Source organism: Mesocricetus auratus, unplaced genomic scaffold, assembly GCF_017639785.1.
Source record: "Mesocricetus auratus isolate SY011 unplaced genomic scaffold, BCM_Maur_2.0 Super-Scaffold_6730, whole genome shotgun sequence".
Taxonomy (NCBI): domain Eukaryota; kingdom Metazoa; phylum Chordata; class Mammalia; order Rodentia; family Cricetidae; genus Mesocricetus; species Mesocricetus auratus.
In genome coordinates, this window is record NW_024429184.1 from 14,025,633 (window position 1) to 14,166,893 (window position 141,261).

Sequence of the window (141,261 nt, forward strand, 5' to 3'; positions counted from 1 at the left end):
GACAAACCATTCCTTCTGTAAGTTGCGTTTGGTTGTGGTGGTTTAGCACAACAATAGAAAAGTAACTAATACTCCAGTGGTTAAGGCCAATTTAGCCTCCATCTCCCCAGTATCACCTGTCACTGGGCAAGGGCTGCCTGCTGTTTAAGGAGTGGCCCAAGCCAGCAATCTGGGAGCCATTCAGAGTCCATTACTTAACATTCTTCCACTACAGTGTTACTTATTCATTCAACAGAAGGCATAGAGTACTTCCTGTGTACTGGATATATCATGGCATCCTTTTTCCTTTAATACCCAAAAGAATGCACCGGCAGATGCAGTAACAGATTAATAAAAGCCAGCAAGAGACTGCTCTGCCTGTCTCACAGCTCACCCAAGAAGTGCGCCCTGCATGCTGCTTCCTAAATGAGGGGAAAATTAGGTAATTTCCTTATTTTAGCAAAGATCATGAGTGACAGCAACACCCCCCCCAACCCCCACCCCCACCCCCGCCCACTACACACAGCTGAAATTCCATTTTTGTTGGTCTGGAGGCAGAGCTCTTTGTACTTTTATCCACCATTCCTGAGCACTCCCAAACCCTCATACTAGACCACCTAGACCACCTACTATTGCCACCACCACCACCACCACCACCACCACCCACCACCCACCACCTACCCTCCCACCCCCTTACCTCCTACCCCCCAACCCCCCCATACCCCCACCCCTACTGCTGTCCTGCCTCTCCAGGTCTGCTCACGCTGTTTTGTTTTGGTTTTGAGAGGAGTTCTCAAGTAGTTCAGATAGGACTCAAACGCGCTTTCGGGGATGACCTTGAACTCTTACTCTTCTTGCCTTCACCTCTCAGGAGCCATGATAGAAGCCCTACCCGAAGTAAGACAGAGAGAACGACGGTCGGTTCCACAATAACTAAGTCTTCACTGGTGAGCCTCCCGAGGGCCATTCTTGGAGACAGTGAGGTAAAGCTGGAAAACCTATAGTGACCCCCTTCAAACACCAGTACTTGAGGAGTGGAGGCAGAAGAACAGTTCAGAATCATCCTGAGGATACGGAGTTTGAGGCCAGCTTGAATGACATGGTACCCTGTCCAAAAAAAAAAAAAAAGTATGTGTGTGTGCACATATATACATATCTCACAACAACAAATAAATAAATTAATAAATGAAGTGCCACTCATCCTTCAAGGGTAGTCCCAGAACTTCTCAGAGAACTGTCTCTCTACCACGGTCTGCCCCACAGGACATAGCTCTTCCTCTGACCGTTCTCCTGTCCTTGCCTTGTATCGGTTAGAGGGAAGAGACATGGCTGATATTTGAGTTGTTCTGATGCCCCCTGAGGCCTGGAAATTGATGGAAGTATTTGATCAATTATCCGAGCATGGTACTGCACACCTGCAATCCCAGTACTTGGAAGGCTAAAGCAGGGGGATTGCTTCAAGTTCAAAGCCAGTGTGAGCCACACACAGAGTTCCAGGTCGGCCAGGTCTACATAGCAAGACCCTGCCTCCCTAAAAGAAAGCAAGAGGGCTGGAGAGATGGCTCAGAGGTTAAGAGCACTGACTGTTCTTCCAGGGGTCCTGAGTTCAATTCCCAGCAACCACATGATGGCTCACAATCATCTGCAATGAGATCTGGCGCCCTCTTCTGTCATGCAGACATACATGGAAGCAGGATGTTGTATTCATAATAAATAAATAAATCTTAAAAAAAAAAAGACGGAAAGGCTGGTATGACAGTGTACAACTGTCATCCTAGCACTTGGGAGATGGAGGCAGGAGGATCAGGAATTTGAGGTTAGCATTGGCTGCATAATGAGTTTTTGAGTACGCCATGCCCATCTTGCTGCTCTCTGTATCTGCAGGCGACTCCTCAGCTCCATCCCTCTTTCCCCTAGCATTCTCAGCGTGACTCCTCTCCTAACCTTATCCTGCTCAGGTTGGCCGGTTAGTTTCTTATTAAACCATTTACAGGACATATATTCACAGAGTGTAAAGGAATATTCCACAGCACTATTTGGGAACTGGCAGATGGAGAAAAAAAAAGTCAGCCTACAAATTGTGTTCCAATGTAGGGCCAGAATTCACGCATAAATCCTAACAAAGCTAAAAACAATAAATAAAGTGTCTAAGCACAAAAGTGGAGCCATGCACAGCTTCCTAGTCTCACGTCTCTCAAGTCAGCCATGATGCTGAGATACATCTCCTGATCATTGTCTGCGGGCTTGAGGGGCTTGACATATGCAGAGGGGCAGGTTCCTATAGTCTCTCCCACTACAAAAGAGTATCTCCTGGCAGCTGCCCGAAGGAAGGAACCAGCCACAAAAACAAAGGGGGAGGTCCTGACCATGACACTCAGCAGTTTAAAGGCTTATGTGGTCAGAAAAAGATTACAGATACACAGTAAAGACAGATTCAGACGAATACAAAACCTCTAAATTAGTCATAGTGTGTTAAAAAATATACATACACTTGGGAGAGAGAAAAGAAAGCATGTATACAGCCATAGATTTAAAAATGCCTTTAATCCCAGAACTTGGGAGGCAGAGGCAGGCAGATCTCTGTAAGTCTAAGGCCAGCCTGACTACAGAGTGAGTTCCGGGACAGCCAGGACTGTTATATAGAGAAGCTTTGTCTTAGAAAACCAAACCAAAACAAACAAAGAGAAAAAAGTAGTTTTAAAGTAGCAAAGTTCTTAAAAAGAGAGTGAAGTAATGTAAAAGAAAAAAGACGGGAAATACACAGAGAGTCTGGATTCTGGATGTTATTGTGTTGTCTTGAGATTGTCTGATTGCTACAGCTGCTGAAACACACTGGATCATGGAAAGTGCTGCATTAAGCCAACCTACATGATTTAAAACACACTGGATTATGGAAAGTGCTGCATTAAGCCAACCTACATGATTTAAAACACACTGGATTATGGAAAGTGCTGCATTAAGCCAACCTACATGATTTTAAAATGTCTTGCCATCAAAATGGTAGTCAAATAATGTTACTTTGGGGGACCATGTTATGCTTTTATTTCTACAGAAAAAGAGAGGCTGTGGATTTGTTCAAGGTTAAAGAGGATCAGATTTGATCGTGGGAGACCTCCTGAAATCCTGGCTACAGACATAAAGAAATAAACCTAGAAAAAAATACAAAACACATAATATGTATTTTACCTTCTCAAACATAAAGCAAAAAATCATCTTTGGCTGACCTGTATACAATGTGCAGTATATTCTTGTATTAATACAGATATGTATGTTATCTTGAAAAGTTTATGTATTTTCAGAACAAGGCGATGAGACACCAATGAAAACAGATTGCCTAGGTGATCCAGCATCTCAAAATGCCTTTGTTACAGTCTCCTCAGAATTCTACATTCAAAACAACTTCAAGGCTGAGATGGTCCAGCCTCACAGAATATTCCAGTCAAGACTTAACAATTATTCTGATTTTCCTCAAGGTTTCCCCAAAGAGGCTAGTGCCCCCCAGACAACAGGAAATAGTCTAGAGAAAACAATGCCCACATTCCCAAAAGGTGGGTTATGGATATTTGTCGTTGTTTAAGATGATTGGTTACAAGTTGTTATTGGTAATGGTCAGAAAAAAAAGCTGAACAAAGGAGTTAAATTCAAGGATATCTTTCTAAAGGAAAAAAAGGGGGATATGATAAATGATGAGATAAAAGGGTAGATTACTGAATTTACTTTAACCCTAAAAACAGCTATTAATTTTAAAATAGTTTACATTGGTATGGGTTTTGTTTTTTTGTTTTTTGTTTTTTTTGAGACAGGGTTTCTCTGTGGCTTTGGAGGCTGTCCTGGAACTCGCTCTTGTAGACCAGGCTGGCCTCGAACTCACAGCAATCCACCTGCCTCTGCCTCCTGAGTGCTGGGATTAAAGGAGTGCACCACCAACACCGGCTTGTTTTGGTTTATTGATACAAGTTTAAAGTTATTTTCACAATACTATATGTATGTTTTTACTCTTGTTTGGAGTATTGTGCTTATGCAACTAATTTTAAAGTGTAATGTATAATTACGAAATACAGATTAATAGTTATCTGTAATAGTCAAACTTATAGTCATGTTAGTTATGTTTTCAAGGTCATACACAGATATATTCAGATATATGTATTTCAAACACTTCAAAGAGCTACAGCTATGGCATTTAATATGTTTTATAACCTAAGACTTTTCATGACAATGAGACACATCTGCTCCTGACAGCATCTATTTATGTCAAAAGAAGATGATGGGCACTGATGATCTTCTGTATGGAGTTTGCTTTCTTTATCCAAAAGCTAGTCACATGGGCAACAAAACTGCCATTGCTTCAATTGCTGACAGTATACTGTCCAAACTGGACCAGCAGGACACAAAGAAAGCAACTGCCAAACTTTGCCGAGACCAGGTAAGTCAGTCCTTCAAAATTCCCTGCTTCTCAGAAAAGTCTGTCAGATATACTGGGCCTGTAGGCCAAAGTTTGATGCCCCAATGTTACAAAAGAACTCTGTAGCCAGGCAGTGCTGGTGCACGCCTTTAATCCCAGCACTGGGGAGGCAGAGACAGGCTGATCTCTGTGAGTTCTAGGCCAGCCTGGCCTACAAAGCTACACAGAGAAACCCTGTCTTGAGAAATCAATCAATCAAATAAAAAAGAACTTTGGGTGACTGTCCAGCAGCTAGATGTTCCTATTGTTAGGTCACATTACATCCTTCTGAGGTCTTTGATGGAGTTAAAGACTAAATAATTAGACTTCAAGTTTTTCTTATTGATAATAAAAGGTAAATTTTTAGCTATAAAACTTTAGACTCACAAAGATTAGATAAATAATAGAGGATTTTCTTTGATTTTGCCAAATACAGATGGGTTGGATATTGTTACTGTAATTCTTTTTGTTTGTTTGTTTTTTGAGACAGGGTTTCTCTATAGCTTTGGAGCCCATCCTGGCACTCACTCTGCAGACCACGCTGGCCTTGAACTCACAGAGATCCACCTGCCTCTGCCTCTGCCTCCTGAGTTCTGGGATTAAAGGCGAGCGCCACCACTGCCTGGCTGTTACTTTAATTCTTACTTGAACTGTTTTGTTGTATACAATTTTACTATGTTAAAGTCAAAACCCTCCCTTTTTATTTAGACAAAAGGGGGGAAATGCTGTGGAATATTCCTTTACACTTGTGAATATATGTGGCAGTGATTGGTATACAAAAGAAACTGACTGGCCAGCAGATGTACAAAAAGGTTAGGGAGAGAGCAAACCTGGGGATGCTGGGAAGAGGAAGGGCAGAGCTGGAGGAGTGGTGAGCAGACACAGAGAGAAGCACAAAGGGCATGCTGTACTGAGAAAAGATACCAAGTCACATGGCAGAGCATAGACAAGAGATATGGGCTAATTTAAATGTAAGAGTTAGCTAGTAACAAGCCTGAGATACTGACTGAGTATAATTACTGTTAAGCCTCTGTGTGGTTACTTGGCAGGGGCTTGAGGGACACAAACTTCTGCCTACAAGAAACAGAAACATAGCTATCTAAAGACAGCACCCTCCCATAAGAAAATTGAGGCAGGGTAGCACAAGAGCCAAATCAAGGGTTAGGAGTATAACTTGGTAGCAGAACCCTCACCTAGCAAGCATAAAGTCTTGTAAAGAAATGCTTTTTTCTTGTCTGCCATTTTGCCCTCCCCTCCCCCGCCAGTCGCCTGGGCTCTGCTGCGTTGTAGTCCCCAAATAACACACAAGACGCCGTATTAATTATGAAGCTGTTGGCCTTTCTTGTTTCTTACTGGCTAGCTCTGACTTAAGTATTTATCCCATAATTGTTAATCTAAGTATTTCTCTTACTGGAGAAGTTTCCGGGCTTCTTACCCCTATGGCGGTTACATCTTGACTCCCTGTGTTTCTCCTACCCAGAGTCCTCCTCGACTCCTAGTCCCACCTATCTTGCTTCCCTATTGGCCAACAGTGCTTTATTGATCTATACACAGGACTTCCCCAACAAAGTCTTGTGTGTTGGATCTCTGGCAAGAAAGAGCCAAGAGCGATGCACATACTTTATTGACAACATTACATAGGGTTGGGTTTGTGGTGTCAAAAGAATGGTCATCAGTTGCAGCTGTGTCTCTTGACTCAGTTTCTCTCTGTCATTGGTTCCATTTTCTTTTCCGTAAAACCATGCAGCTGTAACTGAAAAGAGAGTGTGTCCATTTCCTTGGTGCTCTGGTGGTCTTCCTACAAGCATCTCTCCATGATGCGTCTCCACTATCTTTATTAATATTTTCTTGTCTCTTTTGAGAATTCTTATTTCTGACTTTGTCTCTGAAGGTGTGTCTCCATGTGTTCCCAAGGAAAACACCCATAGACTTTTTGCTTGTATCAAGTAAATACCACTTTAGGCCAGCCACCACATCTGTAAACCAGGAATAACATCAGATTGCAGGGGTAGTGACTGGGGTTAATTATACACAGTGTTTAGGGGCTGGGCAGTTGCACAGGGACTCTGGAAGATCCTGGCATAATACTATAGCATTACAATAATTCTGGCTTGCAAATTATAGCCCATAAGAGGCATTACAGGGGAAAGCATCTCTGACTCCATGGCTAGCTGAAAGCAGAATGTAAAAAATAAGTTGTTAGATACAATTTCTCTTCCTAAGCCTTCAGAAAAGCAAATGTTTCCACGTGCAGCCCACCACGTGCAGGGAACAGGCAACAGGCATCTAAATCCTGGGGAGGACTTTCTTGGCCCAGGTGGCCTGGCCTACTGCCAGGATCTGGCCTCCTTTCCTTCCTGAGCCTAGAAGCCGAAGAGACAGAGCTGAATGGAGGCAGGACTTAAAATGAGGATATCCTGGGCTTTCAGGTTTTTTTTTTTCCCTTAATTGGGGCCTCTCTCCATGCAGGATGATTAAGTGCTTATGCAGCAGAGCAAGGATTTAAAGGGTAATTTGAGACATTCAAGTCTAGCGATACCCAAAATAAACATCTTAGCAACAACTTCTGGAGCCTCTCCCTATGCTGCACACACCAGACATGAAACCTTGTGGTGTGTGCACACTTCAGGCTTATTTCCTGGGGATGCTAAATGGATAGGCCTCAGGTAAGAAGTAAGTGGTCATGTCATCTGAGATTGTTGGGGTGTGGGTAACCTTCAGAGTCCTGGGCCTGCCTATTCCCCACTGTGGTCTCAGGCCTGAGCCTGTGAAGGTCACAGGGAGAGCTTGGAAGAGATGACACTGTGGCCCATGAGGTTCCAAAGTCTCAGGACGAGAGCCTTGCTTCTGGCTCCAGCACACTGCTGGATCTGCTGCCTGCTCTAATAGGTTACTACTCCTACAGGACACAGGCCAAAGAGTATGCAAACTCATAACATACAGATGACAGATGGAGAATGGTTACACTTGCTAATTTGGCAAATCAGCATCCATAAGGAATATCTCTGCTCCCCCAGGTACTTGCATCGTAGCCTTAAGCAATATTGGGTGGTGGTGGTGGGGTTCCTATCCATATTCCAAACAGAATTAAGGTCTAGAAGGCAGGTGTCGTATTTTCAGGCAAGATTCTTGGTCTTGACACGGATCGTGCTTACCCCCTCTGGGAGTAGACTCTAAGAAAAGCTTTGGTCTCGGTTCCACACATTTGGGTAACAACCACATTGTTTTAAGTCACATCATTACGGAGCCACCAGATCCTAGGGCTGGTACTCAAGTCCACCCGTGTGATCTACGTCGGGCCTCAGTTTCTCCATCTGTAAAATCGTCTCTGGATTAAACAGAGCCTCGCCAGTTCCTACAACCTTAAGCGTTAAATGTTTACATAGCTGGTTCCACTAGGTTGGCAGTGAGTGGGGGTTAAAGCCCAGCTTCCTGCAAGGTGAAAAGGTAAGTAAACATTTCGACCTCCCCTTAGCCTAGCTGCCGGATTGGTGCCCCGCCGAGTCCCAGCCGCCTATCGCGTCCGCATCCGTCATCTGGGTTGCTAATACATTCATTAGCATAAAGAGTCTTTCGAAGACGTGGCACCGGCAAAACTGAACCGGAGTCTCTGTCCCTTTAAAGAGAAAAGGGACCCGCACTGTCTCGTTGAGGGCACGTCCTCCGCACGGTCCTCTAGGTGAACTAGAGAGGTCGTGTGTGAGTCTACCCATAACTACCCCGACGGTGGTCATCTATTCCAGGGGCGCACGACGCACGGGTCCCCGGGAACTGTGCATACAGTTTTGGACTCCGAGCGTCGCAGCGTCAGTCGAAGGGAGGCCGAGCTGGGCCAGCGGCAGACGACAGCGCCCTCCGGCACGACCCGGGGGCTGGCGCCCAGGCGGCCGCGGGAGGTGGCTTGTGTTGCAGGGGGGAGGTTCCCGGCCGCACGCGGGGGGCGGGGACTTGGTGGAAGGGGCGGGGCCGACAGGGCAGGGCCGCGGCGCAGGGCGGGCTCTGGCGGCCGAGTGTCACACACGCGGCGGCTCGGGAGGCGGCGGCAGCGGCAGCGGCAGCGGCAGGCGCCGCCGGGACGGGCAGGGGCGCGCGGGCTCCGCCGGGCGCGGGCCGCCTCCCTCCGTCGCTCGCTTGCTCTCCGACCCGCGGCGGGGCCGGGCTTGCCCCGGCGTACTGGAGAAGCCCGCAGCCGACCGCGGCTCGCACGGGGCAGGGGCGCGCTCCGCGGAGGGGCGCGCTCGGTGCGGGTGTGAGCGGCGGGGGGCGCCCGGCCTTCCGCTCTTTGAGGCCGGGGGACCTATGAGACGCGCCCGTAACGGGCGCGAGATCCGAAGCTCGGGCGGCGCGCGGCGCGGGCGGAGGGCTGTGCGGCGGCGGCGGCGGCGGCAGCAGCAGCAGGAGCCCGGTGGCGGCCAGCAGGAGGCGGCGGCCGCGAGAACTTGAACTTGGCGACCGGTACCCCGCACGCCCCCCACCGGGGCCGGGGCGTTGCGGGACTGGGCGGCAGCGCTGCCCCCCGAATGGCCTCGGCGGTGGACGGGGCTCGCGCGCCGCGGCCCTAGGCGGCCTCTCGCCATGGCCAAGTGGCTGAACAAGTACTTCAGCTTGGGCAACAGCAAGACCAAGAGTCCGCCGCAGCCGCCGAGGCCCGACTACCGCGAGCAGCGGCGCCGGGGCGAGCGGCGCGAGCAGCCCCCGCAGGCCGTGCCGCAGGCCTGCTCGGCTTCCTCGGCGTCCTGCGGGTCGGCCGCCGCCTGCTTCTCGGCCTCGTCGGGCTCGCTGCCCGACGACAGCGGCAGCACGAGTGACCTCATCCGCGCCTACCGCGCGCAGAAGGAGCGCGACTTCGAGGACCCGTACAACGGGCCGGGCTCGTCGCTGCGCAAACTGCGCGCCATGTGCCGCCTGGACTACTGCGGCGGCGGCGGCGGGGAGCCCGGCGGGAGCCAGCGCGCCTTCTCGGCGGCGGCGGGCGCTGCGGGTTGCTGCTGCGCGGCGTCGGGGGCGGGGGCCGCCGCGTCCTCCTCCTCCTCCTCCGGCTCCCCGCACCTCTACCGCAGCAGCAGCGAGCGGCGGCCCGCCACGCCAGCCGAGGTGCGCTACATCTCCCCTAAGCACCGGCTCATCAAAGTGGAGAGTGCGGGTGCTGCGGGGGAACCCCCGGGAGGCGTGTGCTCGGGCGGCCGCACCTGGAGCCCGACGACCTGCGGGGGCAAAAAGCTGCTCAACAAGTGCGCCGCCGAGGAGACCGGAGCCGGCCAGAAAGACAAGGTAAGACCCGAAGCTACTGCTGCGCACGGGAAACTGAGGCACCGACACCTGAAGCAGCCCTATCAGTCAACTTTGCTCTGGCAATCTGGAGTCTAGGCTGCGGCGCGCATTCGGATACGACTCTGTCTTTGGCTCCTGCTCCCCAAACGCCTCCTTACCGAGCCCACAGCCTGAGCGAGAGCACCCCGCCTAGCTTTACCCAGAAGATAGACTCAGCCAGCCCTTCCGGCTCCCCCAGTAAAGTCGGCCTCGCTGGGCCTAAAAACATTTGCTCTTGTTCTCCCCGGGGTTGTGTGGTGGTCTCCCTCCCAGATGTGGAGGGAACCGGGAAAGGCACTGTCCGGGTCGTAGTTTTCCCTGGATGTGTGTTTGTAAATGCCTCTAAACCTCGAACTCTGCGTGCCAGGTTTCCGAAATCAAGCGGCCTGTTGTACTGGAGCGGTCTTGGGAACCCCCACGCAGGCTTTTCCGGTCTAAATGTCCGTCCTCCCGGAGAACTCACCGATCTGGCACTTCCTACCTCCTCTCCCCAGCTCCGGAGGCGGTCTGCTAAAAGGAGACCCACCTCTGCCCACCCCATCCCCTTTCCTGAATCCATCCCTATGGGGATGAGAGGCCTTTGTGACAACCCCTGCCAGTCGTCCCCTGCTTTGTAACAAGAGACTTAATTGCAGCCAGGCCCCTCTACTCTTTCTCTTGGCACTCCGGAGTTGCCCTCCCTTCCCCCATAAAATACTTGTTCTGTCTACTTTAGTGGAGGCAGTGTTTTGATTAAATCTGAGGCCCAGTGAGAGAACTCCATCCTTAGGGCAGGGTTGCCTGGCTGTCAGCCCCCTGCTCTGGGTTCTCCCCCACATTCTTCTTGCAAGTTCAAACTTTTGCCTGGACTGACAGAGGCTAGATCTCCAAACGGAGACATTTTCTACCCGTCAGCTGGTGCTTGGCAAGGCTTCTTTTTCTTTTATGGGAGAGATGAGTAAGGGGATGACCTTTAATTTTCCTGCCTGGTTTTCTCCCTGGGGTCATCCTCCCTCCTGCTTTGTCTGTCCAGGATGGATGATGGTGCGTGCAGTCTGAAGGAGCCTAGTGCCCGCTGGAACGGTGTGGGCACACCTTGGAAGCTTGTACTCTGGTGGGAGATGCCACACGTGCTGACAGCGAGCTGGAAGCCAAGGTGACTGCACACCCACCAAGGGGGCAAGAGAGATGCCCTTGATGAGAGCCGTGTGCTGTTGAGGCTTGTTGGTATTTTAGGAAAAAAGACAAGAGGCTCCTCCTGTAGCTTCATCTGTGGTCCAGCTCGGTTTGGTGTGCCCACTGGAAGGACCTGGAGCTTTTGCCTATGAAAGTTAGGGGAAAGCTTTCCCGAGAGATTTGCCACCCACTGCCTGGACTCCCATGTCACCATTGTTGCCCAAGACCACCCCCCAGGGGGCAGACTTTCTTTGTCCTACTGCTAGTGGTTCTGCTGCTCACTGAGGTCTTTTTTTTTTTTTTTTGTGGCTTTCAAAACTGTAGTAAACATTTTTTTTCTCAATTAGAGTTAACACTTTGAAATGCTTAGTAATCTCTGTAACTGTAACGTCAGTTGTGTCTAAGACTTGGCTGCATTGTCACCGGGTATTTCTCATGGGTCTTAGCTCTCCTCTCCCAGGTGCTGGGAGGGGAACCCTGTGCTGTGCCTGTTGGTATTGAGAGCTGTGGCAGAGAACACCCTGGGACGGGGCCTGGTGTTAAATGGGGGCTCCGGGAGGGCACCTCTGAGGCAAGACCACTGTTGAGCTGGGACCAGTAGTGACCGTGTGTGGCTAGTGAAGTGTCTTATGTTTTACAGAACCGCCGGGAAAGTCTTTTGTGGCTGGGACAGAGAGGTTAGAGTTGGACAGGACCTGCTGGTCCTGGCTGCTCGGGACTTGTAAACTGAGTTGTATGTGATAGGGGATACAGTTTTTAAGAAACTCTGGGCTGGTTTTCCACTCTTACTGTGTAGCTTTGATCTTTTAAGAGTTGTCTCTCTTGGGAGACAAGGGAGGAAGTTACCAGATGTTCCTTCTATCAAGAGGAAAGGGGGCAGCAAGGCAGTGGTTGCAAGACAGTAGACTAGCCAGCACAGCGATACTGAGTGTCCCTGGAAGGCTGGCTGAAACACTGCGGGAACCTAGTCCTGCGGTTTTATCTGTTTTCTGAGACAAGGCTCAAAGAATGTGACCATAAACTTACTAGACAACCAGGAATGGGCTTGAGTTCCTTTTTTCCTTGTTTTTTTTTGGGGGGGGGGTTGAGACAGGGTTTCTCTGTGTAGTCTAAGCACACAGCACTGGGAAAGCCAGACCTACTGTGATCCAGCCCTGAATGTCCCTGAACCTGTCTTCAGTCCCCACCAGTGGCTTTAGGAAAGTCCCACTTAGCCTGGGACAGCTTGGCCTCCTGCTGTAGACCGTGGAGAAGTGGACCGTGCCGGTGTTCAGTGTTAATCCCAGACCTGGGTTGAGAGTTCCTGTGCCATGCAGTGGGGCTGGTGGTCCAGTCAGCGCCTCGCTGTGCTGCCTACGGTATGGCTCAACTCTGGGTCCCATTCCTACCCTTCAACACTTGTCCCTTCCTCCTCTACACTGCATCATCCCCCTGTTCTCCCAGGTGAGTCCACATCCCGGACCACCGCCACAACGTCTGGCTTCCTACTGGGAAAGGACTTTTCACTGTGCCAGATTCTCCCCTAGCCTAACAGTTAACCAGCGTGTGTGCTCTTGGATGGGGTATGAGAGTGCATTGCGAGGGGAAGGAGGCAGAGGTTAAGGATGTGCTTGTCTTTGGTCTGAGCTTCTGGAGGAAGTGGACGTGAGCTTTCATCATTTTCCCCCATCGTACTTTTGCCTTGAGAGCTTGGGGAGGTCCCTAGCTGGGAAATAGGCATTTGAGGTGAACCTAGAGGCAGGGGTGGGATGGGTGAAGGATGGGGTGAATGCAGGCTGTAGGGGCTTGTATGTGAGACTGAGTGTGTATGTGCATACCTGCTCACGGCTGTAAGACATCATATAGGATGTGTTCTTGGAAGCCAGAGCCTGTATGCATTGTGTCTCCTTGGGAGACGAGAGGTGACAGTACATGAGGGGTGGGGTGGAGGGGTGATATCAGGTGGGGGCCTCAGTTCCGGTTTCCCGGGTGAGTTTTCGTATAGAGAGGGGACATGCTTAGAGCAGTGTTCGCAACCTTAACACAGGTCCTCATGTTGTGGTGATCCCAACCATAAAACCACTCTGTCACAACTTCTTAACTATAACTGTACTCCTGGTTCTAATGCAAATATCTCATATGTGACCCCTATGACCCACACGTTGAGAAACACTGGCTTAGAGCCTTAGGTATTTCTGGAGGAGATGGTCCAGAATTAGGGGGCAGTTGTAATATATTCTGAGCTCCTGGGAAAGAAAAGAAAATTGTAGTAGGTTGAAGTAGATAGAGCTAATCCTTTAGTCATGCTGTTAGGGGAAAAAAAAGCCAGTTGTTGGTGGTGCACACATTTAATTCTAGACAGAGGCAGGAGCATCTCTGAGTTCAAGGACAGCCTGGTCTACAGAGCAAGTCAAGGACAGCCACTACACAGAGAAACCCTGTTGGGGGGAGGGGGACAGTTACTTCGTGGGTGTCCTTGGGTGCAGCCAAACTGGTCTCATATAGTTATATTTTCTGCTGGTGTTGTTTCTTTTGTCATAACTAAATGCTATTTCCAGTACTCATGGGGAAGTCAGGATGTATCATGACTTAAGTTTTGCCAGATTTTAAATACATGCTAATGCGTACTAACACTTGGTATATTGTCAGCATCCACAGAGTTGAGTTGAAGCATTTTCCTTAGCTACAGAATGGATAATAATAATTTTTAACTTAAAATAAGAAAAGAAAGCCACCTAGCAGTTAGTTTCTGAGCGCTTTGCCAGGCAGGGGGAATTCAGAGGGAAGCAAGTGTGCTGTGTGGCGGTACATCAGGTACAGCAGGCTGGTGTCTTGGGCTGTGCAGCTGCCTGTGGCTGTAACCATAACTACCTGGCACTCAGATGTGGAGAGGGGAAGCCAGGCCTGTATTCCCAGCTACTCGGAAGTCGAGACAGAAGGATTACAAATTCAAAACCTCTCTGGGCGGCTGCAGAGTGTGTTCAAGGCCAGCCTGGGCAACTTAGATTTTGTCTCAAAGTAATAAGAAGCCTGGGTGTGGAGAGATGGCACGGTGTCTTAGAGCACTCACTGCTTGCTCTCCAGAGGACCTGGGTTCAATCCTCAGCACCCACAAGGTACTCATGTGTAAGCTCACAACCATCTGTAACTCCAGTTCGAGGGGGTTCAAGGCCCTCTCTTGGTCTCAGTGGGCACCAGGCACATACGTGATGCACAGATACCATGCAGCCAAACATAGAAAATAAAAAGTGGGAAAAAAAAGACAGCTAAGAGAAGGCTGAGGTGTTGCTTAGTGGTAGACTTTGTCTAGCGTGCACTAATGTGTGGCAACACACACGTCTTTGCAGCTTTTCTCCTCAGAGTCTTGCCCCTCAGCTTCCTTCCTTGTAAGGGAGACTCTCAGCTTTTCTTGTTTACTCTGGCAGGGAGGGGCCTAGTGAATCTGGTCAGTTTGAGGGACTTCAGGAAGCTATTTTGAATTGTTTACCTTTCAGCTCAAGGAGCTTCCTGAAGGATGGAATGTTTCAATCTCGAGAGGAAGGTTTTTCACAATCCCCAGGCGCCCAATTCAATCCCTAGTACCTTTGGGGTCTCTCCGACCCCAAATTGAAGCAGAATTACTGACCATACATGGACTTGTATTGTCTTGTTATTTCCTAAATCATAAACAATTGTATAACTGTGTATGTAGTATTACTTTGTATTAGGTCTTATAAATCAGCTAGACCGGGCTTAATATATGTGAAAGGCAAATATCATGTGCCCCTTCCCTTATTTTATTTATTTTTTTGAGACAGGGTCTCAGTATGTAGACCAAGCTGGCCTTGAACTCACAGAGATCCTCCTGCCTTTGTCTCCTGAGTGCACCACTGTGTCTGGTCTACTATGTTATTTTATATAGGAGGTGACTTAAGCACCCTTGGTTTGTGGTATCCAAGCAAAGTTCTGGAGACTATCGAAAAATGAACAAACACAATAGGTTCTCAAGCCCGAGACAGTATCGGAACCTAAGGAAAGGCTGAAGTGTATGCAGAGGGCTGGCCTGGCCTGGATGCTGGCAGGTGAAGAGGGCAGGCAGAGCCAGGTGCGAGCGGAGCTGACGCTTGAAGGATGACGGGAACTCCTGAGCAGGAAGTGAGGAAGAAGGCTGCGTGCAGAGGGTGGTCGGCCTGACAGGCAGGTGCAAGGTGGTGTCCCGTCCCGTCGTGTCCCCCCCCCCACAGAGCTGTCCTGTGGGCTTTACTGCTGGGCAGTTGACCTGTCATTTGATCTTTTCACATAAAATCACTAGTTAGGATCAGTGGAAGCCGTCCGTGGTCAGTGTCAGCCATTCCTATTTGATTGACAGCCATCGTCTCCAGTCCTTAAAAGTAGACTGAGAGAAGTGATGGCTACCAAAGCTGTTTTCGTTGTTAAGTCCGTCCCAAGAAGGCTTCATTCTAACCACTTCCGTGGTCACAAAGTTCCCAGTCATTCTAGGTACAAGTTACAAATACTGTAACAACCGGTACTGTTGCTCCATCACGGGTCCCTCCAGCCTCCTGGGTTTTAAACTGGAAGTCTGCCAACCTTTTTTTTTTTTAAGGGCTAGAGCCGGGTACGGAATGTTTTCAGGTTTGAGAGCTAGTCGGTCGGTCCCCATTGCATCTGGTTGTTCTGGCATTGTAGCTAAAAACGGCCTTAGAGGATATATCGGAATACTTGCGTTCTGATAAGACATTATTTTCAGGGCCAGCGCTGGTCCGTGGGTTATAGTTTTCTATCTCGGCATCACACACTGGGTGTCATTTCTGATCTTGATGGGGATTACTGATTCCCCTTCAGCACTTGCTGATATGACAAGGTGGGGTTCCAAGAGAGAGCAGAAGCCCATGAGGTTTCTCGGGGTTGGAATCTGGGACAGTGTCCCTTCTGCTGAATGTTGTTGACCAGAGCCAGTCACGAGGCAAAGGCCATGATTGAGAAAGAGGCAGAAGCATTGTGTGGCGAGGGGCAGGGATATATATAGCAAGCTGTTTCCCAAGCTTTCGGTGCTGTTCATCTGCTGTGGGTGCTGTGGTTAACCTTACTGGTGAAGACGATGAGGTGTGGTGAACCTAGTGTCACAGCTCCCAAGTAGCAGGACAAGGTGCACACCTGTGCATGTGAGTCCACCCCCGCATGCTCTCCGCTAACTTGGCTCACTCTTTCCCGGTTTAAATGGCCATGGGAAGGGCCTGCTGTTGACTGTGATGGTTGTCCCTCCCCCCTTTCCTTCCTCTTACCCACAGCTGGGTTCCCTCTCCCCTATCTCTCCACTGCGGAATTCCATAAAGGAGATGTTACTGCTGCACTTCAGTTGTTTCGTAGAGAAATTCTGCGCACAGAGTAGGCGCATCCCAGAGGACAGCTGCGCAAAACGTGTGTCTTGTAACTGTCATGTCTTCTCATTCTCACACCAGACCTTCCCTCCCCCAAAGGATTGGCTAAGCTGTGTGTGTCTGCTTTAAGATGAAAAGCTGGCGGCACCTCTCTGCCCGTATCAAGACAGAACTTAAGTTTCCTAAAAGGAGGTCAGGTGACCGTCTTCTCTAATTAGATACTCTGGGGAACAAAACTGATTAGGACTTAACCTCAAGGCTTGATCCCATCCTTTCCCTGATCCCAAAGCACTGCTGTTCTATAACCTTGGCTTTAAAAGGCAAATCTGAAGCAGGTGTGGTTTCCTCTGGTCTTGCAGCCAAGCCCTCCTCTGGTGAGTTTAACTTGTGTTGAATAAGCAGAGGTCAGCTTTGGTCAATCAAAAAACAAAAAAACCCTGGACTTGGGGCTCAAGAGATGGCTCAGCAACCTGAATTTGATCCCTGGAACCGTGAAAGGAGAGGACCAACTTTTTGAGATCGTTCAGTGACCTCCACATGAGTGTATGCATGCACGCACACGTGCACACACCCACACCCACACACTCAACACATGCACACGTACACAGACATACACACACATGCACACAGACACCCACCTCCCTCAAAATGAACCTGAAACTTAGGACTTTACAGCTGAAAGCTGGGGCTGCTGGCTGGTTGATGTACCCCATTGGTTAAGGGTGCATCGATAGAAACAGCTTGCAGTGGTCTGATTTCTCAACCTCTGTTGGGCCTGTATTGTCTGAGGAACTGCTGTATGCAGGTCATTGTCTAGAGCTAGGGGACACAAGGGTGGTACAGGAACTGGCCAGTGCCTGCACATAAGGAACTTTTGGTTGGGGACACAGGAACCAAAGGTTGGAGCACAGATCTGTCTGCACGACAGAAGTGACATGTAAGCCGTTTCTGGGTGACCTGAGAGTGATCCTGCAGAAAGGCTGGTCTGGGCAGCACCATAGAACTGAAGCGGAGAGAGAAGGGAAGACAAACGGAAGCCAGGAGGGCTCCTTTGAGGAGGTGTTTGGGCAGAGGAAGAGGAGTTAGTGTGGCTGAGGGCGTTCGCAGGGCCATGCTAGCTGGTTGTGTTGCGTGTACACTGAGCCAGCTGCTCTTCCGGTGTTTTATAGGCAGTCCTCCTCCTCTCTGCCCTCCTTTGCTGTGTCTTATTTATTTCCCTAATGCAAAGCAGAGATGAGATTTGAAGCTGAGTTCAGAGGCTGTTTCTAACCACTGTGCTGTATCACCTCAAATTGCACAATCTCACACCTGAGTTTTTCTGCTGTGTTTGTGGTTTGCTTTCCTCTGTAATTTCCCCGTACCCTGTAAGAATGACCGCTGCCATGATCTTGTAATTATTCCCCAGCCTAATGGTCACTCTTATGCCTGTAACTCATTGGCTTCTCAGACCCGCTGGGGGGACGAGGCTGCAGATGGAGAATCGGAGCAGAAGCTGCCCTGCTCTCTGCAGGTTCTAGCTGGACAGGCAGCCTGTCTTCTGAGGCCAGTGCCCTCCTAGCCAGGGTGGGGACGCAGTTTGGCCAGAGCTTGAGTTGGCAGGAAGGGTGACAGCCTGATTGAGTTCCGTTTCTTCCTATGTTTTGATTCTGAAACCCTTTGCTGTGACCATTGAGGCATATGGACTGAGGGCCTCGCTTCCACAATGGAATTTTCCTTTGCTTCCTGTTTGGTATTTTCCAGTAATATTTCTATTAATGTTTCACTTTCAGAGGTGCTGACTTCCTGAGAAGTGTGAATGTTCTCAATGCCAAGCCAGGAAGGACTGACTTTCCCCTTGGTCATTCAGTTCCTTTCTGTTTTCTCCAAGGGGCAGCTCTGGGTTTCCCATCGAGCTGGAAGGGAAGGAGAATGGGGGGGGGCGTCCTGGGGATGGAGAAAGGGTTAGTCAGGACCCTGGGGAGTGACTCAGCCCTTGCTGGTGAGGCACTTACAGTAAAGTAACTAGTGGTCAGAAAGTGGCTTCCCGAGGCCCAGAAGAAGTAGCTTGACAGGTATAGGGGTGTGGGTGTGGGTGTGGGTGTGGGTGTGGGTGTGGGTATGTACTTACGTATTGGAGAGTGATGATCTCTGAGTAGAATTTGCTGGCTGAACCCAAAGTCTTCAGTTGGAATGAGAATGACCTCGTTTATGTATTCTCTTTCATTCCTTCAGTATTTCTTGCTTGCAAGTGCTACATGCTGGGTTCTGTTCTGTGTAGGAATAGAACTGTGTGCCAAATATGAATACCTCACTCCCCTGGGGTTTGTAGGATAGAGCTTAGAAGGGACTTTGCTGAAGGACCAAATGGTATGAACTGTACCTCTGCAAAAGAGAATTGCACACAAGAGAAGGAGGCAGGAGCTGGCAGGGTTGCTCAAGGGGCAGTGCAGAGGTCAGTGTCCTTGGGCAGGGCAGGTCAAGACTGTGGGTGTGGGACAGGCAGAGATCTTTAGCCTCATATTTGTAGAACTCAAGTTTGGTAGGAAGCCAGTAGAAGATTCTGAGCAGAGTCATTGCATTATCTCTTGCAGGTTTTAAAGATCATCGCTCCAGGCCTGGCGTGTAGCTCAGTGGTAGAGCTCTTGGCCTGCTGAGTGAGGTTTGATCTTTAGTGCCTTAACGAGCACTGACTGACCCAGAGCAGAGCGGAGGGGACAGACAGGCCTTTGGAACTTGGGCGCCCATCAGCAGTTGATGAGAAGAGATCCAGCCTACTATGTTCTAAGTAGAGGCCAGTGGTTTCCTGACGGACAAATGACAAGAGAAAAGTCAGTGTGTCTGTTGCGGTTTGGCTGAGTAGCTGGAAAGATGAGTGGCCATTGGTTTTGTTAGGGGTTCCTGAGGACACAGGAGACCGGGATGGCCTCTGTCTGGGAATGCAGGAAGAAAGAGCGGCCTCATGAAGGATGGTTACAGCACAGAGGTAAGATTGGCACCCACACTGAAGGGAGCTTGCTATGCGCTCTCAGCTATGGTCAGAGCTTCAGAGGCCCTGCAGGGTATCACTACAGGACACGGAGAAAGGGGCGGGGCCCAGGGCTTCTGTGGGGGGAGGCAATGGTCTGAAGACAGTGCTGGGCTCCGCTCTGCAGCGTGGTGGAGCCCCTCTTCCTGGCAGGGTGTGGTTAAGGCTCCAGCAGGGCTGGGGCTGCTCCTGTTGTGCTAAGGAGAGTACTCCCCACTACCACCACTTCTGATAGCTGGGAGTGTTCTCTCTTCTATGGGGCTCATGAGTGCAGGAAGGAGGCAGCCACGTGTTTCCCAGTAGTGAAACTGGACTGTCTCAGTGGCTATGCATTCTCGGAAAGCCAAGCAGCCCCGCACATCCATATCAGTGGTGTATTCTAAGCCATGGCATGCCGTTTGGGGAGTGCATGGCATTCTGGGATCCGAGTGGTCCTACCTGCCCTTCTCTGTGGGCTGTTGAGAGCTAGCTGTGCTCAGAGCCAGTTCTCCGAAAGAGGCAGGAATTGGGAAGTATGCTGTGTATTAATGTCGCTGGTAACTGTACCTTTTATAACAAGATTAAAATTTGATACGGAAATAAAGAAAACACAGAAGCCAACTCTAACTGTACAATTCAGAGGAAACCACTATTATTACCCCATTAGTGTTCTCGTGTCTCTCTGTCTTCAGTGTGTGGATCAGATGTCTATCTTTCCTTCTGCTACAATTGCCTCTTTCTGCCTTGTCTGTTGATGGAGCGGCCTTGTCTCAACCTACAACAGCAGTGATACAATGTCTGTGTTGTTGGCCTCTCTTGCTTGGTGACTTCCCTGGTTAATAGAGCTGTTTGGTACCGTGAAAACATGTTTGATTCTTGCTTTCAGAGTGTTTTTGAAGGCATTTTCACTGTTTACCCTTCTCTAGACACGGGGATTTGGATGCAGTTTGGTTTAGTTTCCGGTTTGTTGGATTACTGGTGCATATGTGAATTAGCTGTTTGTTTCCTTTCTGAAATTGTTTATTTTACCTCTGTCTTCTGCTGGTCACTTGCCCCGCAGAGTGATCTTCCTGTTGGTTTGTAAGAGCTCTAAAGTGAGGATGGCAGCCGACTGTTGGGGTTGTAAAATGTTTGTTAAATGTTGCGATTTAGATTTTATGTCTGATGATTGTGCTTGCTTACAGAGAATTATTTTCTGTGGTCAAATCAGGCTCAGTGCCCCCCATGATATTTTATCCCTTACTCCAGTACTCACCTGTGCTGATCCCATGATTTGCTGTTGTCTTTTTTTCTTCTTTTTTATTGACTAGCTAGTGGGTTTCTGGGTACCCTCTCTTTCTTGCTCCAGATCTGCCCCCCCCTTTTTTTTTAAAGATTTATTTATTTATTACATATACACCAGATTGAATTGTAGATGGTTGTCAGCCACCATGTGGTTGCTGGGAATTGAACTCAGGACCTCTGGAAGAGCAGTCAGTGCTCTTAACCTCCGAGCCATCTCTCCAGCCCCCAGATCTGCCCCTTTTCCTTCAGGGACCTTTTTAAACTGAAGTGTCTTGGCTTTTCTTGTCCCAGCAGTGTTTAGTTCACAGGTGATCATTGACAGTAAGCCTTTATATAAAATATCTTTTATCCGCAGATGCCCTTGCCTTCACTCCAGTTTTGCCTCTTGACACCAAGGAAAGTAACCAGTATTGGTTCTTAACTTACGCCAGACCTGGCACCTTTGTGTGTAACCAGGAGAGCTGCCCTACCTCTGACGGTGCTGGCCTCCCTTCTCCAACTACAGGGGTAAGCTGGTGTCACCCTTAGTGGTTCACCCTGTCTCTGTGACCTTACCCGAGAAAGCCCGCTTCGCTTTTGGACAGTGACTCTAGAGACATGGATGAGGCATCGTTTGTCTGCACAGCTCTTTTTTAGGTGCCAGTCTTTGTCCCAGCCAGGGCTGAACCCCGTAGGGTACTCACACGTGCTGAAGCCCAAGTGCTGTCGGAGCCTGGGAGGGGCGCCGGAAAGGAAAGACAGTTTGGTGCAGTATAGTGATGCGGTTAAGGACTTGCAGAGTAGCAGAGAGGCATTTGTGTACAAGATGGGTTCTGGCAGTAATAAAGAGCTCTGGGTATTTGGATGTGAAGGATGGATGAGACCTTAGAAGATGTAGCTATAGGTGATTTATACTTTTTATAATTCTCTTATTTTTACAGACTTTTATTTAATTTTAAGTGCATTGGTAGTTTGCCTGCATGTATGTCTGTGTGAGGGTGCCAGATCCCTGGGAACTGCAGTTACAGACAGTTGTGAGCTGCCATGTGGGTGCTGGGAATTGAACTTGGGTCCTCTGGCAGAGCAGCCAGTGCTCTTAACCTCGGAACCATCTCTCCAGCCCCCATTTTTACTTTTTAACACTTTAACAAAATCCAACACAAATAGTATTCACAAATTTCTTCTGTTTCCTTCATTTCTTCTGTCCCCTTCAGCCCAGGTACTTGCATCCTCTCTCAGAGGCCTGTCGTACTCTGAAGTCAGCTAGGTTCTAGTACATCCTGCCGTGTCTGCTGTGGGGACTGTGACATTAATGAATTTATGATGGAGTGCCAGATTAAGACCAGATGTGTTTGGAGGTGGGCAGATAAACCCAGGAGAGGACAGATGTTTGAACACTTGACAATTTCTGTAGTTTGAAGAGGCCATGGACTGTCTAGTCCAGTGCACTCACTATGTGTAGCCCGGCCACTCGAAGCCAGGCCAGCCTGGCAGCTGTTAGGACCAGTGGGAACATAGATTTTTAAAGTTTGATTTGCTCAGCTTACACCTTAGATAACTAAACCATGACTCCTTAATTTTTTTGTGTGTGTACGCTCACATATGTGTGAACGTGTTTGCATGTGTGTGGGTGTGCAAACGTGGGTGTGAGCATGTGCCCATATATGCTTGCGTGTGTGCATGCATCTGTGTTGTATGTTGTGTTTTGTTGTTTATTTTCTTTCTTCCACTACCTCCTCCTCTTCCTTTCCTTCCTTCTCTCCCTCCTCTCTTTTGAAGCAGGTCTTGCTATGATGTCTTAGCCGGACTGGAATATACTGTGTAGATTGGGTTGGCTTTAAACTTACAAGGAGCTTCCTGCTTCTGCTTCCCAAGAGCTAGGATTATAGGTGTGTAACATGGGGATGTTAGTAGTTTTTAAGTATCCCATGCTCTCCTAGACCCACAGGGCCCCTGGGAATGCCTGGGGATCTCTTAGTCTGATCATCACCCCATTCGTCCCTGAAAACTTCAGTGGTAAATGAATGCATTTTTCCCCCTTAACACCCACCCAGACCAGCCTTTTGCTCAGCTTGGATTAGATGTTTTTCCTTTATAATTTATTTTTATTTTATGATCATGGGTGTTTTGCCTGCATGTATGTATGTATGTATGTATGTATGTATGTATGTATGTATGTATGTGTACCATGTGCATGCCTGGTACTTTTGGAGGCCAGAAGAGGGTATGGGATTGATCCCCTGGAACTAGAGTTACAGATGGTTGTGAGCTAACATGGTTTGTGCTGGGAACCGAACCTCATTCCGGTCAAGATCAGTGAGCGTACTTAACCCTGAGCTGTCTCTCCCCACTCTGGAGCCTTTTCCCTGACTTATGATTGTGTCTGCTGGAGCTCTGCTGGCTGAATTCCTTCTCCTCCTCCATAGTACAGCTTGATAAAACTCTTGTGAGGGTCAAACAAAACCAGTTTGACCTTGCTTCTTCTATGTGATGACCCGTGGCTGTGGTGGTATTGCCTCAAAGCAAGCTGTAACACTGTCCTGCAGGGCCAGGTTCCCAGCCAGGGCGTGCCAAGTGCTAAGGGCAGGGAGGACCCTTTGGGCTTACGGTGGAAGACCTTGACAAAGCCCAAACTCAGGAACTTGCTATAAGCAGAAGGGACTGCTCAGAGCAATTTCCAAGTAGGTGGCCAAGGTAAGTGCTAAGACATTCTCTGAGAAAGCGGTGATTGGATGAGGAGCAGGGTCTTAGTCATGGTGAATTGGGGAGGGTTCAGGGATAGAGGGAGCAACAGGACTGGATTCCAAAGGAGCAGATGAGAGACTTGGGCACTAGGCAGGCCAGGCAGTAAGTGAGGAAGAGATTGTCTGGCCGAGTGGCATGCTTGTTAGGGGGTGGACATTTTCTCTCCTTGTCCTCCTGGCTAGCCAGCAAGGCCATAACACAGGGACTCAAAACTTGATCCAAGCACTGTATGACCCTATTGGTGGTTCATTGATTGTGACATAAAACCAGCATTGGCTTTGGGAACTGAAGGCCTGATCTCACATGCTATGCCTGGGCGGGGAAGCTATGTAACTTGGAGTCCATAATTAGCTTTTCCAGGCCTGGAATGTCCCATCTGTTACATGGGGTTAATGAGAGTGGCATTTCCTGACCACTCACTCCATGTTAGTCTTGCTGCGTTTGAGCTTCATGGTTGGTCTTTGAGGGGGTACCATGAGGATCCCCACTTTACAGGGGGCAAAATGAGATGGTGCTTAGGGGAAGTGTGCCAGTCACTGTAAGGGTTAAAGAAAGTCATTCCTTCTGTGGCAGAGCACAGGGCTGGCCTGTGGGAAGAGCCTTATGACTTTTGTATGACGTTGACAGTGCTTGTCCTGGTCCTTAGCCCGGCTTTAGACTTAGGTCTTCAAGCCACAGTAAAGCTAAGCAGGGCTTTGCTTTTAGGCCTCTGGTTGTCCTCAGAAGAGACCCTGTCCTTTTCCTTCCCTGCAAGTGGAGAGCAGAAGGAAACACTTGCCTGTGACCAGCCCTGAGTTCTAGGGTTGTGTGTGGTACTCGCAGGCGCCCCTCCCCCTTTATGAGGCACATCTTCCTTCTTAAGAGCCTCTTTTGTTTTGAGGAGGAGGAGGAAGCTAAGGCGCACAGGTGGGTGATGCAGCTAGTCATGGGCAGAGCTGGACCTAAGACTATGTGCACCCCTAACCTTCTCTGTGCTGCTCAGGGGCAGGGAATGTGAGAAGCCAGCACCAGTGGTCTCAGCACTGTGAGGTCAGCCAGAGCCTGCTAGTCTTTCCACGGTGGCTGATGGGAGACACTGGAGGGAGGAAGTGGCATGGTCAGATCTGTGCTCCAGGAAGACCTGTGTATCTGCACCCAGGGAGATGGCTAGAGAGGGAAGGTCAGTGGAGCCCCCTCCCCCCCAGGTGGAGCCCTCAGTTAAGCGAATGTCAGATCTGTCAGCAGGGACAGCAAGGATCTGACCCGAGTTTGCTCCTTAAGCCATGAAACATGTGCCTGGCCCTTTCAGGCAGATCTTAGAACATACTGGTCCATGGAGGGAAACTGACTAAGCACTTGTCAAGGGTTAGGTTTTTCTGGACCACTGTTGTCAGTAGCCCAAATGGTATTTCCCTCTGGAAGTCTGTGAGTTACTTCATCTCCCAAAACAGCTGTCCATATTGTGTCAGGGTCCCAAAGTCTAGGAGCGGGTGGGAATGGCCCCACCTTGATACTGCTGACTGCTCACCTCTGAAGGGACATAAACCAGCTGACTGATTCATCCCCACGGGCTCAGGAGCTGGTACAAGCAATCGTGTTTCAGGATGGCATGGAGTGGCCATTGAGGCCTGCCTTGGAGGCTCTCCTGTCCCATGTGACGTCTCACAGAGTTGGAAGCATTCTCATGTGTCGGGACCAATGGTGGCTGCCAGAAGGGAGCCACAGTGGAGGCACCCTGGTCCTTGGTGGCCTTTGAAGACAATGCAAAGGGAACAGGGAGCATGGGATTCTAAGCTCATGCTGACCTGTGACCTGTGGACAGTGTCTTCCCAGGGGACATGGTCACCACAGGAAAGCCACAGCCTCTGGAGGTGCTCTCTGGTCCCAGGACCCTGTGAGTCCCCCAGCCAGGTCTCTGCCTTTGCAGCTCTGTCACTGGCCACTCTGTCCAGTAAGGGACCAGAAGGAAGAAGAAAAAGACGGAGGAATTACGCCGCCCCTTAGCAGGCTTCCACAGGGCCTAGGTCCATCCGAAACCCGTCTGTGGTGTGACTGAAGAGACGGGATGGTGGGAGCCACTGTCATCACTTGCCAGTCACCTGCAGGGCAGCCGAGAATGCTGTGACAGCCTGGATTACATTGCCAGCACTTGGGCTGACGGTGTCCAGGTGTAAACACTGAACTCGGGTGTGTGGCTGCGTTTGCCTGCTTGTCCTCACCTCATGACAAGGTCCCTGTAGAGTGAGGTGACTGTGGGTGATTCTGAAACAGGAAACTATCCGGGCAGGCCTTTTGTTTGGAGGCATCTCTGAAGATTTTAGCCTGGCATGCCGCCTCTGGTGGCAGCAGAAACTGCTAGTGAGTACTCACAGTTTGTCGGCCTCAGGTGTAGCCTTCTCATTATTTTAGTGCCATTCCTGCCTCTCCCCCCAACTCCTAAGAGGGGTTGGTTTTTCGTGTTTTGGCACCTCCTTGGCCCTCTCTCGGATACCTCGACTCCTTCCTTTGATAGCACCCCTGCTTCCACAGTTCCGGCTTCGCCTGTGCATTAGGGAGCAAGCACTTGGGAGCCCCGGGCTCCCTGAAGTTTAACTTCTTGTGGCTCCATTGGCACTCTCCAGCCTTTTGCACCATGAAGGTAACTTTCGGTGGTGTGCAGTCTCTCCTTTTTAGGGTTATTTCACATGTGTGGTATACTGAAACAGGACTCCAGGTTCATTCAATCCTGTGCCTTCCCCAGACTTTTAAGAAATTCAGACAGGAATCAGAACTGCTGGTCGAGCATTGCCTTCCTCTGAAGAGCTGTGTATTTGAATTTCAAAGGCTTGTGTGAATAGGACATGGAAGTAACCTTCCGGTCAGGCTAGAAGTCAAGTCGAGACCAGTGAGTACGATTGTCACCCTTAGTCCCCTCTGCAGCTGCTGTGTGAAAAACCACCGTTTTGTAAGGACTCCTGGCATTTACCAACCTTGGTCTGGAGGTGTGCAAACATTGACTGGCATCTGTGAGTGGACTCAAAATCGTGAGTTTGACTTAGGGATTATATTGTAGCAAGCTGTGTGTGTTGCAGATTGTCATGTGTCATGTATTCGATTTTAAAACGCTCCTGCAGGACTATAGAGAGTTAGACCCCAGAACCTGTGTGCTTTAATGGTATGTGCTTGTCCAGCACTAGGGAGGCAGAGGTAGTCAGATCCCTGGGGCTCACTGGCCAGCCAGCCTAGCTTACTTGACAAACCCCTACCAATATGAGATCCTGTCTCAAAAAACAAAGTGAACAGCCATGGAGGAATGATGCCAAGAATTCACCTTTGGCCCTCACCCATGTACCTGCATACAGACGAGCAACATATATACATATACCATACATATAATACACACACATAAAGTCCTGGGTTCACTCTGCAGCAGGGCATAAAATGGGTGTGATGGTGCACAAATGTATTGAATTTTAGTCTACTCTGGGATCCACAAGACCTTGTCACAAACTAGTTGTCAGCTTGGTTTTAGGTCAAAAAGAATGGCCAGAAACAAGGAGGAAACATGGTAGCACAGCTGAGAGACACTTAAGAGTCTGAGGAATTTATTTAAGAACAGGAGGAGGGGAGTTATAATGGTTTAGTTACAGGCCACTTAGAGCATTTGGGAAAAAAAGTAAAATGTTGAGAATTCCTCAAGTTCCCCATCCCAGGAGTTGGCCAATGTGAGGTACATTGATGCCTGTGGTGAAAAAGGAGCAGCCAACAGACAGGGCTCAAGATGAAATGCTTAAGCAAGATATAAAAAGCTTAATATTGTTAGGCATGGTGACGCACACCTTTAACCCAACATTCGGGAGGCAGAGACAGGCATATCTCTGTGAGTTGGAAGCCAGCCCCGGTCTGAGTTCCAGGACAGCCAGGGCTGTTACACACAGAAACCCTGTCTCAAAACACCACCCCAACCCCCCCCCCAAAGCCACATGTTTGTATTCCCCTGCCTCCCCCATTCCCACACACACTTGTAGAAAAAGGGCTGGAAGCAAATTGACCAAGATGCCCCCAGTAGTTGTCATAAGAAAGTTGGATTATTTTGCATTCTCAAAAACAAATACAGATCATTTAACTACAAAAGCAAATTTAAAAACCAACTTAAACTAGATTATCAAAACAGGCAAACAAAACCCAGGCTGTCCGGCGCCCCGCCCGTGAAGGGAATGGGAAGATGAGGAAGTGAAGGCAGCTCTCAGCTGAGGTTTGTGCGAACAAGCTGCTGAACTTCAAAGCCAGGGCTGAGCATGTCTCACTGTGTTGGAATGCTGGTGATCACAGGAAGTGGTGACAAGCCCTTTGTTATATAAGCTCCCCAGGCTTGCTCATCCGCGCTGGTGCTAGCCCTGGGTACTGGATGCGAACTGATATCTGTCTCTCTGTGGCCTCAGCCTGTGCTTAGCCCTGTATGGGAATTGCACTGTCAGGCTCGGGAAGGTGAGGCTCACACCCTCTCTTGCTCAACTCCCTCAGGCGCAGTGGGCCACGAGAGGAGAGAAGCCACAGTGCAGGGGTTGACTGGCTTTATTTCTGACCCAGGAAGGGGTGGAGATTATCTTGGCTACCTGCCAAAGCAAGAGCCTGCTTTTTGATCTCTTCTGTTTCTCAAGTCCTGTCTGTCTGTCCTGCTGTGACATCTGTGGTCATGCTGTGGAATGCTGCTGCTCCAGAGACAGGGTAGGGTGCACAGTTTTCCTCTCTTAGCAGGAGGCAGGCAGAAGCGCAGGGCAGGTGCCTTAGGACGATTCGGAGCCTCTGTGTTTTCCTGTGCTACCGGTGTGTCTACACTGGCGGATGAGGAGCCCAGAGTCTCACTGGGAGAAGACATTTCAAATGCTTGTGCACAGGTTCTTAGCTGCTTCCTACTTGAGCTCCCTGCGTTGTCTCGTTGTCATCCATACGGAACTGTGGAAGGAAGGCACCCTCCATTTTTCTTCTGTGGGAAGTGTTCCGAAGGTCAAGGGCCAAGCCTGAGGCCTGCCAGGCTTCTCTTGTTTATTGACATGCTGAGTTACCTGGACACGTGGACTGGGCTCCTTGAGAACACGTTCTTACTTTTGGTTGGCCCCTTACAGCTGGCACAGAACCTTGAACACGGTAGCCACTTTGAACGAGATGAACGTTGAACTTGCCAGGACCAGGTGACTTGGAGCAGTCCCATCCTGTTAAGGACCACTGTGCCTGCATTTGTAAAATGGACAGGTGTTAGGCTTGTTCACAGCTCTGATCATAGATTCCTGTGGGATGTGGTTGGTTTTGTAAGAGAGAGTTGAAGACCACAAGTGAGTAAGGGTTTTTACTAGCAGGCCAAGGCCCAAACGTCAGTTGACTGTTGTCCTCGGTTAATAAGACACAGAAGGAGAGTTGCACAGCGTCATAAGGAAACCACGTTTCTCACTGTGATTTCCAGTCCTCCTGTGTGAAGGCACACACCTGCTTCTGGAAGCCTATTCCTTATTCTATCACCCATCTTTTCAACTGCTTGGATTTGGAAAAGCCTTAGGCACTTAACCTCTAAAACTGCAGAGGATGAAATTTTTACCAGGCCAATTGCTTCAAAGAAACATGGGGCCGCTTCTGGGGGAACTGCTCAGATACGAGGGACCAAAGGGTCTTTAGTATGAGTCTGTTGCCCTAAGGGTGACGACATGTTTGCCAGTGGGGTCAGCAAACTTTCTGTACAAAGCTAAAGATGAAGAATGTTAGGCTTTTTGGCAACCGGGTTTCTGTTGTAGCTAAGATCTGCTGGGCCCATGCAAAGGGGGCCATGGATGCTATGCAAATGAGTGGGTGTGGCCGGTCTCCAATAACAGACAGCTGACACAGTGTTGCTCATCCCAGGTTACAGTGTTAGTTACCTCTTTGTAATCCCAGCCCATATTGACTTGTTCTTGCTAGGTTTTATCCAAACCCATTTGACCTTCTGAGTGCATGAGAACCTCACCCACCCCCTTAGTTCCTTACAAGCCACCTCTGGTCCAGACACGCAGAAGGTCTTTGATCTCTCCTGAGGTGCACCTAAGTTACCCACATTCTCATGTCAAAAATATGTTGTTTGTTTGTTTGTTTTTTAACTACCATCTTTTGGTCTTCTAGCAGTGCTGTTGTCCTTAGGAAGATCTCTCCTTATGTAGTCTTGATTCCTTGTAAAGGGTTAAGAACCAGAGATAGTAACGCTTATTTTATTGTTATGGCTTTGTTGATGGTGTTAGAAGAAAAGCCCTAAACCTGATAGCCCTTGTTGCTTTTGCAAAACATTCACTGTTGGTATGCATAAGTGTGCACGTACATGCCAGACACACGTGTGGGAGTAAGAAGATGGTTCAGGACTTGGTTCTCTCCTTCCATGTGGCATCCAGGAGTTGAACTCAGGTGATCACACTTGCCCAGCAAACAAGCACCTTCCCTATTGAGCCATCTTGTTGACCTGTTGTTAATTTTTCTGGTTAGACCTTCTGTCTTCTGAAAGTGACTCTAGGTAATGTCATTGCTTAATATTCTCCATGACTTCTGTTAAGTCCGGCCTCCTAGAGGGACATCTAGCTGCCCTTTGCCTCTTAGAAAGGCTTCCTGTTACCTCATTGCTTCTGGGCCGGGCAGCTGGAAACCTCTTGCCTTGCCTAGAGTTACAGTGCTGACATGCACGCCTCCTCTGCCTCCTAGCCTGCCGTGCCACTCAGGCAATTTCCCATCTTTCCCTTCTCTGTGTGCGCATGCCTGCATCCCTGATAGTCGGAGTCACACCCCGTCACCGTTCCTGTGTCTCTTGTCTGCTAGGTTTCTGGAAATAGGCAACAAAAACTTCACACCTCATACAAGTTGACTGCGGAGTGGACTTAGGGCTCCTTGTCAGCAAGTGTCCTCAGACCCAGAGTGCTCTGTGTTTCTGTCAGTCCCCAGACTTCCTGTAACTCCAACAAAGGAAAACACCTAAAAACCCAGGGTCCTGTGGAGGAGCCAAGACACGCCCCATTGTTGGCATCTGTGGCTCAACAGGCTGAGTAGCCGGCTTGGGCTGCCTGCTTTTCTGGTATGGCTCAGAGACTTGGGTGAGTGTGTCAGTAGGCGTCTGGGGAGGGCAGCTTTCTTCTTCAGTAGCAGGTGGGAGAGAAGATCACAGCTGCCAACCATTGAGTGGCCCCGCATGGGGGTGGGGGAGCATGTTGAGCTAGGGACTTAGCTGTGATCTGCTCAGGGTTCCAGGTGGGTGGGATGTAGGGGTCTTCAGTTGTTTACTTCAGCACAGAGCCCAGCCCATCAGAGGCACTCAGCAGACATCTTGTGAATGAATTAGGCTAAACAGAGATGGGGGGGAGCTAGCTATGTTGTGGTCAGATTGAAGGGCTGCAAATATGGAAGTAAGGAATTAATGGAGCCTTTGTCACGCAGGAAGTGGGGACTCAAGGATAGGTTTGTGCAGGGAGGGACTTCAGAGTGCAACATGTGTTGCTCTTAGCCCATTATTTGCTCTTTCCGGTGTGACAGAGATGCCAGATAATGAGACGTTGAACTACATAAAGCGCTGCCTTGTGCTGGAGAGAGGCAGGGCCAGTCTTGAAGCCAGTTGGCCACCAGCCTCCTCCCTGTAATTTGTGTATAGTGGCAGGTTGGAGTAGGCCTCCAGGCAGAGCCAAGGCTCGCCCGCCGTCCCTGATTACCACTCAGCTTGCTGGCTCTAACCCCAGGGATGTGGCCCTAACTCCAGGCCTGTGCTTCTGAGTTTTCCTTGCTCTGGAGGGTTGAAGGCAGTGCTGGCTCCTCCAGGACTGACCAACACAGTTGGTAGTTCCTGTGGCGGGTGGAGGGCAGGTACCACTGACCCTTGATCCCTTCTCCTCCAGAACCCCGTGCCCCAGCTTGGGCCCAGGCTCAGAGACCTCAGGCGTTTCCCGCCTAAAGATACTGGTTTGCTGTTTTCAGTCCCCAGAATTGAGTATGAGAGGAAGTCACTGGCTGAAGAAGTTGCCAGCTCATTGCTTCGGTGTTGATGTAGAGTACAGATCCAGGCAGAGCGATGATGGTGGTGACAAGGGAATGGAGTGTTAGGTGGACATCAGATTCTGGGAGCAAGTCCAGGTAGGGAATTGGAGTGGGGTGGGCACTCCTTGGAAGAAGTGGAGATAGGTTTCGGTTGGACTCGGGAAAAGTGGCTGGGGGGGGGGTATGAAAGCATCATGCTAGGCACAGGGCACAGCTTGCTGCAGTCATGGAAGTTAGCAAAGACAGGTTGAATTTGGGGCCTGCCTGAGGGGAGCATATGAACAGCTTCTAGAGCTGGCCAGCCATGTGGTAATAATGGGAGTGAGTGTCCTCCTTTTGGGCCTTTGTCCCTGCAGGGATTCAAAGAAAACCCAGGGATGGGCATTTGGCAAGAGCTAACAGGGATTCAGCTACTAGGCTGGGTCCAGCAGAGCCAGGGCTTGGCTGGGGCTGGAATTGGGCCCCTGTTGTTCATGCTGCTGCCCCACTGTCTCCTTGGCGTGGCCTTCCAGGAGCCCTTCCGTACAAGTGAGCTCCGAGGGATGCTGACAGATGGGCAGGCTGGAGCTGGCTCCCCTGTGCAGGCAGAGCGCACTGGCCCCAGCGGGCACTTTGCCTCTGCCCTGAGCCAGCAGCTCCCCCTTGTCCCCGCTGCCTCCCTCCCCTTCCCATTTTATTTTATGGGTGGAGAAGGGAACTGGTTCAAGTCACCCCAAAGTCAGGGAAACTCCAAGCCAGCCCAGCGTGTTATTCACACAGCACTGCCCCTCAGTAATTAAAGGGCGTGTGCACACTGTGGAGGTAAGGTTTGTAATTAAATGACAACTGAAGACAGTGGGTAATATCTGGATTCTACCCTCCTCCCCTTTTAATGCAAGGTCTCATGTAGCACAGCCTGGCTTGGAACTTGATATGTAGCTAAGAATGACCTTGAACACCTGATCCCCCCCCTTGATTACAGTCACGCCTCTCCAGGCCCGCCTTACGCAGTGCTAAAGATTGAACCTAGGGCTTCTACATGCTAGGCATATGCTACCACTGAGCCACATCCCCGGCCCCATGGCTGGGTTTTCTGATACATACTAAGCTGTGTATTGTAACATTCTGGGCACACCCTTTGTAGGTAGGTAATTGTGTTTTCCTAGTGGAGGATTTAAGGAACTCGCTCAGGAACCTTTCTCGGGGACAGACCCAGCTTCTGATCTTACCAGGGCCTGAGCTCTTTGCCCTGATGCCCCAGTGTCTTTTGAGAGCCAGGTGTGTGCACAGCCCCTTGTCAGCCCTGCTGCTCCTTGATGCTCTGTAATTGGGACAGTCTGCAGTTCTAGCTGATGACGTCACTGTGGGATTAATATTCAGAAACTCGGGAGGGGATTGAAGAAGAGCAATGGCAGAGATTGAGGTGGTCTGTACCCGAGCGTAAGGCCTACTTAAAGAATTCATGAAAGCAGACTTTGTCTTTCGGTCACTTAAAGGCTCGCGCTGCAGCCACCCCTGCTTCTGTTTGTGCTTTGTGAGCGTGGTCCTGCCCAAGCCCTGAGTCTTCAGCACAGCCCTGCAGCAGCCATTTGACTTCCCAGGAGCTCCCCTTGGTCTAGCAGAGCTGCTTTAATCTGGCTCTCAGTGCCTCCTAACACAGTAGCGTCTTTCTCTTTGCTGCTTTGCCAAAGAACGTCTCTCCCGAATTTAGCGAATTTTGGCCTCTCCTTCTGTGCCTGTTCCTGAAGGAGGTAGGCCTGTCCTCCAGCTGTTCCTCACGTCTTGCCCCTTAGTAACATTGGCTCTGCCCCATCTCCTGTGGGCCTTGCTGGTGGCTCCCGACCTGTGCTATTCCTAAGGATGTTAAGTGCTGTCCAGCTGTTTCCTAGCGGTTGGACTTACCATGTAGGCTGGGTCTGGGCATTAGCACCTAGAGTGAACCTACTGGCAAGAAGTCAAAGGTTCCCTGCTAGGAAAGAGGGCTGTGTGGGCCTCAGGCCAGAAGACTTGTTTCAGTTTCTGCAGAGAACAAAGGCCTGGTGGAGACTACTTTTTCACCTGTGGAAGAGTGACCTAAGACAAAAACAAATGCCCCCACCTCCTAGGTACCAGGCTCCCTGAAGTGACTTCCCTCCCAAGAACTTGAGAACAATGCTTTCTACCTGCCTGTTTCCTCTCCATGGGTTGATTGTGGACCTGACCCACCTTAGAGCTCACTGCCTTTCCTAGTCAGTAAGCTCCAGGCCAGCGAGGGAGTGTTTCAGCATCTGAGGTTGACTTGTGGCCTCCGGACGCTCATGTGTGTGCACCCCCCCACACACGTATCTGCATTGCATGAACACTAAAATAAGCCCTAAAAAGGTCTGGTATGAGGGGCCTTAGAACCTGTAATAAACCCTCAGCGTAACAAAGCGGTCTCTTCCATACAGACACCATAGGCCTTAGTGCTGCTAGTGGGAGCGGCCTGAGCCACCCCCTCCAGGAAGGCCTTGAACCTCTCCAGCACAGGCTACCTACCATTCAGCATCAGGTCCAACCGTGGGGCTTGACCCCCATTAGCATGGCACAGCCTGCGGCTTGGTCCCATGTCCGCTCTGCATCCCACCCTGCACCTCTGCACAGGTGAGGAGCATGGCTGTAGTGGTGAATCACTTTGCACACGTGGTCTCGTTTCCCCTCGGTGAACCATACCCTTTTATTATAAGGCAGCTGAGACTTTGTAGATTAGATATATTCCAGCCGGTGGCTCAGGCGGGACCATAAGTGGCCTTACCTCATCTAGTCTTGTGTCCTTTGTGCCTCTCTCAGCTTGGCTGCCCATCCCCCCCAGCTTCTGAGGAAGGCTTTCCCCTTGCTGCCCAGGTCTGCCTACCCCTCAGGCCCGTGGGGTGTGGCTTGTGCATTTCTGAGAAGTCTAACAAGGTTCATCGCCGGCAAATAACAAATGGCCGCACTGAGAATTAAGCAGCTGTGAAGATTCCAGCTCTGAAACGTGGCCTGGTTTGAAGCAGTGATCCTGCTCTAGCAGAGCTGTGGCTGAGGGGTTTGTGGAGCGTAGCCAGGCTCACTTCCAGAACTGCCCAGAGCGATTCTGCTCTCACCCACTAGTGCTGAGTGTCCCTGGGGAGGTGTCGTTGTCCTGGGCTTGTGTGTGGCCACTCCCCTGAGAACTCAAGAGCAGCAGGGCCAGGAATGACAGACCCACAGTGCACTTGGGAGGGAGCTGCGTTCCTAGGAGGAGGGCTTGTTTAAGTCTGAAGTGTCCCATCTTAAACTGGATGTGCTGTTAAAGGTCCTTCAGAATGCTGTGGTATCACCGGGGAGTAGGATTGCTGGGGAACCTTGTGGTGACCTTGTGACCTCTGTTGGTCAGAGGATCGTAACCCCCAGGAATGGAACCCATTCCCATGGGAGGGAAAGGTGTGCAGCCAGGAGCCGTGATCCCCCCCCTTTCTAGTTCTCATGATCTAAGGCGACACAAGCCAGTGAAGCATGGCGGTGCCCACCCTGTATAAAGTTTTACAGTGACTTGTTCTTGGCGTTAGCGTTCTCCAAAGCACTGTTTAATGAAAGCCCATTTTCTCTGATGGAGCTGCAGTGGTAAATCAGGAGAGGGCTGGGATTTTTAAAAGATTTCAGTCTGTCTCAGGGGTGGCGTTGGAGGCTTAAAGGCCAGACAGCGGCATTTGACAGAGGACCTAAGAATGTTTGTCATCCTGCTGTTTTCAAGAGAGCAGAGCAGTCTGGGATGGACCCTTCCTGCCCTGTGGTGTCCCACCAGCCGGCCTGATGAGCACTGTGGTCTTCACGGTCGGTCGGAGGCTTCCATCCCCTCACTTCCTCAGCCTCCCACCCCACCCACCCCAGCCTGCCTTTGTGCTGTCTTGAGGAGACATCCTCACTCCAGTCCTATCTGTCCTTCCCACCCCTTGTCACTCACTTTCCAGACAACTCCTTGACGGGCAGCCATAGTCTCTGGGCCTCCCATGCCCAGATAGGTCACAGGTTGACTGGGGCTGGCTAGTAAATTACCCCGTGGGGTAGCCGTGGGACCACGCCCTGTGTCGGAGGACAGGCAGTGGACCTTGGGTGTGCCTCTCTCAACAGAATTGAGTTTTCCATGCTCTGTGTGCCAGGCCCTGCATTAGATGAAGAGATCATAAAGACGAATGGACTCTGCCCTGGAATAGACACTTCGCGGAGTCTTAGTGAGCACAGCAAGGTGACTCATGGGTATCTAGGAAAGAGCACTTGAGGCGTGGGAATGACTTAAGAACTGGTCAGTGCTGTGTACCTGAAAGGTTTGTTCATGGGCCTTGCTGGACCCTTGTTTTTGTGGTATAACAAGGTGTGTTTGGTTGTTTGCCAAAAGGTCCCCTCAAGTATGGTGCCCGTGTGCCCGTGTGCACACCCCGTCCTGGGCCACCAGCCTCTGGTTAGTAGAGCACCTAGAGCAAGACCTGATGTCTGAGATGGTGGAGGCTCAGAACACAAGCCTGACCCAGGCTGCAAAGACAGACAGACAAAAAACTGTATGAAGTTTTCCATGTAGTTTATTTGTTTTTTTAAAAAACTCTACAGTTTGTCAGAGGTTAGTGAGAATGCTGTAGTTAGAGGGGAAAGAACCAGACTTAAATAAAAAAAATCCTGTTAGCATGTGACAGAAAGTAAAAACTCACTTCTTTTTTTTTTTTTCCTTTGTCTTTTTTTTTTTTTTAGAGGGGGCGGGTAGGGTTGAAACAGGGTTTCTCTATGTAGCCCTGGCTGTCCTGGAACTCACTTTGTAGACCATGCTGGCCTCGAACTCACAGAGATCCGCCTGTCTCTGCCTCCCCATGGCTGGGATTAAAGGTGTGCACCGCAATATCTGACTTAAAAAAAAATGACTTCTTAACCCCTCTGTTTGAGGTACCTGTGTCAGCGTGGTTTGTGAACCCGTGTCTGTCTCCTGAGTAGTCTGTGACCTTCTGCAGGCCCACAGCTGTGTCTAGAGCCACCAGCCTGGCATGGAGCTGCAGATGAAGCGGTGGGCTCCTTTGTAATGTGCTGGAGGGGTGCCTCAGAAAACAGCTTGGGACATTGAGTCTGAATGATGGCAACCCCAGCCAGGCCTCTGCTGAGACCGGCACTGAAGGGGGCACTCTTACCCTGGCTTGGTGGGTGAAGAAACCGAGACCCTGAGAGGAATCTTCTCAAGGTTGTGGGGCTGGGATTTAAATCGGTATTCTGCTGCAGGGGACCAGGTAGGTGTTGAACATGTAATAATGTGAGCAGACGTCCTCCCAGGAGACTACAATGTGGACAGACAGTCACTGGGAGAAGCTGGGGGCTGGGTATGAATGGGATGGGGCAGAAAGGGGGGCGGGGGATACAGTTCCAGGGCCCCAGGCAGAGGACATTTCCAAATGGCGCTGGTCCCTTACAGTTGGTACATAATACAGTCTAGCAGAGTCTCGGGAGCCGGCTGTTTCCTGTTCCACAGGATCTTAGGCCTCCTGTTGGGTCTGTTGGCAGGTGTCATGAGGTTTCAGGATTTGTTGCAGGATAGTTTGGCCTGGCTGGGACAGTGTGCAGTTCTGGTTTCCCTGTCCCTGCGCTGTGTGGCCCACACTTCTCTTTACTCTCTCCTGCCACCCTGGTGGCTCAGTGATATCAGACTCTTTGGCCATGATAGAGTCCTCTCAAGAGTAGGACACCATGGCTTTCCTGTCTGCTGGAACTCCTGGCTCTACAGACACTGAGGTCATCATTCTAGAGACCGCCCAGCCTCGGCTGAGCTCTTGCAACATCTCCAAGGCCCTGGGGGTTCCTTGTGCTGAGTCCTGCGTGGGCAGAGCTCTGGGCAGGCAGCACGTTTTGGCAGGTCTCTGGTGGTGTCATTGGAGAAAAGCTTCCTATGGTTGTGTGCTCATTAGGGCTGAAGAGACCCAGTTTTTACAGCCTCCTTTTTGTTCCTCCCAGATGCTAATAAACAGTTACAAACTTTGGTTAAATGCTGCTTCTGGAAAGAAAGAGGCATGTTTGGGAGAATTCTGTTCCCATGCTAGTTCTAGGTCATTGAGGTTTAGTCCGGGACAGGGAGTGTCTCCTGTATTGGGGTGGTGTGGGACAAATGTGACTGGCTTTTTTCTGGGGTCCCCAGCTTCCTGGGGTAGAGAGAGGGACATGACCAGGAAGACTCTTGTGTTCCAAGTTCTGTCTATCTGCATCTGTCCTGTGCAAGCAAGATAAAGGTCTCAGCTGCCTTTTCTGCAGGTATAGATTCCCTGCCTTTTGACTCACTGTGTGGCCTTGAGCAAATCACTTCCCCTGCGTTTGTGAAATTGTGGGATTCATAGTAAATTGTTTGCACACATCTGTTACTACTGGGGAGTGTCAGTCTTGGATGTTGGTGTCCAAACTCCCAGAAAGCTTTTAGAAAATGTGGATCCCCAGCAACTCGGGAGGCAGAGGCAGGTGGATCTATGAGTTTGAGGACAGCCTGGTCTACAGAGCGAGTGCCAGGACAGGCTCCAATGCTACACAGAGAACCCGTCTCCTGTCTCATAAAACAAAAGACAAAGTGAGTCCCAGGTCCCACCTGGTAGCGCTTAAGTCACAATAACTGCTGGAAACCTCCAGGGGACAGTGGCGTGCGAGACCCTAGCAGTCAGATCTGGGGCTGCTTTTGTCCACATTTTGTGTGTCCTGTGGTGTATAGTTCTCCCACACGACTGGTAGACTGCGTAGTTTAGCAGAACCTCACACTTCACCTTTCAGAGAAGAGGCTCGCTTTTGTCCATCCCTCCTGGGGCTGGGGAGCGGCACTGAGCTGTCTGCACCCTGAGTTCTCTGCACCTCGGATATCGAAAAACTCCAGGACACAGGAGGCTTGAGTGCGTCTGTGCCTCTCCCACGGCACCCAACCTTTCTGAAGCCACCCCAGAGACACCAAGCTTGGTCCCATGCTCTTGGTCTCCTCTTGACCTGGAGCAGCGAGCCTGACCCCAGTACTTGCTTTGCCGTGCTGAGGAGGCACATAGAGCTTTCAGTGTGAGAAGATGACTCTTGGGGTGTTTCTGTGTGCCAGTCCTAGCCAGTCTGCTTGGAGTCCTCTGTGCTAGAGCGCTCACTATCCCAAAGAATCCTGTTCTGTGTGTAACAGCTGTCAGGTCACCCTGAAATTAAGTAGAAATATTTCCCACAACTTCTGCTTATTGGTGACCATTCTATCCCTTCTGGCCCCACAGAACATTTTGTGTGTGTGTCCTGTTGTGGGGATTAACTATTCACCCGGCAGCCCATACACACCCAGTCCTCTTCAGAACACATTCCTGGTCCCTCCTCCACTGCTGCCTGTGAGACAATCCAGATGCCATATTAGCATGAGGGCTCCTAATGAAAGAGCAGAGTCCAGAGTGGAAAGTGCTCCTTCAGGAGGAATCCCTTCTACAGTGCAGAGACTTGGGGGGTACTTCTGGGGGTGGACGTCGCCAAGTGAGCACAGCCGAGACCAGGGCAGCTTTGGGGATCGTCTGGTAGAGCACGTGTGCAGTGTCACATTTAGGGTCTCAGGGACCCAGGTCCCTGGGTGTGGCACACATGTGCAGCTCTTGCTCACCGAAGGCCCTGGGTCCTCCTGGCTTGAAACCAGGGAAGAAGTAAGGACTCCGACTTGGCATATGGGGAGTGTGGCCATGAGAGAGCTTCCTGGGCCTTGGTTTTATGACATCATTGGGAACAAGGTTAATATTTAATGGCGAAGGGTGAGCCCTATTATTACCGGAGCTCATTCATCAGCAGCAGAACTTGTTCTGCCTGTTAGTGTCTTCGTGTTGGGAGTTTGTGAATGGGAATGCAGTAACTCTCTTTAAAGCCTGACCCACCACTCCCTTCTTAAGTGCAGGAGGTGGTACAGGACTCCACAGTGATTCTTCCTGAGGGCAAAGGTACTTCCTGCTTCGCTCATCAAGCAAGCCCACCCTAGCCGGCCCATAGGCTAGGAGGCTCAGGCTGTGATGAGGCATTTGAGCTATCTGTGGGTCTCATTGCCCACTGGCTGGTAGATGGCTGACATAAATGTTGCAGAGATGTGTCACTAAATCGCTGAGTTGCCTGAGCCCCTCAAACGGCTGAGTCTCTACAGGAAGACCTGTGGGTATTCCAGGTCAGCTGTACCACCCCCAGTAAATGGGCGAGCAGGCTGGCTACCCGTGAGGGTGTTGGGGCTCGTTTGTCTCTTGGGGTGCCGCTTTGAGTTATTGCTGGCCCTCCCAGGCCCTCTTCTGCCTCTCCCCGCTTCCCTTTGGGCTGGCACCTCTCCTTCTAACGGTCCCCACTGCGGATATGGCTGCGGAGCCCTTTTAATCCAGCTGGGTTCAACTGAGCTGACACTACCTTAACATCGGCCCCTTTGATAGGTAGCTCTAATGAGAAAATGTGTCTTTCTTCCTTTCTTCTCCCTTTTATTAAAAACACAGCAGAGCAAAAGGTAGGGTGTTTCCTGGACGCAACATAAGAAACCTTTCCAGCGGGTTGGGGAGCCGAGGATGCCCGCTGAGTGGAGTGTAGAGGGTTGGCACCTGTTGCGGGACAGCTCGCATGCCTCTTGTGCCTGAGACTTGACCTGCCTGAGGCAGCCAGGGGACAGGAATAGACACTTTTGTAGAAAAACTGGGATCAGGTGGCCCATTCTGGCTCTGGAGCAGCACTAACAACTCTGCAATAACCAGGGACCTGAGAGCTCTCATTACCTGCAGCACTGGGGGAGGGGCCTCTCCATAGGAGATCCCCATAGCGGAGCTGTCTCTCTTAGGGCCACAGTCTCCCTGAAGGAGGAAGCTTAAGGATACTAGTTTTTGGGCACACACTGCCAACAAGGAGGGCTTTGCCATGTCCCTGTTCACCTGACTCTACAGGAAAGGCTTTGCCATCCCCATGAGTCTGAGGCATTGGTCTTATGTGGCTGTGCCTGCGTCAAACGGTGCATACGTACCCAGTCAGGACTGGACCCTCTGTGCACATTCACCATGGCTTTCTTGGCTCCCCACAAAGGGAGGGAGGCTAGTTCTCAGTTTCCTTCTGGATTTTATCCCCTCCTGTTTAGAGGACGTTTTTATGTGCAGAGGTTTGGGGTCCAGGAAAGGGGTACCCGGGGCGTCGTGAGTGTTTTCAGAACACTGCTGGCATTCACTGCCTCTAAGGATGGGGACTGCGACACAGTATGCTACTTTGGGTGGAGCTGTGGGATTCGTGGGGGAGCCTGGCATAGAGATGGAGGGAGGTGAGAGTGAGAACCCAGCCTGTTAGCGCCAGAGGAAGCCCTGCTTCCCCAGGTGTGGCCCTGGCAGGTGGCAGGTGTGTGGAGTCAGTCACTAGGGTGTCTGTCTGAGGAAGAGAGACTTCCAGCACTGGCTGAGGGAGTGTCGGGTGGCCCTTGCCCAGGGTTGGCACACCTGAGCCAAATTGGCAAGGCCTCCTCCTCTTCCTGTCAGACCTTCCTTTGGAGATTCCCTGTTGCTGGGAAGAAGTGGGTGCCGCTTTGGGATATCTGGAAGTCCAGAGCAGGAGCCTGGCTTGTGTCAGCGGCGCCTCCACAGTCCCTGCACCCCGAGCTGCTCCCGCCCTCTCGAATGTGCAGCCTCCTGCAGGGTCTAGTGAGAGGCCTTTGCCATTTGGAGTTTCCAGGACTTGAACCCTGTGAGTCATCCCTGGTCTCAGCAGAGAGGAAGTGGGTGGTGGATCAGGGACATCTTATCAACCGTATCAACAAGGGGCCATCCCTTCCCCGGCTCCCAGCTTACCTAGCAGCAGTGGGGTTTTTTAAAATCATTTTTATTTTTATCAATAAGTCTGGTATTCAGCTCAGGATAGCTTCGCCCCCTTTAAGGATGAAATGTCCCCTGTGGCTGGTGACTTACGGCCTGTTTGGAGGGAGGTACCATACGCATCCATAAACGAGCTGTTCTAGGCCTGGCCCGTGGGGCTCCTGTCTGAGCAGTGAGCACGGTGGTGTTCCCGAGAGCTAGTTCAGAGCTAGTCTGGGAGAAGCGGGCGGGCGGGCGGGGAGCGGATTGGCACAGGTCAGAGCGTGAGGCGGGCGAGCGTACACCTGGCTGTTGTGTTGCTTCCCGAAGCCCTTGCTGTTAGTGGGGCCAGGGAAATGAAAAGTTAGGGAGATTCAGTTTCGGTTTAGTTTCTATTTGGGTTTGTTTTATTTTTTTAAAGTCTTACGCAATTTCCAGGCTTTTTATTTGTGTTTTTTTTAATGATGTCTGTCCCACGGATGGGGAAACTGAGGCACCAAGAAGGCAATTTAGCAAATGCTACCTGAGGAGAAGAGGGCATTAAGAATTTGAGCCTCGGCCAGGCAGTGGTGGCGCAGGCCTTTAATCCCAGCACCAGAAAGGCAGAGGCAGGTGAATCTCTGTGAGTTCTGGGTCAGCCAAGGCTACACAGTGAAACCCTGCCTCAAAAAACAAAAAGAATTTGAGCCTCGGGTGCTCCATGAAACTCAAGTGCTCCCCTTGGGTATGGAAGCCAATTAGAATCAGCAGTGTTGTTTGCAGGGCGTTGGTGGCGCACGCCTTTAATCCCAGCACTCGGGAGGCGGAGGCAGAGGCAGGCAGATCTCTGTGAGTTCAAGGCCAGGCTGGACCGACAGCCTCCAAAACAGAGAAACCCTGTCTCGTAAAACCAAAAAAAAAAAAAAAAAAAAAAAAAGAATCAGCAGTGTTGTTTGCAGGGCCAGCCCCCTGAACTGGAAATCCCATTACTCAGAAATTTTTGAAAACTAGAAACATAGCTGAAAGATGTGGCACGTGCTTAGCACTGTAGAGGCTCTGGTTTCAATCCCTCACGCTAGAAGAAGGAATTTCCAAATTGGTGACGGTGAGACATTAAACCAAGTACAGGGCCTATGTGACTGCACAGGCCACACATGTCATGAAGCTGGCCCTGGGGACCATAAATGTCAAAGTCCCTGATAAATAAAATCCTGTAGTACTTAACCTCAGAAATGGAGTGCATTGAGCCAGGCATTTTAGACACCCAGGATCCCCAGAGAGATCTTCTCTGCTCCCTGTAGAGCTCTTTGTGAAGCCTGAGAGCAGAAAGAAGCCAGAGGGGAAGAAGCTGCTGGGGTAAGGCCGGTAACCCGGGGGGCGGGGGGGGGGGGCTCTCCACGGGCAGTGGCCTGCAGTGTCTGGCCTACTGTCTCTAGTCTCTGGGGTGACTCCATGTGTCATTCAGGCTGTGCAGGCCTCTGCAGGGACTGAAGAGACCCACCAGGTCCCGAGTGGTTTTTATCCAGGTGCTTATTTGAAGGGCAAAGGGGCACTTGAAATTTTCTAGGAGAAGCTCCCTGCTTTAGAGAAAGTGGCTTCTTGGCAGTCTAGAATTTTCTCAGAACTCCAGAAGGAGGTTGATCGTGGATATTGGTCTCCCCTTTTCATGGTGAAGAAATACAAATGGCTACATCAAGGGTGTGGCCAGAGCAGGGGGGACAAGCGAACCAGAGTTCAGGGAGGTAACCCTGGCGCTCTTCGGGCTCGGTGGGATGAGCTGACCAGAAAGGCCTTCTTGCTCCTGTCAGTCTCTCTCCAGGGCCCCCTTCCTGCTTCCTTTCTGGTGCTTTCCCTCTCTGCTTGAGGGCTTTTGTTGTTGTGATCCCCCCAGCCCCCACAAGACAGGGTTTCTCTGTGTATCCCTGGCTGTCCTGAAGCTCACTCTGTAGACCAGGCTGGCCTCAAACTCACAGAGATCCACCTGCCCCTGCCTCCCGAGTGCTGGGACTAAAGATGTACGCTGCCACCAACAGGCTTGTTGCTTTCTTAGAGCACTGCCAACTACCTGGCCTGACCATTGACCCCACAGTGAGCCTCTGGTTCCAAAGGGTAAACCACGCCCACTTTTGATAGATGGCCTAGCAGCCCAGTTTTCCCAGCTATTCTCTCTCCTCAGACTCATTTCCCTGTCCTCTCACAAGTATCTCCCCTTACATGGCAGCCCCTGATGAAAGGTCTGTTATTTGGGGAAGTTCACACAGAGGACTATGACCTGTGGGCTGTAAGTGGAGAGGGTGGCATCCTTATGTGTCCTCCAGTGCCCTTGCCATGCCAGTACAATGTGTTGTCCTGTGGGTCATTGACCTGGTCTCCTCTCTACACAGGAAGCAGGTGTGTTCCTAAGGGAGTTAGCGCTCGCTCGCACTGAGAGAAGGTATGAGACATATCCAGAGCCCACAGCTGGCAGGATCCAGGAAACACTGAAGCTCAGGCCCAGTCCAGCAGTCCCTGCTCTGCCAGGCCCTTGTCCAGGATACCTTGCTGGGGCCCTGCTTCCCGCCAGGGATGCTGTGGTGAACTGAGGGGCATTCGTTCTCCAGGACCCCTCCTGGGCGGAGGAGGGAAAGACAGCCTACTAAAGGTGGTGGACAGGGCTTGCGGGCGGGCTTTCTGTGCAGGTGCTCTGTCCCTGGCACAGATGCCTCTCTTCTGTCCCAGCAATGTGAGTTCTCCCGCGTTGGGCAAACTGATTGATGCCATCCGTCCTAGGGCCTTGCAAGCATCCCTCGAGCAGACTTCTTCAGTATTCCCAGCACAGAGCTGGTTATGCGGGGTTGGTTAGTATATAGTGAGTTGTATTGAACAGCAAGCAGCCCAGGCCTATGTGACCAAATTCTGCTGCCAGGTGCCAAGGGCATGTAAGGCACAGCATTCTGGGTGTGAGGACAGTTTGTTAACCTCTAACTGAGCGTACATGAAAACGTTTGTTCAGGATTGGCATGGCAGGAAGATAGCATTGCTTTAAAAAGTAAATCAACATTTATTGGGCATTCACTATTAAGCTGAACATAATTGGGAGCCTCAAACGGTGGTGGTAGTTGTGGCTGATGCTGTGTGTCGTCAATAAAAAGAAAGTGTCTGTTGGGGGAGGGCGGCTCTTTATTGCTGCTTGTGTCTATCGATGCCCTGGTCTGCCTCTGGGCGCAGAGAGGAGCTGTGCATGAATCATCCTAATGGGCCCCATTCGGAGAGAAACGACCCTTCACCCAGTGCTGCTGCCTATTGAAATAAATGCACGGGTGCCCAGGGGCTGCACCAGGCCAGCAGCCGCCCCTTACTGGTAGCTCAGCACAGAGAAGGCCACTGGGGGGACAGCTCTGCTTGGTGACTTCTCTCAACTCCTGGGGATGAGGGCATGGATGCCTGCTCTCTGAAGCTCCCACATTGCCAGGGGCGGTCCTTTGGCTCCAGGCACTGCTGTTTTTCCAGTGTTCCCCTGTGAGCGAGCACACTGGAAGTTGAGACTGCTCTTAACCATGAGAGAGCCTCACTGGCATTCCTGATCTTCCCTTGTGAGGGCAGTGGTGGATGGGCCATGCCTATCAGGAATGGGAAAATACCCCAAAAATGTTGGGGAGTAGACAATTTGTAAATACCCAGGCTAATAGATGACTTTGTCTCTTGTGCTTGAGGTTTACAGAATCTCCTTTTGTCTCCCTCTGGCTGTGTAGCCTCCTCTCACTGCTCCTGGTCAGTGTGGTAAGGGCCTGCTGTGGTGTTCAGGTGACCTTGGTAAAGCTCTTTGTTCTGCCTGCGCATTGCCATTTATGGAAGGAGGCGAAAGCAGAGGAGACCCATTCAGTGCCAGCATCCCTCCTTTCTGGACCTTAGCTCTAGGAGCTGAAAGTGACAACCCTTTTTGATTTTGTGGGCCTCTGTTCGCTTCCCCATTCAACACCCCCATCCCAAACCCCCAGCCAGAAGCCTGGGAGGAAAGGTTGTCTGATAGGCCGGTGACCGGCATGATGGAGGAACGAGCAGCTGTGGTTAGACACCACACATAGAGCTGGCCCAGCCTGTGAGTGGCCACAGAGAGGGAGTCCTGGCTGCCCGTGGTGCTCCTTGCCAGAGAAGCTGAGTGAGGGGCGGGGGCTTTTCCTGCAAGGTGGTTGTGGTAAGATTTCTTTGGAATCGATTAAATAATAAAAAAATGAACTGGGGATTGCAGAAATGGTGTGGACATAAAGGTTTGAAATAGGTTTGGTTAACTGTTTCTGGCATTGACCTTGGTCAGTTCCTCTCCTTTCTGGACCTCAGTGGATTCCTGGTTTCCAGACTGGACAGTTTCCTCCGTTCTTCAGTGGCATATGTAAACCCTGTAAGGTCTCCTTTGGACATATCTTGCACGAGTTGAGGCCCAGTAGACTGACGGGAACACCTGGCAGTGTCCTCTTCAAGGAGAAAAGCAATGCTGGTCCTGGGGTCTGCTCCTCCCCGTAGGGAAGCCCTGCTGCTGCTCAGTGGGTCTGTCCCGTGAGACATGCACTGATGCTCTGTCCAGAGACCTTGGCAGACAGCAGTTGGAAAGTTCTAGGACTTCAGAGCAGAAGCTCTCACTGCTAGAGAGATGCTGACAAGCCTGTCCCTAACACTTGACAGTAAGTTTCTGGGTGAACAGTTGGGCCTGGCTCCAGCCTCCACCCAGATTAATAGCCTGGGTGGATTAGGGTGCTGAAGAGAGTGGAGAGGGTGCATGAGAGAGAGAGAGAGAGAGAGAGACAGAGACAGAGAGAGAGAGAGACAGAGAGAGAGACAGAGAGAGAGACACAGAGAGACAGAGAGAGAGAGAGAGAGCCAGCCTGATAGGAGCCAACAGAGGCCGGCTTGGAATGCCTTTTTCCGTGACAAGCTAGAACCTGCAGGTATTTAGGCAGGCAGCTGTGGCTGTGTGAGAGGCAGAACTAGAAAGTGGGGCTGGGGGCTACATCTGGTCCCCTGGCCTCCCGGTGTGGGACAGTCAATAGAGGGGCATTGTGGTCGAATCCAACTAAAAGGTAACATGGGGGAGCTGAGGCTCAGCGTAAGTGGTAGACCCTTTAATCCGTCCATGGCATTGGTGGTGCATGACTTTCATTCTAGCACTCAGGAGGCAGAGGCAGGTGGATCTCTGTGAGTTCGAGGCCAGCCTGGTCTACAAAGCAAGTTTCAGGACAGCCAGGGCTATATACAGAGAAACCCTGACTCAAAAAACAAGCAAACAAACAAACACTAATGGCATCCCCCATGCCAGAATCGCCAAGCCCTGAGCTCCTTTCTGCTAGAGCTTTGGGGCTGAGCCCTCAGCAGTGACCCCTCTGTGCAGAAGGGGGCTCTGGGCTTGGAGTGGCTTGTGCTGAGTCAGATCCTGAGAGGAAGTAAGGGAGCCCATTTCATGTCGAAGTTGAAGGATGCCCCCCCACCCTCATCTGCAGAAGCCTCGGCTGATTGCATGAACGTAGCTAATTAATCTTTCCCCAATTAATTTCCTTACTGTGTCAGAAATGATGTATTGGCATGCCTGTACCCTGGTCTGTCTATGCTGGTCAAAACCCAAGAGGGCAGGGAGAGGCGGGTAAGGGCTCCTGCTTGTATGTGTGTCTACATAGGGTGTGACAGCTGGATCTGTGGACACTTCTGGACCTTGTATGCTGTTGTCTCCCACTGTATGGACACGGGTGGCCTTGAACCTCTGGAGTTTGCTGCAGTTATAGGGAGGTGCGTCCTGCTCTAGGTGCAGAAGGAGGGAAGAAAGGGCTGCCCCTAGAGGCTCTTTGGGGGACAGACTAAGAACTAAGCTGCTGTCATGCTTAATTGCAGTCATTTCCTCTGTGTAATTACTGGGGCTTTAAGCGAGGGGGGGTTGAGGGATGCCCAAGTCTTTTGTTTTCACCTTTAGGATTTGGCTTCTCTTGGGCAGAGGTCCTGTCTTGACATTTTGCATCACATGGTGTTGATGGGTCCTTGGCCCGTAGGAGGTGCGCCCTACACAAGCCTGTTCTTCATAGGCACTGACACATCCCAGAATCCTCTTACTTGCTCCTTACAGCATCTCTGAAGCCAAGGCACCGCAAACCATTCTGCTTCGGCTCCCAGGGGAGCTCCAGAGTGCAGAGAAATAAAGCAGGTTGCCTGGAGCTGCCGAGAGCTGGTTAGCAGAGCCTGTTCCAGAGTGCTGCCTGTCGGCCCTGTCGCTGCTCAGCCATGGCCTTTGTGCAGTGCCACCCCTCTTTGTGCATCTATCTGGGTGGCCCCAAGCAGGTGCTGTTCAACCCCACTGACTTGGTGGGGGCTCTAAGGGCAGCCACCCCTTTGATCAGCTCTTAAAACTGGGCTGCTTGTACCTAGGGCTGCCCAGAGCTGCTTGTCCAAGTCTAGAGACACACCAAGAGCCGTGGCCTGTGGCACGCCGTTAGCTGACCTTCCACCCAGAGCAGAAGCCCAGAGCCTCGGAGCTGGACAGCAGCAGGAGCTTCCTTCCCAGACTGTGCCTGCCGCTTCATTGCTGGGCAGCTCCCTGGTGTACACAAAGCACCATTCCTTCCCCCACAGCACTGCCCCGTGCCCACAGCAGCTTCTTCATCGTTTCTGTGTTGGTATAGCAACAGCCTCCATCCAGTGGCCGCCCGGTCTGCCAGGTCCCATGTAGTCCTCATAAGGGGGCAGTCACAGAGCCTCCCTGATGCAGTGAAGATGTAATGCTCCCACATGCTTGGTGCTCACCCTGAGGGAGCCCTCCTGGGCCCCAAGTGACAGGGTCATGGCCCTTGAACTTCAGACTAGTAAGCAAGTTGAAGAGCCCAAGTCCATAATGCTTGTGGTGTCTCACCGCCACTACCTTCCAGTGAATTCTACCCTCTAGTAAATGCAGGCCTTGTCTGTGAAGTGCGCTTTTCTTTGTTTTTTTTTGTTTGTTTGAAGCAGGGTTTCTTTATGTGACAGCCCAGGCTGTCCTTGAACTTGCTTTGTAGACCAGGCTGACCTTGAACTCACAGAGATCCTCCTGCCTCTGCCTCCCGAGTGTTGGGACTAAAGGTGTGTGCCACCATACCTGGCTGTGCATTTGTAGCTAGGTGAATTACCATGTTCAGCTCCTGATGGCCCTCCACTGCTACCTCGGCGCAGCAAACAGCACATTTGTGGTCACTACTGGTTAAAGTGGTTCTAATCGGAAAGGTCTTGGTGTGGAGTGAATCTGGGGTTCACCATGTACCTAAACTACACTCTGTGGATGTATGTAAACACAGGGGGGGGGGTGCAGTTTCCTCAGCTATCTAGAAATCCATGGCCTCAAACTGTTAGTGAAGCTAAGGTCAGTGTTAGCGGCGAGTCAGTGAGGAATGGTCTGACAGGACCTTGCCTTCACCTGAAGTAAACAGGGAAATGTCATGGCCTGGCAAGAGTCTGGGCCCTCGTGGGGTGCCTCCCTCTCACTTCCCAGGCAAAAAAAGCGTCATGCAAGCCCACAGCTGAACTGTGGCAGCCTTACCGGGTCCCGGAAGCAGCAGGTACTCAGAGTGCTGTGCAGTCAGGAGGTACCCGTGGAACAGTGGGCGTGGGGGGCGCTTGGAGCTTTCTCTCCTTCTCTTTTCCTTTGTTAGGAGGTTGGATTTCTACAGTGGCTCCTCTTTGGGGTGTCTTTGTGCTCTGAGAGCCTGGGAGACAGGGCCTGAAAGCACATGAGGGGATCTCTGTGGTCTCCTGGGCTAGGAAGCTCCTTGGCCCCTCAATCTCTGGATGGGAGGGGACAAGGCCGTGAGCTTGCTTGGGGACCCTCCTACACAGGCCATGTTGCTCGGTTTGAACCAGCTCTCAGGATTGCCCTGCCTTCGGCATTTAAGATAGATTCTCAGACGATGAACCAAGGTGTGTTAGGTTAGCTCTCCCTCCCACTGGCCTTCAGCAAGCAGGAGAACCTCAGTTGCTTAGCTTCATGAGCAGGGCTGAGAAGTAGCCAGGGAAAGTGAAATTCCAGAACAGTGACTGGAGGCTTTCCCTCAGACTGGGGGGGCGCACAGACTGGCTCATGCTTATTCCTGGTAAGAGTCACCCAGGGTGCTTGTTAAGCACACGGACTGTGGAGGCCGGGAGCCTGTTGTCTTAAAATCATTCCAGGCCATTTCTGTCTTCAGACAGGTTTGGGAAGCAGTCTGTCTGCTGTTCCAAAAATAGCCTGTGGTAGAAGAGTTTGCAGCAAGTTTGGGTTTACATGTCACACGCTGAGTAATAAATAGGCCTCCTTGTTTGCAGCTCTGACCCCTACCTAATGGCAGTCTAGGCACTAGCTCTGTGCTGACTTCCCAGCTGATCAGTTCAGGTTCCTGTTTTGTTTTTCATAAAGAGGTATGCTGCATTTACCATCCCATTATGACCCATTCCTTTCAGGGCAAGCAACTTGTGGAGCATGCTGTTAGCACCAGGGACAACACTCCACGGTGTGGGGTGAGATGGCATGCTTAGCAGCCCCCTTGCTGATGGATACAGAGGTGGTGTGGGATCCACCATTATTACCTCAGTGAGCATCTGTGTCCATGTTCCCCTGTGTATGTTTTGGAGAAAATACTGAGATGTGAAATTGCTAAGTCAGACTATGTGCATTTGGGGATTTCCATTAATTCTGCTAAAAGTTACCTCACAGAGTGTCCTAACTGCTTCCCACGAGAGGTCCCAGGTATTCATACAGGGGCAGCTATCTTACAAGAGCAGTGAAAACGCTCACCCGGGCATATGGGAGGGTAGCCAAGTGGCAACACCCACCTTCCTCTTGCACTTCCCTTGGGGATGAACAGGAAGACTGCTTCCTGTCACACAGCTAATCCTCACAGCAAACACAAGCCTTGCTGGCTTGAAGGGACGAGTCCCTCCCACAGCATGTGTCTACTGAGTAGCCTGTAGAGCCAGCCCTCAACCTGTAGGCAGCCCAGAAAGCCACAATGATGAAGAGTTCCGGGGTATAGTGGGATCAAATCCCAGCGAGGGAGTCAGGCTTTGTGGGCTGGCCCAGAGGGCCTTCTGCTAGACTGCTTGATGACTTGATCTGGGCTGCTCTGAGGATGTTTTGTGAGCCTCTGCAAATCCTTTAGGGGCTGTAGGCCGAGCTGGGGTAGCCCATGTTGTTTGAAAGCTCTCCTCCTAGGGGAGAGAGAGCCAAGGAAGGGACAGCCTGGTTCCTTGTCCTGCTGCTAAATCCGAGCACCTTAATGCATTAAGGACCAGTGGCCTTGCTTCTCAAAGCTGCTTTTGTGCAGTGGGGTGGCCCGCAGAGAAGTCATGGCTGGTCCCCATGGTTGGTCCCCATGGCTGGTCCCCATGGTTGATTTACAGGAGTGTCTGCTGACTGAGGCATTTAAAGCAGAGTGACCCCAGCAGGCCCTCACCTGTGGAAAGCCACTTATTTCATGACAGGCACATCTCCTGCCTGTGAGCTCCAGGTGACCAGGACAATCCTGCTAAGTTGTCATAGCACCCAGATTCTGTGGCCAGGGCCTATGGCTGCTCACACGCGGGGCTCTGCTTCCTCTGTGCTCCACCTCCTAACTCCTGGTTAAAATTTTACTCCAACTAGGATGTGATTTGCGTAGGACCGGTCAGTGCAGTGTTTGCCAAGTTTCAGGTTGCTTAGACCTCCATTCCCTCCCCTCTACCAGCCTCACTTTGAAGTTCAAAAGCAAATTGATTAAATGTACATTTTAGGAACTTTCCGAGTTGCTTCTTAAACTAACAGAATTCTAAACTTTTTTTTTTAATGGAAAGATTTCCAGCCGTCAGCAGGTATAACTGGAACCACATGTCATCAGAGACCGGGGGTTTTCCTGGCTGTGGGATTTGTAAATTCTTATCGAAAAGGAAGTAAGCAAGGCAGCAGCTGGGGGCCTATGGCAGCCTGAGCTCAGGTCTCATTTTAATTAGAAAATATAGGAGGCTTTATCGCTGGCCTCCCGTCCCATGGCGAACAAAGATTTGGTTTTTGTCCCGCAAGGCTCCATGTTTGCAAATTACAGCGCACTTCTGAAAGGGGCTGATTTACTTGAAGACTACAGCCAGGAACACCTTACCACCCATGGTCCCTAGAAAAACCCCAAATAACTAACTGCTACCCCCTTGGAGGAAACACTCCCCCTCCGCCCCCACTGCAGACTGGGGTTAGGTGTCACTTGTGACATCCACTGGGGATGTCTGGTTCCTTGGGCTCAAAGCTCTGCCCACAAGACCCACATCAGAACTATTGTGGCCGCCAGAGCTTTTCATGCATGACTCTTACTCTGCCGATGGGGGGGTGCAACTGTCAAGTGAAAGACCAGGCAGGCCTGGCCCTCCCCAGCCCCCTGTTTGCTGGCCTGGTGTCTCCTGAAAGGCAGTGGTTACCGCGCCGTCATCTGGAGGAGCCCCTAGGACCTAGAGTTTGACCTGGTTTATCGACTTGGGTGCTGGGCGCTGTGGGCCTAGGTCTTCTCTGATGGGTTCGGTCCAATTGGCCTGCTGTCCCTCAGCAGGCATCACATTCCAGGCAGCTGGTGGTCACCTGAGCCTTCTGCCAAGGCAGCCACAGGCTGCTGTGGGGAATGCCAGCAGGCAGACACCAGTCTCTCCCTTCCCTGGGCTTACAGGCCTTTGCAAATGCCTTACATTCCAGGAGCCCAGAGAGAAGAGAGGCCCCCGTGGTTTCTAATTAAACCCACAATTTAAATAACAATTCATCAAGGGGGACAATAACCTCCTCCCTCCCTGGGGCAGCAGCTGGGACATTGAGGACTTGTTTGCCCACAGCTAGACACCTGACCCGGAGGATGGGGGGGGGAGGGCTCCCAGTTTGGGGTGAGGCTGATCTGTAAGGACTTGTGGGTTGAGAGGGCTCTCGCTTGCCCTTTTCTTCTCTGGTGAGGACTAGAGTCAGAAATGAGAGAAGAGGAGCAGTTCTCTGAAGCCTTCTATTGGGAATTCTCGTCCTTCTCAGGGAGACGTGGAACTTCCCCTCTAGAGCAGTAGAATTCTAGATACTCCTTCTTCAGAGTCCTCGCCCAGCCTGAGCCCTGCCCAGTGACTCATTCTTCCTCTGGTTAGTCAAAGGGCTGGTAGGCTCTGGCCTCCTGCCAGGTGAGGGCATTGGGATTGGCCTTGTGAGTGAAGATCTGGGGGCGATGCTGCCCACCCTGGAGCTTAAGGCCCATCCGTTAAAGAGGGGTCTGGTCTTTTGGTCTCTGGGCTCGTAAGCCAGTTAAAACAAAACTGTGGTATCTGTACATCGCTGAGTTGAGTGTTTTCATTTGGCCTGTCGAGGGCACACATCTTTCGGTGTGTTGATCTCACCAGATTGTTGTGTGATGACCACGGCGTGATTGTGCTCCAGATTTGGAGAAAAACGGGAAGCTGAGCGCTGCTGTCCTCGGCCGAGGCCTTGTGCCTCAGCTGGCACCAAGGGCCTGCAGCACTTCAGGGTCTCTGCGATCTCCCAGCTTCCTCTGCCTCCATTGCTGTCCGGTTAAACCTAGTGATGCACACCCCAAGACTGCAGGTCCTCATCTCTGAGCTTTGTACGCACACCGACCTCTACCCAACTGCTCTTCTAGGTCCCTCAGCCAGCGTGGGCTCGCATTTCTGGTTCCCCTTCCCCTCCATGCTAAGCTAGCTCAGGAGCAGTTTCTGTTGTGAGCAGTAAGGAAGGCCTCACACTCTCTTTCTCCCTGCAGGTGACCATAGCGGATGACTACTCAGATCCTTTTGATGCCAAGAATGACCTCAAGAGCAAAACAGGAAAGGGGGAAAGCGCCGGCTACATGGAACCCTATGAAGCCCAAAGGATCATGACAGGTGAGTAGGTTTCCTGTGGCTGACATAGAATACCTGAGACTGTAATCTAAACAGGTGTGCTTTCCTGATTATAGAGATAGGTACATCTCAGATCAGATGAACACACTGTAGGGCCTCACACTACATCTTAGTATAGCAGAAAGCAGAACAAACTGCGGAAGAGACCAGAGGGAAGACCTTGCCTGCGCTCACAGTGACTAACCCAGAGCTACAGAGCAAGGGCCCACCCACTTCCACAAGATGGCATTAGCCTGTATATGAAGACTCCATCCCATCTCCCACACTGCTGTGTGGAGCAGCGAGTGAACACGCCACCAGTTCCGGGGGCCAGAGCATATTTAAGCCACAGCACCCAGGGCGTACAGCTCAGCAAGAAGAAAAGGGCAGGGTCTGCTGCACATCTCGCCACCTATCCTGGAGGAGTGTTTGTTATCAGTGATAGCCGAGGGGTAGTGTGGCAATTTATCCCATGCTAAAAACCACTGTGAGTGTGTGCAAAACATATGCCGCACATGCACATGTGGAGGATGGAGATGGACAGGAACTGATGGTTTTTCCACGGGAGTCCCTAGGATCGTGCTTGGTGGTTAGGCTTGGCGGCAGTGCCGTTACCTGCTGAGTCACACCTTTCACTCACCCCCCCACACACACATTTTATTGGCCAGTCTTTCACCAACATCAGAAGATTTTCAGATCAGAACATAGTTTCAGTTAACCAGAGATACCGAGAGGTACAGGAGAGTTTGCTCAGAAACTTCTGAATGCAGAGGGGTGGGCATGAAACCTTACTTGGAGCTAACTGCCAGCCAGGGCAAACGTGGACGCGGGCCAGTTTGTGTAACTGGTTAACCGGCAGAAGAGGAGGGGGTACCTTGTAGACATGGAAAGTGATTCTGTGGCCGCTGTGCAAACCACCTCATGTTTGCTGCCCTGTTCTCTTCCTCACTGGGAGGCTGTGACTCACGGTACCCACATCTTTTATATGTATACATTTTAGAATGTGGACAGTTATAAGGGCAATTTCTGGTTGTGAGAGTCTTGCCAAGGCCTCTTGTGTCTCTGAGTCTTTGTGTACGCCATCACCATGGCGATTGATAATGTGGGCATGATCCAGGGTGAGTCGTCAGTGTATAAGTGCTCCAGGAAGGGATGCAGATGGACGAACAGACCCAGAACTTGCTCAGGGGAGAACCGGGGAGAGGCCAGTGCTGGAAGCGGCACAGAAAGCTTTAGCTGTTTAGACCACGCTGGCCTTGAGCTATGTAGCCAGGCATGACCTTGAACTTCTAATCCTCCTCTTGTAGGTGTTAGAGTTACGAGAATGAGCCACCTTGTTCAGTTATATGGTGCTGGGCATCGGGTCTCGGGCTAGGCAAGTTCTCCACCAACCTAGCCACTTTGCTGCCCATCACTTTTAGGGGTACAGGATCTGGTACCAGGGCAGTGCCCCATGCCTGGAAGGACCCCAGGCTGGAGGCAAGCACATCTGGAATGAATACTTGCCACCCAAACAACCTCTGGGATTCAGTTTCTCCTGTGTAGCAAGAACCTTAAAGCGGCTGTTTGCAGTGTGCAAGGCTGCTTTCGGCTGCTTACTGGTGGTAACTGAGGCAGCGTACTCTATGCCTCTGGTTTTCCCTGGGTCAGTGACAGAAGAAGTTGCCAAAATCTTAGTCCTCATTTGCAGTGGTTAAGGTGGGGTCCAGGTGGAGGACCTGTTTTTACCAGTGGAGAACTGAAGAAGACCGTGCAACCCAGCTGCTTGGTTGTGAGTCAGCTTCCTGTGTCCGGACCATCTAGCACCTTCTCTGCCGGGCTGGGTGCTGTGACTTGGTTTTCAGTTTCAGGGCAGGCTTCACTGATGGCGGTTGCACCTCTCCAGCCTCTCCAGACGGCTGATGATGGGGAGCTTTTGTGAACTGGCAGCTGGTTCCACCCTATGCAGAAGTGAGCACTTATGTCTGCAAGAACCAGGTCTAGGCTAAGACTGAGCTCCATGGCCTCTGTGCCCCACTGCCTTCTAACTACCACCCTCCCCAAGTGGTAAACCACAGAACTGCCTCCCTAAGCCTGCAGCACTGGTCAGCGGGTGCAGCTCATTGGGTGGGGGAGCATTTGATTTGCTTGCCTGAGTGTAGCTTGGTTCACTCCCCAGTTCCTTAAGACTCAGGTGGAGAACCATTCCTTTTGGTGAACTGGGAAATTGAGACTAGAAAATCAAAAACATGTTAATTCTTTTGAGATTAATTTTGAACCCACTGATTCAATGTGAAGCTCTTATGAGTCAGTAATCCACCTGTCCTCGGTGGTATCTAAGCAGAGAACCCTGGGAGATGGTATGAAGGGTTGTTACATTTCAGATGGGTAATTAGCTCCCAGTGCCCTGAGGTCCATATTAACCCCGAAGCCTTAGGATGCCATGATTCATTGTGGCGGCTTTCACACACACACAGCTTGTCCTATGTTTCAGGACTGGCCCCATGAAGGGAACAGAGAGGACAGATCTTCCTTGACCCAACTCTCAGATTCTGATCTGGACTCCTCTGCCCTGCTATCTGTCTGGGCCTCTGTTTCTTCATGTGTAAATCAGAAAGATGAAAATATTCACAGGTTTTCTTCCTGTCCACAGACATATTTGATGTCCTTAGAGCAGATCTCCTATTAGGCCAGTGGTTACACTACTTTAGAGCCCAAGTATTTTGTTACTTTGTTTTTTGCCACAGGGCTGGGGTTGAACCTAGGACCTCATACCAGTCTAGACAAATACTCCAATTCTGAGCTGCTGTATCCCAAGCTCTCTTCTTACATTTTGTTTTGTGGTGGTCTTGGTGAATTGCCAGGCTGACTTTGAACTCCAACACTGAGCTGCTGTATCCCAAGCTCTCTTCTTACATTTTGTTTTGTGGTGGTCTTGGTGAATTGAGTTCTGACTTTGGACTCCAACACTGAGCTGCTGTATCCCAAGCTCGCCTCTTACATTTTGTTTTGTGGTGGTCTTGGTGAATTGCCAGGCTGATTTTGAACTCACCCTGTAGCTCAGGTAGAGTTCAGCTTCATGAGTAGCTAGCATTACAGACCTGTGCCGCTAGGCCCAGCTACAGCCCAGTCTCTCCCTTTTCTCAAGTCTGTGTTAGAGGCTGCCAGTCCCTGGCTCCCAGCTATCTGTAACTCCAGCTCCAGGGGACCTCATATCCCTTTCTGGTCTCTATGGACACATGCACTCACATGAATTGTGAGCCCCCACGCCTAATCAAAAATATTTTTTAAAAAATGCAAAAGAGCTGTGACTGTATATAGATCAGGTATGGGGGACTCTTTGAGTAAAGTCCTGATAGGGGACCTTTGGCTGGAGAGGGGCCTTTGAAGGAGGCGATGTGGGTGACAGTTGGTCATTAGCTTTGCAGAGGACTTAACTTCCTGCACACTCCAAGGCCTCACGCGTTAGCCCTTGTAGAGCCCGTGAGGTGCAAGCACTTCCTGCCTGTTTGAAGAGCACACTGAGGCTTGGGCCCGTGCAGGAAGCAGCACCACCAGGATCCAGGCCCAGAGTCTTGGCATGTTTGTTAACAGCTCAGACCCTGCTTATAGCTCTTCCCAGAGCAGCTGTGGGGGGGGATCACTGTGCCCCCCCCCCGGTCCCCCAGTCTGTCTAACCTCTGCCTTCAGCATCCTTTACAGAAGCACTTAGTGTCAGCTCCTAAGATGAGTCACTTGGGTATGCATTGAAAGCATTTTCACTTACTTTTAAATATGTAATTACGCATTAAAACGCCTTAGCCGTTGATATTACTAAATCGGCTTTACAGCATAGCAGGAAGACTAAGAGAGGTCCTTCCACCCGCGCCACTGCCACGCGTGACTTCCTTGGTCATGCTTCCAAACTCTGCATGTGGTAGCTGTGCTGTCAAGAGCCAGGAGGGGTGTACTCTGCTGTCTCCTCTTGTGTGCCTCCTCTGGTGGCAGTGTGCTTTCCAGAAATTAAGCAAAGGTATTGAAGGCAGTGCTCTCTGTGAGGGAAGCGGAAACAGCGGGGCCTCTAGTCTTGGCTCTCTCTTTGGTTTGCCACGCGGCCCTGGACAGGTGGCTTCCCCCATGTTTATGCCCTCACCTGTAAAGCTGGACTCTGCTTGTCGCCAAGTGTCAGAAGGATCCGGATAAGGTCACAGATCTGCTTTGACTATAAACCTTTAGGCTACTGCTTCTGGAGTCATTTCTAGAGACCCCCGAGAGTTCTGAATCCCCTGGCTTTCCCTATGTAACACCCCAAGTCTCTAGCAGGTGGTAAGTTCCGGCCTTGCTTCCAGACCGGAGGAACACCCTCTGGCCCTGCTGTTCTGTTCTCTGCTTCTGATCTGGCAGAGACTCCTCAGAGAGGGGTCCTGGGCCTTGCCTGAGATCCCCGTCTCTGTGCTCACTGTCATCTCTGCTGCTGTGGACAGCTGGTCTGGTTTCCTGGCTTCTCAGTGCTGTGCATCTGTTCCCAGTGTGTCCCCATCGCCCTCACCTACTCTGCCCCATACCCCTCTGCTTCCCGAAATGTCCCCGCACCCGCTTGTGTCCCTCTTTCACAGGTCCATGCTTGAGCTGCCCCGGTGGTCACAGTGCTCCCTGGGTAGAGAGACAAAATGGAGAGCAGTCATTTGGCCTTGCACTCTTTCTGCCCGAGACCCAGACAAGCAGCCTCGGAGCAGAGCTGGTCTGGTCTCCTGACTTGCGTGGCAGGGCTCCTGGGCCTTGTTTTGAAATGTTTTGAAGCCTGGCCTGGCCTCCTCCCATCTGGCAGGCTAGAGGGTTCCGTCAGGGATGGTGCAGTTCCCTGGCTGTCTGTCGTTTACTGGAATAGCTTACCTACTGGACAGGAAGGAGATAATCAAGTGTAAATAGATTCTGGATTAGTCAGCGATGACTTCCCTGTTCTTGAGAAAGAGTGGAGCTCACACACCCAGCCCAGTACTACTCACCTGCCCAGCTACAGAGTGGGTGAAGAGGTGGGGAGCTGGGTTTCCATGGTGATGCTCTCTCCCACACCAGTCCCTCCTCCGGAACCCCTGAGTCTGAGTACATCCAGGTTTTTCAAGAAAGATGCAGCAAGACCAGAACAGAGCCAGATGTGTACATTTGCAACCCTAGCGTCTGGAGGTCAAGACGGAAGAGTCACAAGCGTGAACCCAGCCTTGGTTACAGCAAGGCTCTGTCTTTCTGTGGACAGTGCTACTGCCTGCAAGTACAAGATCACCTTTGTATGAAACAAGTCAGAAATGACATTGGAGAGATAACCTGGTCTTGGAAGGACACAGGGGTGGGTAAAACCCAGGGTGGGGCCTGGGCCACACAAGTGGTTCTGGAGGGACGGGACGCTCCAGAGGCCAGTGTGGGCTGCAGAGTTCAGGACTACACAGTGACTGAATGTTGGAATGCAAGTCTGTATGGAGAATCAATGAAAGAACCAGAAACAACCTCCCCGTGAACAACTTTTCCCATTTGGTAAAGACTTGCTTGCCCTTAACCACGGGGCATCAGTGAAGGCACAGTACATCTGTGTCCTGGGTTTCAAACACTGCTGTGTGCTGGCACGGTTCTGAGTGCCAAGGCTTATCAGAGAGCAGAGCTACTGTTTTCATGGAGCTTGGAGTCAGTTCAGTACCAAGGAGGGCTCTGTCACCTGACCATGGTTCCCGAGGCGTGGAACTCAGCGTCTGTCTTACTCAAGAACAGAATGAAGACTTCTGTTCTCACATGGGCTCGGGGACTCAAGTCCATTGCAGCCCGTTCCTGCTATCCAGGGCACACCCTGCATGGGCAAGACAGCTCAGAAGTTGTTTAGGACGATTTTGTTTAGGACAATGTGTTGTCTGCCTGGGTATGGGGTAGGTTAGAGCAGTAAGGAACAGTGGCTGGTAGACTGGTTCTGTGGTTCTGTGGCTCTGTGGCCAAGACAGTCAGTCAGGTATCTAGGTCAGAGAGTCGAGACAGGAGCCTGGCAGTAGCTGAGCAGGTGGCTTGGGAAACCTTGCCAGCCAGTACAGTGCATGAGACAGGGACAGGAGAAGCCAGATGACTTCAGTGAGGTCCTCAGTGAGTGGGAAGATGGGATCATCAGTCACCTGTTAGGGATATCCTGGCTATGGGGGGGTGTCCTGGCAGGAGTCCCTGAGTTCAGATGTGGATGCCTTTGGGGCTAGAGAAACCAGGTTATGTTGGTGTCTTGGAACAGGATCTGTGGCCAGTTCAGGATGGGTCCCAGGGTGCCTCAGAAGCCTAGGCAAAGAGAGACAGGATTGTGTTCCTGGTTTGAGGAGAGAAGGACTCACCAAGGACTCCACTGTCTGCTTCTGTCCCTCTGAAGCCTGAAGAAGGGTTTGGTGACTGCTCTGAACCCTATCATTTGACTAATGAATTATTGTTCCCTCCTCAAGTGGCCTTTCTGGAAACTTGGAGGTGACAGGTCTGGATTTAAAGACTGCCTTTTATAGGTTTAGTCAGGAACCTCCCTAGGGCTGGGAGGAAGCTGGGAGGATTATTTCCATCTTCGCATGAGAGAGCTGGGGTCAGGGACTCTGCCCCCTCCCAGGCCTCTCTCGTGGAGGGTTGTCCTGTGTGGTCATGCGTGTGGAGGATGCAGGTTTGGCTGGCTGACACACTGGCACTGCAGGCGCCTCAGGCATTGGCTTTGCCTCTCCTCTGTGTTTCCCTGTGGCACACTCTGACACACTGCCTCCCGTCCTTCCTGAAGCAAGTGGCCTGAATACGAACACGTAAAATGATGCTGCGTTTCCTTTTCCCGGACAGCTCAGAAGGAGCCTCCCACAGCCAGGTTTCTTGTTTGTTGAAATATGTGTTTATGACACTAGAAAGTAGGCATGCTTATGTCACACGCGTGCACAACTTTGGAGTCATTTCTCACCTTCTGTTTACGGGGGTTCTGAGGATTGAATTCAGGTTGACAGCCTTGAATAGCAAAGTAATTTATCTGCTGAATCATCTCACTTGTGCCCCTCCCAGATTTTAATGGCATTTAAATATCACCTGCCCCCATAACATTTTCATGAACACATGTACATGTGTGAATAGTGCAGGTTGATCTGGCAACTGTCCTGGGATTACTCTTTATTCACTGAAGTCAAACCCGAGTGTGTCAATACTGCTGTCGAGTCTCAGTGTGGCCATTTTTGCTAGCCAGCTTGCTCTGGGGAATACTGTCTCACATGCTAAAATTACAGGCTGGCCACCATGCCCACTGGGCATTTACATTCTAGGGATCACAGTAGGCAGTTAGCCCCACGTCCCATTTCTTCGCCACACTGAGGGGTTAGATCCGGGGGTGGGCTGAGATCACTGTCCTGGTCAAAATCTGGTTTGGGTGGAATGTCATGGGAGTGGTAAAAAGCTGACTAGGCTGGAGGTCTCCCAGCCACCTCCCCTCTGCCATTGTCTCCTTGGACTTCCCTGATGCTGACTTGTGACTCTCAAGGACCCTCCTCCATTCTACCAGGCCTTGAGAATATGTATGGGGACTGCCACATAGGCCCTTGTGTCCCCAATTTCCCAGTTATGCACCCCCTCCATGAAGCCACCCTGTCTAGTGTCCCAGCCCTTGGGAAGCTCTGACCCTCCCCAGGCAGGGGCCTGGGTCTTCATCTTACTCATGTCAACAGTCTCAGCTCTCTGGCCTTCCCAGGCACCTCCCATACGAGACCCAGCACACGGGTCTGGGGCAGAATCTGCTGCCTCAGCAGATATGCAGATGCCATCTTGGCCCTTTACTCTGGACGTGAGTTGTGGAGGTGGCATTCCTGGCTCAACTGTCCCTTGAAACCCTCCACCTGCCGACGGCAGCTTTCCCTAGGCTCCATGGGCTGATGACATCTTCTGTTCTAGCTCCTGCTCTGTGTGCTCATGGAGTTAACCTACCCCCTTCTTTTGAGGACCAGAGCTGTAGTGGCTGCTGGAGGCCAGAGGCTCTTCAGGGAGCTTTGTTCAGGGGTTGTGCAGAAGCAAGTCAGTGGGGCCACAGAAGCCCAGGAAAGCACATGGTCCTGGGGCGGGGCGTTGGTGACTGACTACAGGAGCTGAGGGAACTACTTAGTGCCAGCATCTGCATCCAGCAGTACTGTTAGGCACCACAGTACCCTTGCTGCCTGTCTGTCTTGTGTGTGGTGCTAGGGGTTGAACACAGAGCCCTTACCCAGTTTTCAATTTTGAGACAGCATCTCACTACATTACCCTGGTTGGCCTTGAACTTGGGTCTCCTCTCCTTGAAGCATCTGGCTCCCAGACTTCTGCCACCAGGCTTGCTGCCCCCTGTTTCTGCTATTTCCCATTCCTTGCTTAGAGGCGCTCCTCCCAAGAGTCTGCTCAACATCTTGTCTAGAAACAGAACGAGTGGGAAGGTGTCAGAAAGATAGAGGAAGGAAGGGCCCCTGCCTGCAGCTCCTGACCTGCCCATCACGGGAGAGCTGAAGAGGCTTTGGGGAACATCCCCTGATCTCAGAACTGCAGCGAGCACAGGGCTGTGAAATGGAGCCTGCCTGGGCCTGCCCGAAGGGAACCCATCCGTTAGTGGGTGAGTGACCCGGAGTTGGGTCTAGTCTGCACATAGACTTCTACCTTGTTTAAATGGGGCCTGCAGGGTTGGATGTGGTCCATTCTGTTTGTTGATAGATGGTGGTCGCCCATGATACACGCTCTCCTCTGAAGACAGGTGGGAAAGATACTAGACTCAGAGGATAGTGATGTGCTGGCTAGAGTTGGGAAGGTTGCTGGGGGTCTGTCCTGCAAAACGACCCCAGAAACCCTCATGTTTACTGCGGCACTGCAGTCCTGTGCCGTTGCCTAGGCCTCACCCTCATCCCCAACACATCTCCACACCTGTGCAGACTCAGAGGCGTGGTTTTACTCTCATAATTTGTGCCCCGATGTTGAGAGGAGGTTGGTTGTTACTGATATATTCGGCCTGTTTGTTCCCTAAACTCGTAACCCTTTCATCTAGACTAAGACCATGCTCCTGAGCCTCCAGTGCTCCCGAGCCTCCAGTGCTCCAGTGCTGTGGGAAGCTTCTGGTTGCCTTATGGCCCCCACCCCACGCTCTGGGCTCCATTCCAGGACCTCGGAAGAAGTATTGTGATGTGTCAGGGCAGAGGCTCACCTTAAAAGTCTGGAGCCCTTGTGATTTCTGCTGTGGGGGACTTGGGTGAGCGCCTTGGATTCATGGGGACCTGGCACTGGGACTGTAGTCTGGTTTAACTGACTTGGACCTGAGCTGCAAGTGCACCTTCTCTCTTCTCTGGAGATCTTCCTTCACGGTGAGCACGGCAGAGCTGACTGGTCTGGGACACTTGGTGGCTCTCCCCATGTTTTCAGGGTGAAGATAGAAGGCAGGAATGTCCCACTGCACCCTACTGGTGGAGGTGTGGTCCCAGACTAGGCTCCCTGTGCGTTTTGATAATTGTTACCCAAGGCCTCTCCTGCAGCCAAGGTCTCCTGGTGTCTGGGAACTTGTTACCTGCGAATGACGGGTTAGTTCTCTATGGCATATGTCCCAGTCTTTGATTAATAGACACCCTTGGGGTTGTCACCTCTGTCCAGTGTGGTGGGTGGCGAACAAGTCCTTCTTGATCCTTGTGGGGCCCACCAGAACCCCACCCAGCCCCCAACTCTACATCCAGTGATTTCTCTCCCTCTCATAGGTTAAGAGTCTGAGGGGAAAACTGCTTGTTTCAGGAAGTCTGGATTTGGGAAAACCCCTCAATTGGCCTATCTCTAATTTTCTCCAGGAGGAAGCACCCAGTTCTTGGGGGGATGGGGTAATCATTTTCTTTTACTGACTACAAAACACTTTTAAGGCATTATCTCATTTTGTCCTTAAAACAACCCTGAAGATAGTCCTTCCTATTCTTTCTAAGAAAGGAATTGAAAGCCATGCGTCTACAAGACGAGCAGGAACCTGAGCGAGGTTTCTTTGTGCTGTATCATCTCAATCCCTGTGGCTTCCCCTGGAACAGCTGAGAAGAGCCTGCATTCAGACAGGTTTTGTGTTGAGGGTCTCTTGTCACCACTCCTGTCCTGCAGAACTTGAGGCTGTGGGGAGACAGATGGTTTTTCTAGTCTTTGTCTCCTCCCACGTCTTGTCTTCAAGGCCGCAGACGTAAGGGTGGGCAGGTGAAGCACTGGAATCAGCAGGCTGAGCCCAGTGTGCAGGTCCGACTATGCAGTTTCCGCTGGAGCTAACCGGAACCCCCAGAGCCATTGGGCACCTTCCCACTGTCGGGGCTGCCTGTGGAGCCATGAGAGGACTGCAGAGGACCCCGCCTGCACGGGTGAGTTAGTGAGTGAGAGCATCCAAAGAACAGAAGCCATAGCGCAGGGCTGCCAGGGTCCCCAGCCCCAGAACCTGCGTGCTGTGCCGTGCACTCATGGAGAGGAGAGTCGTAGTCATGTCTGGAAAGAGCCCTGGCTTTGACATGAGACACAGGGCTGTAATTACTGTCTTTAATTACCCGGCGTTGCTGTGCCAGGGAGACGGGCTTGGCAATCACCTCTCCTGACAGGGTGGCTCCGGCTCCCTGTGTGTGCGCTGACACAAACACATGCTCACTTGAGGTTTCGCTGTTACAAAAAGGGCCGTTCAGATTTGCCCTCCCAAGGGCTCCTGCCTTCCTTGCTAGGAGAAAGGGGTGAGCCACAGAAGCCAAGCATGTTCTTGCTTCAGACACCGCCACTGCTGCTGCTGTGGAATGCCAGTGCACCTCTGGGCTGACTCGGTCTGAGAAGCTGAGAGAAAAGAATAAGCTGTTTCTGATACTAAAAAGACAGAAAAGAAACAAAGCGGGGGGGTGTGGAAAGGCCTCGGCGTTGCCCTGCTGTGACCCTGCTTCTTAGACTTCCTCACCACTGCAAGGACACGGTCTCCTCTATGTAAGTGGGGGCTTGAAGGTTCAGAGAAGCTGAAGAAGTTTCTGGAAGTCACACAGGAAAATGAGACTGGAGCCCAGCCCCGGCCATAAAACAAGGCTCCTGCAGTCTAGGCTGGGGGTTGGATGAGTCATTTTCTGAACTTGGGTCTTCTTGTGGCAGATAAGACCCCTGGGCCCCATCCTGCTGAGGGCCAGTGCCGCCTGCTTTTTAGAGTTGTGATGGGGGCGCTCCACAAAGACTTTGCAGGCTTAGGGTTCCTGCACACTGCAGAGAGGCACTCTGGAAGGCAGGCTGCCCAGGATGCCCTGCCCATCGCTCTAGGTCATACTGAGGGGCAAGCCACCCTGAAGTCACACACACAGGCCTTGCCGCGTCTGTTTGCTTGCAGTTCTGTGAAAAAGCAAGGTGGTCAGGGGAGGTATCGAGAATCCATATTCTAAGTCGCTGTCCCTCACAGACCCCACTGGAGCCCAGGAATCTGCATTGTGTAATGTGTGACCCTGGTTCTGAAACCAGGATTCCATAACTCCTCAAGTTCTGCTATGGTCTGCCAGAAATTGAGTTCTTCCCCCTTGACTTCTTCTCTCTTTTGTCTGTCTGTTGTAGGCGGGAGTGTGTGTGTCCCCATGCTAGTCCCAAGGACCTAATTGGGCTGCAAGAACAGTGGATGGCACCTACTGTAATGTTGTAGTACCAGCCATGTGTGGGCCTCTCAGGGTCCTGGCTCTCACAAGGAGAGCCTTCCAGTCTGGGAAGAGAGCAGGGCTGCAGACAACTGGGGGTGAATTATGAGCACCCCCATAGGAGTGTCATTTTCCCCTTCTCCTGGTCTGATGTGTATAGTGCATTGCTAATCTTGGGCTCTCCGTTTTCCCTGTCTTTTCAGTCCAAGCTCTGACCTGATCTGAGGGGACTTCACTGTTAGGACACTCAGGCAGGTGGTAGTAGCAGTCTGACATGTAGATAACATGTAGACAGCATGCTAGACACATGCAGATCATTCCAAGCTCAGAAACACCCATCTTCCAAATACAGGAGCCTTTTTGCTTGTGCTGACTCTTCTTGGTCTCCAGGATGTCCTGGCTGCCACCAGACCGCCATGTAACATGTGGTCTTGGTGTCCACAGCTTCCACTCAGCACCTCAGAAGCCAGTTTGTGAACAGAAGACAGCGTTGGCTTCCCTGGAGGATGTCCATCTATGGAGGCCTGCTTCCAAATGGGGCCTAGCTAACCATGTCTGCTTTTTTTTTTTTTTTAATGTTTTCCCCTTTTTGAGACTGAGTTCATTACTTAGCCCTGGCTCACCTGGAACAGAGCTCCGTCTGCCTCTGCCTCCCCAGGTTGAAATTAAGGACATATACCTTGCCCAGCTTCTTTAAAAATATTTCTTAATTGTACTTAATTGCACACAGCTGCACAGCATCAGAGAGAGGTAAAGGGTGAAGCCATTGGAGTTATGCTGCCCTGCATTGTCTTTCCATGCTGGTCCGGGAGAGATCTTGGGAAGGAGGGAGGGAGTGCTGGGTAGCCTGACTCGGATTGCTAGCTTGGGCCTCCAGTTTCTTCTCCTCAGTGTTCTCTGATGAGTTTCCCAGGTCTGATCTCACGGATTGTGTTACTCACTTTCCAGAAGCCTTTGCTTTGTCCGGGGGATCCACAGACCTCCAGGTCTTCCCCCAGCCATGCCCTGCCATCCTCCGCCACACTTGACTGCTCTGCCTGGCTCAGAGCTCCTCCAGTAGCACAGCGCAGGGCCCAGGACTTCTGAGGCGTGATGAATGTGGGCCTTTTCTCCCAGCACGCCTTGCTTTGAAGTCCAGCATTGCTACAAACTGGACAACTAGTTGAACTGTGTGATCTCTTTTTCTGTCCTGAAAAATGAGCATCCCCAAACCATTTGGGGACTATCCAAGCATGTGCTCTCTGGGTTTGAAAACAGGCCATGTTGAGACCATTTGTTGGCTCTGAGGGATGTCCTGAGTCTCTGGGGCGCCTGTGGTTCAGGGGAGTTTACAGCAATGGAGCTGGTTGTGGTGAGGAACCCCGGACCAGTAGGATCGTGGTCTGACTAGTAGGGTCCCTGGTTCCCACCATGTCTCCCACAGAGCTGTGGCTGGTCATTATTGCCTTGAAATTGCAGTGGTAAAAGCCCAGATCAACAGGGATGTTCTAATCTGCACTGTGTCCCCTTTATGAGGGCAGAGGAGCCAGGCAATTGCTTTATGGTCCAAACAGCTCCATCACAACAGAAAAGTCACTCACTGCCTACTTCATTGTCCCAGTAGTGCTGTGAGTCTGACTCCTGTCTGTCTCTGTTGTTTTCCAAAGCAGGGATTCCTGTGGGGGACTGGGACCCCAACGTGTATTGTCTCTCCCCCCCATTGCTTTTTGTCCAGCTGTAGCATGCTTTCGTCCAGCTGTTGGATGCTACTGTCTACCTGGATCCTTGCTGTTCGATAGCCTCGCTGCCTAGCCTGGAGTGGAGGGGTGGAGCTGGGCTGCTCAGGTTGAAAGCCACAGAGAGGATCTGGGTTGGGGTGGCAGCTCTTAAAAGTGGGTGCTGTTCATTCAGCAGTAATATCACACATGTTCAGCCAGGGGCCACTGCGGGGAGGAGGGGGAAGCGTGGCCCTAGGTTTGGTTTCCTGGACATGGAGCCCTGCGGAATGCTGTGTGGTCCCCCAAATTCTGGGAAAGAAGGAGCATGAAAAGCTTTTCAGTGGTCAGAACTTGAGTTGAACCCCAAAAGATGAGTGGGAAAAAGGGAAGGGGTCTTCTGGGTTGTAGAAGAGAGAACCAGCATGGTGACCTTCAGGACTTACCCATGTCTTCAGAGGGACTGAACTGATACCAGAGCCAGATCCTGAGGGTCATGCAGCTATGGGAGCTGTGTTAGGAAGAAGGTAAAAAAACAAAACAATAGATTTGTAGGAATGACAATAGTGTAGAAAGTGGGAGGTGGGTGGGCCACAGAGGAGCCAGCTTGGCCATAGCGACGTAGGTTTGTGAGGACGTGTGGCTGCCGGCATGCCCAGCGACTTTCCAACCCCATTCAAGGGAGTTTGAGCTTTACCCCGAGGTAGTCTGGAATTGCTGAACTTTCACCCTTTCTGCCCCGCCCCCTCCACCATTCAACTAATTTTTCCCCTGGATTGCATTCTTACGCTCATTGGAATCCTGCTGATAGCAGGTGGGCACTGGGCCACAGGACACAGTCATCACATAGAGACTCCACTCCCTAGAACAGGTTAGGTGGAGGACTAGAAGTTGCATACACAGTCATGTGGAAGTTTCTGTGTTTGGTTGGTTTTGCTGTTGGTTTTCAAGACATTGTTTCCCCTGGCTGTTCTGGAACTCACACTGAGAACCAGGCTGGCCTTGAACCCAGAGATCCTCTTGTTTCTGCCTCCCAAGTGCTGGGATTAAAGACGCATGTCAACACCGCCTGACTCATATGGCAGTTTTTAAAGCCAGCACTGGAAATGCCTTGGAACCTTGGGTGACTTAATTGATATTTGAACAGAATAGGCCTCAGTGTTCATCCTGGAACAGAAGGGACAGTTGGAGTCCCCAAGAGGGTCAGGGTTGGCACTTACAGGAGGTGAAGTCTGAGCTGACCACAGGAAACAGATGCTGAAAGGGAAAGTCATTGATTGTGGGTTGGGCAGGTAGGAGTGGGCCTGTCGATGACCGCCTTGAGGTTGTCACTGAGTTTCTCCAGTGTCCTGGAGATGAGGGCTGTAGATTCCTATGCAAGTGTTCACTGACTTGATGTTTCTTTAAAGCCAGCTGCCACTTTGTGAAGTTACCCAGGCCAGTGCAGTCCTGTCATGGATTCTGCATGCTTTTGGCTTGGGACCTGGTAATTAGATGTGTGTGAATTAAGCAGGCTTCAAGACCACTGTCCATAGGAAGTGATCCTCCCTGATGAGCCCAGCTGAGCCTGCAAAACTTAAAAAGCTTCACCCAAGGTATCAAGGGAGGCTCAGTCCTCTGAAAGTTCAAATGTTCAGTCAAGCCCTGTGGACAGGTGGCCCACAGTTTCATCAGGTGGCTTCCCTGCCTGTTCCCATCTGCGGCCCCTAGCTAGCATTGGGCACACAGCAGGGCAGTTTGGACACTTTTCACAACCGTGTAGACAGTCCCCAAGCAGCATGGGGCAGGTTCTGTCTTAGCAGCAGGAGTTCATGCTGAGCCCATAAGAGGAATTAGTTGCAAATTACAGCCCAGGAAACAGAATGATTTGACCTATTGTATGGAACTGCTGGATGGGACCCAACTGGATGTGGAGAGACATCTACATGAGATGATGACTGGGGTCTTGGAGAACTGATCTGAGCTCTTCCTTCTGGAAGGGTGGAGTGCTCTCAAGGACCTAACGGCAGTGCCCCTTGCTGTGAGTGGTGGGCTTGTGCAACCCTGGGCACATCAGTCAGCCTGTGATGGCCCCTCGCAGGGGCTCGTGGGGCTTCTAGATACCTTCCCCCTCTGTTTTGGCTCCCTGGCTCCTCCTGTGATGCCTCCTTTTATTGTATTTGACATTGTCAGTGACAAAGGCAAACTGGACAAGAGCCAGGATGGTGGGAGACTGCCCAGCAAGATCTCTGTGGCTCTGTCATCCCTCAGGCTTGGGCATGCTGTGACCACGGCCTTTTTGCAGCCTGCCTAGTGCCCAGCTAGCTCTCCGATGGAGCTGGAGGGTAGACTTAGAAGATCTAGTCAGGGCAGGGGGCAGATGGTTGAGGAGATATCCACCATGCAAGGCGCTCTGCAACCCGGCATTTAAAGATTCCTGGTGGCAGAGGTCCGAGGTGTCTCGCCTCTTTGTCTCTGCAGCAGGAGGAAGAGGAGTCAGAGCCTCTCTCTGGTCATGTGGCCCGTAGCTGGTGCCTCGTTGTCAGGAGGACATGAGTGAAATCTGAAGTGTGAGTCTGTCTGTGAGGTGGCAGCTGGACCGTGACAGCTGCCGCCCTCCCCCCAGGCTCTGGCCAGCCCCTGCCTCCCCAGTGCTGACTGAGGAAGCTTGTCTGGCAGCAGCGCTCAGCTGTCACAGCACATCAGTGGTTGTAGTTCCCAGCTCAGGGAAACATGCCAAACGCCAGCAGATGATGTACTTAACGAAGCACTCGGGAGAGAGGCTTGGCTCCAGACAGCAGGTTTGAGATGCAGCGCCAAGGTGCGCCTTTCCCGTGGGCTTGGTGGCTGTTCTGATGCGGAACTGCCAAACTTTTGAACCCTCAGAACTTTGTTAGGATCAAGCAGAGTTGCCTTTTGCGGGGAGGCAGATATGGGAAACCCTGAATTGTGGGGTTGAAATCGATTTTATCGAAAAAACTGTCCAATTTAAAATGGCATGCCTTTGCCTGTGGGTGGACTTGAACCCACCTGACGGCTGGGAGTCATGTGAACAGGGTGTCAGTTGGGAACTAAGCTGTGTGACTCTGCTCATGTGTGCCTGTCCCTCCCTGATGTGTAACATCTGCGCGGAGGTTTTATGGTTTACAAGCCTCTTTTATATCCTCTGTCTGGTTTTAGTGTATAACAGCCCCATGAAGTCGATATTAATTTTCTTTCCACTCCACCACTAAGCCTACAGAGCTCCGCTAGGCAGGCCCCTTGAGTCATGAGCTCGTGTATTGTAGAACCAAGGTTTGAACCCAGCTCTGGAGTATGCCCACAGATCTGTAGACCTGCCTCCATATTCCATGACTGAAGTCAGAGAGCGTACTTAATTGAAGTGTATTTGCGTTTATTCTGTCATGAGCAGGGTTGAAGGCTGAATGAGGAGGGATGGGGTAGACTGTTTGCCCCACATGCACAGGTCAGATCCCCATCGTGCACGCCCACTGAGGACGCGGGGAGCAGAGGAATGCCCGCATGCCTCTAGTGCCTTACTCACCCAGGCCTGCTGATGCCGCGTGGAACTGCTGGGAGCTCAGAAAAGTTGGAAGGCTTGCCAGGGTCACCAGCCAGAAGGTGGCTGGCCAGGAAGTCAGTCCACACGTCCAGGGACGTAGAAACTTGCTAGTGCTGTAGCATTGATGTAGTCACAAATAGTTGTAGACACAAAGAGAGCAATGTATGAAAGTGTCATTCCGCAAATGAGTGAGCACCTATGTCAGCAGGCCGCTGTTGGGTCACTTTGAAGATAAGGAAGCTGCCAGAGGGAGAGGTGCTGTCTAGAGGCTGCAGGTGCAGCCGGGCTGGGCTCAGACCTCCAGTCTGCATTCACAGGCCATCCTTCAGCCCATCCTCCACCCAGAGTTCTCAGACAGCCTTCATGCTGTGAGGATGCTCTGAGAACTGACCCCAGCTCCCCAGCATCAGGGAGCCAGAAGAGAACCAGAGGTTGCAGAGTTGAAGAGCACCTTTGCTAGCTAGCATGACTAGCCCCAGGCTCACAGCTGAAATGCCATGTTTCTCAACGTCAAGTCCACATCCGGCCACCCATTCATTTTTAGGTGGGAACTTCCTAGTCTGTGTTCCATCCCTCTCTGCCCCCTGCCCAAGCTGAGCGTGTGTTTTCTGTCTGGCACTGGTGCTAGGGCTGCCTTATTTTTAGCATAGCTTGTTTTTCTTCCTGGCTTTCCTTTCTTCTAGTTTAGCTTCTTCTAGTTTAGCCCATGTGTGTGTGTGCGCGCACGTGCGCTCTCTCTCTCTCTCTCTGTCTCTCTCTGTCTCTCTGTCTCTCTCTCTGTCTCTCTCTCTCTCTCTCACTCCCACACTACAGGTGTTCTTCCTTGCCCCACCCTTAATTCTTACTATTCATGAGGTCACGAGACTCAATCCATGAGGCAAGTGTCATCTAACTCCAGAAAGAAGGAAGAGGCGTTGCCTTCAGCAAATCTTGAGCATCTGCTCGTAGCACATACTGCTTGTCTTTTTATTGAAGTGTCTCCACCTGTCAGTCACTTCTGTCTAGTTCTGGTCTGAGGCACGCACATGTACATACCTGATTACAAATGCAAACGGTGACTCGTGGAGAGCCTAGGGAGTGTGAGCCTCTGTGTGCATGTGTACATAGACGATGCTCCTGGGCCCTAATCTGTCTGTGGTGGTCACGACATTTGATTCTGGCCAGAGGCACTCCACAGATGACACATGCCATCAGACCACAGTTGATGAATTAATCATGCTGTCATTTCTCTGTCGTGGGGCTGGGTGTAGTGGCACGTGCTGCCATTCTGGTACTCGGGAGGCTGAGGAGTAGGAAGGCAAAGTTGGTAGCGGTTGTGGTTTCTGGTCCTGTGATGAAATACCCTGATAAAAAGCAGTTTAGGGTAGAAAGGTTTTATTTTAGCCTACAATTCCAGGTTATAGTCCATCATGAGGAGATCAGGGCAGCAGGAACTTCCAGCGCTGCTTATGCCACACTCAGAAGAGCAGAGAGAAGCGGCCGTTGTCTTGCTCTCTTGCTTTTGCTCAGTTGGTTTACTCTTACAGTGCAGGATATGTACTGCCTAGGAGATGGTGCCGCCAGCAGTGGGCTAGGTCTTCCCATGTCACTTATGTCAATGTAAACAGCTCCCCATATACAAACCCAGTAAGACAACCCCTCACCGAAACTCTCTCCCAGGTATTTCTAGGTTATGTCAAGGTGTCAGTTCAAAGCTAACATCACAGAGGCCATCCTGGACTAAGGTAAAACTAGTGGTGCCTGTCTCAGTATAGCCAGGAGCAGGTGTTGGTAGGACCAGTAAGAAGACTGCTGCATCGAGAGTCTGAGGCAGGAAGGACGCTTGCACATTCTAAGCCAGTTGGGCTCCGTAGTGAGACCCGGTCCTTGAGGAAGGTGGTCCAAAGAATCGTGTGTGCCTAGTGTAAAAAATTCAGTGTTTAGACATACCGTGAAAAAGGAAGACTGTCTCTCTTGGGACAAGGATGGCCAGTAATTTGTATGTTCTTTTTTCTGTGTGGAGTGTGTGTGTCTGTGCAACAGGCAAAGGGCAGAGGAGAACACGGGTGTCTTTCGCCTTACTCCTTTGACAGAGGTTCTGTCACTGAATGTGAGCCCTGCCTTTAGCCTGTCGACAAGCTCTGGGGCTGGTCTTGTCTCTGCTCTGATGTTAGAGCTACAGCAGTTTTCACGGGGGTGCTGAGAGTCTAATTCATAGCAAATGCTCCTAGCCATTTCCCCAGTCCAGTAATCTGTGTCTTCTCCTAAAATTAATCTAGGGGGCTGGTGGGATTGCTGCTCTTCCAGAGGTCCTGGGTTCAATTCCCAGCACCCACATGGCAGCTCACAACTGTCTCTGACTCCAGTTCCAGGTACACCTTCCTACAGACATACATGCAAGCACATAAAATAATAAATAAATCATTTATTTTTTAAAAATCTATTCCTTTTACTTAAAAAACTACTGTTTATTTGTATGTGTTTGGGCATGTGTGTGCGCACACACACATGGATGCATACATACATAGGTCAGAGGACAGTTTGCCGGAGATTGTCTCCTACCTCATGGGTCCTGGGACTCCAATCCCAGTTACCAGACTTGGAGGCAATCCTCCTTACCCGCTGAGCCATCTCACCAGCCCAGTTCACGACCTCTTTTGACCCTTTCCTCGCTCGCTTATGATAGGCACATGTACATATTCATATGTGCAAACACATTCTCTTCTACATGAATGCTGGCTGGTCACAGAGCTTGTCTGGGGTCATTAGTTCCTGGAGATGACTCTATCAGGTGACTGGGGCGCAGTGCTTTCCGTCATTCTGTTCACAATGAACATCCAAGTCCATTTATTTCTGCCTGTGGCTCTAGATATTTTTAGAAATAAACTCCGGGCCATGTGGTGTTGAATTCTTGTTACATCTACCAAGTTTACCTCTGAAAAGGCCATTCTCAGTTTATATTTCCTCTAGCAATCTGTTACTGCTGTTTCTTTTCTAGAGTAGACAAGTAATTTAAAAATATTTTTTCTGTGCTAAATTCTGAATTTGCAGCAGACTTGTTTGTTTATGTTGTTCCTTCAGTTAGTATTTTTGGAACGTCTGTGGAGCAATAGTCTGTCAGGTGTTGCGGGTGTGTGCTGAGATGGGTTAGACTTGAACCCAGCCCTCAGAAACGGAAGAGGAGCTTCTGCAGGACTCAAGGTAGCCGAGGGGCCAGTGTCACACACACACACACACACACACACACACACACACACACACACACACACACACACACACGGTGAAACAAAGACTCCACTGCCTCTGTTGGATTCATCCTTGAATCCCCCACGTGGGGGTTCAGTTCTCTGTGTCCAAAACTAAATAGCAGCTTGCATTTGACCCCAGGGGTCAGGTCATTTCAGGCGGGGTCACTGTAGACAGCTAATTCAAAGTAGAGAGAAGGGTGTCCTTGTTGCAGTCTCGAGGGCCTCTGCTCTCGGGTTCCGGAAGCGGGTGATAGTTTTCAGAGTTGCGTCTCTGCAGGACAGTTTCTCAGGACCTCTCGGAGGGACTGCTGTTTGGTTTCTTCTACTGCATTTCTAGGGACTGCTGTTGTTTGGTTTCTTCTACTGCATTCCTGCCAGGTGCTTCCTCCACATAGTTCTTAGGATGGCTGTGTGCATGGCGTGGTCTCTAGAGCTGTTGGTGGAAGGTTCCCACTGGAAACTAACCTGGGCAATGGCAGCTGTCAGGTTCGTGGCCCACCTTCCTGTTCCCCGTGTCCTTACTGGGTCTGTTGTGTTGTCACACCGAGAAATGTAAGAGGTGACAGCAGAGCTGGCGGAGCTAAGGGAAGGGATAATAAATAAGCCCTGACTCAGGAGCTGACCTCACCCGTGACTTTGGCAAGTCCTTTGTACTCTGATTTTCCTGTTAAATGTGCATGGCAACTCTGTGTGCCAGCGTCCTTCTGTGGTTGGTGACTGTAAGAGCCCAGCAGTGCGGAGGGCGCTCTGAGTATGGAGCACTGTGTAGATCAAGGGACTCTTCTGCAGCCTGGCCTTTTTGCTAGGTTTGGGTTGGGACTTGGCTGGCCACCATTCTTGAGCTGGGCGAGGACCCTTGGGGGGGGGGGGCTGGTGGTCTCCTGGGCCGAAGCCACAACTCTAGAATAGAATATGAGCCTCCAGGGTCCCCTGAGACACAGGCTGAGGGACTCAAAAGTGAGAAGGCCCTAAGATTATCTGCTCAGCCTTCTTGTCTTTCCTGAGAGGAATCTTAGTTCCAGAGGACTGGGCATATGGTCACACTGCCGGTGAGCAGAGGGCTGGGGTTGTCTGTCAGTCCTGGGAGGGACTAATTCCTCTCTCATGAGGAAGGCTAGGCAGAGTTTTTGCCGGGTCCCACCAGGTTACTTCCACTGGACAGCTGCACTGGGCAGGGGGCATGATGCCAGCAACCTTCCCTCAGCATGAGGCTGTGACGGATTAAGGGGCCTATGGCCTGTTGGGGTTTGACCAGTGCGCTTAGGAAGCCTGGCAGGGCACCTCAGGTAGGTGATTGGGGATCACCAACCAGTTTGTGGTTTCCAGCTTAGGGCTGCAGGACTGGGGAATGACACATGGGTTGTCTGCCTGTGTAGCATCCAGAACATGCTGAATGGCTCCCTGGTAGACGTCTGCCTAGGACACTGTCCTTGCTTTCCTCAAAGGCTGGCCCAACGGATGCCTGTAGGCACCTGCATTTGACTTTGCCAGATAGTCCTCAGGGCTAGGCGGGACCCATTGAGGTAGCCTCAGCCACCCTGACTGATCTGTTGACTGTCAGCCAAAGGCAGGAAAGTAGCCTGCCTGGTCACTCAGCTTGGCTTGTGACCGACCCTTCCTGACTTCAGTTCATCTTTTTGTGCCTGGTGGAATAGGGGGTAATTCTGAGTCTGGCGGGAAGGGTGGTACCGATGGCCAAGGGTTGAATATGAGCTCTGGAACCAGACTGCCTCTTCCTATCACTCCATGGCCATGATGGTGACCGGGTCTGTGAGTTACTACCTTTTAGTTGTCAGAATTAAAAGAGAAACTGGATGTACTGTGCTCAGCAGACCTGACACGCAGACCTCAGAGTGGCATTACTGTATAATTGCATGTTGTCCTCCACGCTCTGCCTCCTGCTCCCCAGGTTAAGCTGTAGACTAGTCACATCAGTTCAGGAGGGCCCGTGCCTCCTCCAGAGCTGGCACTGAGCCTCCTTAGGAGGTGTGAGGACCTGCTCAGAAAGGGTGAGGGCTGTGGCTCTGACTGGTCTGGCATTGAAGCCCATCCCCCAGTGGCTTTATCACATTAGAGAGTGGCCTGGGTCCCTTTGGAAGCCAGGCTTCCTTGTGCTCAGCAGACTGAAAGATCACCCCAGAGGTCCTCTGCACTCGGACAGTGCTGATGGACTTGTGTCTGGCTGTTTGCAGAGACTGACGGGTCCCTGCTGAGCCGTGGCCTCTTTCTGCAGCATGGGGAGCCTGAGGATGCTGACAAGCCACCAACCTGACTCTGGACGTTTTATCTTTATCTGTATCTGTATCTGTCTGAGCCTTTATTTCTGCTTTATACAGTACAGGTTAAGTATTGAAAATACTTATGACTGGAAAGTTCTGACACTTGGGGTATGTTCTGGACTTGGGAATCTTTCCATGTATTGGGACCCAAGTGTAAACATGAAAGTTGTATATGTTATATGCACCTACTGGAGTAGCCTAAAGATAGTATTTGATATTTCAGCGTGCCTGCACTTTGCCTGTACCTATATATAACATGAGGCCCAGGGTGGAGTTTCCTACTTGTGAGTTCAGCACTCAAAAGGTTTTGGATTTTGAATTAGGACATGTATTAATCTTCGCTGTGTCTTGGGATGAGGAACACTTTGCTCCCAGCTCCCAGGATAGTACCTGGCTGAACAGTAGGTGCTAGAGGCAATAACCATTATTAAATGGATGGTAGATGGGGTGCCTTGATTATCCTGTTGAACCGTGCGTTCACCAAGAGCTCTGTCTTAACACCTTTCTGATGTAGGAGCCAGTGTGTGAAATGGGGTCAGTGAATGCTTGGAGAAGAAAAGCAGGCGGACTCATCACTTGCCCGTGGATTCACAATAGACTTTGATGTGTTGGCTAGGCCGATGGCTCACCAGTTGAATTTTTGGTGCACAATCATGAGGACTAGAGTTTGGATCCCAGTACCCATGCAACACCTCTGGCATTCCACAAACACCTGTAACTCATAACTCAGAGGCATCCAACACCGTCTTGAATGTAATGACCCATAAACACATCATGTGCACATACTCATGCTTGGAGGTAGACAGACATGCATGCATGCACCCACACATACACACACACACACACACACACACACACACACGCACGCACCTTTAGAAGAAAGAATAAAGGTGTTATCTCCTAAAACAGTGGCCCCTTTAAAAGGAAATCCCCCTCCTCATTTCCCTTCACCCCAGTGAGTCTCTACAGGGGAGGGCACCAGAGCGCCCCTTCCCCCCAAGGCAGTCACTAGATGATGCAGATTGATGGCCTGGGCTCAGTGACAGCAGAAATGACACAGAACACCTGTGAGCTCTGTGGTGAGACTCATGTGGGCCTGTAAATCAGAGGAGACATGTTGGTACACAGGCTTTGTCTACTCTCTGGTTCTTCAGGCCAGAGGGGCTCAAGAGAAGGCCCTGTTGTTGGACAGATAACCAAGGAATGGGAGCAAACTGGACCTCCTCCTGTCTTCAGCCTGAGCCTTTTTGTCTTCCCGGGGAAGAGCACAAAAGAACAAGTTAGACTTGTCGACTACATGGAGACCATTGTTCTGGGTCCACAGACCTGCTCCGCAAAGCCCAGCCTCTGATGACGGGTATTTCTGGACACACTTAGGACAGAGATGCCCTAAGAAGTCTGTTTTCTGCCTCTATGCAACCCTGGAAATGGAACTAGATAGAGGAGGAGGACACAGGGTCAGATTGTCTCCAGGTCCTGTCTGTGAGCTGGCCTGCCCTGTCTGACTCACCCCAAAAGACAGGCTGCTTACCTGCATCCTCCAAGGAACACCCGACCTCTAAATGCGCTAGGGCGGAGGGTCCTTCTCAGGCAGGTGTTAACACAGTTCAGATGAGGAGGACGCCTCTACTCCTTTGATGTGGTACCCTGGCACCAGGCTGGGTTTCAGCTGTGTGTCTAATTAGGAACAACTGCCCATCACATGGAGCTCCCTGCCTCCTGGAGATTAGAACAAGACAAGTTGATGAAAGAGATGTCAGAAAGCATCTGGGAAAGGCGGGAAGAACCCTGGTCCAGGAGTACAGGTCTTCAGCCGTCTTCCCTGCTTCTCTAGGCCTCACGTCCCCGTGTGTGCAGTGATGGTTGGACATACTGAGACCTCCCTGTGTGTGTTCACATGGATCACGGCAGCAGCGCAGAGCTTGGCTCCCACATGGGGGGGTCAGACTGCCGTAGTGGAGTCAGAGGACTCACCTGTCCAGTTGCCTCCCCACTCCTAGACCCGAGGTTTTCCTCTCTCCAAGGGCTCCATGTGGGCCAGGCTGTCCGTAGCCGCCACACCATTGTAGTAGTGCAGCGTTTCCTAGCCTTTCCTGAGACTCAGTCTCACCCAGCTCCAGCCCCAGCATCTCAGTCATGCTGTCCCATGGCTATACAGCCTGGAAGAGAGGTCCGATGGTGGGGATGCTGTTGGTGTGGTCTGGGTGTGCCTGTCTCTAGAAGAGGAAAGGCTTCGTGGGCTGAGAGTGACAGCGAGACTTGGGGTGGAGGCCTCTCGGGACCCTGTCCTCACCTGAGTTCTGCCATCCTGACTTGAGAATTGCTGTAGATTCTAAGAGGTGGAAAGGTTGGAGGTGCCACTCCACCCAGCCCACCTTGCACACCTGTGTCACCACCCAGTCCACCTTGTCCAGAAGCTCCAGGACAATGTCTACTCTTGGGGGCTGAGGCCCCCAGAAACCATTTTGCCGCCTTCTTACAGCTTCATCTACGCTTGTAGTATCTTAGACTCTCCAGTCACCTGGGCTTGTCTCCTCTAACCTGTGCCCATTTTCTCTGCCACACCATTGTGCATGATCTCAGGACTGGATTCTTGAGGGCCTTCACAGATTGTCCAGCCTAAAGCTGCACCTTTGTTTCTAGGTTACAGCGTAAATTCTCACTAGGGACACAGGCCACTCCTCTGTGGATTGGGCTTCTGGCCCTCCCTTGTTGAGGGGCAGCGTCTTCTCCCATGTTGGGGGTCTAGAGACAGTGACTGCGTGACGCTGAGGACAGGTAGGTGCTGAGAAGGGATGTGCACCTAAGACGGGAGCTCAGCGGGAAGCTACTCAGTCTTTGGAAGGGTGCGCACCTGGGGCAGTGCCTGCACCTGGTGTGGCGGTGCCTGCACCTGGTGTGGCGGTGCGTGCATGGATCTCTGAGAGCCAGACCACATAATGACACCTTGTCCCCCCAAACAAAAGAACTATTCCAGTCTTCTACTCGATGTTATTTTTCAAGAACTATGTTGTATTTTTCTTTTAAGCTTAGGTATGTCTACTTTCCATACATAGATTAAAGACTGCCTGTATTGGGAAGAAATGTATGCATCAAGTCTTTACTAGAAATCAAATCTACATAGAAAAGGAGCATTTGTACTCATCCCCTATGTTAACGTAGCTGCTGAGGTTAAACGTCAAGATGAACTGTTTCTGCACAGTTCCTGTCTGCAGCCAGCTTGGCCTGTCCCTGGGTCTCACACACGTGCACGCGTATGCGCGTACACACACACACACTTTTTTGTTTTTTGAGACAAGGTTTCTCTGTATTGTTTTGGAGGCTGTCCTGGAACTCACTCTGTAGACCAGGTTGGCCTTGAACTCACAGAGATCCGCCTGCCTCTGCCTCCCAAGTGCTGGGATTAAAGGCAAATACCACCAACGCCCGGCACAAATCTTTTTTTTTTCCAAGAGGCAAACTACAATCGAGTTATCAAAGGGAGAGGACCATAAAGGAGATTAAAATATGTTTTAGAGAACAAAAGTATGTTTTAGAGAACAAAGCTGATCTGAGGAGTCTATGTACTGCCTGATTCCACCCATATGTCATTCTGGAAAAGGTAAAATTATAGGAAAGGGGAAAGATAGGAGGTTGTCTGAAGTTGGAGCAAAGAGCCGAGACCAGGCAGTAAGCAGACACTTCCCGTCTGTGGAAATGCCTCCCGTGCTGCAGTGCTGACAGACACACACCAGTATACGTCTGTCCAAATCCACAGCTCCACCAGTGAGTGAGCCCTCACAGAAGCTGTGGTCTTTGCCTCATGCTAGTGTGACGTCAGTGTAGGATCATCAGCTGTAACAAGCTGCTGTGGTGGGGTGTGCTGGTAATGGAGAAGGCTGTGTGTGACTCGGCACAGGACATGGGCCATCTCTCCATCCTCCGTTCAGTTCTGCAAATGTAGAGCTGCTTCCTTTTCTTTTCCCTTCCCCTTCCTCTTCTTCCCCGTCTTTTCTTTCGTTTGTTTTGTTTTTTTTTTTTTTTTTGAGACAGGGTTTGTCTGTGTAGCCCTGGCTGTCCTGGAACTCACTCTGTAGACCAGGCTGGCCTCCAACTCACTGAGCTCCTCCTGCCTCTGTCTACCAAGTGCTGGGATTAAAGGTGTGTGCACCGCCACCACCCAGCTCATAGAACTGCTTTAAAACACTTTTATTTTTAAAGGTGGAGAGCAGAGTTGGTAAGTCCAGGGTCCCAGATCTAACCCCCATCACATCTACTCCAGGAGGCTTCTGATTTACAGCAGACTCAGCCTGTACTGGTTGCCTCTCTCTTCCTTGATTATCAGTTATGACCCTGGCTTTTCCAGTCCTTCTGAGTGATTCTTAGGGTTCCTTCCAGATCTGACATTCTATGGAATGTAGGATGTGTTCATTTTCCTTTTTGGGGGGGGGGGGTTTCTCATTCTGCTTGAAAATCATTCTACTCCAGAGGTCAAGAGAATTCCCACACTGTCAATTTAATGTTTCTGCTTGTTGCCTACAAGGCATGAAATCACAGCCTGCCACCCAGTGTTGAAGGTCGTTTTCCTTTAAGGAGTGGATGTTGATGTCTAGATAACTTGTGGCTTAGAACATATGGGCACCGGCTCCCCTATTAGATCCTCTGGGGATTGTCACCGATGGGCTCAGCTAATAAACGGGATGTGCCATGGTCATTAGGCAGGAAACTCATTGTCCTGCCAGGTGGCCTGGCCTGGTGGCCCTTGACTTGCTGGCGTTCTTGGCAGCCTCTCAGGAGAGGAACCGCTGTGCTCTGTTCCCACTCCCAGGGGCTTGGGCTCGTGGCTGCTTCTGAGACAGACAGCCGGGCCCTGGAGAGCCTGTCTGCTTAATGCGTCAGGGCTTGCCTTTACGTACTCCTGTCTTAATGATGTCTTTTTCTTTACTAGCATCTTTATATGCGTTGTTCACGGTGGTCTCGTCTCTCTCCGCAGAGCTACTTACCTTCCTTTGTAGGACTTTCAGCTCTTTATTCTTGTGTGTCTGTCTGTACTCGGGACCTTGCTGTTTAAATGCTGTGGGTAAAATGTGCCTTGTTCATTTTGAGCAATTCCTAAGCAGGGAGCAGAATTCCCTTCACGGGTGCTCACCATGCCAGGAATTGTTTACGAAGTTCAGTTATACTCTTTGGTTCTCAGCACACAAACAGTTCTGTGTTTTACTTTTTAGCTCAACATAATTTCATGTGCGTGTTCCCATGTAGCTACGTTATCTTCCTATTTGTCATTTTAATAACTGCTTAATATTCCATCCAGTTAACGTGCCATAATTTACTTAACTATTCCCTATTGTTGAGCTCTAATGAAAATTTAAAGCCATCCTGTAATACAGAGGGAAGCTGGTTTTAATGACCACAATGGCATCCCGACAGCCTTAGCTGCCATTACAGACCAGCTTTTGCCAGGAGAAGATGCCTCTGGAGCAATCAGTCCTGCCTGAGAGGTGTCGTGCGAGTCCCCGTGATTGAGTAGCTAATCTGCCCTCGGCGCGCTTTCCTTTTAGGCTGGTGTTTATGTAGCGCGTCTGTCTCTTCTCAGTGTTGCCCGATACTAAGCTGTATGCAGGCGGCTTTTCCAGGCACTTCATCACTGCTATCTGGGATTTTAACAAATTAGCGGGAGTTTAGGGTACAAGAGGGTGTCTGGCTGCCAGTTCGTCACTTGAATGTCTGAGTAGTTTCTGGGGAGAAGGAGCAAGGTACTCCCCTACAGAAGTGCATCTGTGAGCTGCTTTATGGCCTTAGAGCGGCGGTTCTTAGCCTGTGGGTTGTGACCCCTGGGGAGGGTGATGAGCAACCCTTTCACAGGGGTCTCCGAAGACCATAGAAAAGCACAGGTGTCCACATTAATTTCATAACTAGCAAAATTGCAGTTACGAAATAGCAATGACAATAGTGTTGTGGTTGGGGTCACCACAACATGAGGAGCTGTATGGAAGGGCCACAGCGTTAGGGGGGTTGAGAACTACTGCGGCTCTCACAGGCCATGCCAGTGAGTGATGAAGAGCATGCTTTTCCCGGCCAGTTTTACCAGCTGTGTCCCAGTGTCCCAGGCTGTGTCCCCCGCAGAACCCCCAGGGAGGTGTCAGGGGCCCCTACAAAACAGTAGCAGCGCAGGTGGTTGGGTTCGTGAAGTGATTACAAAGTTGTACGTGCTGCCTTCCAGTTGGTGCCCTTCTCAGTTTTTCTTCCCGTTTCAAAGGGAAGCGTGGTGCTCAATTTAACAGTTCCCACGGAACCCAATAAAGCCACATTTGGCCTAAGTATGGGGTCATCTCTTAGGTGATAACTTTACATGGCATCCAAATCACAGAGGCCTTTTCCCTGTTCTCCTCCCTTTCTAGAGAATGAAAGTTCTTGTTTTTAGTAGTTTGTGCTCTCATTACAGATCTCTCTTTTCCACAGAGAGAAAACTAGCCTTGGGCTCCCTCTACAAGTCACCGCAGTGGTACCAGTCTGGTGGGCCCATTTCTCACTCATTCTTTGTGTGTTTAGAGCTGTTTTCTGGCGTGATAACTGCTCCTGGGATATTTACAGAAACTTCCTTTTTAAAATGACATTAACAACAAATACAATGATGGTTCTAGATGCCAGAGCCATAAAGTTGGTTTGGGACTTGGTAAAGTTTGGTGAATACTGGCATAGGAGTTGATACATTCAGTTCTGAGGGGCATGTTCACCAGGGCACGGGAGGAGGGTGCTTTGTTCTCTTGGTGAGGTGGCCTTGGCTTGTAGCGCAGAGATCAGAAGTACTCTTGCTTGGAAGGCACCTGACATTCGCATGGGTTCCAGCAGCTACCCTGCCAGGCCTGTGACCTCTGCTGTATCTCTATGCATCCGACCTCTGGTTCGGAGAGTGCTTCACACACGCCTTGAAATAATACCTGCCTCCTCTCACCCTTGTAGTTGTCTGTACTGCTATTCCCTTATTGAGCCTGTACCACATGAGACATTACTTAGCCTTGAAGACAAGTGAGGTTCTGCCACATGGCCCCTGCCTTGATATACAATGCCACGTGCAGTAAGCCAGCCACAGAAGGACATACTGTTCTCCCCTGGGAAGTAGCCTACTAGAGTAGTCAGACTGAAAGGGAGAGGTGGGGTAGACTTTGCTAAGGGCCGGGGAGAAGAGACAGTGAGGGAGCCCTATTTAACGGTAGAGTTTTAGTTTGAGAAGATGAGAAAGTTTTAGGGATGGATGGTGGTGATACCTGCACAAGGGCACTTGTAATTAATGCCACAGAACTGTCCAGGTGACAGCGGCTAAAATGGAGAGGGTTTACATACGTTGTTATATACAAAAACAAACTAAAGTTGGAGCCAAGTGTGATGGCCCTTGCCTATACTCCAATTACTGGGGAGGTTGAGGCAGGGGGGAATCATGAGTTCAAGGCTAGTTTGGACCACATGGAAGTTCCATGGGCTACATTGTGAGACCTTTAAGAAGAAAAGCAAATGAACTGTACGCTTGTTCTTTACATGATGGGGCCTTGGCTCACCCTGGCCCTACCACAGAAGAAGCTTTCTGCTTCCACTCTGACCAAAGTCATCAGTTCAAATGCAAATTTCTCCTGCCCTATCCCATCCAGGCCCCATGCCCAGCATCCCTTACCCTCAAGTCGGTGTCGTGATGATGGGATGTGTTGGCTCCTAGAAATGGCCTCCCCGAGAGAAGCCTAGACAGCAAAGACCCTGCGTGAGTAGCAGGTGTTCATGATCTAGAAGTCAACCAAGTTTCTTTGCTTGGCCAGAAAGGCCTGAATTCAGATCAGAATTCCAGCAGTATCATGGTAGCTCTGTTCTGTTTTCTAGATAGACACCTAGATGTCTGTCTGCTATCAGGGGTGACTAGTCAGGCCATCTGTGTCACTCCTCGGAAGAAGCCACCTCTTGTTCCCACACTTTCCAAATCCCAGCATGTTCAGTTGGACTAGATGTGTGGGCTCTGGGACATAGAAGTGCAGGGAGGCGTCACTCAGCATCACAGGTTGAAGAGTAGTAGCCTGGCCAGGTCCCCTCCAAGAGACTCTTGACACATTGGCTCTTTACTCTGAGCTGGATGGGAACAGGAGGGTCATTTGGCACCGTGTGACTCTGGGAATGGGACCGGAAGGCTCCGGTGGTGAGGCTGTCAGGTAAAAGAGCCAGACAGAGCCAGAACACTGCCATTTCCTGCTCACAGGTGTCCTTGAAGGCCGGTAAGACAGTGGAGAGAGCTGTTGTTAGGTTGTCGTGGTCTTGGCAAGCAGACCCTCACCCAGAGAACCAGAAGACACTTTCTCAGTGCAGGGCAGCCAGGAACAGGAAGAGGCTTGTTGTCTCTGGCAGGCAGCTCTGACATTGCACCTGTTCCCTGGTTGCAGACTGCAAATCCATGACGTCTCTGCTTCTTCCCTTCGCCTGCAGAGTTCCAGAGGCAGGAGAGCGTTCGGTCCCAACACAAAGGCATCCAGTTATATGACACGCCTTATGAGCCCGAAGGCCAGAATGTGGACTCAGACTCGGAGAGCACCGTGAGCCTTCGACTGCGGGAGAGCAAGCTGCCCCAGGACGATGACAGGCCTGCTGATGAGTACGACCAGCCTTGGGAATGGAACCGGGTCACCATCCCCGCCCTGGCAGGTAGGGGCCATGTCCCTGCTTGGGAGGCAGTTGCTGAAGAGCACTGAGCACAACTGAAGTAAATGGAATACAAGTGGGTCCAGCCTGGCCAGGCAAACACCCGCTGAGTCAGCTCTTCTTTTTCCTAGTACCCAGTGACCCTGCAGAAACGGTAAAGGTTCCTGAGGGAAAAGAGGGCAGGCCAAAGGGAAACTCCAGGCTGGCATTGCGGGCTTCCAGTCCCACCTCCCTGCCTGTAGAGTTGGGTGCCTTGGGTCTCATTTGGTCCTACACAGCATCGGCCGCGGCTGCGTTTCCTATCTGTAGCTGAGGTGTGAGCCTGCTCAGAGCTCAGGCTCCTCTACAAAGTGGTGTGGCCACATGTCACAAGTCAGAAACCCATGCTCATGCCCTTAGACTTCACGTGCACTCCCAAGATTGTATGCCAGTGCTGATGGCCTCAAGCTGAGAAGAGACAGTTTATGCTCGTGAGAAACCGGGGCTGCTGGGGTGTCTGGCACAGGTGCTGTTCAGAGGGGTCTGTGCCTCCATGTGGTGGGATATTGTATAGTCGAGAGTAAGTGAGTTTATAACAACCAAGGGCAATGCTGTTGTGTAATGTTAGATAGTGTAATCCAGATGCAGAACCGATGACTGCGTAATAGAGTTTCAACAGGGAAGGGGAGCAGGGGAGACTGATGCCGTCCTAACAGTGAAGTCTTGGAAGGAGAGTTTTGTCGGATGTTTTCTTACACACAGCTGGACTCTGTTTCCCTTCCTAGGCCCCTCAATGGATGTTCTAGACATTTCAGAACATGCCCATATTGTTCCCAGGATATATGACGTGCCCTGCACACACCTCTGTACTCCTGAAGTGCCCATCACGGCCGGCCTGGAAAGATCCTGAGTTCCCACACCCTGCTCAAATAGCCTTGTCCCTGTAAGCACCACCCTGGTACCCAGCTATGCGTGCTGCAGACATCCTCGCCTGCTCTCTAGGCGTCTTCTGTAGACCCAAGGGAACCCGAGGGGGCGGTTCCAGCAAGAGTGGGAAGAATTTGTGCTATCCATAGCTCTTTGCAAACACTGACTTGATTGAAGGGCTGAAAAGGGGCAAGAGGCAGCTCTCTTTCCCAGACACCATGCGTCCAAGCGTGAGTCAACGCCACAGGCAGGTGTCATACTGGGTCCTCACAGGGACCTTGAGGGTTCTTGTCGATTGTGATGTTCCCATCTAGCCTGACACCTCACTCTTTGGCATTGCCTATGAGCTGCTCAAAGATCTGGCATCTTGGGCCAGTGCGATGGCTCAGTGAGTAAGGGTGCTTTCCAGCAAGTCTGCAAGTTGTCCTCTGATCGCCACATATGTGCCTAGGTGCACGCATATGTATGAATACACGCACACATGCATCATTGTCTTGGCCTTACAGCAGACATACACAGTTGGAGTATGTTCTGTCAGATCCTACATGATCAGTGTTGAAGTTCGAGTGAGATGCAGTTAACCCTGAGGACATCTCTCAGAAGGCTGTCTGTCTGGAACCTGCCTGCTCCTGCCTGGAGATGGTTTTAGAACTTCTGTATCTGTAGTTGATCAGAAAAGACCTCAGACAAGCTAGCAGGCAGCTTTCATGCCCCTGCCCCAGAGGAGATGCTGGCTGTGTGTGTCCCAGACAGCTCTGGGCTCCCTTCTCATTTCCTGAGATGAGGGAGGCAGTGGGCCCATCACTTGCGAGCACCAGCCTCCCGTCTGTTTTCCCTGTTCAGGCAGCAGTGGGTAGAGGCCAGCAGCTGCTTCTTAGGTAATGACGGTGCTTTGCAGCAGCTCGACTGGATGGCTGAGTGTCGTCACCATCCCGCTCGCCAGTCCTGAAGTGTGACTGCTTGGAACGAAGGGCAGTTTCTTACCAAGCGGCTGTTAGATGTTGAGTGTGCATGCACATGGCGCATGCGTGTACAGGTATGCACGTGCAAGTGTGTGCACTCATGCTTCAGTGAGTTTCTGGAGTGTTCAGGGACTGGCAGTGCTCCTAGGGCCTGTCCTTAGTGTGGTACCTTCTAGAAACAACCCATGTTTCTCAGGCTTGGGCTTGCGAGGGACAGCTGTGTGAGATGAAGGTTGCTAAGCGCAGCTGCCCTTTCCTGCCTTCCTACATGTTCAGCCTGGTCGGAGAAACCTGAGTGGGGACCCTTTCCGTGCTGTCAAATTCCCGAAAGGCATAGAACTGGGTCCTTAAAGGGGGGAAGCCCAGACTAGGACCCAGAGAGTGGTAAGCGTTTTGAAGGAGCTTGATCATGTAGATAGGCTTTCCAGCCTCGAGGCTGCTGTAGCAGCTGCTGTGAGGAAGGTGGGTGGCAGAGGCTCACTCTAGCAGGAGGGTGGACTGTAGGCAGTTGTGGGCACATGCCCGTTCCCCTGGGACCCCAGCATGCCAATGAGTAGGCAGACTGCAGGTGTCAGTCTATAGAGCAGAGGTGTTCTGTAGCCTGCAGGGTGCTGCTCTGCTCTGAGCTGGTGACAAGAGCCCCCTTTCGGCCAAGACCCAGCATGCTGTGTGTGTGGAGGAGAGACAGAGAGAGACTGGCACTTGTCCCTGTTGCATGGGGGAACTTAAGCCGCAGGAAGATTCCATGGTCACTCTGCATCTGGGAAGAGGATATTGTGAGAGGACGGGGTAGCCCTAGACCCCTGGAATGACGGTCTCCCTTCACTGGGATTCTGCAGCGCGCATTTCATTACGACTAAGAACTTGAGGAGATGAGAAATCTCATGGGTTCCTTAGTGAGCCCTTGGTGCTCCTTTCTTCCGAGTGTTTTGAAGTGGTGAAGGTTGGTGTGGCAGCTTGCAAGATGAACAGGTTCTGCCCAGGACTTGGCCTGTGACAGGGCCAAGAATTGGGGACGAGGAAGCACTCGAGTTGGATGGCAGGCCCCTGCTGCTGTCAGATCTCTGAAGGGATTGTACCTGTTCTGGGAGTCTCGACTGCCTCACTAGCAAAGGATCCCAACGGCCCTGCTGAAGCCTTGGTGAACTAACCTCCCATCCGGAAAGTGTGGGCTCACTGCCAGTGTCAACCATGCACCTTCTGCATGCATTGTGTCCTTGTCACCTCCCTCTGCATGGTTAGTTTCCTCCTTTTAGGGGTGGGGATAGAGGGGCCCCTGTCTGGTCAGCTGCAAAGCCAAGTCTAACTGCAGAGCCTCCACAGAGTCACATAGATTATGTCTAGGGACATGTACCTGCTGCAGCCTTACATGCCAGTGTTAGGTATTAGCGCAGCTCCAGGCTAGGATTCCACCTTCCGGCACAAGGAGGGCCCTGCGTGCTATACAGCTTCACTCTCTCTGTCATGGAGAAACTGAGGCAGAGGGGAAGAGAACCACAAAGGACCTTGTGGCAGAGGCAGTCAGGCCATCTGGGGGTGGGAGGTCTGCAGTTGGGTCTGAGAAGTAATCAAAGCACTTGATAGTGTGGGTTCTGGCAGCAGGAGCTGGGTGATGGCCGGACCTGAGAAGGGTGCCCGCTGGGCCTTTTGAGAGACAGTTATTTCATTTGTGACTCACCACCTCCAGAGCGCTTCGCAGACAGCGTCCTGGGCTCCACCAAAGGCAGAGATGGAAAAACACATGGCTCAGATGGGCATATCACACCCCGCAGTTACTTGTGGCCCTTGCCTGTGCCTTGGTCCTCCTTGGCATGTTGATTTCCCTTTGAGAGTTTAGGAGAGCCGGTCTAAAGCATTAAGACCAGGGAGCAGGAGTCAGAGAATCCCGTGTTCGCTTGCCAGCCCATCACCAGCTGAGACCTCAGGCAGGATGCTCATTCCCTGGCCCTTAGTTTCCCCATCTAAAGAGGTGACGGTCACAAGTCCTGAAACACGAGCTTCTAACGACCCAAGGAAATCTCTGGATGAAGATATTGTGTCAGCTGGCCGGTGATGGAGCACACCTTTAGTCCCAGAACTCGGGAGGCAGAGGCAGGTGGATCTCTGAATTTGAGGCCAGCCTGGTCTACAGAGTGAGTCCCAGGACAGAGAAACCCTGGGGTGTTGGGTTGAAGGTGGAGGGGGGCAGCAGAGAGATGGCTCAGTAGTTAAGAGTGTTGACTGCTCTTCCAGAGTTCCTGAGTTCAATGCCCAGCAACCACATGTACCTCACAATCATCTATATATAATAAAATCTGATGCCCTCTCCTGGCACGCAGACAAACATGCTGAAAGTACACTGTATACATAATGAATAAATAATCTTTAAAAAGAAAAAGACATCGTGAGCCCCAGAGGGTTGTGCCTGTGAGGTTTATTACTGGAGTTCAGAAGGGCTTGCTAAATTAAATGAAGCTTAATATAGCATCAGCGCTGCATGAAGAGGCTCTTAGCAGCCGCGGAGGCCTCGTTTTACAGCCTCATTCCTGGTTATGCCCAGCAGTGGGAAGCAGGGGCCGGTGACCTGGTAAGCAGTTCTACAGTGAGAGCGCTAACCCTCCCCTCCAGTGTCAGCCCTCACTCCGCACTCATCCCTTCTGAGGCTCGGGCCAGCAGTCGGGGGGCGGGTGAGAGGGTCCTCTGCCCTTCCCTGTTTAGAAGTGATAATGCTTGGTCTTCCTAGAATAGTTTTGAACTTGAGTTGCAGGTGAGCGACTGCAGAAAGTGTTACAGCACCTGTGTCACGGTCCCTGAGTCCTGACTAAGTGTGGCGAGATGTGAGAGCTCACACTTCTCAGGCGGACCTCACGTGGAGAACCTCCAGTTCACCGGTTACATCCTGTGCTTAGGTGTGGGCCGAGGGAGCCAGGGTGGGGGTGACACCACCAGTGGTAACCCTTCCAGGAAGCCTCCCCTACTATGACAGTTCCTTCCCACCCTCTTGGATTGGGCTGGACCTCCTGCCACATTCGTGGGTGGTCTGTTCTGGAACAGCTGGAATCACACTCGTCACTCTCGTCTCCAGTGCTATTGCTGCACCAGCCTCTATAGGTAGCCGCTCCGAAGTTTTGACGCCTCCTCAGCGCCATGAAGGGCATCTGGAAGGACAGAAAGGGAAGTGACTGCTTCCTAAACAGCCGTTTGCCACCTGCGCCAGCTCAGTGGGCTGACTTAAAGGAGCTGGGTACGGTAAATGGAGGAGGAGGAATGGACAGGAAACGAGTTCTTATTGAGCAGCAATTACAAATGCGGTTTAAACCAGCCCTATAAGGTGCTGTCTCGCTGCACAGCATACATGACAACACTCACCCTCAGAGAGGGGCGTGACTCGGCTGCAGTCACTCAGCAGTGCGCCTGGGTCCATCCAGTGAGAAGAGTGTGTTCTCGCCACTGTCACGTTAGCGCCATCTGGAAGAGGTGCATTTGCAGCTGGCGCAGGGTGGCTCGGGGTCCAGAGTCTGCAGCGAGTCCCACAGGGAGCCTCAGACCCGGTCACAGGCCGCCACACAACAGGCATCCCTCAGTCCCAGAAAGCCTCCAGTCTCTTTCGTGGCTTCCCAGAATGCCTTGGGCCTGCGAGGAAATTAACAATTGAATTTGTATGGGGAGCTTTTTGTGTGTAATGAATGACAGCTGAAATTAATGTTTAACATGCGCGTGAACAGCAGGTCTAGGGGGGTGGGGTGTTCAGTGAGGACTGTGGGATCGCTCACTTTGTTGGCTAACTGTTACTGAGGGACAGGTTTCTGTGGTTGATTTTTCTATCTGACACACTAATGAGTTCATTTAGTAATGCTTAAAAGAAAATGAAAACAAAAGCATCAGTATGTCGTAGCTTTGTATTCTCCGTTAACTGTGCAAAAGCCTTCTCTGCCTGTGTGGAGTTCAGTGAGTAGCCTTGCCCTTCTGCTTGGCGGGTCAGAGGGCACCCTGGGGATGGTGATTGTAAACTGTGTGAGTTCAAAGCCTTGCCTGCCCTGGGCCCTGCTGAGTCAGGCCTGGCCACGCAAGTCCCAGATGCTCCCCCAGACGAGGCCCTGCTAGTGGCCGTGTGCCTGTGGGTACTTGGTGTTCTCCTCCCTCTTGTGTGCTGGACACCTGTGCCTTAGCCACATGGGGCCAGCCTTCAGTAGGAGGACGCCTGTATGTGGCTGCCAGCCTGACCTCCTTCCCGCCTGTGACTGAATTCCCTGTGAGAAACACAGTGTGTCCTCCTGTCTGAGGAGGAAGCCGCTGCCAGCAGCCTGTGAGAACTGCGTTCGTGACCCCTGGCTTGCCTTTCCTCTCTCTCACTCCCTCTTTGTCTACGGTGGGCACAGACACACAGCGGAGCTAAGCTTGGACGTGCGAAGTGACTTCCTCAGGTGCCCAGTCTTTGCCTTGGGCTTGCAGACGGAGGAACAACCTTTTTCCCCAGGCTCTAGGAGACTTGGGCTTGCAGACAGAGGAAAAACCAATTTCCCCAGGCTCTATGAGACTTAAGGGTGTCTGCGGATGAAAAGGAGGCTCTAAGATGGGGGGGTTCTGAGTGTTATCCCTGTTAGTACTGTGAACTCTTGAGACCTGTCGTACCGTAAGGAGAGTGTGCTGAACTTGTTTCAAGTCCAAATTCAGGGCTAGTTAACTGGAGGAGTCATCCATTTCTAGCTCCATGTTTCTCGTGTGTGGAATGAGTTGTGTGGAAACGGCGGCTCCTCTCAGATGAGGAGGCCTCAGGGCCATAGGTCTTCTGCAGCCAGCACTCAGCTGTGGTGTCCGTGTAGAGGACAGAGATGAGTCCCCTCTGCCATCCTGAGTCTACCTTCCCGGCCAGGCACAGCTGTGCGGGTGGTGTCTGGGGACCTCTGAGCCTTTCAGCCTCCAGACTGACTCGCGTCTGTCTTCACGCAAGCTGTGAGGTGGCATGCAGGTGAGTAGTGCCCACAGCCTGTATGTGGGCTCACCACTCCATGTGTATCTTCAAGGTGAGCTCAGAGGACATGCAGACCGTGGGAGGCCCCCTCCCTAGAGCCCTCCTAGAGGTGACCAGGCTCTGCACGGGCCGGCGGGTAGCAGGACCTGTCCTCTGTGGGTCTCTGTCTCATTATCTGTGAAATGGGAATTCTCAGGTATCTGGCTGTGTGTTAGTGGGAGTCAGTGACAATGCAGTGTGCAGGTTTGGAACACTGCAGCTGCAGAGGCCTGCTGTCGTAGAAGAAGCAATTGTAGTTGTGCACGGGTGTTGATGCGATGCTCTTGGGGAGATAGCCCACCCCACCTCCAAGTGTGCATCTCCCTCCTCACATGGCCACACCCACCTGGCTCTTGGTGGCATTCGGGATTATGTTCAGGGCACTGCATGAAAGAGGTACCTGAGCACCTTGACTCACCTCGGTCTCTTGCAGGGTAGCGGAACATCAGGAACCCACGCAGGCCCAGAACAGCCCCAGCCCTCCTGTGCACCCCATAATGTTTACAAAGAGGGCTGCTCCTCATTCTGGTTTATCTGCCAAGGAACCTGTGGCAGCTAAGAGTCCCTGAACACGGTCTCCTTCCTCTTCCACCCCACTGTCCCTGCTGCGGGTGGCTCAGTCCTGTGCCAGAAAACAGAGAGCCAGAGGCTACAGGCTGGCCAGCCGGGCAGTGCCCCAGCCCCACTGGGTAACACTAGGTTGGAGGAGGCCCCAGGGCTGCCCAACAGAGAGCTTAAGGGCTAAGGCCCAGCCACTAGCCTGGCATGGCAGCCTGCCTCGTTAACTGGGCCAAGTTCTGTGACCACACAGACCTTGTTTATGAAAACATGGCACAGAAGGACCAATCTCACAGATATGATGAGAGGAAAATGTGTAGAAGCCAAATACAAGAATGAAACTATTTTCAAGAGGTCTAAAATAACTTGGTTGAGACTGGTGAGGTGGTTTGGTGGTTAATGACACTGCCTCCAAGCCTGAAGATCTGCCCTCAGGTCCCCAGAGCCACCGGCACAGAGCTAGCAAAGTCCAACCTGAGTGCCTTTTCCTCAAGGGATGAATGGAGGTTTGGCAGCCCTGCAGAGCTAGGCAGAGACGTACTCATCCAACGGTGTTGATCATCACCTGTACACCAGGTCCTATGCTGGGCCCTGGAGAATTAGTAAACAGTAGAAAGTAAGGTGGCTTGGAGCTTCTGGAGATTTATGAAGTCAGTTCTGACACAGGTTACTTTATCTGTGTGAATGTATCTCTCACTCTCTCTCTCTCTCTCTCTCTCTCTCTCTCACACACACACACACACACACACACACACACCCTCGTGAGTGTGACCATGGAGAGCTTAGAGAAGTTTAAAAATACTCCAGCATCACCATGAGTAATGGTGCCGGAGGATGAAAGCCAGGCGTCCCTAACTGTCAAGTTGGGGTGCAGAGCTGCTACAGTTCCTCCCTTGCCTTGCCGGAGTCTGTGGACCGTTCCCTGGAGCCCATGCGCGGCAGAAGGGGACTGGGCGAATCTGTCCAGTTCTGTGGAAATGGCATCTGTTCTTTCCTTTAATAGACAGATGCTGGGACAGCTGTATAGACAAAACATTTCAGGGCTAAAGGAATTCTACCTGGGGGCCTAGGGCTAGGCTGCTCCAGGAGGTAAAACCTTCAGGCTGTGCTTTGTGGAATAGCTAGGATTTTTGCAGTGGGATGAAGAAAGACATTCTGAAGGCTAGACAGAGGCCAAGCAGAGACCCAAAGGCAGGTGGCAGGTGCTGTTAGGGATCAGCCAGCCTGTGACCAGATGTCCCTGGAGCAGCACACCCTCCGAAGGTCTAGAGCCATGGGGAGAGGCCAGCTCCTCTGGGGAGTTGTGAGCAGCGTTGGTGCCAGTCCTGGGGGCCTGCATATGCCACTCAGATGAACAGCTGACCCAGTGAGGGGAGGGGCACGGCCCACCTAGACCATGGCTGTCAGACAGACAGATTGGGGTCAGCCTGGCCCTGTGGGTCTGGAGCCCTGCGTGCTCCGGGACCCCGCAGTACTTCTCACCCTTGGGTGCTGGCCAAGTGCCCCATGCACAGGGACCAAACGTCAGCGTATGTGTATCAGGTTTCCAGTACAGAGCGAAGGGACCACCAGCTTGGGGACAATCAGAAAGCCTAGTAAAACAAGAGGGAGCACTTGAGCAATGAGCCCTGTCCCCTGGCCACAACTCTTGGGTAGACCTTTGGGGCCAAGCTAAGGTGCTGACTTGCTGTCCCTGAAGACACTGACTGGGTCACCTTTCTCCTACACCAGGGAGCTGAAGTCAGATGCTCAGCACCTCACTCTCCACAGCCCCGAGTGGCCCCCTCTGCAGGATTCCAGCCTGTTCTTTAATTGCTTATCAGTGGGACTCATTAAGTTCTGTCGTTTGAACAACTCACGGGGGCAGCGTATTTTCCTCTAAATGCAGATATTCTTTTGAGGAATTGTGTCTTTATCTCTCACAGAAAGATCACTAAATTAAAAGAATTGCCATTTAAAACGCAGATTAAAGAGGAACTTAATTAGAAGGGATGGACGCAGTTGTATTTGGAGCTTTTGTTCTGTCCCCTCCCTGTGAGTGTCGATCACTGCACTTGGAGTTTGTGTATTTGTGTTTTAGGTGGATGATTTGCCTAATTAAGCTTGTCATTCATCACCACCTGTTCTTACTAAAATACATGGCTGCAGGATTAAGCATGCCAAAGGATGTATAAATTAATTCATGGGGAATTACAGTGTCAACTAGTACATTCTTAGGTTTTATCCTATTTATCTGGTAAGAAAACCAATTTTTCCCCCCCAATAAAGCAAAACATGAGCTTGTTAAGTACTTTTTTTCATTTAGTCACACATGGAGCACCCGTTACCTTGCAGGTACTATACTGGGGGGGGGGGGGGGAGTGGTACCCAGTTACAACCCATTCTCCGTGACTCTTGAGAGCCAGGCAAGGAGACTGGTGATGGGATGCCATGGCTGAGGGAGTTCTGAGGTTTCCTGGGAGAAGTAGCTGCTGAAGGCTGATAGAGACAGCAAGATGTCTGAAGGCCTGCCTGTACCTAAGAGCCTGAGTTCCAGGGCTCCTTGGTTAAGAACTTGGCTGCTCTTCTTAGAGGGCTGAGCTCTAGTCTCCGTGTTAGGAGCTCACACTTGGTTACATCTCCAGCTTTGGGGGATCCAGTACCCACTTCTGTCTTGCACGCACACACGCCTTTTTGTTTTCTTTAAAGAGCTTGGGTTCCTCTGTAGCGGTGGTATGTGGTCTACATGGGAAAACCTGTCCTACCATGCGACATTCTGCTGGCTGGCTGTTCCTCTGTGTCTGTCCAGTATCTAAATGAAGGCTCAGGAAGCAGTGCGGCCCTGGGCAGAGGGGAGGAGTCACCTAAAGGCAGAGTTTGTACCCTATGAGGAGCTCTCCCCACCCCTGCTCCAGCCATTTAGAGTACAGAGGCCCTGTAGGAGTGCTCTGAGTCTTGCTAAAAACTCAGGGAGATTCTCCCGGGGCAGCCCTGGGTTCAATAACCAGATACAGCCGGCCCCTCAAACAGAATGCTTGAGTCTAGGTAATTTATAAAGAAAAGTGGACTGTTTGAGATTATGGTTCTGGATGCTGGCAGCTCCAGGACCTCTTGCAGAAAGAGTTGGAAGGGTGATCTGGCGGCTGTAGAAGAGAAAAACTGGGTGTTCTGGGTCATTCTTCTTGCTCATGTTAAGTGATCCGGTTTACGAACTCAGCATTCATTCCCCAGGTACCCACAATTCAAATACTTTCCCTAACGTCCCGCTGTCCAACATTGGCTCGTCCAGCATAGGGACTTTGGGGAACACACTTAAGCCACACAAAATCCAGCATTTTTGGAGCCTCTCTTGCTATTGCAAAGTGTCAAGTGCTAAGCAGAATGTTGCCCCACTATGTGCTGCCTGGGCCCCAGGTGATGGCGCATCCGTCTCTCCTCTCTGTTTTCACAGCCCAGTTCAATGGCAGCGAGAAGTGGCAGTCTTCCCCGTCACCTTCTCGGGACCGACGGCGCCAGCTCCGAGCTCCTGGAGGAGGCTTCAAGCCCATCAAACATGGGAGCCCTGAGTTCTGTGGGATCCTGGGAGAGAGAGTGGATCCCACCATCCCACTGGAGAAACAAATGTAAGTTCACTGATACAGCGCCGGGGGCCACCCCTGCTCCTCTAGACACTGTGCCCGCCTCCATGTTTTTATTGTAAGAACACACTTGATCGCTGGCCCCTCGTGACCCCTGGCCCTCCCCCTCCCCGTCTGGTCACAGAAACATGGTTTTCACAGAAACATGGTTTTCGTCCCATCTGTGGCCGGGTGTGTCCATGTGTCCCCTGCACCGCATGTCCTTCCTAACTCCTCCTCTGGCTCGTGTAGTGTCCAGAAATGCGATGCTGGGATTCTCGATTGCCCAGCTGCCAGGACTGTTTTGCAGGAACAGGATCCAGCCCGTCTCTTTCAGATTAGTGAGCTTCCCTCTGCTTTGCCCACGGGAGGCTTCCTGTCAGCATGTTCTAGGGGTCTCTCATTGCAGGGAACGCCCTGGACCACACCGCCTGCTCCTGTCACCGCTGCTCCTACCCGGTACCTCTGTGGAGCTGCTCCAGCCTGCGGCTCTTTCCGCCGCCCTCTGTGTGGCGGTCCCGTGCTCGCCCGCACTAGGCTCACACAGCAGGCTCTTCTATTCTGTGACTTCCTTCTCACCTCCTCGAGTCTGCACTGCTCGTCCCTTCCTCACAGGCCTTCCTGATCACCCAGCCTAAAATATCCCCACGTGACCCGGCCTCACTTTCATCTCCTTAGTGCCTGTCACTGCAGGCCAAGCTTCATGACCACAGAGTGTCTGGTGTTGGACTTGCCTGTGTGCAATGTGAGCCCTCCGTGGGCAGGGACCCAGGGGGTTCTGACATGTGGCAGACACTGGCAAAGCAGCTGGAGCCAGCAGCTGCCCTCTGAGGGTTCTAGCTCTCCCTGGAAGTCACTCAGTGACCCTGTTCCCGCCCGGTTCTGACTCCCTCTTGTCCTCTCCCCAGATGGTATCACGGAGCCATCAGCAGAAGTGACGCTGAGAACCTGCTGCGGCTCTGTAAGGAGTGTAGCTACCTTGTCCGCAACAGCCAGACCAGCAAGCACGACTACTCCCTCTCCCTAAAGTGAGTACTACCTGCCCTCTGCCCTACACGGTGGAGTCTGCTTGCGTGGGTCTAGTGAAGAAAGGACACACTCAGTTTCCCCAAGAAACTTGTCTGCACGAGTCATTTCAAGCCTTGGATTTTAATTTAGTCTCATCCTGGGGACCCAGAAAAGCTGTAATGGATGCCACTGCTGCTTTCTCAGGGAGGAGAGGTCCATTCTATAGCCCCCAGCTAGGAAGAGCTCTCCTGTGCAGTAAGCCCAGACCTGTGCTCGGCTCTTAGCATGACCTGCCTCCTTCAGCTTCATCCTAATCCTTTCATGGGGAATATGTTGTCTCAGTCTGCCTGGGAAACTGAGGCTCGTGGAGAACAGTGGCTGATGAGCATCTGTCAGACCCTCCATGGTGCTGGGTGGCTGCTGTGAGAACCCTTTCCTGTAGTTCAGGTTGTCTTCTGCAGATCTGCCTGTATCTCCACGGTTTGGGAGGGAATGCTGTGAGCCGGAAAGAAGGCCCCTGGGGTTATCGCCTGTGGCCACTTTGCAGATTGCCAGGTCTTTCTGACTCATGAGCTATTGAACAGGTTTAGAAATAAGAAAGAGGTTGTTGGGTTTCATTGTTCAATGATACTGCTAGGCAGGACCCAAGGGGAGATCGTGAATCCATTTTATAGATAGAAAAATTGGGGCTCAGAGGAAGAGGAATTCTCCAAGAACACAGAGTTAGTAACACAGCTGGGGTGTGAACCAGATCCTACATCCAGACGTACTGGGTACCTTCCCTCCCCTCTGCCCTGGGTCATTGCCAGAGGCTCACGATGGACAGTGGGCTTGGCGACACTTCTTTCAGGAAAACTTGCACCCGTGTTGGCAAGGGGGGCTCCCTGTCACGGGGCCAGCCTTCTCCCCAAAGCTCCAGACAGCCTGCTGCTATCAAGGGTACTGGTGCTGCTGGCTTGTCGCTCCCCTTCATCTGTCTGGGCATGCGTTCCTCGGGGATCACATTCCTCCTAGAATCTCCATTGTCTGGGCTCTGTGGAGGAGCCTCTACCAAAGTCCTGCTTAGGTGCTCAGTAGGAGAAACAGAGGCCCCGTGTGCCAGGGCTAGCACCCTGGCAGGTATAGGCCTTCACATTGGATGCGTGGAGACATGCCTGGCCCCAAACCTCGTGTAGTTGGGTGCTATGACCCTGTGGATTCAACACAGCTCTGCCTGTGCAAAACATTCTAGAGAACCTGTGGTGTATGTTTAAGGAGTCTGCAACCAGCTGCTGAAGAGATGACCCCAGTGAACCTAGCATCATCCGTGTTTCCACCCCCTTGAGCAATGTCTCTTCATTACCTAATATGCATAGAAACCAAGTCACAGTTCCAGAGGCCAAAGGCCTCCTTGGATGTGGCCTTCACAGTTCTGAGCCTCCCTGCCTTGGTCTATGAACCGGAATGGTTACCTGTTATAAGCAATAAGCATCTAGTCCAATCTGCATCACCCATGTGACCTAGTGTAGTTCCCATCCTGTCCCTGCTTCCTGCCAGTAGCCTTGAAGATTGCTTGTAGTCTAGTTAAGAAACTTGTGGTTGGGCTTTGGTGATACTCGAGTTTAATCCCAGCACATGTGAGGCAGAGGCAAGTGGATCTCTGTGAGTTCAAGGCCAGCCTAGTCAACTAGCAGCTTGTAGGCCAGCTGCGATTATATGATGAGACTTCGTGGTCCAAGACGGTGTCCTGTCCTACTGCTCACTGCCTGACATGTATGTCCCTTCCCTTTCCCGTGTACATCACCGGCATGTGACCAGCTGAAATCAGGCTTTGACAGTCACTGGAGATGCCACTGTCTCTGGCTCCCCATGCGTCCCTGTCTTTGGATTCAGTCCACACGTTTTGCTTGGTGTGCATTCTCAGGCTAAATCAACTGTACTTCCCCAGGCAGTGGCATCCAGCATGCTCAACAAGTTTGTTGACCTGTCCTGTGTGATCTAGCCATCAGGCCTGCTGTGGAGCGACTACTGGAGTTAGAGGGTGGTTTTTCTTGTCTAGAGCCATTAGCGTAGCAGCTCTGATAATCAAAGGGGTGTCCTCACCCAGGCAGTCTCCCTTGAAGAAAGGGAAGCTGCGAAGAGGTGTCTCCCGGAGCAGCTGTGTTTTGTGACCTCTGTCCACAACCTGGTACTGTGGGTCCTGGCTGCTTTGGGTAAGCACCACCTTGGCCAGCCTGTGTGTAGTGTGTGGTTTCTCACACCCTCAGGCCTGCTGCCAGCAGCCAGGTGCAGAATGGCAGCCCCCCCCCCACACACACACACATGCACACACACAGGTTGCAAGCTGGCATTGGAATTCCAGCTATGTGTCTTCTCAGCCTCTGGCCATTTTCATTTGGGCCTTGGGTCTTTCTGTGAGAAAGGTCTGTGGGGGAGAATGTACTTGGGGAAGCCTAGTCCCCTAGAACAGGCCCTCTACCTGCTCCATCTTCCCTCGGAAGAGTTTCGTTGGAACCCTCTGTACCTGGCATTCTGACTTCCTTGCTGCATGCAGGGTAGTAAAAGAGGTTTAGGTGGCCTGTAGGGGGTGATCGCCACCATCAGGGGCCAGAAACTGCAGGGCAAAAAGCTGCAGGTGACCCATAAGAGACGAGAGTGTTCCTCAGGCACGGGCATCAGTAGAGAGAGAAGGCAAAGGTGTGTGGTGTTGAGCCTCATGGGACTTCTGTGCCTCCCTCCTAGAGGAGTTTTTCAGATTCTCAGTGACAAGGCCTGCAGGTCCCACCAGCAGATAGATGTCTGTGGCCTGCACCTTCGTCCTTGTGCAGGGCCTAGGGCAGATTCCCAGTCTTCATCTGAAGTCAGAGGTCTGAATGGCCTGCTAAGGTCTCTGGCAACACTGAGGTTTAAGCTGTGGTGCATGCCCGTGTGTGCCCCTGCCCCTGTTACATTCAATTAGAAGACCTTAGGGTGTCAGCTGTGAAAGTGACTCTAAGGGCTTGTCTAAGTGAGGAAACAGCCCCAGTGGAGATTCAGTGGACACAACTCTGCCTTTGAGTGTATATTTGAGTATTCTGACAATGAAGCCTTGCTTCTGTGGGGGCCGCTGACACCCCTGGATCTGACAACAGCTCCCTGTGCCTGTAGTCAGTGTGTACACCCTGTCCTCTGTCACACCCCAGATGCGTCCGTCACTCCCCCTGCTGTGGTCAACACCCACCTTTGAAGCTAGTTCAGAGAGCCTTCAAATGGCTTTTACCACGCTCCAGTCTCTCTCGCCACCTTCAGCATGACAGGTACTAGCCAGCCTCGTGCCTGCTGCTGGTCCTGGGTATGCTCTCTCCTGCCAGGCGAGCAGAGGTTGAGCCTGTAGCAGTTGGTGAGGAAATAATAAAAAGCTGCTGCCCTCTCGTCCCTCTGGAAAGGCAGTCTCAGGCCTGGGGAAAGGGTGAGGAGCCGTCTCGTTAATAGGGTTCTTCGGGCACTTTAAACTGTAAAGAGCTCTTGGAGTTTTAGTTCTGCAAGTTTTTGCAAAAGAATCTGAACAAGATGGGGGAAGCAGGACTTCAAAAGACAGCAAAGTTTGGGACTAGGGACATGTGAGTCCTGATTGGGCGGGGGGGGGGGGGCTGCTTTAGGGCCCATTCCTGTGTTTCTGGGGTGGGTACACAGAGTCATACTTCTGAAACCTCCCCAAGAGCTGGCAAGGACCCAACCCCAGCTCTTCCCACTGCACTGGGGCAAGTGCCTCCCTTAGCGCCCTCACAGAAGGGGCCTTTGGCTTTCAAGTCCCCAGAGATAATTGCCTACCTACAGGGATTGACCTGTTTCATCATGTCTGCTACTCCAGCCTGAGCATTGGATGCATCCCTCAGCCTGCATGTTTGGTCCCATTTGATCACGGTTACTTCCTGAGGTCCAGCCCTGCAGGGCTTCACAGCCTGAAAAGGAAGACACCTAGGGAATACACCGAAAATATCAGAAAGTACCCTGGGCCGCACGTGAGGGAAAGGACCAGGGAGAGAACTGAAGGACAATAGGTGTCTTAAGTGGTGGGCAGCAGGGAAAAAGCAGGCAGAGCGTGCTAAAGACAGCACATCCCACACTGATCTACGCCCAGGAGTAGATGGGGCTTTATCTCACAGAGAATCGAGGAGTCCCTGCAGGGTGTACTCAGGGAACAGTGACGCTCTCTGAGCCTTGTTCTGGGGTCATAGTAAACTAGACATGAGTGTTGACAAAGAGAAAGGCCTCAGCTTTGGCCTCCCGTGGCCCACATGCCACATTCATGTGACCTGAAGTCTGCACAGTCAGGGCACTGGCGGGGGAACCCCTGTGAAAGGGTTGGAGGGAGGTAGCATGGGCGCATCCTGGCGCAGAAGCTCAGATGTAGCGGGGAAAGCTGGCTGCCCGGTCAGAGGCACTTTGGGTGGAATCCTGGCTCTGTCTTTCACCAGCCGTCTGATGCTGGACAAGTGGCTGTCCCCCTGAGCCATGTAGCAGACATGAGGGTCCGGCTTCCGTCCCCACACTGTAACAAATGATAATGAGGTGACAGTCTGAGGTTCGATCATAACACTGGCTTCCAGTTGTGTGACTCTGCAATGAGTCCACGGAGACTTCTTGAGTGAGGACAGGAGGGCCACCTCCATCCTGTGGGGCGGGGTGCACACTTTATGAAGACTGCTTAGGGACAACCCTTTGCATCTGCCTGGAGCGGTGGGTGGTGTTGGCTTCTGGATGCCCAGTATCAACCAGCAAATGCCCCCTGGTTTGTAGGGGAGGGTAGGTAGGTGTCATGGGTCTGGAAGAGCTTAGGGGAGGCATTTCAGTTAGGGGTGTTTTCTTTCTTCTCTCCCCTCATTGATTTGTATGGTGAAGGAGAGAGTTTTCAAACAGTAGGCTTGTCTGGGTCCAGCCAGGCAGGTGAGTGATTAATCTTAGTTTGTTGCTGCTGACAGCCAGGAGCAAGAAATAATAAATGTTTGCAGGGAGGGGAGGGAGGAGTGTGGAGAGACGCTGAGCCCCGCATCCAGCAGTGGGGAGCACAGATTTCTCTATCTTCTGTGGAGTCAGCCTCAGAGTTCCAGGGCTAGGACTCTGGTGGCATAGAGCCTGCCTAGTGTGTACAATCCCCAGGGCCCTAAAACAAAACAAAACAAAACAAAACCGTGGGAGACTCAAAGCTTCACTGCTCTGAAGAGGAATCCTGCTTGGTCACCCCTCCAGGCTCATCAACAACTGAATGACTTCAGTTCAACCAGCCACTTCCTGGTCCCCAGCAGGGATCTGAGAACATGATGAACCCCTGTGAGGGCAAACCTCCAAAGAAGGCAGTGTGTGCAGTGTCCAGGTCGAGCACAGTTAGTTACTGCTTGTCTGGGGACCCTGCATTACCCTGCTCTGACCACAGGGCCTTAGGCTTGCCAGTGTGTCTTGTGGTCTCCTGAGCTGCTGAGGGAATCTAAACTAGAGGAGGAGACAGCAGTGATGGTCCTGCCTGGGGAGGAAGAGGAACTCTGACCTTGGGGAATGCAGTTGAGAGTAGAAAGGGGTGAGGGACAGCAGGCTGGAGTCTGGGAGGGCAGGAAGTGCCACCTTCCTGTACGTGGCATCCAGCCCCCTCCCCCAGGTAGAGGTGGCCCTGTCCAGGCCAAGTGCTCTAGCTCTGGATCTGCCAGGCTCGGAGCTCTTGACCAGCTCCCCCAGCAGCTGTGGTGTAGAACGTCTGCGCCTCAGTGTCTCTCATCTGGACATTTTGATGAAGAGACAGTGACGACAAGTGTCTCATACACGTACACCGTGAGCAGGAGCCTGGTACTGCGGGGCTGTCTTCCTTGTAAACTTTGGAAAGGCACAGGTTATAAGGAAGGGAACTCTGCCCATGTTCACACTCGTTTCCAATGGTGGCAGGGTTTGACACACGCACCCATGTGGCAGCTCCCTATCTTCTGTAACCCCAGTTCTAGTGGATCTAATGGTCTCTTGTGACCAGACATGCACATGGAGCCTGGGTAGCATGCAGTCAGAACACTCATACACATAGAACAAAGATAGATGAATCTTGCCGGGCAGTGGTGGCTCACGCTTTTAATCCCAGCACTAGGGAGGCAGAGGCAGATGGATCTCTGTGAGTTTGAGACCAGCCTGGTCTACAGAGCGAGTTCCAGGACAGCAATACAGAGAAACCCTGTCTCGAAAAACCAAAAAAAAAAAAAAAAAAAAAAAAAAATAGATGAATCTCTAAAAGAAAGAAAAGAGTTTGTGTGGCTACAACTAGAGCAAATCCCATGACTGAAAACTTGAGTTTCACAGACGACATCAACTTTGGGCTGCCCTCTTCCGGGTTGTGCCAACTTGGAGGCATTACTGGCCTCTGAGCTGTGTCCTGGTGGTGATGCAGGGGACGCCTGTCCTAGGAGGCTGGCTCTCCCTCGCCTTCTGACTCACCACCTGCTTCCCCTCTCCCACCATGTCCTTATACCTTGTGAATGACAGGGTTCACCAGAATCTCATTCTGACTTCCCTGTCCCATGGAGATGCCAGGGAAGGAGCATTGAAGATGTCATGAGCAGAAGAAATCTTGGGATTTAGGGAACAGATGAAGCCAAGGCCCAGACAGGAAGCCAACCCCCGCCCGTCCCCGCCCCAAACCTCAGTCAGCATTTGAGACAGGTGGGCTTGGGCTGGGGTTGAAAATGGTGCTCTCAGCCCCTGAAGGATCCCTGTCCTTTCAGGGTTGCTGAAGGAGCAGACGAATGTTGTGCTCCATTAGTGTCTTCTCCTGGAAGGTTAATAGAAGTGGGATAATTAAGAGCTGCAGCTTTAGGCAGTGGTCCCTCCGTGCTCTTTTGCAGGGGTAGGGACAGACAGTGAGCTTGAAGTGTGCAATGGCCGATAGAACGAAAGGCTGTCTGACAGTTGTGATTCAGAGGGAATGAGCTGTGCCTGCTGCCATCAGCAGATGCTTGCCTGGACCCAGGGCTTATATGTCAGAAGTGAGGGAGACAGCGTAGAAAGTCCAGACACGTTCAAAACCCAGGGGTTTAAATCCTGGCTCTTCCTTTGGGAAGGGGTTCAGGCAGACCCCAGTCTGAGTTCTGCAGCATAGCAGGTGAGACATGCCCACAGTGAACAGCTTTAAGTCACTAAAACACCACAGTGAATTGGGACCGTGGGGACAGTCGGGGGGGGGGGGCTTGAAGTGAGCTCTCTCTCCATGATAGTGCTGTGAGAAGAGCGGGGACTGTGCAGATAGCAGAGGTCATGTGATGCCACTTGTGAGTGAAGCTCGGATTTTAATGCAGCTGGCATTCTTTCTGCCCTGTGGGGTCCGTCTGAGCCAGACACACCCTCCTTGCCACCAGGACTGCACCGGGAGTTCCTAGCAGGACCCATGTCAGGCATCCTCTGGCAGCTTTTCCCAGGCAGTTGTAACACGTCCAAACACAAAGAGACAAAGGCCTGGGGGTTAAGGTGGAACCTGAAAACGGGGCTCCTCCGTCTGGCTCTACCCCATCGGGGTTTCTGCTTTCTTCTCTGAGCCCGGTCTGCAAGCCACCGGTGGGAGAGTGCATCCTCATTGTTCCGGGTGCACTCAGAGAAGCTCGGAACCTGTGGGGGGGTGCAGGGTCCCCCTGACCCCAGACTCTTGTTCTGTCCTGACCCTCCCTTTAACTCTTTGCTCAACTAGATGTGGAGGTGCTGCGTGGAACCTTGAGTTATCCAGTAGCCGGCAGCAGCTGGAGCCAGCTAGGTTGGGAGTGAAGAGCTGGCCCCTTGGGAGGCAGCTGCGTCATCTCCATGAGGGACAGGGGCTGTTGGTGGACGGGTGACAAAGCAAGAAGGGAAAGCAATGGCGTAGTCGAGCACTGTGTCCAGGTTTCTGAGCAGCTAGGGAGCTGGGGGAGCAGGGGCTCTGAAAAGAGCTGGGAGGTGTCCCTCCCAGACTCCCTGCTTCCTCCTGGTGTGCAGACCTGGGAGGCAATATGTGCTATGTGCCCTTTGTGTCAGCCTGCCCCATCCTCCCCTCTACCAGACACACAGTATTGTCCTTTGTTCCTCCCAGGTCCTCTCCAGCGTCTGAACCACCCCGATTACATTTCCAGCAGGTTTTTAATTATCTCCTATCTGCCCGCTTCCATCTGCCCGTGTAGCTCAGCCACCAGGGGAGGCATTCCAACTGCCCATTCGTCACCAGGAAGCCTCCATGGCCTGGACACTTGCCTTGGGAGGTGCTGACTGATCTCTCCAAACCAGACATTTCTTTCCAATCACCCCCACACCAGCTTGTTAATATAATGGATTTAATGAAACTTTTGCCAGTGCCATCCAGGAAATGGTTGCTTGGGGCCTCCAAGGAGATCCCATGGGATGCTGTAGGAAGAGAGGCCATGAGGGCAGCTGCAGAGAAAGTCTGCAGAAGAAAGAAGGCCATGGAGCCAGAGGATCAGGTGTCCCCTACAAGCCGCTTCCCGCTTCTGTGCCTCTGAGGCCTTGCGTAAGGACGGACATGGGGCCTTAGGGAATCGTGCTCGCCTATGGCATTGAGAGGCCGTCCAGGTGCCGTGGGGTCACTGCAGTCTCGGTGACCTCAGAGAGGGGAGTGAAGTGGAGGGTTTTGTTATTCTTAGACCCTGGTAAACAATTCAGAACTCCCATAGCAAGCCCCTTCAACCTTAACTAGAGGCAGTTGGTGGATCTCAAAGCCACCGTTCCATACCATAAAATCACAGATCATACATGGAGTTTAACTGTTCCCTAGATCACCCGGGAGTTAGAGCCAAAGGGGCTTTGCTTTACCTAGGTCAAGATCTCAACAAGCTGCCGGCTAAATCCCCGTGTCCCACCCCTGGCTCTGCTATGCTGTGACCCATCTGAGCCCTGTGAACATGGTCTGTCCTCTCGTTTTCCTCATGGATGTTCTTGGCATTTGAGGCAGATTTATAAAATAAGCCATCGGGTTTTACAGCCCTCATCTCGGCTCCCACAGCTCAAATGCAAAAGCTGTAAAAGAACCATTTGGCTTTGTGTATTTGGGGCGGGGTATGAGTGAGGAGCACACCCAGGAGAGAGGGGTATACAGGCACGCCTGGCACTTCTCCAACCTGCTCACGCCCAGGTGGGGCCCCCAGTGAGCAGTTCTTGACCCCCAAGAGAGTATTTGCCACTTTTAATCATGCATGTGCTTTTTTCCTTTGTTTCTTTCTTTCTATTTCACCCAAGAGGAATAGCAGAGATGGCTGGATTTAACAAAGCTGGCTTATTAGAAGTGCTTTAAATAGAATACCTTTTTCCCACCCCATCTTGAAGTTTTCCTTCTCCACATGTGGCTGATGGCCTCTGGGTTTAGCCTGCCACACTCAGATGCTCAGGGTAGGGTGTCCACACAAGCAGGCAGAGGAGAATTCTAGCGGGGCATTGGGAGGCGTCTTGGATGTGGGGACATTTGAACAGGGCCGTAGGATACACAGAACTTGTATTAGCCTTCCTGCTGGTGTGAGCATAGTGTCTAAAAGGAACAACTGCAGGGGGGGACGGCTCATTTTGTCTCATGTTTCAGTCCACGGCAGAGATGGCGAGTGGCTCAGCATCGATGGTGGGAGAGAGTGGTGGAGACCACTCTCATCATTGCAGATAGGTAGACCAACACAGATTAATCTTCAAAGATTCACTCCCGTAGCTTCCCTCCCCAGCTCAGGCCCACCCCCTAAGGTGCTCGTAGCCCCCAAAGCAGCGCCACCAGCTGAGGAACAAGGGTTCAAACATGAGCCTGTGGGGGCACAAATCCCAGACTTGAGCCATAACAGATTTGAAAGGAGGAAACGGGGCATGTTGTCTGTTGCAGCATCCCCAAGATGATTTAAATTGAGGTTTGGAGAGGGGCCAAGCCATGTCTCCTCACCTGTCATATTGGGTGGACTAGCTTCCATGAAATGTCACCTAGATTTCATTTCCAGATTAAAACCGGGCTATGTAAACTCAGGACCCTGCCTTCCAAGTTGCACTCTTTTTTTTTTTTTGTTTTTTTTTTTGTTTTTGTTTTACAAGACAGGATTTCTCTGTATCGTTTTGGAGGCTGTCGGTCCAGCCTGGCCTCGAACTCACAGAGATCTGCCTGCCTCTGCCTCCCGAGTGCTGGGATTAAAGGCGTGCACCACCAACACCCAGCCCCAAGTTGCACTCTTATAGTTGAGGCTGCTGACACCTAAGTCATGGCATTGAGATGACCATGGAGCACTAGAGAGATGGCAATCAGGAGTGCATCACTGGGCAGTCCTGCCACTCCCCAGAGCACCCCACTTTGCCTCTCAAGATCAGGGAAGCCACAGATGACTCACCTGGAGCTGTGTCAGCCACCAGCAGTCACAGTCATGCACCCTTTACACAATCTCAAGCACATCTGGGCTTGCAAAGAGGAAGGGATGTGCTAGACCAGCCTTCCGTGGGGTGTGAGGAACCTGCCCTGCACCCTGAGCTTCGTGTGGGATCTGGTCACTTGTGCTGGGAACCACATTAAACAGGCTATGAGCAGTGTCCCCTGAGGCCTATGGAATGCCAGCAGGGACAATGATGACAAGCTTGGGACACTGCATGAGTTCTGACTGAGACTCAGACACCTGGACCCTGTGGCCTGAGCACCCAGACTATGTGTTCCACCTCTGCACACCCCTTCTGATTTCCAATTTCAGGCTGTGGAAATAATCATTTCTGTCCAGGATGGTTCCGAACACAAAACACCATCCAGGGTTGGCCCTTTGTGGGACTCCCACTTTCAACAGTCAGTCAGTTCTGTTAGTGAGTAACTAATTACTTGCAGCCATACTGGAGGGAAAAGCATAATTAGTGTGGCCAAACCCTGGCCAAATAATAAAATGGAGGCTCTGTTGTGTATCAAGGCAGAAATCAATTTCATTAGGGAGCAAAGAGCTAGAGATTTAATTTTGAAAACATTCTCTACCTTGTGGAAAGAGGATACCAGTAAGATGCCAGAATGAATGTCCAACGTGAGTGGTTTTGCCCTCCAAAAGCCCAGACAACTGAGACGTGACCGTGACCTTTTGGGATTGTCAATCTGAGTGTGGCCTAAGCTGTGGCTTTTGCTTCTTTGCCGTCTTGAACATGTGTCCTTAGGTTTTGGAAAGGAGGGAGAACTTTCTGCACCTAGTGTCAGTAGAAACCTGTGGGGAGAGAGGCGCGTGGGCAGGTCAGCAGGCACCCACCATTACCCTCGTGTGGCAGGACCCGTGGCCTAGTTAAGCAAACCCACCAGCAACACCAGGCAGGCCAATTAGGTTGTCAACACCAGAGTGACTACGGTGGGACACCGCCCTGTAAGGACATCTGGAGAGGAGTCGCCTCCTGTGCTCTCTGGCCTTCCTAGGGCAGACAGACCACCCAAGGAAGGCCTGCCAGAACCAGAGCTTGGAGCCTCAGCGACCACCAGCAAGCCCGAGTGCGTGTCAGCTCTGGGGAGGGACTGAGCGCCCCAGTGCTGCAGGTGAGCAGTGTGAGCATGGGATGCTCACACGAAACGTCTGCATGTCTATCACAAAGGCATTTCCTCCTCAGATGGAAGAATAGAGGTACTTTCCAGTTTCAGGGGTCAGGATTCCCTGAAAAACACACTGAAGACAGATTCTGTTCCAAAGAGGCCCAGAGAGTGCAAGCCTGGAAAGTGTCTTCCGGGACACACCCTAAGGGAACAGCTTTTGAGAAGGCGCTCTGCTCCTCCAGCCTGGTACCCGTGAGAATGGAAGGCTTTTGTTCCGTGCCTGAGTAGCCATTTCTCAGCATGTGTTTAATCAGACATCAGGCCTCTGGGTTTGAGTGGGTGGGACCTCCATGGTCATCTGGTCCCGTCTTCATTGCATAGATGGAGAAACGGAGGCCTTGGAGGAGGAAGCAGGCCAGGACCCTGAGTCTCAACCCTGAGCTCTGACCACTCCCGCCAGTGTTTTTAACACTCAGCACTGTTAGAGGTCATGTTTATTCACAGAGACTGTGTTTGTTAGTACTGAGACCCTCTCCTCTCAGGTCACCTGGGTTGGCCTTAAGCTTACTGCGTAGCCCAGGCTAGCCTCAAACTCCTGATCCTCCTGCCTCTGCTCCCCAAATGTTGGGGTTCCAGATTTCCCACCACACCCTGCTTCCCTCTTGTTTTCTCCGTCACATAACAATGTGGCTTTGTTTTCCCAGCCAACGAGGGAGGTTTCAGCCAGAGGACAACTTTGGCCATCATGGGTTTGAGGTTGCCAGTTTGGCCATGAACAACAGATCAGACAGGCTTGGGGGGACGTACTGGTTCTGGGCCCAGATAGACTGGAGCCAGCAGACGGACCAGATGGACAGCGAGCGATTGTGTGCAGTTTCTCCCCAGCAGGGGAAGTGAGGCCCATATCTATCGGGGGCCCAGCCCTAGGCCCTGCATTTGTACCAGAAGAGACCCTGCCTACCCTTCATCTGCCAGCTCAGACCCTGGAGCCTCAGTGATGAGAACGCTTTGCTCAGGTGAAAGAGTGAGCTTAAGGGGCATGACTTGGGGTGTGGCTCAGGGTAAGCATGGGCCTCAGACCCAGAGCTGACTAATCTGGGGTTGTACCCATCCTTGTCTCCCAAGTATATTAGGTCTCAGATCAGGAATGTTCTCCATCTGTAGGTATAGTCTCTGAAATTTGGTTATGGAAATAGGAGGGATAGGTGCCAGGATTGCTCTTGGAAGTAGTTTAGAAGGCTCAGGAACCAAGCCGTTTGGCAGGTTCTGTGTTATGTCTTGAGCATTCACCAAGGAGCCAGATGGCCTTGCCTTAGCCAAATGGTCACATTTGTTTATCCTGAAAGTGTCTGGGAGGACAACTGTGTGATTCCGGTACTGGTGACTAAAGAGTGTGGCTTTATGCTTGACATTACGAACATTCTAGACTGGTTTTTGTTTTGTGTTACCGTCTTCATGGCTCCCTACTAGATGCTCAGCCCTGGGCTGTCCAGACATTGCCAAATCCTTCTGGGTCAGATGGGGTGATGGGCCCGGTTGAGAATCTCAATCTCCTAAGGAGAATGTGGTCTGGGAGAGACCTGCCCTTTTGTCCTGAATGGATTCTGTCCATCCCTTTTGGCCCAGGTTCATGACTCCTGCCTTAGGTTGTGTCTGTGTCTCAAGCACAGAGTGTCCCCATCCCTCCTCCACCTTTTGCAGACGGTCCCTGAAGCCCAGAGACAGAGGCTGCCCTGTAGTATAGCATCAGTGGGATCACGACTTAAGTCAGTGCATGGCTGATGCCGGCTGCCCTCCTGCAGGTTTCGTGTGAATCAGAGGACGGATTGGGAACACTGACCCAGGAGGAGACACCTACCAAACTACTGTGCTATTTGCATACCTCAGCAAGCGGGAGGCTCACTCCTTCTGCCCAAGTCCTGTCATTAACAGCTGCTAGGATGCCTCTTCATGTGAATTTTTCCCTAAGAAAATTGCCCTTAATGGTCTCATCTCGCCCTCCCTCCCTCTTTGTGTGTGAGAGCGAGCCTTTACCTGTCTCTGTCCTCCTGAAGATGGCGCTGCCTTGATGCCTCATGATTTACAGAAGCTTTCACCCTGGGCTGTCACTAACAGCTTGAGGAACACTGGGTGCCTCAGGAAGGCTGATCCCTGTCAGTGCCTTTACTGAAAGTGTAATTATTTAGCTATAAATCAAGCTGTTTGACTCAGCGGGGATTACATTTAGACGTTAGCCACCACTGGGCAGTCTTTGGCTTGTCACTGAAGGCTCTTTGGAGGTGATGGGGTGCAGATGCTCAACCTATGGTCCTGTCAGCCTGCTCTGTCCTCCCACCTCTTTGGACTCCTAGGACATCTCCTGGAAGGGGCCTTGGGGCCCCTAGCTTGTGTACTTGGACAGCACGGTCCATAGCAAAGGACACCTGTTCTGCTGACGCAGCTTAAGGAGCTCCAGGGTCCTAGTGACCCAGAAAATTGTTTCTCCCTCACTTGAGCATTTGTTTTTCCTATCTGTGCAATGGGTAAAGGCAGAGGTTCCTGTTCTGTCCGGTCCCGCTGCAGTTTAGTCCCAAATAAAATACACCGGCGCTTATATTATATTATATTAATTATAAACTGTTTGGCCTATGGCTCAGGCTTCTTATTGGCCAGCTCTCTCTTAATTATTAACCCATTCTATTAATCTGTGTATCTCCACATGGTCTTAGCTTACCTGTGGTGCCCGAGCCTCTTGCTTTCTTGGCAGCTACATGGTGTCTCTGTCTTTCCCCTTCCCAGCATTCTCCTAGTCTGTAGCCCCGCCTATACTTCCTGCCTGTCCATTGGCTGAAGTAGTTTTATTCATCAACCAGTGAGAGAAACATTAATTCTCTGCGTACAGACAGACATCCCCATCACATGGACATGTGCGGTCCACTGCTGAACTGCAGGGTCTCGGTGATCAGGCCCTGAGCAGCACTGCCTGCTTCAGTGACCACACCTCTCACTCCCAGCATGGGTGGAGGGGGGGGGGTTCAGATTTGAGGTTAGCTTGGGCTACATAGCAAGACACTGTATTTGGAGGGAGGGGTTGGTTTTGGTTTGTTTTTCTAGACAGGGTTTCTGTGTGTAGCCTTGGCTGTCCTGGAACTCTATCTGTAGATCAAGCTGGCATCAAACTTAATGAGATCCACCTTCTGTCTCCCAAGTGTTGGGATTAAACATGTGCATCACCACCACCCGGCTATTTTTTAATTTTTACTTTTATTTATAATAAAATTATATTTTAATTTTAAATATAATTTAAACTACTACTATTATTTTTTAATTTTTATTTAGTATTGGTGTTTTGCCTACATGTATACCTAATGAGGGTGTTAGATTCCCTGGAACTGGGGTTATAGACAGATTAGAGCTGTCATGTGGGTGCTGGGAATTGAACCTAGGTCCTCTGGAAGAGTAGCCAGTGCTTTTAACTGGTGAGCCATCTCTCCAGCCCCAAGACCCTGTCTTCTCTCCCCCCCCTTCCCCCAAGACAGGGCTTCTCAGTGTATCAACTCTGGCTGCCCTGGAACTTACTTCGTAGACCAGGCTGACCTGGAACTCACAGAGATCCACCTGCCTCTGCCTCCCAAGTGCTGGGATTAAAGGTGTGCGCCACCAACGCCCGGCAAGACCTTATCTTTTTGTTTTGTTTGTTGTTGTTGTTGTTGTTATCCTGTATGCCGAACACAGCTTGTCTTCCCAGGCTTCCAACAGTCCTCTGTTGTCCAAGATGGGCTGCGCACCCTCCCCCTCCCTCAGTGGTTGAGTGCATGGCTATACCTTTCAGGAAGACAGAATTTGGGAAGAAACTGGTCTCACGTTTGTGGTTCGTGCATAGGCGTGTGAGCTCATGCAGAGGCCAGCTCAGGTGTCCGGCCCACTGTGGAGAGTTTCAAGTTTTGAGAGGCATGGGTCTCTGTATCCACCTGCAGGGTTGTTCCTCTGAGTGCGACTCCCCACCCCCCCACCCCCGCTCACTCTCCAGCCTGCACTCCAGAGCTTACAGCTGGGGAAGAGTCAGAGGGCCGCAATTCCCTGCTCTAGGGGGGTACTAGGAGCCCAGAGCAGACAGTCAGTTAGCTGGGAAGCATCAGTGAGCAGATACGGACACCCACTGTGGGTCTCCAAGTTCAGGGATTCTGTCTCCCTCCCTCCCTCCCTCCCTCCCTCCCTCCCTCCCTCCGGACGAGGCCCACCTGGGCCCATCTGATGAGGTGGCTCCTCAGAGAAGATGAGGTCACAGTAGTAGCTGCAGGTCCTGGGTGTCCAGCTGAGAAAGACGCTCAGACTACCGAGTCCAAGAGATACGGGCTTGAGGCCGGGCGTGGTTGAAGAAGTCTAATGCTAGCACTTGAGAGCTGGCAGGAGGGTCGAGTTTGAGGCCAGCCTGGGCTATGTCCTTGGAGGAAGAGAGAGGAAGAATTGAGCTCCCAATCTTTTCTGAGCCTCAGTTTCCCCATCTGCAAGTGATGCCAGACGTGTAAGTTTGGCTGTGTATCTATCTGGTGGGGGTCCGAGGGCTGGTGTCCTGAACTCTGAGTCACCGCTGGGAGCCACGGATGGGCCAGGGCTGAAGAATGAAGTGAAGCACCAGGCTCGAGGAAGCGGATTTCAGGTCAAGGCGGAGCAGAAACCTCCTGTGCGATTCCCACGGGGTTCCGCGGTGCAAGTCCCGGAGGGCTATTTCCTCCTTCCTCCCACATCAATATTATATGCGAGTGTTTTTAAGTCATTTCATCATGAAAAGAAACGATTTAACATAACTATTACCATGGATTCTTCATGAAATATGCATCAAGCAATTAGGTCTAAAAGCTAGGGGTGAGGCCTCGCTCGCACCCTGGCTCAGCGCGGGCAGCTGTGACTGAGTGATGTTTTATTAAAGCTCATGATTAGGCGAGGTGGGGCCTGTTATTAGGCCAGCACACGCCAGGCATGCTTGCTTATCCTGGGGACAGTGACAAGGAGGTGCTTTTTGTGATGGTAATGAGCGATCTGAGTGCCCTGACAGCCCCAGCACCCTGCCCCCCCCCACCTCACCAGACTCATTAAACAGGTCACCCACCAGAAACACCCCTAATTGTGACTTGGCTCTCACAAGATGTCCTATCAAAGGAGACAGAGCCAACAAGAACAGTTGGCAGGAGCCTGTCAGAGCTCTCTGGGAAAGGTGCTGTCCCAGAGCTACCGGCACCCTTGCTGCCACACCATGGAGAGGAGGGTGGGACCCGCTCTGCCTAGAGCTTGCCCCCCTGGGCCTGAGCATGAGCGCGGGCAGAGCTCTGTTGGACTCTGAAGCCCCTCTATGGGTGCTTCTCTGGCCTGTTGACTCCAGGGTATCAAAGGGTGAGGGTACAGTGGCCACAGGCTACTTCTCACTAAACCTCCTGTACGAGCAGCCACAGATTCCCTGTGCGTACCCTTGATCTGAAGCACCCCGCTGGTCCCCCAGAGGTTCGAATGCTCTCCCTGCTATTATAATTTGATTTCTGTTGCTGTGATAATACCTTGCCCAGGATTTTTTTTTTTTTTTTTTTTTTTTGGTGCACACCTTTGATCCCTCCACTAGGAAGGCAAAGACAGGCAGGTCTCTGCCAATTTGAGGTCATCCTTATCTGCATAGGAAACTCGAAAGCCAGCTAGGGCTACACAGAGCCTGCTGTAGAAGAAATGAAACCCAGACCAAAATTGACTCGGGAAGGAGGGCTTATTTGACTTACAATTCCAGGATCCAGTTCATCAATGAGGGGGTGTCCAGGCAGGATGTTGGACAGCTAATCATACCACATTCATAGCCAAGAGCAGAAAACCAATAACACACACACACACACACACACACACACACACACACACACACACACACACACACACACGCACAATTGACCTGCCTACAGGGCAACCTGATCTAGACAATTCTCCCAGTGAAATGTCCCTGGTGACTCCAGGTTATGTCAAGAAGATAGTACAAATGAACCAGCACCTGGTACCATCTGTTACAAGTGGTCAAAGCCACCCCCAGTTGGCACTTTTAAGTCTCTTATGATTTGCCAAGTTGTGATACCACCGTGTGTGTTTGTGTGTGTGTGTGTGTGTGTGTGTGTGTGTGTGTGTGTGTGTGTGTCGCATGACCTTTAAAGTGCCTGAAGCTCCAAGAACTTGGGGTAGGGTCACCATCCTGTCTTCGTGGATAGGGGCTTCACTGGTTAGGACAGGCCATTCCCAGTTCCTGGGACAGTTTTGTGTGTGGCCTCCACCCAGCACCTCTGGTCTCTGGCATGCCTTTGCCTAGTGAGGTCAGCACCAAGGGCATGGAGAGGACATTTGCTTGGGCCCTCCTGCCGCTCCTGCTACCCCGCCTCTTCATGTGGAGCACTAAGGGCATTCTGGGAGAGACTCCCCAGAGAGAAGGGGGCCTTGCTAATTGTTGTGGTGACTTCAAGTCCTTTGTGTGCACAGAAGTGCAGGGGGGCAGTTTCCCTCCCGATGCCTGGGAATATAGGCATACCCTTCCCCACCTATGGCTGCTAGAGCCATTGCCTCCCTTGCTACCCACTAGATGTCACAAGAATGTAGTGTGATCTCATGTTAACCCCCGACCCTTGCTCTGCTCTTACCCCCCTGGAAGTGTAATGGGAGTTGTGACGTCAGCCTCTTAAGAGCTGTTGTGGCCTCTGTCTTAGAAGTCCTCTGCCGTTGGCCGGGCGGTGGTGGCGCACGCCTTTAATCCCAGCACTCGGGAGGCAGAGGCAAGCAGATCTCTGTGAGTTCGAGGCCGGGCTGGACCGATAGCCTCCAAAACAATACAGAGAAACCCTAAGTCGTAAAAACCAAAAAAGAAAAAAAAAAGTCCTCTGCCGTGCTCCCTTGGATGTGACTGTGGAAGAGTTAAGTTGCTTGGTTTCCAAGACTTCACCGCACTCAGCGCCCTTCCGCACCCCCTGCCCCCCCAGAGGAGAGTGATGACTTTGATGACTTGTAGTCACCTCAGGCACCCTTGGATGCCATCCAGGCTGAGCAGGTCACATCACTGCAGCTCCAGATCCTCTCCAAGCTGGCTGGTATCTGCTGGGGGCTGGAATCCTTGGCCACACTGGGCTTTGTTTTCTCTGTGACATGCTGGCCTTTCTGGGTGTCTGAGGCAGCCAGTGCTCACGGCAGCCCCTTTAGCATGGAGGTGATTGTAGTGTAGTGACCTTCACTTCAGAGCAGAGCTTGCCACAGGCTCTGTAATTAGAACATCACAGCCTGAAAACTCTTGATGTAAATTTCAGTTCTTCACAAGAATTATTCTCTCAAAATGGAATTGCTCTCTCTGAACAGTTTCCTTTAAGCCCAGGGTGACGTCTCTAAATACATTATTATGCGCAGATGTATTGCTCCGTGCCTACATTTCACCGAACATTTCTTCTGCCCATTCGGAGAGGAGAGCGTGGCAGGTTTGGGGGGACCCATTCCATCCAACATAGAGACCAGAAAGGGAACTGGGGCTCAGGAAGGCCAGAGTCCACATGGAGGGCTTTTGGCTTCCCTAGGTGGCCCTGGCTGCTGGGTCCCCCGGGGTGGGCCCTGAGATACTAGCACATTCCAAGTCAGACACCTCAGGTTTCTAACATGGCAGACACTGGGGTCAGGGTTAGGTGAGTGAGCAGCAGGTGGCAGCCTGCAAGAGAGCATGACTGCAGCCTGGGACCTCAAATGGGAGATGTCTTCTGGGACGCAAAATTCCAACAGTTGAGACAGTGGCCTTTAGCATCCATGACCTGTACCCACCTGGCAGGCTGCAGTGGGCCAGGACACGTGGGCTCCCAGCAACTGGAGTTCGCCACTGCTTCTCCTTCAGTTTCTTCAAGTTGTTCTGAACAGATCTGGAACAAGGGAGCGTGGGCACGGAGGCTTGGCCCTGCTCTTCCATAAGCTCTTGGGGAAACTGAGTGTTGGGGTGGGGCTGGGGTTGGGCACGTGTTACCATAGCTTAGAAAGTCAAGTGCAGTTAGAGTCAGCATTGTCTTCAGGCCATTGATGTGAAGGAAGGAACTCTGCCTTGGGGTGCCTGGGAGATTGCTGGCAGAGTATTCCTAAACCATGCCTGTCCACAGTGCATTGGCTATATAGCTCGTCATGTGCTTAACTGTGCTCGGGGAAGCTGGGAAGTGTAATTCTAGATGAGTTGCCCCTTCCCTGATACAGTCACCCTCTATCTAAGAGGACAGTTTGACGGCTGTTGCTACATACCATACTGGCCAAGGCCTCTTGTATGCCTGCAAACTTTTTTTTTTTTTTTTTTGGTTTTTCGAGACGGTTTCTCTGTGGCTTTGGAGGCTGTCCTGGAACTCGCTCGGTAGTCCAGGCTGGTCTCGAACTTACAGAGATCTGCCTGCCTCTGCCTCCCGAGTGCTGGGATTAAAGGCGTGCGCCACCAACACCCGGCTCTGCCTGCAAACTTTTAACAGGTCCCTGTAGAAGGGCTGGGTTTTACCCCCTCCCCCAAAAACACAGAACCTTGCAGATACAAAGTCTTTACATAAGCAGTGGTTTCTCCCATTCCCCAATCAGATGCTGGAGTGGAGGGTGCTCCCAGATGTGGCTGGGAGACCTTGCCCCGGGGCCCAGGGACAGCTCCGGGGGAGCGCGTGCGCGCACACGCGCACACACACACACACACACACACACAGGAACAGGAGTGAGTGACTCCCTGCAGTGTCTCTGCACTCCCCGGGCACCGTGTGCGTCCTCTGACGTCTGTGTTTCCTTCACAGGAGCAACCAGGGCTTCATGCACATGAAACTGGCCAAGACCAAAGAGAAGTACGTTCTGGGTCAGAACAGCCCCCCCTTTGACAGCGTCCCGGAAGTCATCCACTACTACACCACCCGGAAGCTACCCATCAAAGGGGCGGAGCACCTGTCCCTCCTCTACCCAGTGGCTGTGCGGACGCTGTGAATGGACCAGTCTCAGGCTCGCCCTGCCCTGTGACCACGCCTGACACTTGGAGGAGCTGGCAGGGCACCGGCCGGCCCGGCGTTGCCATCGGTGCCCAGCGTGCGTTGTGTGTACGGTACTTGCGCACCACTGCATGTCTTAGAATGCTGTTGTCACTTACAGGGACGGAGAAGGCCTGGATGAAGAGGGACAGCCTGCTGTCACACCACCCCAGCCCCTGTCCCACCCCCTCCTTGAGTTTCTGTGAATTAAAATATTTGCAATCCAAAGAGATGCCTTCCAGGGTGAACAAAGGTGGAGCTGCTCCAGCGGTGGGCGGGGCCCAGCTGTGGGTGGGGCCCAGCGGTGGGCGGGACCAAACCCTGGCCTGCATCTCTTTGTTCTCCAGCGGTCAGGAACTCACCTGTGTGTGGGCAAGGTTTTCCCATTGGTGCTGGGAGCCCAGGAGGCCCTGGGAGCCACCCCTCTGGTGCATGTGTGAGTCTCTGGGAGTGCATATTGAGTGTAAAATCACTAGAGACCATGTCATAAACCAGAGTAAGCCCCATCTACTTTTAGATGTATACTCTGTAATCGTTAGATGTCAAGGAACCATTGTGCAGTCGAAGAGGATGCAATTATTTATGAATAGGGTGTGTAAATAAAATAGTCATTTAATATATATTACTAGCCCTTTTTTAGTTTTTTTAAACGTGTCTCTGCAGAGAGAAATGCTGGCCTACTGGTTTTAATTCCCAAGCAATATGTGTTTCCTGGACTTAGCCTGCCTGCATGGCAGGCCCTGTGGAGGAGAGTGGAGAGCTCAGCCAGGTCTTGGCAACTTTCTAGACACCTGAGTGACCTCTATGGGAACTGGGCCTTGGCAAGTGGAACCACACAGCCAGAGAAATGGGCACAGCCTGTGGGAATGTGCGACCAGACCCTGTATTGAGTCTCTAGCCATGGACAGAGTCCTCAAAGTTGATGGCAAATCTGAGTTAACCCCTCAGGTTTACCCCAAGAGTCTACAAAGAGCCTTCTCCCCGTTGTCAGTCACACCCTGAAAGGGGTTTGATGTGAGAGAAAGACAGGCTGGGGTAACCTCCCAAGGTCACATAGCTCCTGAGCCAACCAGCAGGCTCCGCAGCTGGTGCTGCTGTTGGCTCTGAATGGCCTTGTTGTCACCTTGTCCTAGGGGAGAATGAATTCCTGATAGGTCAAAGGACACGGAACCCTGCTCACCACATGGATGAAAGAACCTCTGTCATGTACACACATACAAACCTTCCTCTCTGTCTTAGGATGGACACAGATGTAAAGAGAGTATTATCACAGGTTACGGGTCCGGTCCAAGGTGGCAGAGAGTGACACCCCAGGCAGGTGTCCGAGTGTGGATGCTCATGCTCGCCTGGCCTCTTGGAGTTCTCATGGGACCTCAGCCTGTGGAACAGCCACCATGTTCTTGTTTTTATTATTCTCTTGTTTTTTGAGATTTTAATTACATCATGTCACCTCCTCTCTTCCCTTCAAGCCCTCCCATGTACACCCCCTTGTTCCTCAAGTTCGTGGCCAGGAAGCATGCTCACACACATGCCCAGAGGTGTGTCTCCTCGCAGATTCTGGGTTCAGCCGAGTTGTCGATGGAGATGAGCTCGGTTGTGTCCCTGGCAGCATGACAGCCGTGGCTGCTCTTGACTGACCAGCAAGGTTCCAGATCCTTTTCCAAACTCATGCCTAGCCACCTGGATGGTCTGAATGAACTGGAAGGCTGATGGCCATTGTCCCCGGTGATGTGGGAAGAGTATGGTGAGGGGCACTCAGGTCATCTCCAGGGAATCTACACACTTAGAGCTGGTCAAGGCCCGCAGCCACCCTGGATGGATTCAGGCCCAGTATGCAGAGGCAGAGGCCTGAGGCGGGTCTAGACCTGTCAGGTTGGGGCAGAACAGCACTAAAAGCTACCTTTGGGCAGCTGCCATTGATTTCAGCAGCTCCGGGACAAGCCGTGTCATGGGCATCTCTTCCATGTGTGGTCCACCTCCTGTCATCTTCCTTGTCCCTTTGTCAAGTGGCCCAGCTCCTCATGGTCACCCTTTCCCTTACTTGTGTCTTCTCATGTCCTTCAGGGGACGTGATGAGGGGAGCGCCTGAAGTGACCTATCCCCCTCATGGAGGCTGAAGAGGAAAAGGAGCGTTCAGCTTGCAGGACATGACACCCCGTGCGTGCGGGAGGTTGGGAGATGTGGGGAGTCAGGCCTGGCATCCCAGCTTCACCTGGGCAAGTTTGGAGTCTGGCCTCAGGGCGTTTCCTAAAGTGCACCGGGCCACCGGGCCTTCCCTGGAGGCCTGTCCCAGAACAGTCAAAGGAAGGGCGTTGTGGGTACTACTCCTGACACAGTACACGGGTTCTGGGTCCTCTGCCTCCTCCTGTAAGGGACTCCTGGCCTCCCTCCCAATGCTGCCTTCATCGTCCTGAAGTTTCCCCCAGGCCCGTCTCCCCCTGTCCTTAGGAACTGAGGCGTACAAAGGAGCCAGCCTACAGGATGGGAGATGCTAAAAGGAATTTTCCCCTATTTTGTGAACCCTCCCTCTTCCTCTAACTGTGGCCTGTTTCCTCTCAGCATGTATTCGTGTTTTCTTGGACATCTGACAATTGAAACGGCTTTTCCATTTCAGAAACCCTCACTTTCAGGGTACTGGCGTTGGTTTCTTTTGCTGTTGTTGCTGTTTTGATTTGGCTTTTTTGTTTTTTTAATCTGCTGCCAATTAATGGGGGGAGGGAGTGAGCTGGCATTCTTTGAGGAGGAAAGAGCTGCTGCTACACAATCTCTCTCTCAGCTTTTTGTCTGAGAGCACAACCTCTAGTCACCAACAGGCCCTCACTGCCCAGAGTCACGGGGCTGTCTGTCTGTCTTTTCACTGCCTTCACTATCGGCCACAATGTCCTGGCCACTTCAGCAGCTCGTCCTTGAGCACTAGGGAGTCAAGGGCCTTTGGCGGCTCAGCAGAACAAGATGACATCCACAGAAAAGAAAGAAAGAAAGGAGAGAGGGAGGGAGGAAGAGAGAAATAAAAAGAAAGGAAAGAAATAGAGAGGAGAGAAAGGAGAGGGAGAGGGAGGAAGAAAGAAAGAAAGAAAGAAAGAAAGAAAGAAAGAAAGAAAAAGAAAGAAAGAAAGGAAGAAAGAAAGAAAGAAAGAAAGAAAGAAAGAAAAAAAAGAAAGAGAAAGACTTTCACGGAGGGAAGGGCCCACCTGCTGTCCTCTGGCACATTCTGGAGAGGCTCTCTGAACAACGCTTTGTAGGGAAGTTGCAAAAGACCAGCGTCTTCCGGTGGGCAACTCTGGCTGGTGGCCTTTGGCGACCAGGGTGTGAGCAGGAAGGCCTCCTGTCAAAAGCAGAGACTCACACCTCACACTCAGCTACAGCAGTGGTCAGGGGACCAAGATTTGGAATGTGCAGACACTTAAATGTTTGGTGCAGGCTGGCTTTTGGAATTGACCCATGGATGCCCCTGAAGGGACCCCAGGTGACTCAGCACGAACTGTCACATCTGCTCCGTGCACTTCCTAAGACAGTATGTTCAAATCTCAAAGGCGCCTTTGAGACCCTGATGACTCCCTTCCAGCCGCCTCTGGGTGACAAGTGCCCTGTTCTGAACACCCCAGCCCATGTTCCATGTTTAGTTTCTCTCAGATGCCACCATGGAATCCTGGCCGATAGCTGCTACTCCATCGCTCACAGGGCCAGTTCCAGGTGAGAAGGAACTTACCATCTCCCTCAGGATGAGGAAGCTGGGTCCCTAGTGAGATTCTTAAATAGAAACAAGTTAATTGGCTCAGCAGACTCAGTACTTCCCTGTGGGAATTTAGGTGAGTGGACCCCACCTCAGGCCTGGGGTGTGGAGAGAACAAACATGAAATCACTCATGACAGTACAAGCCATAGCAGGGTTCTGGGGCAGGGACAAGTGGGTGACTGGCTCTGCTTGCAGCAGTTGGGACAGGGCAGGCCTTGGGGAAGAAGCAAGAGTTCACCAGGGACCTTAGAAGGGAGTGAATGTTCAGGTAGGGGTGTCAGGTGTTAGGCCATCAGAAGACTTGGACAGGCTGGTGTGGTGTTAACAGTACTCCAGGGCTTCACTGGAAGGGGTGTGCGTGCGTGCGTGTGTGCGTGCGTGCGTGCGTGCGTGCGTGCGTGCGTGTGTGTGTGTTTTGCATGCTGGGCAAGTGCTGTGCGGATGAGTCACATACGGTCTCCTGTTTGCCCTGACACCACGGTCACAATGACATTATCCTGTAGCCTGGAATCTTTAAGCAAGGAAGCCCCTCCATCACAGAACAGCACAGAAGACCCTAGTGTGACAAGGACCCTCACCTCTCAGGGGAAGAACCCATCAGCTTTTCCTACTCAAGGGTCTGCCTTGCCTCCTCCCTAAAAAAAACCTTCCCTAGGGCTGACTCTTGGCACAGTGGTGGTCTCCAAGCTCACACAGGAAATGCTGGTCTGGAAAGGGCAAACCCTGGCAGGGACCTGGAGACAGAATGTTCTTGGGTTGAGCCAGGACCAGAGTGCCACTCATCTGCAACCTGGAAGGAAAGCCCTTCCTTCACCTTGTTGACCTTTGTCTGGAGAGGAGAGGTTCTTTGTTGTTGCTGTTGTTTTTTTTTTAAAGATTTATTAAGTATACAGTGTTCTGCCAGCATGTATACCTGCAGGCCAGAAGAGGGCACCAGATCTCTTTGTAGATGGTCGTGAGTCACCGTGTGGTTGCTGGGAATTGAACTCAGGACCTCTGGAAGAGCAGATAGTGCTCTTAACCTCTGAGCCATCTCTCCAGACCCTGTTGTTGTTGTTGTTGTTGTTTTTAATTGGTTGTGTGTGTGTGTGAGAGAGAGAGTGTGTGTGTGTGTGTGTGAGTGTGTGTGTGTGAGTGAGTGTGTGTGTGTAACAAAACACCGAACATGAAATAGACACAGAGCAGTGGGTCAGCTAAGGAGGGAGATGAGCGACAGACGGAGAGAGGCCGAGGCTTGCTCAAAGCCACACAGCAAGGGGAGGCTCCAGGATCTTTGGGCCAGCAGCTTGGGGGATCTCTGGCCACTGCAGGCCTGGAAAACTGGAATGGGATTAGAAGAACCCCCTGAACGTGTGAGCCAGCGTTTTTTCTGTCTCCCTCTTGAGTGGGAACTCCTCAGCCTGCTTTGGCCCCATGAATCTCCCTGCTTTGGAGGACTGCGTCCATAGACCGGGAACTAGGTGGAAGTGACTAGCGTGGCTATGGTGCCCTCGTGTGGGCTTTGTGTGCATTACAGCTGAGCCGCAGAAAAGGCAAAAGCAAAATGGAGGTGAAACTACAACCCCTGCAAGAGGAGCAGAGTGAACAGGCCGTGTGGAGAGGTGGTGGCGGGCGGGCGTGCTAGCCGGAGAGACAGAGCCGAGGCAGCTGAGCTGGCTCACGTGAGGGAGGACGGCATCCCAGGTAGGAAAAGTGGTGATTGGAGCTGAGCGTTGCCAGCCACTCCCACCTCAGCCCCAGCCCCGACCCCCACCCCTGCCGCTGCACCCCCTCCTGCACCCCAACAAAAGCTTTGCAGACTCGCCCGCAGGGAGAAAAGGCTCGCTGAGAGAGGAGAGCTGTCTGAGGAAAACTCAGCTCAGAGCGACCTGGAGCCAAACTTCTCCCAAGTTCCCAATCTTCTGATTCGGAAATTCAAATATTCTTAACAAATTAAATGTGCATTGCAGAAAAACATAAAGAAGACAGAAATCACGCGAACAGTCCGGTTCGTGTTCGCAGAACCTCCTCAGCCTCACACTTGCACACGGAATTACTTTTCATTGAGCCTGTTTGTGCTTCTGGCTTCATACCCCTCACTTTCACGTAACAGGGTCCCGTCCTTTCTGTTATTAAATCTCTGAGGTCTGAGCTTTTCCAAAGACCAGTGACACACTGTTTTAATTTACTTAACATATTTGAGTTTTTGTATAACTGGCCCTGTGGGGAAGTATCAGAGATCAGAGATCACCATCCAGAATTCTGGTTGGCTTTTTTTGTTTGTTTATTTTGTTGGTTTTGGTTTTTGGCTCCAATATATAGAAGAGCATTATGAGGTCAGAGGGTAGACCACCTCCAAATGTTTCTGTCCTCCTGAGAGGCATCTCTTTATCCTCCACTATATGTTTGGAAATGCTGCCGAATGCAAGCTACATCTGGAGACTCTCCTTAATAATGCAGGCTCGCCTAAAGCAGGAGACACGGGACTGGCAGTTCCTTCCGCCAAAAAGAACTCAGCTTCCAGCCCCTGTCAGGCTGCCTGGGGTTAGTCAGTGAAGCACCAAGTGTCCCCAGCAGAGGGGTTGGTAGGATACAGGACTCAGTGCTCGATCCAGGAAGGCACTAGGTCACCTTGGCTGCCGACTCCCGTGTGCCTCTAAGAGCCCTGTGATTTCTACCTGGCAGGGGCAGCTCTGCCCAGCGACAGTGTGAGGCCGGGCTGGGAGACCCAGAGGCACTTAAGGGCTGTGCCCTCAGGGTGCAGAGGCAGGGGAGGGAACACATCACCCCTGGCTCAGGTCCTGTCCCCATGGCTCTGCAGCTGTGTGGGCCGGTCGGGCTTCAGATGCTATGCTCCATTTCCTCTGGTGTAACTGGCACACCAGCAGCCATCCCACGGGGCTATCAGGAACGAAGACACGCGCAATGCAGCCTTCAGATAACACCAACAGGAAAAGGAACAAGGTAGGCTGGACAGCAGAGGCCACGGCAGCCATGCAACTTCAACGGCTAGATCTGGAATTCAGGTGCTCTCACCTGAATTATGAATGACGGGCTGAAGTAAGGACAGCTTAAGTCCTCCTAGGGGTGCAGGCTGGGAGCAGCACACGCTAACATCCCATCTTTGTTGTTTAAAACCACTCTGCCACAATGGCTTGGCGGTACACACCCGTAACCACAGCACTGGGGAGGATGAGCGGTTCAAAGCCATCCTCGGCTACACACTGGTTTTGAAGTCAGCCTGGGCTACAGCAGACTCAACTCTTTAGGAAAGGGGGGTCCTGGGGATGTAGCTCAGCTGGCAGGGTGCTTGCTAAGCATGCAGGAAGCCCTGGATTCTATCCCCAGCACCACTTACACTGAGCTCGACAGCCCATGCCTGCAATCCCAGCACTTCAGAGGTGGCGGAAGGAGGAACAGGCGTTCAAGGTCAGCCTCAGCTACATAGCAAATTTGAGGTTAACCTGGCCTACATGAGACCCTGTCTCAAAAGATAAACAAAAAGGAGCCGGCAAGGTGGCTCAGTGGGTAAGGGCACCTGCCATCAAGCCTGACAACCCAGGAGATACATGGTGGAAGGGAAGAGCCAAATCGTTAAATAAATGGGGCGGGGGGGGCCGGGGGCAGAATGGGACGGGGGCAGAAACAAAACACATTAGCTTTATACATTATAGCTATTGTCTAAGTGATAAATACATGTGCGTTTACAATTTAGATAGTTCCCATAGTTGATATTTATTTCTCAACACTTTGTTATCTCTATTGTATAAATATGAATTCCCGCAACTTTATTGTATGAATATTAAAGATGCGTCGTGTTGGTTATCTATTGCCTGTCTTCCCCTACTTACTGGAGCATACCTGGAATGTCAGCCCCACACAAGCAGAGGCCAGGAAAATGGGCGGTGAGTGACTGAGAGGTGACATAACACCAGTGCAGGGCCCCGGGCGTGGCAAGGTCAGTGTGTGTGTGCACCTGACGCTGCCCGTGGCTCGAGGGTTCTGCTGTGCACCTGACGCTGCCCATGCTCTGAGGGTTCTGCTGTGGAGAGAGGGTGACAATAGAAAAAGCAGAAGCTGGCCCTGACAGTGGAGACGGTCACTGGTGGGAACTGTAGGGCCTCGTGACCCCCAAGAGCAAGAAGAAAGAAGCAAAGTAGACCCCTGCCCTCTGGGGGCCCCCCAAACCTGAGCACCAGGAGGTGTTAGGTCTCAAACTGGGGACAAACGCCAACTACTAACATATCTAAGCCGACACTGGCTGCCAGACTACCTGCACCCCAGCACCTGGCACAGTCATCCAGGCTGGCGAGCCCTCAACCCTGCTGCCCTACCCTAGCTCTCCAGCCCAGGAGTTGGGCTGCCCCTCCCCCAGCTTCTCTTCCTTACTTCAGCCATTCTGCCTGTGAGTTCTGTTGCTCTCCTGGCCTCTTGGCTCTAGGTTCTTCTCTCTTTGCTCCCCCCAACCCCCTACCTCCTCACATGGCCCAGCTCAGTCTGCCAGTCATGTTCAATCTGGACTCTTGCAGATCTCTCTCTCTCTCTGACTGTGCTCCCCTTTATATATTGGGTGTCCCCCTCCCTACTTATTTATTATGCATAGTGTTCTGCCTGCATGTATCCCTGCAGGCCAGAAGAGGGCACCAGATCTCATTACAGATGGTTGTGAGCCATCATGTGGTTGCTGGAATTGAACTCAGAACCTCTGGAAGAGCAGCCAGTGCCCTTAACCTCTGAGCCATCTATCTCTCCAGTCCTCTCCTTTATATCTTTAATAAACACCTCGACCCCTCAGGAGCAGTCATGTCCTCCTTTTATTTCATGTTTTTCATTCAGGAAGGACCCTGCGTGTGCAGCTGGAGATGGGAAGGCTTCTCCTAGCCACACATCTAGGAGGCCCTCGGGCCCCAGCTGTCTGATCTCACTGAAGGGTTATCTGGTCCAGTATTCCCAGCTTGCCTGCTCATAACTTCCACACCTGGTTCTTGGAATGCTACAAATTCCTGGGCCCTTGGCAATTTCCACTCAGATCTGAGGTTAGTTTCAGGAACCACAAGCTCCCCTGGGGCATCAGAGTTTGGGAAGAGTTCTCTGGGGTAAAGGGTGGTTTCCCCTGAGCTTATCTTTGCCCTGGGCCTTATACAATACCAGAGAAGTGTGAGATATCAGCTAGCAAATTGCACCTCCGTGACTCTGATCCCCAGGTCATGGAGGTGGTACAGCCCCGTGTCACCTCTGCTAGGTAAAAACAGGTCAAGGGATTTCTCTGAACACACAAAACATGTGACAATCAGAGGGAATAATCATTGTGCAACTGCTTGGAAATCCCAAAGTATTGTGAAAATGTTTGTGGTTGAATTGACCAGCCTCTTACGAGATAAAAATGTGTTCATATTTCCTAAGTATGTGTCACTCAGATGCCAAATGAGGTTGTCTCCTGGTCCTACTTGGAGGTCACCAAACAACTTTCTGGGACCAAGCATGGCTCTTGGGTATGCCTGAGAAAAGAGCACTGATGTACGGAACGAGGTCATCTGGAAGGGGCAGCATGCTCTCTCTCCTTGAACACTGCTCCCAAAGCCATGCTTTCCCTGAGGTCACCTTGATGAAGTCCTGGCCTCTTCTGTGACTCCCTCTTCCAGGAAGCCTTCCCTGACTGCAGTTGGCATAGCTTCTTCAGATGTCATTGCTCTGCGCTTGGCAGCACCCACCTCAAACAACGCCTCCTCTTGTGAGCTGTGAGCTCATTCACATACACATTCCTGTTTCCTTCAGGACCCACGTCATTACCATAGGTCAGGATGTCAAATTGGAGCTATTGATTTCCCCAAGTTCCCTGAGAATCGGAGACAGGTATCGAATGCAGGCTTTCCCCTGAAAACTCGTCCTAGGAGCACACTGACCTTCGAACTGGGAGGCTCCGTTTGTGTGGGACAATTTGCTCAGATAACCTTGGATTTGATGTGTAGTCCAGGCTGACCAGGAGTTCTCAGCACCACGACTCAGCTCCCCCACCCCTTTGGGACAGAGCTGTCTGGCCACGCCTCCAGACCTAGCCTCCCAGTCAGTCCCTTTAGCTGGTACTGTGCACTGTCACCCAAGCCTGTTAAATACCAACCTGCTTCCAAAGGCCACATTGCTTGGAGGTCTCACTGATGTCAAGGCCAAGTGTCTGTGGTGATTCTGAGCTTAACGTCGCTATGGACTAGTTAAATTTGAATCTCCATGTAGGAGTTGGTACCCAAGGTTAAGCACGGAGCACATACAACTGGGCTACACCCCAGCTCTTGTTTTTTTGTTTGGTTTTGTTTTTGTTTTCAAGACAGGGTTTCTCTGTGTAGCCTTGGCTGTCCTGGAACTCACTCTGTAGACCAGGTTGGCCTTGAACTCACAGAGTCTGCCTGCCTCTGCCTCCAAGTGCTGGGATTAAAAGTGTGCACCACATGTGGATCCCAGATTTTTTAAAGAGATGTCTATCTGAGCTGGGCGTTGGTGGTACACGCCTTTAATCCCAGCACTCGGGAGGCAGAGGCAGGCGGATCTTTGTGAGTTCGAGGCCAGCCTGGTCTACAGAGCTAGTTCCAGGACAGCCTCCAAAGCCACAGAGAAACCCTGTCTCAAAAAAAAAAAAAAAAAAAAAAAAAAAGAAATGTCTATCTGGGCATTGGTGGCACCACATGCCTTTAATCCCAGCACTCAGGAGGCAGAGGCAGGCAGATCTCTGTGAGTTCAAGACCAGCCTGGTCTACAGAGCTAGTTCCAGGACAGCCTCCAAAGCCACAGAGAAACCCTGTCTTGAAAAACAAAACAAATCGAAACAAAAAAATCTGATTTGGTGGGGTCCTATCCACATGGAAGAAAGTGAATGAATGAACACAACGGACAGTCTCATTGGCTAGCCTCAGTTAACCGTGATCTCTGTTTACAGATGCAGATAAGAGGCTTGGTGGAAGCAGGCTTGGAAAGGAGCCAAGGGACCTGGGTGTAGCTCCGAGGGGGAGAACACTTGCCTGTCTTGTTCAAGGCAGTGTCAGAGCTGACACCCCAGGCATCTGGACAGCCAGACTTAGAGGCGGGGCCATGTGACTTTGGGGGAAGGGCTGCCAGCACAGAGGGCTCTGCAGTGTGTGGTAGTGACGTCAGGTGAGGGACAGCAGGGACAAGGAGGCTGCTGGGACCGAAGCCACAGGAACAAAGTGTGCGTGTTTCCCAGTTCAGGGAGGACTAGGGCCGGAGCCTGGGGATGTGAAGGGAGTGGCAGAGACAGGCCTGGGAAATACAGCAAACAGAGAGGAAGGTCGCTGACCTTAGGGGATGACCAGAGGTGACCTTATCTGGGCAGACCTAGCAGTTGAGACTTCACTGATGGTCTGGGTGACACTAGTTGTTAACTTGGACTGATGGGCCCCGGGGGCACATGGCCGATTCCTAGAAAGCATGGGGGCAGCAGGTAGAGAGTGCTTAAACAGAGCCTCCAGAAGCACCCCCAGGTACTGTTGCGGAATAATCTTGTTGTACACTAAATATGTGTCACTCTGACTGGCCTAATAAAAAGCTGAATGGCCAACAGCTAGGGAGGATTTTCGGGGCAGAGAGAACTCTGGGAAGAAGAAGGGTGGAAATGCCCTGAGACAGGATAGGCAATGCAGAGAGGTAATAAAGCCACAAGGCAGACAGCAAATTCATAGAAATGGGTTAATTTAAGTTCTAAGAGCTAGTTAGAAACAAGCCTAAGCTATGGGCCAAGCTTTCTTAGGATGTCTCTGTGTTGTTTATTTGGGAGCTGACTGGTGGGACAGAAAAATCCGCTGACAACATAGCTTTTCCCAAAGACCCAGATTTTAAGTATGCTGGTTAAGCATGCTACCACCAAGTTAGCCTCCAGCCCCCTGAAGCACTTTTAAAACCTCTGCTCTATACCTGCATTTTATTTTGGCAAACACAGTATTTTGGCAAACATAATCTACCCTTTGGCATCAGAAAGCTCAGTCCTTGTGATTTGGCTGTGGGAAAGAGACACCTTTATGAGTGGCCATTAACATCTGACCCCTCTGTGTTTGGGAAGGGGCAGACAAGAGGCCTAAGGTGACCAGGGAATGCCACCTGTGGAGGAGGCAGTGGGACCTTGCCAAGCTATGATGTCTGGATAAACTTTGATGGTGACAAGGACAAGAAAGTTTATAGAACACAAGGATTTGCAAACCATGAGAGACGGCATAGGGAGACATCCCTGAATGTTAGCTAGGGATAAGGTCAGCAGCAAGGCAGAGGAGCCAGATGGGGGACCTTCCTGTGGGCCAAGCTAAGTAAGAGTGTGGATTGACTGGGAAGACCCTAAGCTGGGGAGTGACAAGTTGAGGAGAGACATGAACACACCTGATGGCTCCTGTGGAGGCTGCAGGGATGCAGACAGCTTGAGGATCCAAACGGAAGAGTGAAGGATGGGGGCTGAAATGGAAAGCTAGCCTTATGATGCATTCTGAATTTAAAAACGGGGCTTATGGCCTTTAATCCCAGCACTCGGGAGGCAGAGGCAGGCGGATCTCTGTGAGTTCGAGGCCAGCCTGGTCTACAGAGCGAGTGCCAGGACAGCCTCCAAAGCCACAGAGAAACCATGTCTCGAAAAACAAAAACAAAAACAAAAAAAAATGGCGCTTATGATCTTTAACAAATAGGCAAGAACAGTGAGCAAAGTTCCCTCGGCTCCTGACAGGACGCTAGAGGCCGGTAGCACATCAGGAATGCGCTGGCTCCTCTCCACACGTTCTGGTGGTGCGGGATTTTCATTCTTGAATCAGTTACATCCCAACTGCATGTTTAATTTCAATCTTCCTCTTTTCCTTATGTCTTCCCCCCACAGGAGAATGACCTTCACATTATAAACTGAAATTAGCGATTTATGCTTATGAACACACTGACTGCCTGCCTGCTTTCTTGGCTTTTTGAATAATACATTTGAATAGAAACTCACAGAAGCGAAGGTAAATGTAATTTTGAGGTAAATGCTGTTTCCCTATTTGGTGCCTGATTGTTCTAAACCATAGCGTGACCTCGTCATTATTCTGTGACCAAAAAGCCTGTTCCTTGTGTATCTGCCAGGAGAGGTTTGCATGGAGGAACAGGCCCCCATCTGACCCTTAAAGTCTTATCTCCTCCGGCTGCTCTGCTGACTTCCTCTCCTGGCCCATTCCATCCACTCATCCTGAGGCCAGTTCAAAACCCCCTACCCTGAGTCCATCATTCTGGTTCCCTCTCCAGGGGAAGAGCCCCTCTACTTCAGCATTTGTGGGCTCGCTTTGTAACCCCCATCAGACTCCGAACTAACTGCTCAAAAGTGTGTTCAACCGCGGCACCCATAACTGTGTGGCAGAGGACACTGTCAGTGTGGCCCAACAGAAAATGACAGACTTGTTTTAAGAGCTGAGGGTTGGGTGCTGGAGGAGTCCCGGTTAAGAACATGAACTGCGGCCGGGCGTTAGTGGCGCACGCCTTTAATCCCAGCACTCGGGAGGCAGAGGCAGGCAGATCTCTGTGAGTTCGAGACCAGCCTGGACTACCAAGCGAGTTCCAGGACAGCCTCCAAACCCGAAAAAAAGAAGTGTTTTCTAATGTGTTTTCCCTTAGAAACCCGATTACGTGGATGCTTTGCAACACCGAAAGATTGACATGCCTGTTTGCGGACTCAGGGAGGCGTGGTCTCCGAGAGGAGGTGTGGTCTCTGACATCTTCCTAAGCAAACAAACACTGGCCATGCTGGGGATGCCCACCTAGAGGTGATCGGTAATGGTGGGGTAACCCCAGTCATAAATCCAGGAGTCTGCCAAGGAACCTCCCCCAAGCAAGTTGACCTCTTCCCTTCGGTCAAATTCTCACATTTGTCGCCTGTGGTCATGTACAAATCAGAACCATCGTACGAATGTCACAACACCGGGGAACACATTCTCGGAAGAGATGAGTAACTTGCCCAAAGACACTCGAGACGTGCCCGGGTCTCCGTTAACTCGTGGCATAGTGCTCCTTCCAAGATGCCAGACACTGTGTGAGCTCCCAAGGGAAAAGCGGCTGTGTAGGACCGCAAGCACACACAGGTGTCCTGTGAGGTGCGGTGACAGCAGCTCTCCACCAAGCTTTGAGACCCTCGGACCAGATGCGTTCAAGCCTTCACGCGCGCGCTGGACACACCCTTGGATCTCCGGGAGCTCGACGGGTCCCACCCTAGAGGACGCGCTGGCTGTTTATGGCACAGTGAGGCCACCGTACAACCTCAGCTCAGAGCGAGGGGCTAGCGGCGTCCCAGCCTGGTGAAAGGTGTGGCAGAGTCCTGGTCGGGCAGGAGGCGGCACAGGGTGGCCTCAGCGGCCGCCAGACTCGGAGCCAGGCGGCGTCCTGATCACGTGGTCCGACGGCACTTCACCCCACCCCTGCCTGGGCCAGGCCTGGTCTGCGCCTGCGCGGGCTCGCTCGCCGGCCGTGCTGCGGGCGGGCGCCCGCGGCCGTGGGTGAGTCCTGGGTGGGGTGGGGAGCAGCGGCCCGTGCGCCCTGGCTTCTGGCGGGACGGCGGGGAGGCTTGAAGCGGGGCCGCGGCGTGGTGGCCGCGCGAGCTCCAGGCCCCGCTCGCGGATCGCGCCCGGGAGCCGGCCGAGGGGCCTGTGGTGCAGCGGCGCTTGGCCCGGGAGGCGCCCGCCCACAGCCGGGGGCGCGGGAGCTGCAGGCCCGGGGAGGAATCGGCCTTTGTCCGCCCCGAGGGATCGCCCGTGCCTCCGCGCGGCTGGCGATTCCGCCCAGCGCCTTCGGGTCCTCACGGAGAGCGCAAATGGAAGGCCGGGGAATGCTCGTTCTGAGACACCATGTTGCATCGGGCAGGAAACAGTGGAAGCGGGCTGGGCGGGCGTCACTCGTTCCATTCTGTGTGGCTTGTCGGTATCAAGATTAGGCAGAGGGTGTCAGCGCCTCAGCCATGTTTACGCCTTTTAGCCTAACCTTTGTCTTGGCCCCTACAGGCTGCCCAGCCGGTCCTAGTGCCTACCTGCTGTTAGTTGGTTTGTCTGTCTGTTTTTACCTGTGGTCTATTGAGCAGAATACTGAGTTGTACGTGGAGTCATGCCAAAATGGACCTCCGGCGCCTTGGCTTTGAAAGGATTCCTAGAATCGGGTCCAGGGCACACGAGAAACAAACCAGAGTCACTCGCAACACTTCTGACAAGGACAGACTCTGGTCTAAGCTAAGATAGTGGGTTTTCCTCACAGGTGTTGCTTTGCACCTGCAAAAGTCGTGCTCTATCTAGAACTCGAACCCTGGCTAACCTTGACTTTAAATGCTGACTCAGACCTGCTGACTAGTGGAAATTCACATCCTTTGAGAATTACAGTCACCCTTTGCCCTGTTTTTGGACAGAGACCTTTGTATTAAGGTCACATCTGGGTTTTGCATACCCGTGTGGGCTGCAAGTTACACTGAGTGCTTAGGATTTACAGCTTCTTACATCACGGAAGTTTGACCCTTGTTGGGTGACAGTTTGCTCCTTTATCTCGATAAACTAGTGCGGTTATGGTAAACAAATTTGTAGTAAACTGCAAAGAATGATTGTTACTACAAATTTAAGTAGAAGTCGGTGTCACAGGGTTTAGTCATGTCAGAGTATAGTAATCTAACATGCCATGTTTTAAATAATAACATAAATTGGGGAGGAGGCTCTAATGTGCCACTGCGCTCCTGACGGTCCAAGGACAACTTTCCAGAATCATTCTTTCTTCATAATGTGAGTTACTGGCAATGAACTCAGGTTATCACCTTGGCAGAAAGCTCCTTTACCTGATGAGACATCTTGCCTTCTTCCATAGTCTAAACTTTTACCAGCAAACTGCACACTGTCTTTCCTTCTCTCACTGCTTTAAGAACCTGGGCATGGACTGCAGAGGTGGATCAGCTGTTAAAAGCTAGGTTCGAAAACCAGTCACACCCTGATGGGTGGTGTGCAGTTTATAGGAAGAACTTTGTATGGGAAGTTTTCAAAACGTTACTCTTGGCCATGCGTGGTGGTGCTCCCCTTTAATCTCAGCACTTGGGAGGCAGAGGCAGGCGAATCTCTGTGAGTTCAAGGGCAGCCTGGTTTACACAGAAACCCTGTCTCGAAAAATAAACAAAAAATACTTCTTTTCGACGGGTGTTGGTGGCCCACACCTTTAATCCCAGCACACGGGAGGCAGAGGCAGGCAGATCTCTGTGAGTTCGTGGCCAGCCCGGTCTATAGATCAAGTCAGGTGTTGCAAATACTTTTTTTTTTCAAGACAGGGTTTCTCTATATTGTTTTGGAGGCTGTCCTGGAACTCGATCTATAGACCAGGCTGGCCACGAACTCACAACAACAAAACTTCTTTTCTGTATAGGACTTTTTAATATTTTTAAAGATTTGTGTATTATGCATTCAACATTCTGCAAGCCAGCAGAGGGCACCAGATCTCATTATAGATGGTTGTGAGCCACCATGTGGTTGCTGGGAATTGAACTCGGGACTTTTGGAAGAGCAACCAGTGCTCTTAACCTCTGAGCCATCTCTCCAGCCCTGACTTTTTAATATTTAATAATCTAAATATTCAACAAGATTCTTAAAATTTCCTACATAGTTTGTAGAGAGGTCCATAAATAACAACTGCATAGGCTGTTTTCTGTTTGCTTACTAACAAGGCCCATCATTATGGCCATAACTGATTGAATGGAGCTGTTTGGGGGGATTGGGATTTCTCTGTGTAGCCCTGGCTGTCTTGGAACTTACTTTGTAGACCAGGCTGGCCTCGAACTCACTGAGATCTGCCTGCCTCTGCCTCTGAATGCTGAGATTAAAAGTCTGGGGATTTTTGTTGATTTTAATGTTAACTATGAAATTAAAAAAAGAACAAGACATTATATAGTATCAGGAATTTCTGTGCCAGGTTTTAAGTTTTAAAATCTTGTTTACTATAAGATTGGCAAACATTAGGTAGTCTTATAAGTTTTCAGCCAGGTGTGATGACTAAACTTGGGAGGCTGAGGCAGGGGGATCTCTGTGAGTTTGAGGCCAGCCTGGTCTACATAGAGAGTTCCAGTATAGCCAGAGCTACATAGAGAGACCCTGTCTCAAAACAAAACAGAAACCAGTTTTTAGACAGACTTGGTAGTTCCTATAATTAGGTGGAGGCAGGAGGATTATGAGTTTGTGACCAAGCTGGGCCAGGCTGTAAAGTAAGACGTAGTCTCAAACTAACGAAGGTCTTCACCTCATGCCTATTAACTGGAGCAGTAAGAAGCATGGATGGTGCAGATCACACTCCTAACCTTCAACAGACCTGCACTTGGTAGCCCTGCCTTTCCAGAGCCTATAGAACATGGTTTTACGTTCACCATGTGAAGTTACAAACCTCTGGCGAGATGCCTCAGAGGTTGAGAGCATATACCTGACTTGGATTCCTACCACCTACATCAGGTGACTCACAGCCCCCAAAACTCTTAACTACTAGGGGGGTCTGATTTCTCTCCGGGTACCTACACTTATAGGCATAGACCCACACAGACATAAGTTTAAAAAATAAAAAGAGTCTCATTCTCTGTAGAGGTTTGGGATCACATCAGATGTTGTTGAAATATTTGTTTTGGGACTGGGGATATGGGTGAGAGTGTTGGCACTTAATGAAGAGTTGGTTCTTTGTTGGGCATAGGGACATTAACAACGGGCTACTGTGCTCAGGAAAAAGGGGACAAATATGGGCATATCCTTTAAAAATAAGAACTTTAAAAGAGTATAGAAATTAAACCAGATTTTTTTTTAGGGAAATGCAGTTTTCAGTGAAGAAGGCTAACAATGGAGAACCCTGGAGAAGTTACCAGAAAGCTTCACCAGCAGTGCCAGCTTCAGTGGATATCACAGGTGAGTTCTTACAAACTCGAAGTACCAAATAATGAAATGGTGATAGCGCCGGGCGTTGGTGGCATACGCCTTTAATCCCAGCACTCGGGAGGCAGAGGCAGGCGGATCTCTGTGAGTTCAAGGCCAGCCTGGTCTACAAAGTGAGTTCCAGGACAGCCTCCAAAGCTACAGAGAAACCCTGTCTCAAAAAAAAAAAAAAACCAAAGAAAAAAAATGGTGATAGCATTGAAATTGTCCCAGGTGTAGTGAGAGAGACCACAGCTGTGCTCTTAACAAAGCCAGTGGGGCAGCTGCTAACTGGGATCTCTGGGGAACGGTAGTGGGGAGAGGAAAGTAAAATGTAATGTTAGCAAGAAGTTGGGAGTGTGGCTTAGGGGCAGAGCCCTGGCTCAGGACGCACCAAAAACCAAAACACATCTTGGCAAATGTTATTTAGCTAAAAGGATGTTTGGCCTTAGTGAGTAGGTCATGTCTGTGTCCTGGGGCTGGAGGTATAGTCTTTGACTTGCAGTGGCTACTTACAGGGCTTGTCTTTCTCTTTCGTGCAGGGCTGAGCTTTGCCTTTTTGACTTTTTGATGGGGCAAAGGTAATACATGCTTAGTAGGGCCTTCCCCTTAAGTAATCTCCGCTGGCTGGTGATCTAAGTGGCACTGTGCGCTTTTGCTAAAGGTAGAAGTAGTGACCCCAGCTCCCGTTACCCACACAATTGTGGGGACAACAGACCTTGGCCAGAGACCCACTTCCCCATCAGCCTGGGACCAGGCAGCTGTAAGACAATGTTTACTAAAAACAATACAATGCCCAGGGCAATAAGTTCCTGAAAAGGGCTTGCCCACTGGACCGCCCTGACCTCGACCTTTTCCAAAGACTAACCGCCTCTTCTGACACACCCAAGTCAGTCTCTGGTGTTGGAGCAGAACCAGCCAGGGGTAAGGCAGGGAGCAGAAGCCTTTCTGGAGGGAGGCCTTTCTTGGGAAGTTTTCTTGAGCCTTTTTGGGGCCTGCTTAAAGTTTTCTTTACATCGTTGACTGGTCTCTGTGTCATCAATCCCGACACCCTCCACACATTCTCGGATACAGGCTACACAGAGGACGCGGCACACAATCACAGCAGTAGACAACCAGTAGTCCCTTGCTGAAATGAACAGTTCAGTAGGTTAGGTGTATTAAACCTCTCCAGGGACTGGGGGTAAAGCCCAGTGGTAGACCATGTCACTGACATGGGTGAAGCCCTGGATTCAATCCCCAGCACCAAAGATAGATAAATGCATTTCTGACATATTTTTATATCATAATGGATTTATTAGAATACAACCTGAGGAACACCTATACATCAAGTAAGTACTTCAGATAAGAACAGTAGCATAGTTCAGCCTCGGTTGAGTACAGTCTGTACTCCAGATCACTCAAGGCTGCTCTCCAGTGTCTGAGGTAGGTAAATTCTGTGTCTTATAAACAAGGTAGCTAAGCACTCAGGAGGCAGAGGCAGGCAGATCTCTGTGAGTTCAAGGCCAGCCTGGTCTACAGAGCAAGTTCCAGGACAGCCTCCAAAACAATACAGAGAAACCCTGTCTTGAAAAACCAAAAAAATAAAAAATAAAATAAATAAGGCAGCTGTGACTTGTCAAAGCTCACAGGTAAATATGTGGTAGAGCTGGGATTTTGATTCAGGAAACTAGTGGGTTCTAAGGCTCTTGTGTGTTACCTAGGCTCTGGGTCCAGTGTCTCTGACCGTTTCATAGCTACCTAAGAGCATTTGTCCAAAGTTGAAGGTGCCGGGGAAGCGCAGGCCCTGCTGTGGCGAAGACTAAGTGACTCCTCTAAGCTGTGTTCTCAGAAGGAAGACTACAACTGTGCGCCATACCTCATCCATCTGCAGCTCCTGGTTCTCCTCTGGGCCTGGGCTCTGCCTTCTGCTTTCTCTCTAATGTTTTTGTTGTGACTGTTAGTTTTCAGCAGCAGAGTGTGGTAATGGAGGGAACCTGGAAGAATTTAAGAGGCTTTTGTTTTTGTTCAAATCACAGACCTAGTTTGTCTGACCAGTTTTATCTCCCATGATACCTTGCGGTGTGGCTCAGGTTTGTACCGTCTTCCACCTCTTGTGCTGCTGCTATGAGTGTGGGTTGCACACCTGCGGTGAGATGCTGACCACTTGACAGTTTAGTTGGCGTTCACCAAGAATCACTGTACTGTTGTCCATAGCATCTACAGTTCCATTAACACTGCACTGGGGCTCCTGTGTCACAGTGCACCAGTGCTTGCTTTTTGGTCTTTTGAAACATGTATTTGCATATGTGGGCATGACATGCCCTGCTGTGCCTGAGGAGGTCAGAGACAACTTTTGGGATTAGTTCTCTCCTTCCACCTTGTTTCTGAGGTGTGGCCTGCCCAGTGGTTCTCAACCTGTAGGTTGTAACCCCTTTGGGGGGGACAAATGACCCTTTCACAGGGTTTGGATATCAGATACCCTGCATGTCAGATATTTGCTTTATAATTCATAACTGTAGAAAAATTGCAGCTATGAAGTAGCAATGAAATAATTTTATGGTTGGGGTCATCACAACATGAACCATATTAAAGGGTTGCAGCATTAAGGAAAGTTGAGAACCTCAGTCCCAACAGATTCTTCTGCCTCTGCCTTTTTTTTTTTTTTTTTTTTTTTTTTGGTTTTACGAGACAGGGTTTTTCTGTGGCTTTGGAGGCTGTCCTGGAACTCGCTTGGTAGTTCAGGCTGGTCTCGAACTCACAGAGATCCACCTGCCTCTGCCTCCCGAGTGCTGGGATTAAAGGCGTGCGCCACCAATGCCCGGCTGCCTCTGCCATTTTTAAATCGCGTCATTTACTATTTAGCTGCTTATTTGTTAAATGTGGTCTCATACTGTAGAAGAATTAGTCCATCTAAAAAGACAAGGGCCTTTGCGGGGTGGCTCCATGGTTAAGGGTGCTTGCTACTCTTTTAGAGAGCAGTCCCCAGTGCCCATGTTGGGGGCCACACCCACATGTGCCTCCAGGTCCAGGGGATGATCCAGCATACTCTGATAGCCTCTTAGGCACCGCCAGCAAGGGCATGCAACTGCATACACATGTACATAGGTAAATAATAGAGTAGGGCATGGTGGCATCTTTCAATGCCAGCACCCAGGAGGCAGTGGAAGATGGACCCCGAGTTCAAGGCCAGCCTGGTCCACAGAGTGAATCCCAGGACAGCCAGGGCTACACAGAGAAACATTACTTAAAAGACAACTTAAAAATACTAAAAATGGGGGCTGGAGAGATGGCTCAGTGGTTAAGAGCACTGGCTGCTCTTCCAGAGGTCCTGAGTTCAATTCCCAGCAACCACATGGTGGCTCACAACCATCTAATGAGATCTGGTGCCCTCTGCTGGCATGCAGGCATATATGCAGACAAAATGCTGTACATATAATTAAAAAAATACTAAAAATGTAAAGTATAGTCAAATTACTGTTTTATCCCCAAGTAAAAGGGTGATCCTTGGGCTGTAGGTGGGAGGTGGAATCTTGCTTTACGGCCAAGCTAGCCCCAGACTTGCAGTCTCCTGCTTCGGTTTCCTTAGTGCTGGGATTGCAGGGAACTGACAAACCTAGCTGGAGCCAGCTATTTGGCTATTTTTGTTGTTAGTTTTCTTTCCAAATATTTTAAATTACATTTATTTGTCTCGAGGGGTGACACACATGTTATGATGAAGTCCGAGGAAAACTTGGGGAGTCAGTTCTCTCCTTGTATCATGTAGGTTCCAGGGGTCAAACTCAGGCTGTCAGGCTTGGTGGCAGGCACCTCTTTACTGCTGAGTCATCTCGCAGGGCTTAGACGGGGAGGAGACAGTGCATAGAGCTAGGACTTTGCAGATCTCCATCTCACTATCAGACAGACCCACTGTGACCCCAGGGCAGCTTTCCAAAGTCATTGCCCCGGGTGGGAAGGTGGGAACTAGTGACATCATCAAAATATTCTGGCCCTACCAGTTATTAGTTATGTCTTGAACAATGAGGATCATTGGGGCTCTTTTTCACATACAAAACTAGAAAATTACTTTATAGTTTGAAAACTTAAATGAAAAAAATAAAGCATAGTACATACCTTAACTGCATTCTCTTATAAGCTCTCGTATCCCAAAATATGCAGCCTGTGCCCACGACACTTAGTTATCATAGACATTAATGTACTGTTATGGACTTGCTTACTCGGCAGATTCTGACTAGCCTGTGGCTTTATTGTCTCTGAGGATCCAATGCCTAGCAGAAGACCAAAGTTCACAGGTACGGAATAAATGTAAAACGAGATGAGTGAATGACATACTTTGCTGCTATATCTCCTGGAAGGACTGTGTCTTCTTTTTTGTTTTGTTTTTTGAGACAGGGTTTCACTTGAAGCCCTAACTAGCCTGAAACTTGGCTATGTAGACTGTAGGCAGACCTTTTAACTTTCAGTATTCCTCCTGCCTCTGTTTCTCCAGTGCTGTAATTACAAATGAGCCTGGTAACTGTGAGTCTGTTTCAGTAGGATGAGGGAGCGGTATTATTAGACAGAATGACCAGTGTTTAGGTCCGTGATCTTGACGTTCCTTGTTTTGGGACTTTCTAAATTTTAAAGAATTATTGTGAACCTCAGAAAGCTTTCGCTTATATGGGTTGACATGCAAGGTTTAGGATTAAAACAAATTTTACTTTTTTTTTAAAGATTTATTTCTTATGTATACAGGGATGTAACCCTGCATGCCAAAAGAGGGCACCATATCTCATTATAGTTGGTTGTGAGCCACCATGTGGTTGCTGGGAATTGAACTCAGGACCTCTGGAAGAGCAGCCAGTGCTCTTAACCTCTGAGCCATCTCTCCAGCCCCTAAAACAAAATTTAAATAGTAATTACTGCTAACAAAGCAATGATAAACCTATGGTCTGTTAATATCACATTTTTATGAGAAAAAGTTATTGCATTCTGTGCCCCATTCTTTTTCATGAAGCAAATGTGTTTTATAATTTCCTGTACTTCATTCCTGTCTGCTTAAAGGGTTGTTTGGGTGGAAGTCAGTCTCATAACTTGAAAGGACTCTTGTACTCTGAAATAGCTCTAACCATCAGCGATCGGAAGCCAGGCGTGCTAGAGTGGGTCTGTACTGCTAGCACTGAAGATGTGAGGGGAAGCCCAGCCTGGGCTATATATAGTAAGACTCTGTCTCAAAACTGCAACAGCAGCACCAACAAAAACCCATAGGAAACAAACAATTGATCTGCTGTACCTGTATGCATATGTAGAAACAGCACACCCACTGAACCTCATTAATATGTACAATTAATAAAAGTAATTTTTTAAATTTAAAAACACAGTATTACTAGTCCAGTTTTAAAGGGAAAATGTAGTCTAGAAATTGGAGAAAGGATTGGGGTGAAGTTTGTGTTCTACTCTTTGTAACACCCTCATCATTGATTATAGGTTAAAGAAGAAAGATCATAAGCATCATGATGGACTCAGAAGCGCATAATAAGAGGCCCCAGATGCTGACCTCTTCAAACCAGGATTTGTCTGCTCACATTGCAGACGTGGGGCAGATGAAGCATTACTTCTGTGGCTGCTGCGCAGCATTCAACAACGTGGCCATCACATACCCAGTTCAGAAGATCCTCTTTCGGCAGCAGCTGTATGGCATCAAAACCAGGGATGCCGTGCTCCAGTTGAGGAGGGATGGGTTTCGAAACTTGTACCGTGGGATCCTGCCCCCGCTGATGCAGAAGACAACCACGCTGGCCCTCATGTTTGGTCTGTATGAGGACCTGTCACGTCTGCTCCTTAAGCATGTGAGCACCGCTCCCGAGTTTGCCACCAGAAGTGTGGCAGCCGTGCTTGCTGGGACAACAGAAGCCGTTCTCACTCCATTCGAAAGAGTTCAGACTTTGCTTCAGGACCATAAGCACCACGATAAGTTCACAAACACGTACCAGGCCTTCCGGGCCCTGAGATGCCATGGAATTGCAGAGTATTACCGAGGCTTGGTGCCTATCCTTTTCCGAAACGGATTCAGCAATGTCCTGTTTTTTGGCCTTCGAGGGCCAATTAAGGAGCATCTGCCTACTGCCACTACGAATAGCGCACATCTGGTCAACGACTTCATCTGTGGAGGCGTGCTGGGTGCCATGCTGGGCTTCCTAAGCTTCCCGATTAATGTTGTCAAAGCCCGAATACAGTCTCAGATTGGTGGGCCATTCCAGTCTCTTCCCATGGTCCTCAAGACCATCTGGCTAGAACGGGACAGGAACCTGATCAATCTTTTCAGAGGCGCCCATCTGAATTACCATCGCTCTCTCATCTCCTGGGGAATCATCAATGCAACTTACGAGTTTTTGTTAAAGATTGTATGATGAGGTCACCACATGAAATGTTATTCTGGACCAACTAGACCTAAAGAGAATGCAATTTGGCTTTGCTCCTAATTGGCTTAAATACAGGTTGGTGTCATTAAGTCCAGGCCACAATAAATTACAGACAAAGCATGGACAAAAACAGTAAAAGGTTTCAGTGGGCAGATATCAGGGTTTTGGTTTGATCATTACTCAAGAGCTTTAGGCTGTTACCTGGTAACTAGCCGTGTATCTGATGACCTTTTCAGGGCAGCTGTCAGCCAAGATAGAGTCCTCTTCCTCCCGGAAGCAGTTGCTAGGCTTTCTTATGGAGACAATGGCATCAGCAGCAGGAGCATGTTTTCCTACCCCAGGGCTTCTCGGGCTCTTTCTCACCTCATTGGTTGCTCTGCTCGTAGGAGGGTCACCGTCATTAACCCCGAGCGTTGCATGGTGGACTGGAGCAGAGCAGACGGAAGTTAACGTCTTAGCTATATAGTTCCATGATGAATTGTTGGAGTTAGCTTTGATACTAAGTGCTGTTGGTAGTCATTATCCAAACTCCTTTTATTTAGATTTGATAGACTTGAGCAGCTAATGGAAGCTTCCATTTCACTGTTTAGCTTTGAACATTTTCTGTTTAATTCTGAATGTGACTTTAAGCCCTTCCAGAGTGTCCATGTGTTTTTTTCTGAATTCGTTGCCAAAAGATAGGGTGACCTAGTTAACTTCTGTCATGGGCTTCATCCTGGTAAGCTGTTCACTGCAATGTCTACTGTTTTTGCTTGGCTTCTTTATGCTGCTGGTGTCAGCATAGCTGACCAGTGCGGGCATTGTCCCTTGTGAGTAGTGACGTTCGTCATCGTATTCTCTGGCACTGGACTTAAAAGAATAAACACTTCCATAAAGTTTTATTTGGGGAGTCTGTTACTACGATTCCAGGTGTTTTTCTTGGTTTCTCAGAGTGAGGTGAGAAGCAGAGGATGGGTTTCCCAGTGCTTGTTCTTCTAT

The 141,261-nt window shown here is 51.2% G+C and overlaps 2 protein-coding genes across 4 annotated transcripts in view; both read left to right on the forward strand.

Annotated features, from left to right (window-relative positions):
• Nucleotides 1-8,850: 8,850 nt before the first annotated feature.
• On the forward strand, nucleotides 8,851-116,902 carry Shb (SH2 domain containing adaptor protein B). Its single transcript, XM_005078744.4, has 6 exons — nucleotides 8,851-9,691; nucleotides 52,671-52,791; nucleotides 83,572-83,787; nucleotides 94,631-94,802; nucleotides 95,705-95,824; nucleotides 116,058-116,902. Exons 1-6 carry the CDS (start codon nucleotides 8,996-8,998, stop codon nucleotides 116,239-116,241), a joined length of 1,509 nt encoding a protein of 502 aa, XP_005078801.2. The 5' UTR covers nucleotides 8,851-8,995; the 3' UTR covers nucleotides 116,242-116,902.
• Nucleotides 116,903-130,341: 13,439 nt separating this feature from the next.
• Slc25a51 (solute carrier family 25 member 51) overlaps nucleotides 130,342-141,261 on the forward strand; it is a 12,797-nt gene continuing 1,877 nt past the window's right edge. Inside the window, exons 1-4 of one of the 3 annotated variants that reach the window (XM_040738929.1) lie at nucleotides 130,342-130,495; nucleotides 133,800-133,897; nucleotides 138,107-138,174; nucleotides 139,349-141,261. The exon at nucleotides 139,349-141,261 is cut by the window's right edge and continues 1,877 nt beyond it. In XM_040738929.1, the coding sequence (XP_040594863.1) occupies nucleotides 139,375-140,271 (897 nt within the window). In that variant the 5' untranslated portion in view covers nucleotides 130,342-130,495; nucleotides 133,800-133,897; nucleotides 138,107-138,174; nucleotides 139,349-139,374 and the 3' untranslated portion in view covers nucleotides 140,272-141,261. Of the gene's footprint in view, nucleotides 130,496-130,560; nucleotides 131,756-132,145; nucleotides 133,457-133,799; nucleotides 133,898-138,106; nucleotides 138,175-139,348 lie in introns of those variants that run through there. The other 2 variants (XM_040738942.1, XM_040738934.1) reach the window with 2 other exon arrangements.

Bases quoted from the DNA above. Each gene is read 5' to 3' on its own strand.
- Shb (XM_005078744.4), top strand. From the start codon at position 8,996: ATGGCCAAGTGGCTGAACAAGTACTTCAGCTTGGGCAACAGCAAGACC. The intron at 9,692-52,670 runs GTAAGACCCGAA...TTCTCCCTGCAG, and splicing joins GAGCCGGCCAGAAAGACAAG to GTGACCATAGCGGATGACTA. The intron at 95,825-116,057 runs GTGAGTACTACC...TTTCCTTCACAG, and splicing joins GACTACTCCCTCTCCCTAAA to GAGCAACCAGGGCTTCATGC.